Below are 135,588 nucleotides of genomic sequence, written 5' to 3'. Positions count from 1 at the left end.
TCCTATCTCAGTCCTCTAGTGCTCAGACTATAAATGCACCAGCCAGAAAGAACCTTGTTTAAAAAAACAGCAAAAGACTGGGGATGTGACTCATTGGTAGAGCGCTTGCCTAGTGTGCCAAAGACCCTGGATTTCTGGATTTATCTATCTCCACACCACAAATAAATAAATAATAAATAAAATCTAAAAAAAGAAAAGAAAAAAAAGAAGGAAGAAAGAAAAAACGATTTGGGGGCAATGTAGAGATAGCCCCCAGGAACTATGGTCCATTTGTGGGAGCTGGAAAAGTCTGACTGCAAGCAAAGGAAATAATAGAGTTCTTTCTGAAGACTCCTAGAAAAGGTGCTTATAATTCCCATCACGGGTTTTTGAGCAAGTTGACCTTCTTTGGTAGAGAGAAAGCTGCAGCACACCAAGCTCTTGTGTTGCATCTGTGGAGTGAGGGCCAGGTCCTGTGCTTATCTTCTAGGCACAAACTGTGGTTGGTGCTACTGTGGCTGCTGGCACAAGATAAAGCCTGTTGGTCTGGTTCTGTACATGCTTGCTTGCTTACTGACTCCTTTCCCTTCCCTCCCTCCCTCCCTTTCTCCTTTGAGGTATAATTTGCATACCATAAAATTTTCCCATAGTGTCAATCCAATAATTTTTAGTAAAAAAAATTTTTTTTGGAGGTACTGGGAATTGAACCCAGGGGCCCAGGGGCACTGAACCACTGAGCCACATCCCCAACCATTTTTTATATTTTATTTAGAGACAGGGTCTCACTAAGTTGCTTAGGGCCTTGCTAAGTTGATGAAGCTGGCTTTGAACTTGTAATCCTCCTGCCTCAGTCTCAAAAGCTGTTGGGATCACAGGCCTGAGTCACCACGCCTGGGTACCCGTTTTATTTTTGAGAAACACAAAGAGTATGTATTTTGTTGACCTTGAATCCCTCCTGAATATTCATGTTGGTGACCTGAAGGATGAGTGGGTCACCTCAGGTTCAGCACAAGGCCTTTCTTACTCATTTCACTCTTCCACTGCACTTGTTTGGGTTACTATAACAAAATACAGTGGATTGGGTAATTTATCAAGAACAGAAATTTCTTTCTCACAGTTCTAGAAATTGGGAACTTTGAGATCAAGACACTGGCAGATTCAACTGGTGACAGCTTGCTTTCTACTTCATAGATAGCATCTCTTGCTGCCTTAAATGGCAGAAAGAGCAAACAGCTGCCGCTCACCCTTTTTATAAGGGCACTAATCCCATCGATGGAGACTCCAACTTCATGACTTCACCACTCCTAAAGGCTTCATTTCTTGATACTATCATGATGATGATTAAGTTTCAACCCACATACAGACCAGGGCACACCCACATCCCACTCCACCATTTCCTGAACAGTTCCTCCTAGCAGTGGCTAATAGAGGGCTTCCACCCATCCTCTTAGTGATGCTGGCTCCCTTACCAGGGCATTGCTTATCACTTTGGTAAACTGAGGATCTGCCGAACCTTCATGGAACACAGTCATCCAGCACATTTTCCCAATCTTTCATAATCTCTCTGTTCCAGCAATGCCTGCTTCTTTGAACCTTTAAGTCCCTTCACCTACCATTTCTAGTTTCCTTAGCAAGGTGCTTTCTTCAAGTTTCCAGGGTTTGAGTCACTTATTTATTTATTTATTTATTTATTTATTTATTTATTTATTTATTTTTAAAGAGAGAGAGAGAGAGAGAGAGAGAGAGAGAGAGAGAATTTTAATATTTATTTTTTAGTTCTCGGCGGACACAACATCTTTGTTGGTATGTGGTGCTGAGGATCAAACCCGGGCCGCACGCATGCCAGGCAAGTGCGGTACCGCTTGAGCCACATCCCCAGCCCTTGAATCACATATTTAAAAATTTCTATTTGGGGGCTGGGGATGTGGCTCAAGCGGTAGCGTGCTCGCCTGGCATGCGTGCGGCCCGGGTTCGATCCTCAGCACCACATACAAACAAAGATGTTGTGTCCACCAAATACTAAAATAAATAAATAAATATTTAAAAAAAAAAATTTCTATTTGGACAATTGGTATGAAAACTTCAAGCCAGGTGCGATGGCACACTCTTGCTATCCCAGCGACTCAAGAGGCTGAGGCAGGAGTATCACAAGTTCAAATCCAGCCTCAGCAATTTAGCAAGGCCCTAAGCAACTCAGAGAGACCCTGTCTCTGATAAAATATAAAAAGGTTGGGGATGTGGCTCAGTGGTTAAGTGCCCCTGGGTTCAATCCCTGGTACAAAAACAAAAACAAAAAACTTCAATAGTGTAAGAATTTTTAAAAATTCTAAAAAGCTTAGAGAAAAAAAACAAACAGGCCAAATTTAGAAGAATAAGAATCAAAGGGATCTTTATTCATTGGTTTGGAAGAGAAACTAAGAACTGTTTGTTCATTGTTTTTCCCCTGATGTGTCCAAGCCCCCAGGCACATAGTAGATACTTAGTACCTAGTTGAAATAGCTGATTAGAGCAGTGTCTTTAAAAAAAGTGTTTCAAATTGTATTTCAAACAGATACATAAAAGTACAGCCAGGCATGGTGGTGAATGCCTGTAATTCCAGTGACTCCAGAGACTGAGGCAGGAGGATTGCTAGGTCAAGGTCAGGCTCAACAAGTTAGCAAGACTGTCTTAAAATTAAAAAAAAAAATAAAAAAGGACTGGGGTTATAGTTCGGTAGAGCAACCCTGGGTTCAATCTCCAGTGCCATCAGTACTATCTATATCTATCTATATCTGTATCTATATCTATCTATGTATTTATGTATCTATATATAATTAATTTGGTACCACATAATGTTTTGGTACATGTACACATTATGTAATGTTCAAATCAGGTTAAACATGCTTAACTCCTCAAAAGTTTTTCATTTCTTTATGGTGAAAACTTTCAAAAATTTTTTTTCTAGCTTTTAAAATTTTATAGTTTATTATTGTTCTTTATAGTCACCCCAATGTACAATAACACACTAGCACTTCTTACTATTATCTAACTGTAATTTAGTACTTATTGATCAACTTTCCCCATCTCTTTCTCCACCCTACTTTTTCTGGCCTTTAATAATCACCAATCTACTTTCAACTTCTATGAGATAAAACTTTTTTTGGCAGTGCTAGGGATGAAGCCCATAACCTATGAATGCTAGGCAAGTGTTCCACCACTGAGCTATACCCCCAATTCAAGATAAACTTTTTAAAATTCCCCATATGAATGAGATAATGTGGTATTTGTGTTTCTGTGCCTGGCTAATTTCACATACCATAATGAGCTCTAGTTTCATCCATGTTGTCACAAATGATACAATTTCATTCTTTTTTATGGCTGAATAATATTTCTTGATGTATATGCACCACATTTTCTTCATCCATTCATCCATTGATGGACACTCAGGTTGTTTCCATTTCTTTGCTACTGTGAATAGTGCTGCTATGAATATAGCAATGCAGGTGCCTCTTGAACATACTGATTTCATTTCCTTTGTATATATACCCAGTAGTGGGATGCTTGGATCATATGGTAGTTCTATTTTTAATTTTTTGAGGAACCTCCATACTGTTTTCCAACATGGCTGTACTAATTTACCTTCCCTCCAACAGTGTACAAGTATTTGCTTTTCTCTACATCCTTGCTAACACTTGTAAAACTAGCTTGAAATCTAGGTCTTCATCACTGACCAGTGAACTTGCAAGAGTAAGGACAAGATATAGTTACCATGGGGGCTAGGGACATAACTCTAGGGTAGAGTACTTGCCTAGCATATTGGAGGTCTTGGGTTCAATCCCCTAGTACTGAAAAAAAAATATATATATATATATAGTTACCATGGGACAGTGAGGATTCCATGATTACTACTCAGAGCCCTTATGTCCCAGAGAATGTACTCCAGTTAACAGGAGGGAAAAAATACAGAATGAATACAGGATTCAAGGGTCAAGGTGGTGGTCACCTGTAATCCCCTCGTGGTGGTGTGGTAGACTGGGAGCTACAGCTTACTGCCCAGCATCTCCAGAGAGGATTGGACTGCAAATAATGTCCTAGGAAGGGAAAAGATCAAAATGAAAAAGTCAAATTTTCTTGGATTGATTTAGGGATTTTTATTCCTCTCCCTCGGTATCTTGGAAGTTATATTTCATATTCCTGTTACTTTAACATTTATATAGGATTCTTAACTGAAACCTGCATTTTTTTTTTTTTTACCAATAACTAAAGTCACTTAGTCAACATTTGGTAGGTTTTTGATCCTCCAGCCTCCGGATCAAAGCTATTGTCTGCTTTTTAAAAAATTCTTAGTTGCAGATGGATACAATACTTTTATTTTATCCAGTGCTGAGAATAAAATCCAGTGTCTCACCATTTTCAGGCAAGCACTCTATCCTGAGCCACAATCCCAGCCCCCTATTTTCTGCTCTTAAAACATCAGATAGCCAGGTGCACTGGTGCAGGCCTGTAATTCCAGCACCTTGGAAGGCTGAGGAAGGAGGATCCCAAGTTCAAAGCAGCCTCAGCAAAAGTGAGGCCCCAAGAAACTCAGTGAGACCCTGTCTCTAAATAAAATACAAAATAGGGCTGGGGATGGGGCTCAGTGGTCGAGTGTCCCTGAGTTCAAGTGGTCGAGTTACTCCCTCAAACACAACAACAACAACAACAAAACACCAGATTATACATATCACTTTAACAAGAACAGCTTCATCTTCTTCATAGGACACTTCCTCTCCTAACTTTTGTTTTGGAAGTTATATTTTTGGTAGTTTAATTTCCAGCTTGTTGTCAAAAGTGTAACAATTATATATTAGTGTGGCTGGGGTGTAGTTCAGTGGTAGAGCGTTTGCCAAACATGCATGAGGCCCTAAGTTCCATCCCCAACACTGCAAAAATAATCAAATAAAACTGATTTATACTTTTAAAATTGCAAAATATAATTCACAAGTGACTGAAAAATTACATATATTTAAGTATAGAAGAGAAACAGTATGAACCAAAATGATATGTACTAGTAAATCCAGTTTTATATAAGTGAGAAATTATTCTTAGGAGGATATTGGTTTTGTGTGCCATTTATTTCTACAATGAACTTCCTTTTTTCTTTAGCTCTGGGGACCCAACCCAGAGTCTCACTCTACCAGTGAGCTATACCCACAATCCAGGTTCCTTCTGTTTTTGAAAAACCTTCAAGTGGCATGGATGACGTGTGTGTGTGTGTGTGTGTGTGTGTGTGTGTGTGTGTGAGAGAGAGAGAGAGAGAGAGAGAGAGAGAGAGAGAGAGAGAGAGAGACCGTGTTGAGGGGGAGGGGGGACTGGGGATTGAAGCAGGGCATACATCTCCAGTCTTTTTAATTTCTTATTTTGAGACAGTGTTTCACTAAACTTCCCAGAGTGGCCTCGAACTTGCAATCTTCCTGCCTCAGCCCCCAGAGTAGGGATTATAGGAGGCTCCATGATAATTTTTATTTGTTTGATTTTCATCTACTCTGGATAGAACCCAGGGCTTTGAGCATTTTAAGCAAGCACTCTACCAATGAACTACACCCCCAGCCCACTTTTAAATTTCAAGACAGGGTCTCAACCTTTGGGAGATTTTTGATCCTCCAGCCTCAGCTTCCTGGAGTAGCTGGGATTATAAACCAGCAGTACTGCATGGTCAAGGATGACTTTTCTAATGAGAAAACACTATTTCTCAAAGAAAAGGGTGGGGGCAGAGGGAAGGAAACAATGGAAGGCTATTTAATGGTGGCAGAAATGGCTCTTTTTCCAGAAGCAAGTCCCATAACCATAAGGCAAAAGGGTCCTCCCTCTGACTGGGACTCACTCACACACACACACACACACACACACACACACACACACACACACAAGCACACACACCGACTCATGCATTCAGGCGAGCACTCTTGCACAGATGTACATGTGCATGCTCCTACGGATGTGTGTCCCTTTGTGTGAGCATTGTATAGTGCACACTGATGAATCATCCGGTGAGTCCTGTGAGAATCTGATCTAAATTGCTATGTCTTGTTAAGCACCCCAACAAAAATTCCCTGGAGTCTTCTGAAAACAGACTGTGGGGTCCCTGCCATACAGTTTCCAATTCAGTGGGTCTGGGTTGGGGTTGAGAATGTGCATTTCCAACACCTGTTTCCCATTGATCCAGCTGCAGCTGGCCTGGAGACCCCCCCCCCCCCTTGTGAATCACTGGCTTAGTGTAGGAGTCAGCAATTGGAGGAGGAAGGCCCAGGAACTTGTAGCTGGGTAGCAGGAAATGCCTTCCTTTAGCCTTTAGGTTCTGGTACTGGTTGCCTGCTCCTTAAGACTGTGCCTCCTCAAACTGACAAGTTGAATACACAGGACAGTTGCTGGGATCTAACATGGAACGATCGAATGCAGATTTACAAAGTATAAGTAGAGCAGAAATAAAATTCTAGAAATGATGTCTGAGGACAGATCGCAGTTTAGACCTCAGAAAGATTTCAAATTCAAAGAAACAAAGCTGCAGCATCCAGGAGCTGCTCCCCCGCAGAGCAGAGGGCATGCAACCTGTTTTTCTGCCTTCCTGGTACCTGATTTTTTTTTTTTTTTCAGATCCAAAGGGCGGGAGGAGAGCGCATACACTTGGGGGAGTTGGGTGAGGGTTTTGGGGTATTTCTGGAGCAACACTGCCATCAAGAGGAATCTGTCTAGGGCTGGGGATGTGGCTCAGCGGTAGCGCGCTCGCCTGGCATGTGTGCGGCCCGGGTTCGATCCTCAGCACCACATACAAACAAAGATGTTGTGTCCGCCGAGAACTAAAAAAAATAAATATTAAAAATTCTCTCTCTCTCTCTCTCTCAAAAAAAAAAAAAAAATAAATAAATAAATAAATAAAAAGAGGAATCTGTGAGAGTAATCCTAGCAAGTCAGGAGCCTAAGGGCTGGAGGATCGCAAGTTCAAATCCAGCCTCAGTAATTTAGGACCTATGTAACTTAAGAAGATCCTGCCTCAAAAATTTTTAAAAAATAATAATAAATGAAGGGTGGAGGATATGCCTCAGCGGTCGAGCACCCCTGAGTTGAATCCCTAGTAAAAAAAAAAAAAAAGGAATCTGTGAGAAAGTTTCAAGCCATAGGGTCAAATAAGAGGGGCCTGCAACATTAGAAAAGAATGCCTCGTAGTAGCAATTCCAGTAGCCCTGTAGAAAGATCCAGAAGCCAACGTGGTGATGATTCTACTGATTAAAGATGGGATCAATTGCCAGGTGCAGTGGCACAAACCTGTAATCCCAGCAACTCAGGAGGCTGAGGCAGGAGGATCACAAGTTCAAAGCCAGCCTCAGCAAAAGTGAGGCTAAGCAACCCAGTGAGACCCTGTCTCTAAATAAAATACAAAATATGGTTGGAGATATGGCTTAGTGGTCAAGTGTCAAGTGTCCCTGAGTTCAATCCCAGGTACCCCCCCCAAAAAAAAAGATGGGATAAGTTGACTGGTATGAACAGGTAGGTTCACGTGCCCTTTTTGCCATTTATTTACTGTTTGACTCTAGACATGTTACTAAAGCTCTCTGTGCCTCAGGTTCTTCATCTGTAAAATGGGAATATTAATACTTTACCTACTTCATGGGTGGTTGTGAGGATTCATGAATAATGTGGAATAAAGTATTTTGTTCAAAATAAAGTATTTTGAACACATCTGCTTGCTCTGGCTCAAGAAGCTCTTTGCCATTCTCTCAGAAATGACATAGAACCTAAGGTCAGTTGTCCACAATCCATATTTGGCCAGAAATTATCTGGCAAATCTTGCTTGATTTGTTTTGGAGTTTTGTTATTTATTTATTTGTGTGTGTGTGTGTGTGTGTGTGTGTGTGTGTGTGTGTGGTGCTGGGGATTGAACCCAGGGCCCTGTGCATGCGAGGCAAAGTCTCTACCAACTGAGCTCTGTCCCCAGCCCTGTTATTGTTGTTTTTATGTTTGTTCATTTTGGTACCAGGGATTGATCCCAGGGGCACTTAACCATTGAGTCACAAAACCAGCCCTTTTTATTTTTTATTTTGAGTCATGGTCTTGCTAAATTGTGTAGGGCCTCACTAAATTGCTGAGGTTGGCTTCAAACTTGCAACCTTCGTGCCTAAGGCTCTGGAGTCACTGAGATTACAGTCATGCACCACCATGCCTGGTCCTGATTGTTTTTCAAGATGGGATCTTATTCTGTTACCCAGGATGGGCTCAAACTCCTCATCTCAAAAGACCCACACACCTCAGCCTCTAGAGTGCTGGGAATGCTGGAACAAAGTACATACATCACCCTGTCTGGCTCAGTTTCTTTTTCTGTTTTCTTTTTCTTTTCTTTTCTTTTTTTTTTTTTTTGGTTCTGGGAATGAAACACAGGGCCTTTTGCATACTAGGCAAGTGCTTTGCCACGGATATACTCCCAGCTCAGGAAGGTTCTCAATCCACAGGGAAGAGCCATTGTAATCTGGATCACAATGAACCCAATGGGGCTTCCATTCTCCCAAGGTGAAATGTACTTGGCACCCATTTCAAGGCTTTCAGACTGTGCAGGAAACCATTACAACAGCAGGCCCAAGACTGCTATTCTTAGATAGACCTGCTCACAAAGATTAGCCCTTGGCAGTATTAGGGACTGTTGTCTCCCACAATTCATATGTTGAAACCCTAACCTCCTGTGTGACTAGATTTGGAGACAGGGCCTTTAAGGAAGTAACTAAGATTAAATAAGATCACAAGGGTAGGTCTGTAAGTGGATAGGACTGGTATCCTTATCTGAAGAGGAAGAGACATCAGAGAGGTCTCTCCCTACCCTTACACATATCACTCAAAGGCCATGTCAGGATACAACAATGCATCTATCAGCCAGCCCTGTGCATACCTGCAATCCCAGAGACTCAGAAGGCTGAGGCAGGAGTATCTCAAATTCAAGGCCAGCCTTGATAACTTAGTGAGACTCTGCCTTAAAACAAAATAAAATAAAAAGGACTGAGTAGAATGCACCTGGGTTCAATGCCAATGACACACACACACACACATACACACACAAAATCATAGCTTTGAGTACCACTATATGCTGAGTCCTGAGTCATGATAGTGAATCATCAAACCTAAGTATGGTCTTGGGGAACCCCAACACTGAGTCTATTTTTTTTTTCTTTTTAGTACCAGGGGTTAAACTTAGGGGCACTCCTTCTTGGACTATTCCCTGAAGACCTTAAAAGAGCATGCTACAGGGATACTGCCACATCGATGTTCATAGCAGCACAATTCACAATAGCTAGACTGTGGAACCAACCCAGATGCCCTTCAATAGATGAATGGATAAAAAAATGTGGCATTTATACACCATGGAATATTACGTAGCACTAAAAAATGACAAAATCATGGAATTTGCAGGGAAATGGATGGCACTAGAGCAGATTATGCTTAGTGAAGCTAGCCAATCCCTAAAACAAATACCAAATGTCTTCTTTGATATAATGAGAGCAACTATGAACAAAGCAGGGAGGAAGAGCAGGAAGAAAAGATTAACTTTAAACAGAGACATGAGATGGGAGGGAAAGGGAGAGAAAAGGGAAATTGCATGGAAATGAAGGGAGACCCTCATTGCTATACAAAATTACATATAAGAGGTTATGAGGGGAATGGGAAAATGAACAAGGAGAGAAATGAATTACAGTAGATGGGGTAGAGAGAGAAGATGTGAGGGAAGGGGAGGGGCGATAGTAGGGGATAGGAAAGGTAGCAGAATACAACAATTACTAATTGGGCATTATGTAAAATTGTGGATGTGTAACCGACGTGATTCTGCAATCTGCATTTGGGGAAAAATTGGGAGTTCATAACCCACTTCAATCTAATGTATGAAATATGATATGTCAAGAGCTGTGTAATGTTGTGGGCTGGGGATGTGGCTCAAGCGGTAGCGCGCTCTCCTGGCATGCGTGCGGCCCGGGTTCGATCCTCAGCACCACATACAAACAAAGATGTTGTGTCCGCCGAGAACTAAAAAATAAATATTAAAATTCTCTCTCTCTCTCTCTCTCTCTCTCTCTCTCTCTCAAAAAAAAAAAAGAGCTTTGTAATGTTGTGAACAACCAATAAAAAAAAATTAAAAAAAAGAAACAGAAAAAAAAAACTTAGGGGCACTCAACCACTGAGCCACATCCCCAGCCCTATTTTGTATTTTATTTAGAGACAGGATCTCACTGAGTTGCTTAGCACCTCTATTTTGCCAAGGCTGGCTTTGAACTTGCGATCCTCCTGCCTTAGCCTCCTGAGCTGCTGGAATTACAGGCATGTGCCACAGCACCCAGCAGTCTTTTCTATATAGTACCATGCAACTCATTTTTTTTTGTTTGTTTCAGAATACTGTAATATTTTAATCTTTGGTATAAAGGTTAAAAGAGAAAACAATAGCTAAAATAATTTGTTAATTTTTTACAGTGCCTCAAGAATACATTGTTAAAGGATGGCTTCACTGTTGAATTCTTCAAATAGTTAGAGAATCATTACTACCAATATTTCTCAGACTCTTCCCAAAATCTGAAGGACAGAGAATGTTGTCAAACTCAATGAGGCCAACACAACCTTGACTTCAGAACCTGACCAGGACACTACAAGAAAGGAAAATTACAGGCCAACCTTCCTGATGAACATAGACACAAAAATCTTTAACAAATAGTAGCAAACCAAATTCAACAGTACATTAAAAGGATTTTCTCCATGATCGAGTGGGATTTGTCCTAGGGATGCAACATACACAATCCTATGAATGTGTTATACCCCATTAACAGAAAGAAAAACAAAAAAATATATATATGGTCATCTAAATAGATGCAGAAAAACCATTTGTTAAAATTCATCCTGTTGTGATAGACTCTTACCAGATGAAGTACAGAGGAATGCAGCTCAATACAATAAAGAGTATATATGGCAAGTCTATAGCTAACATTAAACTCAACAGTGACAGAGTTGAAAGCTTTTCCTCTAACATCAGAAATAAGATCTACTCTTGGGCTGGGGATGTGGCTCAAGTGGTAGCGTGCTCGCCTGGCATGCGCGGGGCACTGGGTTCGATTCTCAACACCACATAAAAATAAAATAAACCTATTGTGTCCTCCTAAAACTAAAAAATAAGTATTAAAAAAAAGAAATAAGATCCACTCTTTCCACTTCTATTCTAATAAATTTAAAAGGAAATTTTAAAAAATCCAAATTGGAAAAGAAGAGCTTAAATACTTCCTTTTGGCAGGCAAACTGATCTTTTTTTTTTTTAAAAAGAGAGAGACAGAATTTTTAATATTTATTTTTAAGCTTTCGGCGGACACAACATCTTTTGTTTTTTGGGGGGTTTTTTTTGTATGTGGTGCTGAGGATCAAACCCGGGCCTCACGCATGCCAGGCAAGTGCGCTACCGCTTGAGCCACATCCCCAGCCCAAGTAAACTGATCTTGTGTATAGGAAACCTAAAGACTCCAGCAACAGACTCTTAGAACTAATAAATGATTCGAACTTACACATTCAGTAAAGTTACAGGATATGAAATTGACATACAAAAGTCTACTAGTGTTTTTTTTTTTTAAAGTAAATATTTATTTAGAATGAGAAATCAAACATATTACATATTAATCAATGCTGAAGATTTTATTTTTTAAGAGAGAGTGAGAGAGGGGGGAGAGAGAGAGAGAGAGAGAGAGAGAGTGAGAGAGAGAGAGAGAGAGAATTTTTAATATTTATTTTTTTTTAGTTCTCGGCGGACACAACATCTTTGTTGGTATGTGGTGCTGAGGATCGAACCCAGGCCGCACGCATGCCAGGCGAGCGCGCTACCGCTTGAGCCACATCCCCAGCCCCTCTACTAGTGTTTTTATGCTCTTAAGAAGTTTGTAAAAAAAGAAACCAAGAAAACAATCCCATTTATAATACCTACCAGAAAAATAACACCTAGGAATAAATTTGACCAAGGGTGAGAAAACTGTACATTGGAAAGTATAAAAACATGGATGAAAAAAGTTAAAAAAGACACAAATAAATGGAAATAAATGATACCATGTTTATGGATCAGAAGAGTTATTGTTAAAATGTCCATGCACCTAAAGCAAACTATGGATTCAATGTAATCTGTATTTAATTTCCAATGACTTGACTTTTCACAGAACCAGGAAAAAAAGAAACCCCCCAATTTGTATAGGATCAAAAAAAAAAAAAAATCCCTGAAGAGCCAAAATAATCTTGAGCAAAAAGAACAAAGTTAGAGGCATCACAATATCTGACTTCAAAATATACTACAAAACTGTGGTGATCGAAACAGCATGATAGTGGAACTAAAAAAGCATATAAACCAAAAGAATATAGTAAAAACCCAGAAATAAACCCACAGATTTACAGTCAATGGATTTTTGACATAACAGGGAAAGGAGAGTCTTCAGTTAACAATATTGGAAAAACAGATATCTGTTCACATGCAGAACAAAATTAAATTCTCTCACTATGTATAAAAATCAACTCTAAATGGATTAAAGATTTAACATATAAAATATCAAGCATTGAAACACAGGGCAGAATCAGTGGTCTGGGCAATGCCTTTTTAAATTTTATTCTAATATGCTATACATGATGGCAGAAGGCAATTCATTTCATATTACACATATAGAGTACCAACTCATTTTCACAGCCCTTCCATGAATCACTTTATTGCCTGTATTGGTGCCAGCTTCTTCAGGGTAGGTCCTATCTTAGTCCCCATTGTGTTCCCAGGGCATGACACTGTGTAGGCTCCCAGTAAATGCTTGCTTAGTCTTATAGTGTGTCAATGGGAAGCAGTCTATGTACCGATAAACAAGTAACCAGATTAGCTGGAAGAATAGCAAGTATAACTTGTTTGCCAATTTAATTACAATTTTTAATTATAATTTTTAAATACAGTTTTTTTTTTCTTTTGGTACTGGGGATTAAATCCAGGGTTGCTTAACCACAGAGCCACATTCTCAGCCCTTTTTATTTTTTATTTTGAGGCAGGGTCAAAAATTTGCTTAGGGCCCTACTAAATTGCTAAAGCTGGCCTTGAACTTTCAATCCTCCTGCCTCTGCCTCCCAAGTCACTGAGAGTACAGAAGTGCACCATCATACTCGGCTAAACATAGTTTTATATTTTTAAATATATCCAGCAATTCATGGCTAATAAGAATTATTTGGCAGCAGTTGGGGGTCTTTAAAATGATACACACTTAGCTGGGCATGGTGGTGCACACCTGCAATCTCAGTGACTGGGGAGGCTGAGGTAGGAGGATCACTAGTTCAAGATAAGCCTCAGCAGCAATTTACAAGGCCTTAAGCAATTCACTGATATCTTGTCTCAAATTTAAAAAGTAAAAAGGGCTGGGGAGGATGTGGCTCATTGGTAAAATCACTCTGGGTTCAATCCCCTGTATTAAAAAAAAAAAAAAAAGATACACTCTTTTGATTAGCAAAATTTAGGACATACTGTAGTCCCCCCTTATTCACGGTTTCACTTTTCTAAAAATCTATTTATTTATTTATTTATTAAATTTTAATTAGGTATATATGACAGAAGAATGCATTTTGATTCATCATACATAACTGCAGCACAACTTTTCATTTCTCTGATTGTACACGATGTATTGTCGCACCATTTGTGCAGTCATACATGTACCTAGGGTAATAATGTCCATCATATTCCACCATTTTTCCTGTCCCCCATACCCCCTCTCCTCCCTCCCCCTTGCCCAATCAAAGTTCTTCCATTTTCCCCATGCCCCCCGTACACTTAGGGATCAGCATCCACTCATCAGAGAGGACATTTGGCCTTTGGTTTTTTGGGATTGGCTTATTTCACTTAGCATGATATTCTCCAACTCTATCCATTTATCTGTAAATGCCATAATTTTATTCTTTTTTAAATGCTGAGTAACATTCCATTGTGTATATATATATCACAGTTTTTTTTATCCATTCATCTATTGAAGGGCATCTAAACTGCTTCCACAGTTTAGCTATTGTGAATTGAGCTGTTATAAACATTGATATGGCTGCATTGCTATAGTATGCTGATTTTAAGTCCTTTGGATATAGATAGAGGAGTGAGATTATTGGGTCAAATGACATGTAGACCAATGGTAGACCAATGGTACAGAACAGAAGACACAGAAACAAATCCACATAAATATGGTTATCTTATACTAGACAAAGGCGCTGAAAACATGCATTGGAGAAAAGATAGCCTCTTCAATAAATGGTGCTGGGAGAACTGGAAATCCATATGCAGCAAAATGAAACTAACTCCCTATCTCTCACCATGCACAAAACTCAAAGTGGATCAAGGACCTAGGAATTATACCAGAGACCCTGTGCCTAATAGAGGAAAAAGTAGGCCCTAATATCCATCACTTTGGATTAGGCCTCAACTTCCTTAACAAGACTCCTAAAGCACAAGAAATAAAATCAAGAATTAATAAATGGGATGGATTCAAACTAAAAACCTTATTCTCAGCAAAAGAAACAATCAATGAGGTAAAAAGAGAGCCTACATTTTGGGAGCAAGTTTTTGCCACACATATGTCAGAGCACTAATCTTCAGGATATATAAAGAACTGAAAAAAAACTTAACACCAAAGAAACCCAAACAACCCAATCAATGAATGGGCCAAGGAGCTGAACAGACACTTCTCAGAAGATGATATATAATATAATCAATCAACAAATATATGAAAAAATGTTCAACATCTCTAGCAATTAGAGAAACGCAAATCAAAACTACTCTAAGATATCATTTCATCCCAGTCAGAATGGCAGCTATTAAGAATACAAACAACAGTAAGTGTTGGCAAGGATGTGAGGGAAAAGGCATACTCATACTTTGTTGGTGGGACTGCAAATTGGTGCAGCCATTCTGAAAAGCAGTTTCACTTTTTGTGGTTTCATTTACCCATGATCAACCATGGTCTGAAAATATTAAGTGGAAAATTCCAACAATAAATAATTCATAAGTTTTAAACAACTATTATATATTGAATTGCTTTATTATTCATCTCTTATTAGCCTAATTCATAAGTTAAATTTTATCATAAGTACATACACATAGGAAAGTGCTAGGAGCCACAGCAAAAGTATTATGATACATGGCACCTTTGGTTTAGAACATAGTATCTACAGAATTCTTACTATTGAGGTTTTAGTCATCCAATGGGGATCTTGGAACATATCCTCCTCAATACAGGGGACTACTATAAAATTAATGGCTGTTCACAAACTTAAATGAGAAGATCCTTCCACTGAAGAAAGCCAAATATATCCCCCATATTTTATGACACTCATGGACTGGAAACCTGAATTTATAAAGTTTTATTGAACAATTTTAACCAATAGTGTTTGCACTAGTTATCTATTGCTATGCAACAAATGATTCCCAAAACTCAGCAATTGAAGACCTCTGGCACATTTTCTGAGAGCCAGAAGTGTCTTATCTAGTTGTTTCTGGTGCTAATTCTCAGGAGGTTGGCAGTCAGGATGTGGTTGGGACTGTGGACTCATCTGAAGACTTATTTGGGCAGGAGGGTCTGCCAACATGATTGTTGGCAGGAAGCTTGGGTTCTTCACCACCTGGGCCCATCCACAGCTGACTGACGTGTCCTCACAAAACAGCATCTGGCTTCCCCCAGGGTAAGTGATCTAAGGATGGGCAAGAAAGAAACAACAATGCTTTTATCAAGTAGTCTTGTTAGTTTTCACACTGTCTCTTCATGAAATTCTAATTGTTAGAATTGACTTACTAAGGGGCTGAGGCTGTGGCTCAGTGGTAGAGTGCTTAAAGCGCCTTGCATGTGTGAGGCACTGGGTTCAATCCTCAGCACCACATAAAAAATAAATAAATCTATTGTGTCCATCTACAACTAAAAATATTTAAATAAATAAATAAATATTTATTTATTTAAATAAAATTATTTAAATAAAAATATATATTAAAATATATATATATAAAAGAATTGAGTTACTAAGTCTAGCTAACTCTTAAGGGGAGGGAAATGAAGCATAGTCTTATGAATGAAGAATGCTTTAGTTTGCATCTGGAAGGTCCTCCAAATTTTCATGTGTAAAAGCCTTGATCCTTAGCTTGGTGCTTTTGGAAGGTGGCAGAAACTTTAAAGGGGGTGGAGTGGGTAGGTCCTAATCCTGACACCAAGGCACACATCTATAATCCCAGCAACTCAGGAGGCTGAGGCAGGAGAATCACAAATTCAATGCCAGCATCAGCAACTTTGTGATACCCTCAGCAACTTAGTGAGACCCTGTCCCATATAAAAAATGAAAAAGGCTGGGGAATGTAGCTCAGTGACAGAGCATCTCTGGGTTCAACCCCCAGTACCAAAAAAGGGGTGTCTAATGGGAGGTCTTCTGATCACTGGGGGCATGCCCTTGAAGGAGAGTGGGACCCTGCACCTTCTGCTCTTTTTTGTCCATTTCTCTCTCTCTCTCTCTCTCTCTCTCTCTCTCTCTCTCTCTCTCTCTCTCTCTCTCTCTCTCTCTCTCTTGTCCCAACCATGAGGTGAATGGTTTTATGATTTTGCCACACACTGCTGCCATGACATGCTGTCACAGGCCCAAAAAAGAACAGAACACAACAATCATAGACTACAATCTCCAAACTGTGAGCCAAAATAAACCTTTTCAGTTTAAGGGCAAAGTACCTCAGCTATTTGTTATAGTAATGGAAAGCTGACTAACATAAAGGAATATCAAAGAATTTGCAGATGTATTATAAAAACATCACACTGGAGCTGCAGTTGTAGCTCAGTGGTAGAGCACTTGCCTAACATGTGTGAGGCACTGGATTCAATTCTCAGCACCACATATAAATAAGTAAAATAAAGGTCCATTGACAACTAAAAAAAAAAAAAATTAAAAAAAATATCACACTAAGGCCGGGCATGATGACATACACCTGTAATCCCAGTAGCTTGGGAGGCTGAGACGGGAGGATTGAGAGTTCAAAGCCAGCCTCAGCAACAGTGAGGCTCTAAGCAACTCAGTGAGACCCTGTCTGTAAATAAAATTTAAAAAAAGGGCTGGGGATGTGGCTCAGTGGTCTAGTGCCCCTGAGTTCAGTCCCCAGTACCAAAACAAAACAAAACAAAACAAACATACTAATATATTACAGGTTAACTTTCATAATTTCTTAATGAAAGATGATACGGAAATGATTTTTTTTTCAGTGCTGGCATGGAACCCAGGGCCTTGCACATGCTAGATAAGTGCTTTACCAGTATGCTACACCATCCCTACAAGCTCCCTAGTATGATTTCTACCTAAGGCATAGGCAATTCAAATTGGACCTCCGCTCTATGTCCTAAACCTCAGAACACATGCTTTGGAGTACCTTCCACAAAATGGTCCCTTTTGGTAACTGACTGGTTGGAGCCACAAGTGCCACATGAGTAAGATGCCCTGAATCTGAACTGGGACACATTTGTCCCTGAGCCCCATTTCTTCTTGTTGGAGGTGGTCTTGCCCTTTACCGTATGTGTAGGTCAGATGGAAGCCTTAGGAACTCTGTTATTTATACTTAGGTTTTCTCAAGCTCCATGGCCAGTAGTGGGAAAGTGACTTGGCAAGTAGATCACTCCTGCTGGCTGGTGTGGCATTTCTTTCACTAGATCCCATGAGATTGGGCCTCAGAGTGGTACTGATATGCTGATTTGGGGTGGCTCTTATTTAAGTCATCTACAAAACAATTTCAGAACTCTAGGCTATCAAAAATCGCTGTGAACCCTGGAGCTTGAGTTGCATGTGTAGGCCCATGCATCAGCTCTCACCCATCAGTATTCCAATTGAGGTGCCATCTCCAGTGTAGAGCATCCAAAAGTGTTAGGGGTAGTGGCAGATGCCTTTTTTTTCTGTGTGTATCTGTGCCACTGTTATCCAGGGCAGTCATTCCCTCCAGAGGTTCTACATATGGTATCAGGCATCCTTTGGGTCATAACTATGTTCTCCCAACAACTTTCAAGACTATTGCTCCATAACTCCTTAGAACCAATGTCCTCTCTCAGTTCCCATCAGTGTAATGATTCCCCAGGTCAGGCTAAAGCCATGCCAGACAAGAAATGTATATTCTTTGTACAAAGTGAGGACCATGGGCTCCTTGCCAATCCTCCCCACTGGTGGTGCTGTGTGTAAAGCAGTTGAACAGTCAACCTTGAAAGACATTTCATTTTAGGAATGCAGTGATTACTGTTTAAAGAGTTTAAAAGAAGACAGTTAGAAGATGTGCTGTTAAACGTTTTTGCTATAAAATTTCAGATGGTAAATTTACAACAACCAGAGAATTAAGTACTGTTCATATTTTTTGGCATACTCCAAAGCTTCTGTGGTCTTTATTAACGAAGCACAGTAACACATTATGAGTCACTGGTGGCCACTTTCCATGGCAACCCGATGGATGATGAGTCACGCATAATAATGTAATCAGCAGTAAGTAATTTAAGGGGGCTGTGGATGTAGCTCCATGGTAAAGTACTTGTCTAGCATGTGCAAGGCCCTGGGTTCAATTCCCAGTACCTCAAAAAAAAAAAGTAAAAATAATTTGAATAAATGGTACTCAAACCTGCAGAGGCAAGAAGATCTACATATCTACAATACAAACATTCTGAGAAGTAACAGTGTTCCTACCTTTTTGTGATAGGAGATATGAAGTTAGCCAGAAATAGCATATTTGACAATAAAGAACATAAATAAAGAACATGGAGCTGATCTTAGTGGCTCACACCAGCTACTTGGAGGCTGAGGCAGTAGGTTCACATATTTGAGGCCAGCCTGGGCAACTCAGAGAGACCCTGTCTCAAAATAAAACAAAACAAAATAAAAAGTTCTGGTGATAGAGCTCAGTGGTAGAGCACTTGCCTAGTATGTGTTAGGCCCTGGGTTCCCTGTACCACACACACATACACACAAAAAAAAAGAAGGAGGAGGAGGAGGAGGAGGAGGAGGAGGAGGAGGAGGAGGAGGGGAGAAGGAGAAAGAAAGAAAAAAAGAAAAAAGGACATGGAAAATGGTTTTTCTAGCCAGGTACAGTGGCACATGCCTGTAATCTCAGTGGCTCGGGAGGCTGAGGCCAGCCTCAGAAATTTAGCAAGGCACTAAGCAACTCAGTGAGACCCTATCTCTAAATAAAATACAAAAATAGGGCTGGGGATGTGGCTCAGTGGTTGAGTGCCCCTGAGTTCAATCCCAGGTACCCCCCTGCAAACAAGAAAGAAAATGGTTTTCCTGGACCTGAAAAGGGGGAGATGAAGCTTGAAAACTATGCAGGGTCTTCATGTGGCTGGAGTAGATGAGAAATATAAATATTTCTTCTCTACATATTGATCTAAATCTTTACCAATAAATCATAATATCTAACATGAACCTATGATATTATAGTGTATTTTTACTTTAATTGTTTATATGGATGTAGGCCATATTTGTCTGAGGCCCCACATACTTTAGAGGCAGTGTGGTATGCAGCTTCTAAGATGGCCCCTTATTATCTCCATCTCCTGGTGTGTATACCCTTGCAGAATCCCATTCCTCTGAGTGTGGACTGGATTTAGTGACTTGCTTCTAATAGACTATGGCAGAAATGATGTGAGATATATATATATAAAACTGGGGATTGAACTCTGAAGCACTTGACCACTGAGCCACATCCCTATTTTGTATTTTATTTAGAGACATGGTCTCACTGAGTTGCTTAGTGCCTTGCCATTGCTGTAGCTGGCTTGGAAGTCATGATCCTCCTGCCTCAGCCTCCCCAGCTGCTGGGATTACAGGCGTGCGCCACTGCACCCAGCATGATGGGATATTTAATGGATTCATTTGACCTGACTATAGTCATCTTTAGTCATAACCACCATGACTGCCTCTGAATAACCGTGGTGACTTGTCCCTCATAGTTTCCCAGCATCCTATAAATAGACAAAACCATTAGAGTGTTATGTGTTGAAGCTTTATGATGGACACTGGCATTCAGCACCACAAAGGCTCCTAACCCAAATCACAGGAATCCACTGGTCTTGCTGCCACTGTAACACATTTTTATTAGTAAGTGCTCAATAAATTGCACTCTGTACAATCTTTGATCAATATGCCCCCTTCTTTGGTTTCATGGCACTTGGGGCCAGTTTTCATACACTAAAACAGGACTATTCCAGAATAGATATTAATACACAAAAGACTGAAGTTTCCACTTTAGATATGATCTCTTCCACTTGTTCTTGCTCTCCTTCCCTTTCTCCCTCCTTCTCAGATTGGAGTCCATCTATCATGTAAAGAAGTCCAGGATGTTAAAATGGTTACATGAAAAGGAGAGTCCTTAGGGCTGTGGTTGTAGCTCAGTAGCAGAGCACTTGCCTAGCATGTGTGAGACACTGGGTTTGATTCTCAGCACCACAGATAAATAAATAAATAAATAAAATAAAAGTCCATTAAAAATATTTTAAAAAAGAAAAGAAAAAGAGGGTCCCTGGAGGCTGAAAGCCACATGGAGACCTGAAGTGCCCCTGCCAACAGCCAACACCAACCATCAGTCACATGAGTGGGACTTTTTGGAAGCAGAATCTTCCAAACCCCAGTAACCTTCAAATGACTGCAGCCCCAGATGAAACCTGGTGAGAGACCCTGAGCCAAAGGTGCACCTAGATTCCAGATCAAAAGAAAGAGTAAGATAAAATGTTTCTGGTTTTAAGTGATTAAAAAAAAAATTTTAGACAAAATGTCACAAAGGATATTGATCAAGCTTATTTTCAAAGAAGCCAGTGAATGTCACCTCTGATTTATAAAAGTAGATAAACAAAATTTTTATAGAGGAAATATCTCGATATATAATATATAATAACACTGAGACATAGTACACATAATATGCCAAGAACATCAGTTGGGCTGGGGTGTAAGTCAGTGGTCAAGCACTTGCCTAGCATGATTTTTTCTAAGTGTCCTGGTGAAATCTCAAAGAGAGTTCTAGGCATTCTAGGCACAGAAGAGATCCTAAAACATCAATCTAATTTATTTTTTTCAATATTTAGGTGTGATTTGGGTAAGGCAAAAATCAAAAACTTCATCTCAGGAGATTTGGACACTTCATTAAAACAGGATCATAGGTGCCTGAGACATAGTATCAGTTTCCTATTTAACCAAAGGACAATAAAATATATAAAAATAAACATAGAAAATAACATGATTAGGACTGGTGCTGTGGCTGTAGAGCACTTGCCTAGCATTTGCAAAGCCGTGGGTTTCATCTGTACCATGCATGAATGCACATGCACACGTGTGTGTGCGCACACACACACACACAAAGAAAACAAAAGAAAAGAAAATGCAACATAATTCTAAAAAAACTTACTTGAGAAAATTGTGTTCTTCTGATGTGATTCTGCAATCTGTATACAGGGTAAAAATGGGAGTTCATAACCCACTTGAATCAAATGTATGAAATATGATATGTCAAGAGCTTTGTAATGTTTTGAACGACCAATAAAAAAAAAGAAAGTTGTGTTCTTCATATTTTTCTCCAAAATCAAGGATATCATAAAGCCAATATAAAGTACAAAATTGGGGCTGGGATAAAACTAAAGTGGTGGAATACATGCTTAGCATGTATGAGGCCCTGGGTTTGAACCCCAACACCAAAAATGATAACGACAAAGCATGGAAAACTACTCCAGTTAGACACAGAGTCTTTGCTCTCTAGGCAGATTAAACAGAAAGTAAGTAATAAACATTCATGTTTTTATTCTTTTTATTGGATGGGAGTGCTGAGGATTGAACTCAGGGGCAGTTTGCCATGGAGCTACATCCTCAGCCCTTTTTTATCATTTTATTTTATTTATTTTTTGGTACTGGGGATTTAACCTAGAGGTGTTTACTACTGAGCTACATTCCCTTTTTAATTTTTATTTTGAGACAGGCTGTCAATAAGTTGCTGAGGGCCTTGCTACGTTAATGAGGCTGGCCTTGAACTTGTGATCCTCCTGTCTCAGCCTTCCAAATTGCTGGGATGACAAGTGTGCACCACCCCATCCAGCTGCATTTTTAATTTTGAGGCAGGGTCTTACTAAATTGCCAAAGCTGGCCTTGAACTTGCAATCCTCCTGCCTCAACCTCCTGAGTTGCTGGGATACAGGCTTGCACCACTGCATCTAGCTAACCATTCATGATTTAAGCAAAGACAATAATAGTAAACCAAGAGGATCAGCAAATAGGTCCATTAAAATTAAGTAAACTTCTCTCAGATGTGAACACATTGTGTAGGCTCCTCCAAGACTCGGGCATTATAAACCAAGGTAAATCAATCTCACTTCTCTAAGCTTCATTTTTCATTGTTCTTTTTCATATTCTAAAATGGACTGACACTTTACTTAAGAACAGAAGTCAAGAGCACATAATGTCAGAGCTAATTTCATAGGAATTCCCAACTGAACCAGGTATGGTGGTGTGCATCTGTAGTCCTAGTTATTTGGGAGGATTTTTGTTGTTGTTGTTGTTGTTGTTGTTTTGATTGAATACAGGATGCTCTATGACTGAGCTATATCCCCAGCCTTTTTTATTTTATTTTAAGATAGAGTGCCTATGTTCCCCAGGCTGGCCCCAAGCTTGCGATCCTCCTGCCTCAGCCTCCTGAGTAGCTGGGATTATAGGTCTGCACCACCACATCCCACAGTGCTTATTAGTCTTTATTAATAATCATAAAGAGATTCTTTCATTTAATAATCATTACAAAATAATTTGTGGATGCCCTCCAAAGATAGGAAAGCATGGCCAGGCATGGTGGCACACACAAGTGGCTCAGGAGGCTGAGGCAGGAGGACCATGAATTCAAAGCCAGCTTCAGCAACTTAATGAGGACCTAAGCAACTCAGAGAGACCCTGTCTCTATGTAAAATGCAAAAAAATGGCTAGGGATGTGGCTCTGTGGTTAAGCACCCTACATTTAATCCCCAATCCACAAAAAATCAATAACTTGCCTATAAACACATCAAAAATAAAAATATTACAGAGCAGACAGAATGGCCTAGGCCTACCTGTTTATTTGACCTTATTTGACCCATGTGAGGAGGAGCAGGGAGATATGCAGTAAAAATTCTTTTTCTTGACTGCCACTAGCATAGCCCTTCTAAATATCCACATTTATTTCTGTATTCCTGCTCAAGAACCCACTGTGGCTCCCTCCTTCTGGTTCTCATGTAGATCCAGGTGACAGATGATACCAAGCTGTCATCTATCTGCATATGTATTGAGGCCAAGGTGTTCACTGTGTGTCACATTCATGACAAGCAAGGCCAGTGGTCACTGCTACTCTTAGTCTGTGTCACTAGGTAGATGTTACAAGATCATGGAGAATGTCAACTCCCTGTGGGTAATGATTTTATCTATTTTGTCCATTCTTACACCCCGGCACAGTGCCTGGAAAATGTAGCAACTCAGTCAACGTATATCAGAAAAATGAATTAATTTATTTCCCAACCCTCAAATGAGTCTTAAGGGCACTGAGGCATAGAATAGTGAAGTGACTAGTCCAGGACCATGTGGTGTATGTAGTAATGGGAAAAATTGAGATTTTTTTACCTAGGTCCCCATTAAGTACCCAGTGGCTATCCATTTCTTTTCTCATCCCCTCTCCCCACGACTTTCCTGGCAGTGATAGAGAAGGACACACACTACCCAGACCTCTTTTCAAGGGCCCACTGCGCAGCTGCAGGGAATATAACACGCAGGCAGCCTCCAACTGTCAGTGCCATCAAGGTCTTCTCCAGCTGCAGAGTCAAGCACACCCCGCTGTGATTGTGCCCTTCCTGGGAATATAGTCTCCTTCAAACAGGAGGCATCTGCTGTGCCATCCCTGTCCCAGAGATCTCCACTGGGTTGGCCAAGTGTTTGTGTGGCCTGTGTCGCCCTTCAGCTTTCCCTCTGTCCAATCCTGCCTCCTCCTGCTTCCCTTTGCAGGAATTGATCCCTAATAAAGTCATTGTATTCCAAACTCCATCTCAAATTCTACTTCCAGAAAACCTATCCAATGACTGTCCAGCAAAGTCCCAATAAAGTGCCCCAGTGAAATATTGGACCTAACATTGCATTCACCAAGAATGATGCCAGTTTGGGGGAAGCAGAGTAGTGGAATATTTGAGTCAATATATATTTTCTATAAAGCTGAACCCCGCTCTCCTTCTTTGCTCTTTGGTGCCATGTTCCCAACTGCTTTCCTCTGCCACGGTCTTCAACTATGATGTTCATCCTCACTTGGGTCCCAAAGAATGGAGTCAGCTGTCTATGGACTTAGACCTCTGAAACCACGAGCCACAAAATAAACTTTTCCTTCTCTAAAACTGATCCCAGAACAACCAGGCAAGTAAGATAAAGCAAGAAAACCCAGGACTGGCTTTTATTTAGAATACTTTTGGGCCAGGGCAGTGGCACACACCTGTACTCTTAGCTTCTTGGGGGGCTGGGGCAGGACGATTGCAATTAGAAGGCCACCCTTGGCAACTCAGCAAGAACCTGTCTCAAAATGAAAATAAAATAAAAAGGGTCGGGGATGTAGCTCAGCGATAAAGCGCTGAGTATCCAGTATCACACATACACACACACACACACACACAAAATTATTGTCAGAATTTAAATTACATCTTGTTTGATGTTTTCAGTATTTTAAATACTTCCTTGATGTTTCCTTAGTATGGAATTATTTCTCATTCTTTTCAAGTGGTTTGGAAATTCTACCCCCGTTTTGTGTGTGTCTGTTTTTCATGGTACTGGGGAGTGAACCCAGGACCTCACATATGCTAAGCAAGCACTCTACTACCAAGCTACATCCCAAGCCCTTTTTATTTTGAGACAGGTCTTACTAAGTGGCCCAAGCTAGCTTTAAGCTTCCTCCTGCCTCAGCTTCCCAAGTAGCTGGGATTACAGGTGTGTGCCACCAAGGTCTGGCTTCTATCTTTGCTTTTAATTCAATTTGTGGTTACCTTATGGGTTTTGTTTGTTTTGGTATTGAAGTGCTGAAGGTTAAATCAAGAGCTTTGCACATGCTAGGTGAGTGCTCTTCTCCTGAGTTACATTCCCAGCCCCACCTTTGGGCATTTTTTTTTTGTGTGTGGTGCTGGGGATTGAACCCAGGGACTTGTGCATGCCAAGCAAGCACTCTACCAACTGAGCTATGTCCCCAGGCCCCAGGCCTTTTTTTATTAATTGTTGATGGACATTTATTTTATTTATTTATATGCAGTGCTGAGAATTGAACCCAGTGTCTCACACATGCTAGGCAAGTATTGTACTGCTGAGCTTTGCTCCAGCCTCCACCTTAAGGTTTTTTTTAAAAAATTGAACCTACCTACATTTATGTAATTATCAGCAGCAGAATTAAAGAATATCTATCCATTTCTTCTCTCTTTTGGGAATGGAGTGTGAACTCTCCTTGGGTCACACAGATGAATTTTCATGCTATGAGAGTCACACTTGGGGGGCTGGGGATGTGGCTGAAGCGGTAGCGCGCTCGCCTGGCATGCGTGCGGCCCGGGTTCGATCCTCAGCACCACATACCAACAAAGATGTTGTGTCCTCCGAGAACTAAAAAATAAATATTAAAAATTCTCTCTCTCTCTCTCTCTCTCTCTCTCTCTCTCTCTCTCTCTCTCCTCTCTCACTCTCTCTTTAAAAAAAAAAAAAAGAGAGTCACACTTGGAAGTAACAGAATGGAAAGTAGACCCCCAAGAGTCACACAGCCTATAGTTTGGAAATGCAGGGGCCAGACAGACTGGGTCTAGATACTCCTGGTGTCATACTAACTGTGATATGAACACTTCTGGGGTCCCAGCCTGAAGTATGGACACTTATAGAACCACACAGAGTAGGGAGTCAACAGTCTTCTGGTAACCAAGACTAGAATGTGGACACTCCTGGTTACATGTGCACTGGGGTATGAACCTTTCTGGGTCATACACACTGGGGTATGATCACTTCTTGGGTCACACAGAGCAGGATGTGGAGACTCCTGGGGTCACCTAGAGATAATAGGGACACATCCTAGTCTGTGTCTCCACTAGAATCCACATTTATTTCTGAGAACACCCCATTATATCCTGAATATAGTCTATTTCCCTAGGAGTGGCTACTTTGAAGTCCTTACAAGTTCAATAGTTTTCATTTCCTATATTTAAAATTAGAACAAAATGCTACTAATGCTGTAATATTTACCACAAACTTAGGTTTGAAATCTTATCAAAATAGGGCTATTGAAAGACTTAACAGTGGCCCACATTCATGATCAGAAAATAGTATGTGGTGGATAAAGAAAATATGGTACACAATGGGATATTAACTCAGCTACAAAGAATGAAATTATGGCATTTGACAGTAAATGAATGGAACTGGAGACTATCATGCTAAATGAAATAAGCTAATCCCCCCAAAAACAAAGGCCAATGTTCTCTCTGATATGCAGATGCTAACACACAATAAGGGGTGGGGAGAGGGAAGAACAGAAGTTCATTGGAGTAGAAAAAGGGGAATGAAGGGAAGGAAGGGAGGATGGGAATAGGAGTAGAGTGAAGTGGACTTAACTTTCCTATGTTCATATATGAATACATGACCAGTGTAACTCCATATCATGTACAACCACAAGAATGGAAAGTTGTACTCCATACTCCATGTATGTATATGTCAAAATATACTCTACTGCCATATATATCTAAAAAGAACAAAAAAATGAAAATAGGGCATGGATGGTGAACTAGTTAACCTATGCCAGGGTGAGTGAATGAGAGCTCTAAAACAGGAGAGTATTGATGGCAACCTCACTAATCAAAGCCCTGTTTAAGCTCAAGTCAGAGGGGCATTAAGAGTGGTGGCCTTGGGTTGGGGTTGTGGCTTGGTGGTAAAGCACCTGCCTAGCATGTGTGAGGCCCTGGGTTCAATTCTCAGCACCACATAAATAAATAATACAACTAAAAATATTTTTTAAAAAAGAGTGGTGTCCTTATCAGAGGCCAGGGCTGAGGCAACACTATCAGGGGAAAGTTGATAGTGAAAAAATGAACAGAGATCACGGTTACAGTTCAGATAAGAGGGGCATTAATGAGATAAAAATTAATACACACAGTTCAATAAGAGACCAGAAAATCACTGATCATGGAATAAAGAGGGACAGATATGAGGTCAGATAGGAGGGACCAATAATTTTAATTAACAATTATTCTATTTGATTATACAGATGGAGGTGTGAGTGCAGATAGAATAATCAACAAATCCTTGAATTCAGACTTGAGGGATATGAATGGTGTAGTAGTTAACAGAGGCCCTAGTTTAGGGTGAGACCAGAAAAAAAGAGATGAGGACAACTAAATGAATATCTGAGTTTGAGGTCAGTCAAGAAGGGAACAGATTATGGAATATTTAACAGAACCTGGGGAAGTTCAGACTCTGGTGTTGGAAGCAATAACAACAGAACAAGTTCAACAGCAGATACTCAAAGCACTGGTGATGGAGCATCAGAGGATTCAGTTCAGGGCTAAACCAGAGGGAACTGAGTTTGAAGATAAGCCTGGATCGGAAAGATTTTGCAAGAGTTAATTGACTGTGCTAGGAAATATTTTTGATTATGGAAGAGTAAGCATTTAAGTCCTGGCTAAAAATTGGACTGACTAAACCAGGTGTGGTGGCTCATGCCTGTAATCCCAGCAACTCTGGAGGCTGAGGTAGGCAAATTCCAATTTAGAGGCCTACCTAAGCAACTTAGTGAGAACCTGACTCAAAATTTAAAAGAAAATTAAAAAGGGCTGGTGATGTTGTTTAGTGGCAGAGAACCCCTGAATTCAATCCCCAGAACCAAAAAAAATTTTTTTAATGTAAAAAAAAGAAAAGAAAGAAAAAGAATCAGACCAGAAAGTAAGGAGTAAGGATAGTGGAAGAGCATTCATTAAGAACCAGGATGAGGGGCTGGGGATGTGGCTCAAGCAGTAACACGTTCGCCTGGCATGCGTGGGGCACTGGGTTCGATCCTCAGCACCACATACAAATAAAATAAAGATGTTGTGTCCACTGAAAAATAAATATTAAAAATTCTCTCTCTCTCTCTCTCTCTCTCTCTCTCTCTCTCTCTCTCTCTAAAAAAAAAAAAAAAAGAATCAGGATGATGGGCTGGGATTGTGGCTCAGCAGTAGAGCACTCGCCTAGCATGGGCAGGACCCAGGTTCAATCCTCAGCACCACATAAAAATAAAGGCATTATGTTGTGTCCATCTACACCTAAAAAAATAAATGTTTTCTTTTTTTAAAAAAAAGAGTAAAAAAAAAAAAAGAACCAGGATGACATTGAAGGTGAAATAACTTTGAAAGGGAATCTCAGTTTGAAAACAGGCAAGAAGGTCATTGATGCTGTAGTGGTTAATAGTGAACCACACTTGAGGTCAGACCAATGGAGCACTGATGGTTTAACAGTTAAAATGGTCTGTTCAAAGTAAGACCTGAGGGGACTAAAGGTTGAATAGTTAAAAAGAACCCCAAGTGTGATCAGTGTGGCATTTTTTTAAATATAAATATTAGTTGGACACAATACCTTTATTTATTTATTTATTTATTTATTTATTTATTTATTTATTTTATGTGGTGCTGAGGATCAAACCCAGGGCCTCTAACATGCTAGGCGAGCACTCTACTGCTGAGCCCCAAGCCCAGCCCACCCTGTGCGGCATTCTTGAGTGAAAAATTAATAGAGATCTGGGTTTGATTTGCAACCAGAAGGGCCTTTAAACTAGATTATCAAATTAAGGCCTGATTTCAAGGCCATGTCAGAAGAGCAGGGATGATTTACTGGTAAACAGACATTTGTTTTTTAAGGTAGACTAGGATACTAATGGTGGATTTGGTAACAGAAGAGGTCAAAACAGAGAGGTGGGGATAGTTCAAAATAAGAACAGAGGACTTGATGTTAGAAGTTAAAAGAAGTTGCAATTCAGGGTCAGACCAGAGGACCAATAATAGTGGAATAGTTTAGAGAAGCCTAGGTTTGAGGTTGGGGCAGAGGGTACCAGGGGTGGAATAGCCAACCGAAGCCCTGGGTTTTTGATGAATGAAGGGCCTGTCATGCTGGTTTAGTTAAGAGCTGTCCATGTGAAAATTCAGATCAAGGGTTGGGGGGGGTTGATAGAGATAAAGCTAATAGACTCTGGGTTCAAAATTAGACCAGAGATGCCTTCATGGTTTTAGAGTTCAGAAAGATCCAGCTAAAGCAGAGGCCCAATTGGTGCTAGGATATTAACCAGAAGCCCAGGCTGAAGGTCAGAAAAAAGAATTGTCTGCCAGAATTTCAGTTCTAGAGGAGGCCAAAAGGGTTCTAATGGTGGAATAGTTTGCAGAAGTTCAGGTTCAAGGTCAGAACAGGGGGAAATGACCATGGCATAGTTAATAAGCACACAGGTCTGAGGCCTGCCCATAGGGAATTGATACTGCAAGTGTAACCAGTGCCCAAGGTTCAATATCAGATCAAGGCAGAGGTTATAGAGGAATATTAAATAAAGGCCAGGGTTTGAGGCAAGATCAGAGGGTATAAATAGTGGACTAGTTTACTGAGGTCAAGGCCCGAAGAGCACAGAGTGCAGAAAAGTTTTTTTTTCTTTCTTTCTTCTTCTTTTTTTTTTTTTTTTTTTTTTGCATTGCTGGGGAATGAATTCAGGACTTGGCACCTGCTAGGCAAGCCCACGACCACTGAGCTACATTCCAAGCCTAATGGTGGAAAAGTTAACAGAGGCTCAAATTCAGGTATCAGACCTGAGGAGCACTTACCATGAATTCACTGAGGACTGGATTCAAGGGTCTGGCAAAAAGCCCCCCCATACTGGTGATGGAAGCCAGGGGTTCTCTATCACTGGGCTACACCCTATCCTTTTTTGAGACATGATCTTGCTAAGTTGCCCAGGCTGACCTTGAACTTGAGGTCCTCCTGCCTCAGTCTCTTGAGTAGCTGGGATTGCGAAGCATGCATCACCATGCCTGGATGGCAAAGAGTTATTGATGGTGGAATCATAAATAGAGTCCCAAACTGGAGTTTAGAGTTTAGAGTTTTAAACTCTGACAGAAGAGTTTTAAAAAAACTCAGGTTTAAAATAAAATTAGGGTGGCTCAGAGGTAGAGCGCTTGCCTAGCATGCATGGGGCACTGGGTTCAATCCTCAGAACCTCATAAAAATAAAGATATTATGTCCACCTACAATTAAAAAATAAATGTTTAAAGTAAAATTAGGGGTTTTGATGCTGGAAGCATTGCCAGGCATGGAGGCATAGGACTGTAATCTCAGCAACTCAGGAGGCTGAGGCAGGATGATCACAAGTTCAAGGCCATTCTCAGCAACTTAGTGAGACCCTCACAAAACAAAAATTAAAAAAGGCAGGGAAGTCACTTAGTGGTACAGGATCCCTGGATTCAATCCCCAATGCCAAAAAATAAAAATAAAATAAAAGATGGTGGGAGCATTAATAGAGGCCCAAGTTTAAGCAGAGGCCAGATGGACACTCATGGTGGTAGTCTTTAAATACCTGGGTTTGAGGTCATAATAGATAGGTATCAGTTGAGGAAACATTAAGAAATGCCCAAAGGCCTGGCATGGTGGTGCATGCCTGTAACACCAGCAACTTTGGAGGCTGAGGCAGGAGGATCTAAAGTTCAAAGCCAGCCTCAACAACTTAGTGAGACTCTAAGAAACTTAGTGAGACCCTGTCTCAAAATAAAATATAAAGGGTATGTGATTCAGTGGTTAATTGCCCCTGGGTTCAATCCCTGGTACAAACAAACAATCACCAAAAATGAATAAAAAGGGCTGGGGATGTGGCTCAGTGGCTAAGCACCTCTGAGTTCAATTCCTGGTACAGAAAGAAAAAAAGGAAGAAAAGAAATGGAAGAATGGAGGGAAGGAAGTGGGGGGCAGAGAGAGAGAAAAGAGGGAGGGAGGGAGGGAGGGAAGGAAGGAAGGAAGGAAGGAAGGAAGGAAGGAAGGAAGGAAGGAAGGAAGGAAGGAAGGAAGGAAAAGAAATGCCCAGAGCCTGGGGATGTAGCTCAGTAGTAAGGAGCTTGCTTAGCATGTGATGTGCAATGTTCAGGGTTTGATTCTCCAGCACGACAAACACAAATGCCCAGATTTTAGGCCAAAAGAGTGATGTTAGAATAGTTAAGAGGCCTGGGCTTAATTGTGGATGACACGGGTTATTAATGGTCCAAGTGTTAATATAGAGGTGTTGATAGAATTGACACCATAAGAGGACTGACAGTGAAATAACTAATAGAGCCTCAGATTCAAAGTCAGGATTGAGGATCCTCAGAGCAAAAGGACATTGCTCACAAAATAACTAACAGAAGCCTAAGTTCGAGGTCAGTTCAGAGGACAGTTGCTAGTGGAATATCATATAGAAGCCCTGTTTTGAGACTTGACCAGTAGTAATTGACTAGCTGGATAATAATTAATAAAAGCCCACCTTCAGGCTCATACCAGAGAGGATCTTGATGGTTAAGTAGTTACACACCAGTTCAAAGTCAGACAAGGGGCATGGACAAGTTAATGGAGGCATGGCTGTAAGGGAATAGGCGAGTAGCATTGATGGTGGAATGGTTAACAGAGCTCCAGATCTAATGTCAAATCAGAGGTACAGTGATTATGGACAAGTTAACAGAGGCCCAAGTTTGACCAATAATATTATTTTTTTATTCTTTATTATTTGTCCAGTATTTATTTCCCCTTAGATTTTCAGTCAAGAAAAGTATCAACAAGATGAATTTAAAGTAAAATGTCAAGTCTGCCACCTCAAAAATTTCACAAGGAGGAAACCCCCAAAATCATGCACAACAATCATGACCAATCATCCTGAATCCAGATTCAATAAAACATGAAGAGTGTGAAGAAAAGAAGTTAAGAAAACTGATTCTCCATAATTATCTTGCCATCCAGAGACCTTGGCTAAAACTGAGTATCTATTTAGTGTTGCATACAGTGCAGGAAAGAGTGAACATGGCAGATCTGAACCGCTATCCTTGGAAAGGCCTGCTTCAAGGCTGGTTCTGACTGCTGTCTGGAACTTACATTTCAGTATTCCCACCACTCTCTAAAAGTAAGGATGGCTCGCTATGCCTCAACTATTTGCACAAGGAATGTGGTTCATGCTGAACACCTGCTTTCCTTTTGGGAGTCGAATTTGGATAAGGGGCAGTGTGATAGGCAGGGGGGTCTCTGTGACCAGCCACCCCAAAAACCCTGGCCCCTGTGTCTCTGATGAGCTTCCATGGTTGGCAACATTTCACATGTTGTCACAACCCCATTACTAGGAGAACTGAGCACATCCTATGAGTCAACTGGGAGAGGACCCTTGGGAACTTGTGCCTAGTCTCCCCAAAACTTGGCCCTGTGCACCATATCTCTTTGCTAATGTTGCTCTGTATTTTTTTCGGTAATAAAAAGTATTCGTGAATACAACCATACTCTTATGAGTCCTCCTAGCATATTAACTGAGCTTGCCACTGGTATTAGGGACAATGATACACACATGTACATGAGTGTCTCAGCTCCCTGATATCCCTACCTTATCACCGTTTACCTAAGGTCTGTCAGATGAAAGTTATCAGAAATCTTTTTGTCAAATATCAGTAGATTGAACAGATTATTTTCCTCTCCCAACCAGACTGGGGTTAGTTCTGGAGCTCAGCAATGGTGGGCCACCAGATTGGAGTCTCTGACTCTGTTGACTGTCCCTGAGGTCCCAAGATATTAACCACAGTTCAAATTGTCATATATGTGGCAGCATACAGAGCCAAAGGGAAGGAAATACCTGGAGCAAGAGCCTCTTTGACATTTCCTGGTCACTCTGATCATTAACAAGGGTTTTAGGTTATTTGTCCCCCTGTCAAAATCCAAGTGATCTCTCCTTACTCAGGGTTCCTTATGGAACATCACTTTTTGGTCTCTGAGCTGTTCTAGGGCAAACCCTGGGCCTTGGGTGGGCATGGGAGGAGAAAGGAGTGGTCTGGGAGATTTCCCATTGCCTCCATCCCACAGCAGGAGCCCCAAGCTGTCTCAGGGTCCATAGTTATCTCTGCACCAGCTGGGTGATCCAAGAAGTCAACATCTCTACTCCCTGCTTGTGAGAAACAGCCCAGTGCAAAAGTATGGGGCCCACTCAGGCAGGGGCTACCATGTTGGAAGGTTTGCAGAGTCTCAGCGCCCTGGAGGACCCGGCCGGGTCCTGTAGCCTAATATGATGAACTCTCTAGGATAGAACCCAGCATTTTCTACTCAACTCCTCCACTGTCACCAGATAATGTTCCTCCTTTGCTTAAAACGGGCAACTTCTCCTTCACTCAGGAAAAAGGCCAAAGGTCTTCATCATGGCCCATGAACCCCTACAAGCACCTGGCCTGTTTGACCTCATCTACTCTCACACTCTAGCCTATACAGTGATCCTTCAGGCACATTCTACCCTCCAGTGCCTTTGTGCTGGATTTTTTCTTTGAGAATAGTCTCTATCACACTATGGCTCCCCCTCATTTCATTCAGGACTGATACCATCAAGAATGTCTTCCCTAATGACATCACCAAAAAGACTGCAACCCCAACTCCTAGATTATCTCCCTTCCTTGCTTTACTTTTCTTCACATCTTTAGCTGACTTATTACACATAGATGCTTCCTGATTTACAACAGAGTTATATCCTGATACATATATCGTAAGTTGAAAATACCGTACGTTGAAAATACACTTAATACACCTAACCTACCACATATCCTACCTTAGCCTAGCCTACCTTAAATGTGCTCAGACCACTTATATTAGCCTACAGTTGGGCAAATTCATCAAACACGAAGCCCACGTTATAATAAAGTACTGACTACTCATGTTACTTACTGAACACTGTACTGAAAGTGAAAAAAACAGACTGATTGTATGGGTATGCCTTTCACCATCATAGAGTTTAGAAGTAGTAAAGTGGAAAGATCGTTAGTTGAACCATCATAAGTTGGGGACTGTCCATGCTTTTGTCTATTGTGTGCTTGCCTCCATTAGGATACAGGGCCATGAGGACAGGCATTTCTGTCAGTTTAGGTCACAGCTGTATCCTCAGGGCCTAGAACAGTTCCTGGCACACAGCTGGTGCTCAATACTGTTGAACGCATGACCGTAAAAGGCTGATACAGCAGACATTCAGTAAGTGCTTGTTGAATGAAAGAACACAACACTGCATGAATAATTGTACCCCCTTCCACCATGGGTCCCAGAGATGCCCACTCCCCCATGCCGCCCCCTGGCAGACCTGGGAGCTGGCCCTCAGCACAACCACAGAAACTTTATTTACAATGCAAGACCAGGGTAGGAGGTGGGGGTTGGTGGACAGCACAGGGCTTTCAGGACCCTACTTTTGCTCCCGTCTCCAGACGATGACCATGCCGCTGGCGTCACTGGAGGCCAGCAGGCTCTCGTCGCAGTTGAAGCTGACGTCAAGCACAGGCGCACTGTGGCCCTGCAGCTTGTTGACAGCAGCCTTGGCTGCTCGCTCCACATCAAAGAAGTGCACGCACATGTCCTCACTGCCTGTCACTGTCCAGGTGAGAGGGAGAAGCCATCAGGATGACTGGGGTGCTGCGGGTATGAAGGCCCTGAGGTATCTGAGTTGTGAAGACCCAGCATGGCTTGTGGAGGTTTGAAAAGGGGGACCATTCCTAGATGGAAGGTCATTTGACGATTTGGGTTCTACGTGTATAAGGTAAGATTTCTGGGCTGTTTGGGAGCCTGTGTCTCAGGCTGGAAAGCTTCTGGGCTATTTGGTGGTCTGTGTTCAAAGTTTTTGGAGCTGTGAGTTCCTGTGTGAGGCTGACAGGACATAAGAGGACATGAAGCCCAGGAAGTCATGGCATTAGGGTGTTGTAATGTCTGAACCAGGACAGTAGCAGACCTGGTATCTATTCCTCCCTAGCCACCCAGGCCCCCTGCCCCTCTGGGACTCACCCACACAGGCCCCCTGGCGGAAGGACATGAGGGGACAGAAGATGCTGCGCACAGGGTGTGAGCTCTGCTCAATGGGAAAGCTTCTCTTCAGCTGCAGGGTCCCCTCGTTGTCCACCACCCTGAGGAGAGGATGACAAAGCAGGTCGGGACACAGTCTTTGATCCAGGAGGGGGCCAGCAGCAGGCCAGTCTTGTGTCCCCACCTCCACACCTGAGTTCTTTTTAAGGTTCATGAAATTGATTTTTCTTTTTTAGAAGAAGTCTTACCATGTTGCCCAGGCTGGCCCTGAATTCCTAGGCTCAAGCTCTTGCCTCAGTCTCCTAAATACCTGGCATGAAAGGCATGTGCCACTATGCCTGGCATGAAATCCAGTGTTAAGAGGATAGCATACACCTGTAAATACAGCTGCTGTGTGTTTTCATGAGGGTTCAGAAACCGTATCAGTAGACACAAACGGGAGCCTCTAGGGTTTTGTCAACTAGTTTTTCATTAAGCATCTCTTAAAGAGCTGGTGCCAAGACAGGCACAGAGAAAGGAAGTGGCTGTACAAATCTCAGTCTGTCCACCATGTGGAAAACTAAAGTTACTAAAGAGAATGAGGTACAGCTACTATGGGTAACCTGGGGGTGAGATTCCACAAGACATCTTCTGGGGATAAACTTGAGATGTAAACAAGATGTGGGGGTTGGGGGGGAGAATTTCTGTAAAACAATGATCTTCCTTCAACATGTGGGACTTGAGGGCAGAGAACACATGTGGAAAGATGCCTATTGTCACCATCCTTGCTGTGGCAATGGGAGGGCTGAAGTGGCAGGAGGAGGGAAGGCAGAGGATGGGGGAAGTGCGAAAAAACTTAAGAGTATACTAGAAGGGCTAGGGTTGTGGCTCAGCAGTAGCATACTTGCCTGGTATGTGTGAAGCACTGCGTTCAAATCTCAGCACCACATATAAATAAAGTAAAGGTCTATCAATAACTAAAAAAAATATTTTTTTAAAAAAAGAATATACTAGAAGTAAAAGAAAAAAGTAAATATGTATATCTATATAGAAGATTTCTTAAAGAAGATAAATAGGGGGCTGGGGATGTGGCTCAAGCGGTAGCGTGCTCGCCTGGCATGCGTGCGGCCCGGGTTCGATCCTCAGCACCACATACCAACAAAGATGTTGTGTCCGCCGAAAACTAAAAAATAAATATTAAAAAAATTCTCTCTCTCTCTCTCTCTCTCTCCTCTCTCACTCTCTCTCTAAAAAAAAAAAAAAAAAAAAAAAGAAGATAAATAGTACAATTAAAAAGCATTCTGTTCTTGGGTATGGTGGCAGACATCTATAATCTACTCAGAAGGCCGGGACAGGAAGATTGCCAAATTCAAGGCCAGCCTGGGCAACTTAGCAGACCCTCTCTCAAAATTAAAACAAAATTAAACAGGGCTAGGGATGTGCTTGGTGGTAGAGTGTATGAGGTCCTTGGTTCAATCTCTAAAACTGACATCCTATTGGGCAGTGGTTTTCAGGCCAGGCCAGGCCAGACATTGATTGGAGACTTTTTCGCTATACCAAACCTAGGCCCACCCAGCACTTCTGAAATTGTTGGACTAGAGTAGGACCTGGGCATGACTTTGTTTGCACACGTGTGTGGTCCTGGGGAGTGAAGCCATGGGTGCTCTAACACTGAGCCATAACCACCTAGCCCTTTTTATTTTGAGACAGGGTCTCCTTAAATTGCTCTAGCTAATCTCCAACTTCTAATCCTCCTGCCTCAGCCTCCCAAGTTGTTGGGATTACAGGTATGTGCCACTGTGCCTGGCTGGCCTAAGTGGTTTAGGTCATTCCAGTGCACAGCCCAGAATGAGAGCCCCATCTGGGTAACATGACAGTGGTGAGTGGGGGAAGGGAATTCTCCCCCACAGAAATGCCAAACAATGATATAGGGCTGCGGGTATAGCTCAGTGGCAGTGCATGGACTTAGCATGTGTGAAGCCCTGGATTCTAGCCCCAGCACTACAAAATAAGTAAATACAATAAATAAAAGGAAGGAAGGAAAACAGGCCTTAGCTCTAAGGGACTCTGTTTATTTTTCTTTATTTTATTATTATTTTTTTGTGTGTGGTGCTAGAGATGGTACCCAGGGCCTCATGCTAGGCAAGCATCTACCACTGAGCTACACCCCCAGCCCATGACCCTGATCTGTTATGCCTCAGTGTGCTCAACTGTAAAATGGAGATAATAGCAGTACCTATTTCACAGATTAGTGTAAGTATTAAATGTGATTCACAGAAAAGAGTTTGCACAGGCCTGGTCATAGCAGTTGCCATATAGAAGCTGTTACTGGCATTATTGTTATTATCACCATAATTCTGTTAATTTTTAAAAATATTTTAAAAAATTGTTTTAGTTTAGATGGACACAATATCTTTATTTATTTATTTTTATGTAGTGCTGAAGATCGAACCCAGTACTTCACACATGCTAGGCAAGTGCTCTACAACTGAGCCACTACAGCCAGTGTTATTTTTTTTTGGGGGGGTGTGTTGGAAATCAAACATGCTAGACAAGTGCTCTACCACTGAGCTATATATAACACAAGGTCTGTCATCATATTATGAAGCCAGATCTCCACCCTCAGTGAAATTAATCTGATGAGGGAGATAGGCTCCTCTCCCAGTCTGATGGAGGAGGAAGGCCTTCCTGCCCTGCCCCCCTGAGGTGAACCTGATGGGGGTAGGGACACACCTGTAAAGTAGCAGCTTGTTGAGGCAAGCATTGATGAGCAGCGAGGGGTCCCGGGCCTCACGGCTGACCCAAGAACGGGCAGAGATGCTGGTCACAGGGCTGCCCTCATGCACCACCAGCCGCTTGGCTTTGGTCAGCTTTCCTACAGCAGTGGAGGCAGGGGAGGCAAAGGTGAAGGTGAAGGCTGAGCCCTGTATGGATAAGAGGCAGAGCACCCAGATGCAGGTCTATGGCCTGCCTACCTGTGGCCATGTCAAAGAGGAAGGAGAAGACACTGCCACGGTCATCACCCGCCCAGAGCAGCCTGCCAGGGGCATCAAAGGACAGAGCAAGAACACGTCCTGTCAGCTTGCTGGTGCCACCTTTCACTTTCTTGCCAGTGGAGATGTTCATGACATGCACATTGTGCTTGGCATTCCCCACCTGTGGGTAGAATGAACACAGCATCCTGTGCCCCAACGGTCTCTTCTTGAGTTTGACCAGAGGGGAGGTACAGTGGGTAGAGCAGAAGGTGACTCAGTCATGTCCCTTTGCTCTCTTGCTAGTCTCTCTGGCAATTTGCCCACAGTAGAACAGCTGCTCATGGTACTAAAGGGGTCATGGCAATAATGCTGACCCTTGGCCAGTCTGAAAACCACAGGGCTTTCCCAGGCCTACAGTAACATAACAGCTTTCCCCTGTGCCCTGACTGCTCCTTCCTGGAGACTGAGAGGCTGCTCCCGCTGAAACAAGAAACATCCTCAAACCACAGCTCACTCTTGGACAGTTTCCTGTACTTGACACCTCCACCCCCAGGTCACGTCAGACTTTTCATGTACTTCCCCCTACCCTCTGACCAATCTGTTCTGGAGTCTGACCACAGTGGGGCCACCACTGAGAGACTAGATGAAATTTCAGCCTCAACACCCTGTTCTCCAGAGCCCCATGCAGGTGGAAAACTAGGACTTTGAGCAGTGGGACCAAAGGGGTCCCAGAATCATGACTACACCTCCAGCCCCACCCCCTAGAGTCTACCTCAGCAAGGCCATCTCAGACCAAGAACTGTGCTTCCCATTCTCTGGCAGGTTTCCCTTTGAGTCTGACCACAGTAAGGATGCTGTGACAGGACTAGGGAGGGATCCTAGACTTTATATTCTGATGCCTATGGATAGCCCTCAGACCCAGCATGCCTGCCCTTTGTAAGCAGGTGCCCTGGAGCCTGACCACAGTGAGGTTGTTGTTGACGGGCTGGAAGGTGCAGCAGAGCAGTTCGGCGCCATCAGGGTCAGGGATCTCCCGAATGCAGCGGCCGTCCTCGGAAGCCCAGATGCGCATGGTGGCATCCAGCGAGGTGGACACGAGGATGTCATTGGAGAGGGACCAGGCAAAGTCGGAGACACCACGGGTGTGGCCCCTCAGCACGCGGAGCACAGTAGGTGGGGCAGGCACCAGCTGGCACAGGGAGATGCTGCCGTCGAGTGAGCAGCAAGCCAGGCGGTGCCGGTCGTCATTGGCGAAGCGCACCCTTGGGACTGCAATGCCAAGGAGCCATTTGTGGGAATCAGCACACTTGCTGGGCACTTTTGTTTATAAAAGGCTCCGACATGTGTACAGAGGACTGGGACCCCATTGCACAAGGAATGGTGACCTCAGCAAAGGGCTTTCCTTGGCTGACAAAGACAGTTGTAACCTCTGCCAAAATGCTCCCTAAATTTCAGTAGGTACTTTGCAGATTTCAAGTCTTCTGCAATGTGAAAAAGCTCCTACTGTCTTAGCGAGCACTTTGCAATCATCCAGGTGTCAGCAGTTTGCAAAACCTGACACTGCATAGCCTACTCTGCTCTCTGCAAGGGAATTCACCATCAGCAAAGGCTTTGAATTCTTCCCAGTGACTCATGAACCCAGGCAGCCTCCTGCAAAGTGCTCTCTTGAGTTTCTGAGACCTTTTACAGTATATAAAGTACCAAGACTTTGCAGACCACTTTGGAGAGGGCTTTTGAGTTTGTAAAAGGCTTTATGGATGGTAATTCCTCCTTGAGAGGCATGTCAGAGGCCTTACATTCTGGAAAAGGATACCTTGGATGGATGATTGGACAAATATTGGTGATGGGACCCCATATTCTGACTCACCTGCCTCATCCACATGCTGGTCAAAAACATGGTACATGCCTGCAAAGGCATAGTTCTCGCTCAGCGATGTGTCCCCAGCCATGGCCCGACTTGCCTCTGCTGCTGATGTGGGCACCACGCTGCCAGGAGGCCTTAGCCCCAAAAGGAAATGGGGAGGAGGGTGACAGGAGGTAGGTGTGGGTGTTCGGCCTGCCATGCCCCAGGGCCCCTCTCTTCCTCAAGAATGCCCATCCCAGCCAGGCACAGTGGCACACACCTGTAATCCCAGCAACTTGGGAGGCTAAGGCAGGAGGATCTCAAGTTCAAAGCCAGCCTCAGCAATTTAGCAAGGCCCTAAGAAACTTAATGAGACCCTGTCTCAAAATAAAAATATAAAAAGGCCTGGGGATGTGGCTTAGTGGTTAGGCACCCGTGAGTTCAATCTCTGATACCAAAAAAAAAAAAAAAAAACCCAAAAAATGAAAAACAATGTCCATCACTCAGCTTCCCCCAGTGCATACCTGTCCTCATAGACAGCACGGTTCATCTGTGCCTGCAGCTGATAGGAGCCACGGCTGACAGAACGGCGGTGCCCTCGGGCCCCCAGGGCTCGAGGATCGTCCTCAAAGTCCTGCAGACAGAGAAGATTAAGGTGTATATCTTAAAAACAGCCCTAGAGAACCTCTGAGGTCTGGAGCCTTCAAAATATATCTAGAACCTGACCCCTTCTCATCACACACATCCCCCACCACCACAATCATAGCTCATTTGCATGGCTTCTTCACTTGTTCCTGTTTCTACCCCACTCTGCTCAGCACATGCACAATATGTGTTCTTTGCACAAAGAATAAGTACTCTTCCCCAAGAAAACCAGTTAGCTCAGTCTCTCATTTCATTCAGGTCTCAGTTGTCACCTTCTTGAAGTAAAGCAGGCTTCCCTGATCACCCCCATCAAACATTCAAGTCCCCTTTTTTTCCAGTACTGGGTATTGAACCCAGAGCCTCATCCATGTGCTCTACCATTGAGCTACACCCCACCCACACAGTAGTCCTTTGTTAATCCCTTAAGAATGTTTTATTTTTCTATCTTAGCACTTCTTACTCTCACCATGGTAATTGTGGACTTATTTATCTGACTTGCTATGTTTATTGACATGTTTATCTTGTTTATAACCTGTTTATCAAGTTTATTGTGTATTTATTGGCTAAACTGGTATATTATCTCTTTTTATCTTCTGCTGACCCTAAGATTCTGGAAGAGTGCCTTGAACATATCAGTGCTTGACAAGTGTCTGTGGTGAATGTAGTGGAGGCAAGGGAGATGCATGATAGGTAGTGACCAGGGCTCACCTCCATGCGGTCAAGGGTTGTGCGGCTGCTGCGGACGATGCTGTTGCTATAGGCACGTGCACTGCCTGGTTCAGAGAGGGGCCCGTAACGCTGGCCCAACAGCTGGCCCCGCAGCCTCAGGTACTGCCGACGCAGTGCTGGGGGGTGCCCAGCCTTGGCATTCTCCCGCAGCAGCTGGCTGCGCCGACGGATATATTGGGTCCGAAACTGTGGAAACGTTGGTGTGCGGTACGCGTTGTACCTGCGGGGTCAGGATGCAGGCAGGCAGCAGGCACAGGACAAAGGGAATCAATCAGCTTGGGACATAGGGCCGCGAATGAGGTATGTGGCAGTGATTGAGGTCAGGGTGGCAAGAGTGATCAATGGTGTTGATGGGGGGTTTCCTCCTGGTCTGTGATAGGGGTGATTCTGCAGGAATGACTGGCATGGTGATGAGGTCAGTGTGAGGACAACACATTCTGCAGCTCTGTTGGGGTGGTATGGGGGGAATGAGTCACACAAACAGGAACAGGGATCAGTCTAGCATTGGTGATAGAAGTCAGACTGGCATGACAATGATTAGTGTGAGGCAACGGTAGCGGTTAGTGTGGTGTGGATATGGGATCACATTCAGTGAGCATGGAAAAGTCTATGGGGTGGAGGGGGCAATGGTAGTGCTAAGAAGTCACCAACCTGAGGTCCACCGCCCCCACCCCACACCCGTAGCCTCTTTGCGCATGCCCATATTTGACCACATTTTCCCTGCATGCTGTTTAGAACTCTCTCAGGCCGGGTCATCTCACTTCTGGAGCTCCCCCACGTCTGCTACTGCGCATGCTCACCTCCGGCATGCCCACGCAGCCGCATAAGGCAAGTTCTCCGCCCAGCCTCACTTATCGCCATTGCGCATGCACCATAGTAAGTTCCGCTCCCATGGGCTCCGACCCCACGCCTCACCTCGCGTCCACTGCTAAGACTTGCTGCCACACCGCGGCCATTCCCCGGCCTCCTCCTCTGGCTTGTCCGCCCGCGGGAGCCTGCAGGATAAGGGCTTGGAATGTCAGCGTCCCAGGCGAAGGGATCTAGTTCCGCCCGTTCTGCCAGGTGGCTGTTGCCATAGACACGAATTCCCTCCACGCCAGGGACGTCGCGAAACCCCACAGGGCTGTTACCATGGTCATTACCCCAACCCTGCCCTTCCTGGGCAGCGCCGGGGTGACTCACAGCAGCAATTCAGACCTGACCCCGCCCCTCCCCAGTCGCCATAGCAACGCCCCTCCCCCGCCTAGCAGTTCTTGTTTGACATTCCCCACCCATCTTGACCCCGCCGCCCTCCGCCTTCCCTTCTCGGGTCCAAGAGCATAGCCCAGGATCCAGGACCACCTCCGGGGCTGCCTCCGGCTCTTGAGGCCCCCGGGGCGGCCCTGAGACCACTGTCACCCGTTCCTTCTGTCTCTCTTCTCCCTTTCTCAGGCTCTAGGCAAGATGGCCGCCTGCTAACAGAAAGAGCTGCTGAGCACTGAGCGAATCGATAGGAACAGGGCGTGGGAGTCTCGCAGGCGCACTGAGGGACAGTAGTTTCCGGTACGAGGACGGAGGCTCCACCCTTTGAGTTCCAACCACTCCTTTTTGGCACCTTAATATACAGAGGGATGATGTCCACGGGTCCCCGGGATGGCGGGGTGATAAGTACATGAATCAATCACTAGAAATCAGTGCAAAATTTTAAAGATGATGGTGGAGGCTGCTTTTTAGCAGCACAATCCTAGCAAATCTTAGATAGTAGAATAAAATACACACAGAAATCTTTAGTAGGTTCCTTTAGTTTTTGTTTTAATTTTTACCGGGGATTGACCCCAGGGTGCTTAACCACCCCGAGCCACATCGCCAGCCCTTTTATACCTCATTTAGACACAAGGTCTCGCTAAATTGCTTAGGGCCTCACTAAGTTGCTGAGGCTGACTTTGAACTCACAATCTTCCTGCCTTAGCCTCCAGAGCAGCAGCAATTACAGGCATGCACCACCACGCCCAGCAGTTCTTAGGAGTCTCAGGAGGCTGAGGCAGGAGGATCACAAGTTCAAAGTCAGCTAACATAACCCAGTGAGACCCTTTCTCAAAAAATAAAGAGCTGAGGCTGTATCTTAGTGGTAAAGTGTCTGTGGTTTCAATCCCCAGTACAAAGGGAAAAAAGAAAATTGAGTTCTGAACAAGCTGGTGAAAGAATCCATTTTGTTGGGAGCTTAGAGAGGAAGGGGCAGATTGAGCTGCAAGAATGGAAGGTCAGTGGATGAAGGAAAAGGGGGTCTCGTGGCTGGGGATATGAAGTCACCAAAAGTAACTCATGCAGATTGTGAATAACCTTGGTTACAATCATGACTGAGAAAAGGTGGTCAAACCCATGGAAGACCACAAGTCCCATTAACTCTTAACAGGATCCAGGGCAATTTTACTTCTAGAATATGGTTGAGGATCCCAGCCAAACAAAACACAGATTTGGATAGAAAAGACAGGTAAGCCAGAGCTCTTTGAAGATAATGCTTATGATAGTAGTGATTCCAATGATGGAAGAAGCCATGCTTTATCCAGACTCATCCTTCATTTGTGTGCCTATTTAGTAAATTCTTTTTTTTTTTTTTTTGGCGCGAGGGGGGGGGGTGCTTGGGGATTTGAACCCAGGGACTCATGAAAGCCAGGCAAGCACTTTTACCAGTGAGCCACATCCCCAGCCCTCCTATTTGGACTCCAAACTTTAAGAATACAAAGAAAAAACCAGGCACACTGGCACATGCCTGTAATCTCAGTGTCTCAAGAGGCTGACGCAGGAGTATCACAAGTTCAAAGCCAACCTCAGCAACTTAGTGAGGTCCTAGGCAATGTTGTGAGACCCTGTCTATAAATAAAATACAAAATAGGATCTGGGGATGCAGCTCACGATTGCCCCCAATTTCAATCCCAGGTACAAAACAAAAAAGAAAGAAAGAAATAAAAGAAAAGAAAGAAAAGAAAAGAAAGAAAAGAAAAGAAAGAAAAGAAAAGAAAAAAGAAAAGAAAGAAAAGAAAGAAAGGGAAGAAAGAAAGAAGGGAAGGAAGGGAAGGAAGGGAAGGAAGGAAGGAAGGAAGGAAGGAAGGAAGAAAGGAAGAAAGGAAGGAAGAAAGGAAGGAAGGAAGGAAGGAAGGAAGGAAGAAAGGAAGGAAGAAAGAAAGAAAGAAAGAAAGGAAGGAAGGAAGGAAGGAAGGAAGAAAGAAAGAAAGAAAGGAAGGAAGGAAAGAAAGGAAGGAAAGAAAGGAAGGAAAGGAAGGAAGGAAAGGAAGGAAGGAAAGGAAGGAAGGAAAGGAAGGAAAGGAAGGAAGGAAAGGAAGGAAGGAAGGAAGGAAGGAAGGAAGGAAAGAAGGAAGGAAAGAAGGAAAGAAGGAAAGAAAGAAAGAAAGAAAGAAAGAAAGAAAGAAAGAAAGAAAGAAAGAAAGAAAGAAAGAAAGCAAAGCAAAGCAAAGCAAAGCAAAGCACTGGACCACACTGGTTGTCTGCTATTCTTGACACAGGTTGAAATGAAATCTGAAGTTGAACCCCAACTTCAGAGGACAAATTGGAACATAATTTGAGAGAAAGCCTAGGTGGCTTGGAGTGACAAGGGGTATACTGAGAATCAAATGAAATGGAGAAGCCATGAAGCTGAGGTACAACTATAATGCAGACACCGAATCTTCATTTGTTTCTCATCCCTGAAGTTTCTTCCTAAATGGGGCAAGAGGGTATTGGGGTGTGAGGTCATAACTTGAATTTCACCATTTCCTGATAGGAGAATGTCTGCCTCTCAAGCCAAAGTTCTCACAACCACTAATGTCTTTGTGGTGGACAATGTTCCATGGCCTCAACCAGAAACAAGATTCCTCCATTTGGGAAAAGCCTTAAGAGACCACTTGAGCATCCCCCAGAAAACAGAAATAGCAAGCCAGCCTTCCAGAAAGTATTTCTTCAGTTCAGCTCTTTCTGAGTGCCAGGCACTGGGGCAAAAGCAGTAACACTTATAAAATGGTTCCTGCTCTCACAGAGCTGCTATTCTATTCTAGCTATCAAGATAAAACAATAATTTGAGAAACCAGTACTTACTATAAATACAACAGTTTCGTTAGTGTTACTGAGTTGGAGGGAGGGATGAGAAGTAAATTTGAGCTAGAACTAGAATGAAAGGAAATCATAGGAGCTGGGGATATAGTTCAGTGGTAGAGTGCTTGCTGAGCATGTACAAGGCCCTGGGTTCCATCCCCAGCAAAAAAAGAAAAAGAAAAAGGAAACAAAAAGAAAAGAAAGGAGCCAGAATCACAGAGATCTACCAATGGTGGAATAAATAAGGTGGATAATGAGGCCCATCAGCAACTGATCAGAATAGAGAAATCACTTTATAGGAATAGGACTCACTTCAATTTGCCCACTGAGGGATTCACCCCCAGCCTGGGAGCCTGGAAAAACTTGGGCCTTGGTTTTCAATCATAGTCACTGGGAATAGTAGCCTAAATGGGTACAGCCTTGGAGTCTACATTTTTTTCTACTAATACATTAAATTACATCTCCTGCTTTAAAATATATATAATTTGTTCTAATTAGTTATACATGACAGCAGAATGTGTTTCGATTCACTGTACACAAATGGAGCACAATTTTTAATTTCTCTGTTGTACATTGATAAAGTCCCACATTCTTGCAAACATACATGTACCTAGGGAAATGATGTCCCTCTCATTTTATCATCTTTCCCACCCCCATGCCTTCTCCTCTCCCCACCCTCCCCTTTGCTCAATCCAAAGTTCCTTCATTCTTCCCTTGCCCCCCCCCCCATGGATCAGCATCCACATATCAGAAAAACATTTGGACTTTGTTTTTTTGGGATTGGTTTATTTTGCTTAGCATGATATTCTCCAACTCCATCCATTTATCATGCCATGATTTTATTCTCTTTTAATGCTGAGTAATATTCCACTGTGTATATATACCAGTTTTTAAAAAATATTTTTAGTTGCACTTGGACACAATACTTTTATTTATTTTTATGTGGTGCTGAGGATCAAACCCAGAGCCTTGCACCAGCTAGGGAAGCACTCTATCGCTGAGCCACAACCCCAGCCCATACCACAGTTTCTTTATCCATTCTTCCACTGAAGGGCATCTAGGTTGGTTCCACAGTTCAGCCATTGTGAATTGAGCTGCTATAAACATTAATGTGGCTGTGTCACTGTGCCCCCAACAATGGAGCATCTATGTACAAACAATTTCAAGAATCAAAAAGAACACAACACACTAATACTGGGTGACTTTAACACACCTCTCTCACCACTGGATAGATCTTCCAAACAAAAATAAAACAAAAAAACTATAGAACTCAATAATATAATCAATAATTTAGACTTATCAGACATATAAAATATTTCATCCTTCAATGAGTGAATACGCTTTTCTCAGCAGCACATGAATCCTTTTGTAAAATAAACCCTGTTATGCCACAAAGCAAGTCTTAGTGAATTAAAAGAGATACTACCCTGAATTCTATCAGACCATAATAGAATGAAAATAGAAATCAATGATAAAATAAAAAATAGAAGGTACTCTAACACCTGGATACTAAATAATATACTATCAGAGGGGGAAGGATAGCAGAAGACATCAGCAAGGAGATAAAAATATTTTCTTAGAGGTAAATGAGTACACACATACAATATATCAAAATCTCTAGGACACTAAAAAGGCAGGGCTAAGAGGAAAGTTCATGCATTGAGCTCATTCATTAAAAGAATAAAAAAATTTTAAAATCAGCAAATAAATGACCTAACATTACATCTCAAAGCCCTAGAAGAAGAAAAAAAGAATAAAATCGACACCAAAAAGACAGGAAATAATTAAAATCAGGGCTGAAATAAATTAAATTGAAACAAATGAAAAAAAATGACCAAAAGCTTGTTCTTTGAAAAAATCAAATTGATAAACCCTTAGTCACCCTAACAAAAGGTGATGAAAAAGGAAATATCATGACAGACACTATTGAAATACAGAAGACAATTATAAACTATTTTGAAAATTTAAGCTCTAATGAAATAAAAAAATCTTGAGGACAATGACAAATTTCTAGGGACATATGATATGCCCAAACTGAATTAGGACATACATCTCATGCTTTATAACAGTTGGAAATGTTTTAGTTGTGGTTGGACACAAGACCTTTATTTTTTTTTTTTTTAATATGGTGTTGAGGATCCAACCCAGTGCCTCACACATGCTAGATAAGCATTCTACTACTGAGCTACAACCCCAGCCCATTAAGCGTTTTTTTAAGTGTTAAGCCATCCTGGATTTTCCATGATTGTGGTGACAGACTGAACATTCACTGAACACTTAGTACACTGTCATCTGAGGGCTTTACTGCCCATTGCCACTGACAGAAAATATTACACTAGTATTTGGACTCAGGCAGAAGTTGAACTTAAGTTCCTTATCCTGGACACCAGAAACCATCACTCCACCCCCACCCCACTCCTGGGTCCTAGCCAACAGTGTTGATAATAGTGCGCTCTCTCCTCTGTACATCATCAGATTTAAGACCCACATCAGGGCTGGGGTTGTGGTACAGTGGTAGAGTGTTTGTCTGGAGCATATGAGGCACTGGGTTCGATCCTCAGCACCACATAAAAAATAAAAGATATTGTGTCCATCTACAGCTAAAAATATACTAAAAAAAAAAAGACCCCCATCAATTTCCTTTCCTCTCTCTCTTCTCACCTCTGAAGTCCAAAATTGCTTCCAGCTTCTATGAGAAGCCAATCTTAGGCCTTCTCTCTACCTGCATTTCTTTAGCACTCTATCAGTCTAGGCTACAGCCACATTGGCTGTCATATCCTTTGAAAACTGTACAAACTGTTTCTAATATCTGGAATGCTCTTTTTGAGGCACTTACTTCATCATATAGTAATGTTACTAATAACAAGTACTTTACATAACTAGAAAACATGTAGTCCTCAATCCTATGAGATTAGTACTTTGATCATCCCATGTCACAGATGGTGAAATGAAGACAGATATAGAGTGACCTGCCTGAAGTTACACTGCCAGTAAATTGGATTCACACCCATACCACCAGACTCCAGAATCCTTCCTCTTAACCTATTAACACCAACTGCCAAGTGGCTCTGGGTAAGCTCTTCTAGTCTGGAGTCCTAACTAGTACTACTCATCCCATCCTCTTCATTGGATCCGTCAACAAATCCTGTTGGTTCCTTCTTTAAAATATACCAGAATCTGACTTCTCCTTTCTACCTGCACTGCTGCCACCACCACTGCCATTGAGGTCCTGGACTGATGCAGTGGCTAACTCACTGCTGCTGCTCTTCCTGTCCCCTATCTAACCTCATAGCAGCCAGAGATTGTTTTAATCCAAGTCGCCCATAGCCCTCCTCCTGCCCTAAGAGACTCCCATCTCTCAGAGAAAAGATAGTTCTCTCCACAAGGCCCTAGACTTCTCTAACCTCATGTCCTACCACTGGCCACCTTGATCACTCTGTACCTGCCCTAATGACATACTTGCTATTCACACACCAAGCAAGCTTCCACCTCAGGGACTTTGTACTTGCCTGGTTTTCCTTCTGCCTGTAATTCTCCTAAGATTGGTCAAGGCAAGGCTGACACATTTGGCTGGTAAAACAGTCTTTGTTAGATTCCAAAGTTACTTACATAGAAAATGAAAGCAAGAATAATCAGAGCATTGGCGGTGCATGCCTATGATCCCAGAGGTTGAGGAAGGAGGATAACAAGTTCTAGTTCAGGTTCAGCAACTTAGAGAACCTGTCAATTTTGAAAAACTGGGGATGTAGCTCTGTGGTAAATTGCCCCTGGGTTCTATCATCAGTATAAAAACAAAATTGTCAGAGTTCAGTTCTAATCCCTTGTATCAGGCAACAGGGAAACTGTTCCATGGCTGACATGACACAAACTGGCTACAGAGCCAGTTTCAAGGTGAAGCTATAGTTCTATATCCCTGAGTCAAGAGAAAGGTAGAAAGTATTTCCCCTAGAAGCTGGTAAGGCCAGCACACTCTGGGAGATGGGAGTCTCTTAGGGCAGGAGGGCCATGGGCGACTTGGATTAAAACAATCTCTGGCTGCTATGAGGTTAGATAGGGGAGGCAAGTGAGAAATGGCCTGATAGCATCCCATCTTGAGCTTTCCATGCTGTGTTCCAAGGGTCACAGGGAGTTCTGCCAAGATGGATTGACCTACGTATGTGGCCTATGTAGTAGAGATGCAGAGCAGACAGCCTCCTTGCCTACTAAGTTCAAGTCTCTGCTTCCCAGTTGCCTTCCTTGGGCAAATTGGCATGTGCCCTCACTCTAACTTAAACTGCTTATTTTCCTTAGGACTTGCCACTCCCTAATATTACATCATAAAGCAATTTCTAGTTTACTGTGTGTTAACTCTATGATGCCTGAAAGAAAATATGACATATCTGTTGCTGTGTCCCCAATAATATGATATGGCACACACAAGAAATGCTAACATTTATCAACTCCATGCCAACCTCCAGATGTTTCTCTATGTGTTTCCCATGTCTCAATTCATTTAGTGGACTATCTTTATTATTCTGTTTTTAGAGGTAAGAAAACTGAGGTTTTTTCCAAGCAGTCTAGGGTTTTAGAGGAGGGAAGGTAGGACTTCTTTTTCTGGGGGGTGAGTGGTACTGGGGATTGAACTCAGGGGCACTCGGCCACTGAGTCACATCCCCAGCTCTATTTTGTATTTTATTTAGAGACAGGGTCTCACTGAGTTGCTTAGTTCCTTGCTTTTGCAGAGGCTGGCTTTGAACTTGCGATCCTCCTGCCTCAGCCTCCAGAGCCGCTGTGACTATAGGCGTGCACCACTGTGCCCGGCAAGGTAGGACTTCTGATGCTGGCCAAAGGGATGGTATTTCTGTCTGAGGAAGCCGGAGGAATAATGAGAGCTTGACTGGGGATGGGGTTCTAGGGCTGATATCTGAAAAACATCAACTTAATAAATGTCAGATGGCAAGAAATAAAAGCTGGCATTTATCAAACAAGGTTTCTTTTATTTTTAATATTTTTTAGTTGCAGATGGGCGCACAGTATCTTTATTTCATTTTTATGTGGTGCTGAGGATCAAACCCAGTGCCTCACGTGTGTTAGGTGAGCGCTCTACCACTGAACCACAACACCAACCCTCAAACAGGATTTCTTGAGGCTCTTCCAATAGAAATGCCTATAACTATGAAGAGGGCTTTGGGGAACAGAGTAGACCAGGAAAACACCAGACACCTCCCACACCAATTTGCAAGTTACACAAATCATACTCGTGATAGTTCAACCTTTCAATACAGAAAATTTCTAATTTATATACCAAAAGATAGTACTGGTTTCACGAACTTTCACATACTTGTTGTCATCCCACTCAACAACTATGAATATACACTATTTATTTATTTATATGTGGTGCCAAGAATTGAACCCAATGCCTCACACATGCTACCCAAGCACTGTATCGCTAAGCCACAACACCAGTCCCTTTTCTTGTGTACTGGGGATTGAAAACAGCCTCATACAAGCTAGGCAAGGAGTCTACCACTGGGCTACATCCCCAGCTCTTTTTAAATTTTGAGAAACAGTCTTGCTAAGTTGCCAGGCTGAAGCACTTGTTCAAACTGCAAACTCCACAATCACTTTAGAATCTTGGGGCCAGCTGTCTGTTAAAATACAGTCAACCAGGAAACATCAGATTATTTCACATTAAGCTTTTCTTTCACTTACCTGGTCATATGGGTAGAATGGATTCCAATGAAGAAAAATATACTTGGGGCTAGAGTTGTGGCTCAGTGGTAGAGTACTTCCTGGCACATGAGGCACTGGGTTTGATCCTCGGCACCACATAAAAATAAATAAATGTATCGTGTCCATCAACAACTAAAAAAAAGTACTTACTACATATTTGCTGTCATAAAGTTAAAAAGAGACTGCAAATTCTCTGCTCTGCAAAGATGTACCTGAGTGGTAGAATGCTTGCCTAGCACATGTAAGGCACTGGGTTGAATACCTAGTACAGCAAAAATATATAAAAGTAAAAAGGGCTGGGTGTGTAGCTTTGTGGTAGAATACTTGGCCAGTGTGCACAAAGCCAAGGTTGAATCCCAAGTACTGAAAAAGAAAAGATCTCAAATAGCGAGCTAACTTTACATGTCAAGAAACTAGAAAAACTAAAACACAAAGTTAGCAGAATTTGGAATTGCCCAAATTAGAGCAGAAATAAATGAGTTGAGAAAAATAAAACGATCAATGAAATTAAGAATTGTTTTTTTTCCCCAAAAAAGATGAACAAAATACAAAAGCCTTACACACCTGTAATCCCAGCAGGATCACAAGTTCAAAGCCAGCCTCAACAACCTCAGTAATGCCCTAAGCAACATAGCAAGATCCTGTCACAAAATAAAAACAAAAGGGCTAGAGATGTATCTCAGTGGTAAAACACCCCTGGGGTCAATCCCCAGTACAAAAAAAAATTTAAAATTTAAAAAAAGCTTTGTTCCTATACACTAACAACAAATTATCTGGAAATTAAGAAAATAATTACAGGTTTGGGGTAAAACTCCATTGCAAAGTGGGTATTCAGCATGTGCAAGGCCCTGAGTTCTAACCCCAACACCAACAACAAAATGAAACAAAACAAACAAATAATACCTTTACAATAGCACTTAAAAAAAACTCTTCCGGGGGCTGGAGCTGAGCGGTAGTACACCTGCCTGGCATGTATGAGGCACTGGGTTCAATTCTCAGTACCGCACATAAATAAATGAAATAAGGATCTATCAACAACTAGGAGGAAAAAAATTAAAAGAACTCTACCAAGGAGTGAAATACTTACACACAAAACTACATAATACTGATGAATTAAAGGAGATACAAATAAATGAAAAGACATTCCACATCCATGCATTAAAATTAGATTTTATATTTTTCAAGCATCCATAAGCACCCAAAGCAGTCTGTATCAAAAACTCAATGGCAGGGCTGGGGATGTGGCTCAAGCAGTAGCGCGCTCGCCTGGCAAGCGTGCGGCCCGGGTTCGATCCTCAGCACCACAAACAAAGATGTGTCCACTGAAAACTAAAAAATAAATATTAAAAAAAAAAATTCTCTCTCTCTCTCTCTCTAAAAAAAAGAAAAAATGGGGGCTGGGGTTGTAGCTCAGTGGTAGAACTCTTGCCCCTCATGCATGAGGCACTGGGTTCAATCCTCAGCTCCACATAAAAATAAATAAATAAAGGCATTGTGTCCATCTACAAATTAAAAAAAAAAAAAACTCAATGGCAGCTGGGCATGGTGGTACAGGCCTATAATCCCAGCAACTCTGGAGGCTAAGGCAGGTCAAATGTTAAACTTGAGGCCAACCACAGGAAATTAGTGAAGACTGTCTCAAAATATAGGTGGGTGGCCTGGCATGGTGGTACACACCTGTAGTCCCAGCAGCTTGGGAAACTGAGGCAGGAGGATCTCAAGTTCAAAGCCAGTCTCAGCAAAAATGAGACACTAAAGCAACTCAATGAGACCCTGTCAACACAAAATCGGGGTGGGGATGTTGCTTAGTGGTTAAGTGCTCCTGAGTTCAATCCTCAGACCAAAAAAAAAAAATTAGCCAGGAGCTATGGTGCACGCCTCTAATCTCAGTGTTCAGGAGGTTGAGGTCACAAGTTCAAGGCCAGCCTCAGCAATTTAGCAAGACCCTAAAGCAACTTAGTGAGGCCCTGTCTCAAAAATAAAAAAGGGATGGGGATGTAGTACAGTGATAGAGCACTTGCCCAGGATATGTGAGGCCTGGGTTTAATCTCCAATACTATAAAAGAAATGGACTGGGGATGTAGCTCAGTGGTAGAGTACTTGTTGGGCACGTGGGAAGCCCTGGGTTCAATTTGCAACACTGAAAAAAAAAAATCAATGGTATTTTTACAGAAATGGTAAACAACCTGAAAATTCAAATGGATCCACAAACCTAAAATAGGCAAAGTGAACATGAGAATGACCAAAGTTAGAGGTCTAGTAATCAAAACACATACGATAGTGGCATAAAAACAAAGACCACCCAGGTACAGTGGTGCAAGAAGTAATTCCAGACTTGGGAGGCTGAGGCAATAGTTTGAGGCCAGCCTTGGTAATCTGAAGACGCTGCCTCAAAATAAGGAATAAAAATAATATGGCTGGGTATGTAGTGCAGTGGTAGAGCACTTACCTAGCATGTGTGTGAGTTACTGGGTTTGATCCTCAGCACCACATGAGTATAATAAAAGTATTGTGCCATTTACAACTAAAAGTATTCAAAAAAAGAAAAAAGTGCACAGATCACAAGTATTCTCAGACACACACAAACTCATGGATGGATGTGGTAATTAGCTTGATGGTAATCATATCAAATTCATGCATAAGAGTTTAAAAATGAAATCTTCATTAGGCATGGTGGCACTCTAATCCCAGTACTCTGAAGACTCAGTTTGATGGTAGCCCGGGCAATTTGGCAATATCTTGTCTCAAAATTTAATGAGTTGGGAATGTAGCTCAGTGGTAGAACACTGGACTAGCATGAGCAAGGACCTGGAGTCCATCCCCAATACTGCCCCCCCCCCAAAAAAAGCTGCTGTGAATAATAGTAAAGAACCAACTTGCCAGACCTAGTAGCACATGCCTGTAATCCCAGCAGCTTGGGAGGCTGAGGCAGGAGCATGGAGAGTTCAAAGCCAGCCTCCTTGGCAAAAGCAAGGTGCAAAGCAACTCAGTGAGACCCTATCTCTAAAATACACAATAGAGCTGGAGATGTGGCATGGTGGTCGAGTGCCCCTCACTTCAATCCCCATTACAACCCCCTGCAAAAAAAAGAAAAAACACCAATTTGTAGAACATTAAATTTGAGATGTTTACTGTTCTTAAAATGTGAATATTGACAGTTGCAATTTTAAAATGTTTCCATCTCTCTATTACTACCCAGGAAAAAGGGAGAGTTGTTGGGTTATTAGTAGGTGAACCTGATTTCTCAATTAAGCACAGTTAAACCTCATAGGAGACAAACTAGAAAAAAACAACACACACACTACATGATCTTTAAAGTGGCAAATTCCTACTTTTTTTGTTGTTGTTACCAGAAATTAAACCCAGAGGTAATTAACCACTGAGCCACATCCCCAGCCCTTTTTAATTTTATATAGAGACAGGGTCTCACTGAGTTGCTGAGGCTGGTTTTGAACTCTTGATCCTCCTGCCTCAGCCTCTGGAAGCACCTGGCACAAATTTCTACTTTCATCAGGGGATAGACAAGTATTCTAGGCAATCAGACCCCATGAACTTCAAAAGATTTCATCACACCTTTGACTAACCCTTCTCCTATTCCACTTTCATTACCATGTGGTTTCTCAAGGTAGTACCTGCCTGCTTAAACTTATACTTCATAACGTAACAGACTTATATTCTTATTTTCCAGCCTTCAGTATGAATAAAAGGACAAAAGTATTTAAAAACTGGGAGCTTTAGGGTGTATCGCAGTGGTAGTAATCTCTTGCTTAGCATTGGGTTCAATTTCCAACACCAAACAAAAAGAAAACCTCAACAGCTCACTAGAAATATTTATTCATAATGTCCTAAGTTGTTTAACATAGAAGCCTTAACTTTGTGCATACACCATATATTAAGAACCATCTGGGGGCTGGGGATGTGGCTCAAGCGGTAGCATGCTCACCTGGCATGCACAGGGCACTGGGTTCGATCCTCAGCTAGCACCACATAAAAATAAAAGATGTTGTATCCACCAAAAACTAAAAATATTTTTAAAATCCTCTTAAAAAAACCCATCTGTCATAAGATAACCACACACTAGTATTTCTTCAGTAAGACTCAAATATAGTTACTATGGGGGCTAAGGTTGTGGCTCAGCAGTACAGCGCTCGCCTTGCACATGGGAGGCAGTGGATTCGATCCTCAGCACCACATAATAATAAAAAAGGTATTGTGTTCAATTAAAAAAAACATTTAAAAATACCTACTTTGGGGAGGGGCTTACTGGGGATTAAACTCAGAGGCATGGGGCTGGGGATGTGGCTCAAGCTGTAGCGCGCTCACCTGGCATGCATGCGGCCCGGGTTCGATCCTCAGCACCACATACAAACAAAGATGTTGTGTCCGCCAATAAATAACTAAAAAATAAATATTAAAATTCTTTCTCAAAAAAAAAAAACAAAAAAAAAAAACTCAGAGGCACTTAACCACTGAACCACATCCCCAGCCCTTTTTTGTATTGGGACAGGGTCTCACTGAGTTACTTTGCAATTTTCAAATTTGGTGGCAAGAAAAAAATTGGGTGTTAATTACCTGAAGTTTTTCACAACTTATTTTACCTGAGCTGGGTGGAGTGGCACATACCTATAATCTCAGTGGCTTAGAAGGCTGAGGCAGGTGTATCGCAAATTCAAAGGCAGCTCAGTGGTAAAGGCATACCTGCACTAAATCCCCAGTACCAAAACATTTTTTTTTGAAAACAGTAGTTCAGGTTTTTTTTTTTTTGGGGGGGGGGGGGCAGGGTTGGGGGGTTTTGCCAGGTATAGAACTCAGGGGCACTTGACCACTGAGCCACATCCACAGCCCTATTTTGTATTTTATTTAGAGACAAGGTCTGAGTTGCTCAGTGCCTTGCTTCTGGTGAGGCTGGCTTTGGACTCATGATCCTCCTGCCTCAACCTGGTTGTAATCCCAGCATGAGCCACTACACCTGACTCAGATCTTTGTGCCCTAGTGGTTGTTAGTTGAGGAAAGAAATGTAGCTGGGCCAGCAGTGGCGGGTATCTTGATAAGCAGGAATGAGTGGCAAAACACTGGTTACAAATGTTTATACATACCGTACATACCTTGACTATTCACCAAAACTTCTATAAACAGCTGTTTGTTTCCATATTACCTAATCCCAGAATGTGGACCAAAATAAAGGGGCAATATCAGAGACCTAGTCTATTATAAACATTGTACATCTGATCCAGTAACTAATTTGCGAAATGGGGACTAGTATTTTCATTTTGTGGATGTTGAAACGGAAGCAGAGAGCAGAGGAGAAATTAAGGTGCAAGGTAGGGTCTGAAAACAATGATTTCTATCAAAATAGGGTGGGGAGACAGGGCTTTGAAATTGAAAGCCATTGTGATTATTCTAGATCTTCAAAAGATCTTAGAGGAAGGCAGTGTTTAAAACAGTGGTAGTCAGTGGTACAGTGCTCCTATATTCAATCCCCAGTACCTATTATTTTTAGACTTTATGTGGTGCTTGAGATGGAACCCAGTGCCCGACATGTGCTAGGCAAGGGCTCTACCACTGAGCCACAATCTCAGTCCTGCACCAAGGTTTTTTTTTTTTTTTTTTAAGATTTTTTTTTCTTTTTAGAGAGAGTGATAGAGAATTTTTAATATTTATTTTTTAGTTATTGGTGGACACAACATCGTTGTTTGTATGTGGTGCTGAGGATCGAACCCGGGCCGCACTCATGCCAGACAAGCACGCTACCGCTTGAGCCATATCCCCAGCCCACCAAGGTTTTTTAAGAGGCAAGATCCAGGGACTAAAGTCTTTGCGAACCTTGAGAACCTTTGAGTGGGAATTTCTAGTTTCCGTGGGTTCTTGGCCAAATCAAAACAGGAGACTAAGAAGGGGCCTATAACATTAGCTATTTGAAGACAGGAGTGTCAGTGGTAGGGTACATGCTTGTCGTGTACAAAGACTTGGCTTCAATTTCAAAAACCAAGAGTGTGGTGCTTTGAACCTCAACTCTGGAATTTTATTAGGGACTGTGGTAATAGAAAACTGCTGTGGGCCTTGGGCCTCCCACAGCTGAATTACCATAATAATCTCCTGATATTCAGAAAGAACAGGTTGACAGCTATTAATTCTGATCTATGAGGCTATTTGTGGTCTTTTTAATCCCACAGAGGAAATCATTTTGTTGCAGGAATATTTTGACTGATTACAGGTTCCTACCTCGGGTGACAATGGGGATAAGAGGCAAATTTTCCCTCCTGAGGTAGGGAACAAAGTTTTCTCCCACCCTGGCCTACAAGAAAGTTAAGGGTTGTCTTCCTGTCTCTCCCATCACATTAGCTCCCCACAGATGTCCATCATAGAATGCCTCCTTAGACCAAGTACCAACCTGGTGGGGGGGTTAGCCATAATGCCCCTAACCTGGGCCTGGCTCAATAGGTGAGACAGAAGTTCCTGAGTCTCCATCCACCTGACAAAGCAAATTCATGACCATTTGGGTAGGAGGAAAAGGGTCCTTGGGTCTATCCCTACTAGCTGGGAGACCCAGGAAGTAGGCCTCTAGGACTGCGACTAACACAAGTCTCTACATCCTATTAATGAGGGAAGGAAGCTTAGTTTAACTAATGCCCAGGAAAGCATAATCTCATGGTATCTGGCTCAATACTGGTTGAATGTAAGCCATGGGTATAACCAATTATTCTGTTCTAAACACAAACCAATGAAGGAATAGAACCCATGGGACCTTAATACAGTTACTAGAATCACAACTAAAGGGAGGGGGAGAAGCAAGGAATCAAAGCCAGCTAGATACAAAATCAGACTAAGAAGGGCCATTACCACCTTACACCCAGACACAACACCAGACAGAATCCATGCAAAAGAGCTTCCACTGTTCTGTCTTTATAACCCTCCACAGAAAATGTAAAATGCCCACGAGGAAAAGGCACTAAATGACTCTCCAAAGGTCAAATTACCTGGGGAGTAGAAAAGTCCACGTTTTAATCATGGAATATGAATCCATTCAAAGCTCTCAAGACAGTTTTCAAATCAGGTTTCTTTCACCTCCCATAACCCCCACCATTTCAGAGGAAAAACTGGCATCTTTAGAGTTCATGTCTTGAGATTAGGTGTGTACATCCTCAGAACAACATTGTGAGAAGGGTACCCACTCAGAAGTCAGAGTCAAACCTAAGAAAATTCTGATTAAATTTTGGCACCAAGAATCCACCTAAGGAAACCTAATTCCTTTCAGAAGGGGATTTTACCTGTTATTGTCCACACCTCATGCCTTAATGTATCCCAAAACCAACTCCAAACTTGACTAAATTTTGCTATCTTCTACTCTTTTGGCAGTCTGTGCCCACCCCACTCTAAACCAAATTTTCTCCAAGACCCCTCCACCTGACCTGCCTCCATTTTTTTAATCTCCAAACTGGGTCGAGTAAGAAATAAACATTATCAATATCAATTTGTGTACAGGTTTCATATTTTTAATCAGTTCTGTGAAGAATATCCTAAACACTACAAGAGACACAACAGAATATTTTTTCTTCCAGCATTAAAAAAAAATGACATTCACAAACATTTTAAAGAGGCTTGTCTGTATAATCAGGATGGTGATCTTGAATTTTAAGAAAAATTTATCATGTTCTTGACACAGATTGTTTATAGGTACATTTAGAAATTGCTTTCTAGTCATGATAAACATTGTGTACAAGTTTTAAAAATGCCCCAACTTTAGCTTTAAAAAAAAAATTAGTCTGGCTAAACTTTTCCTTTTGCCAGAAGCAATGATCCCGAGAGCCCAAACTAAAAACTTGGTAAAAAGAAAAATACCTGGGGGACTAACAAATGTGCTATAATTTGTCTTTAAATGAGAAAAAAATTTTACATGGAGCTTTTTAAAAGGTCTTTTAACAAGCTACCTTGGGAGCTCAATTGAAAAATAGAAGTTGATGTACTAAAACAGATGTTTCAGCGCAGCTCCAAAAATCTTTATAAATACAGCGATTTGGAAGGACGATCCTGGATCAGAAGTGTTATTCCTTGTGTATCTGAGAACAGTAAGAAGGAGTAGAATTGTGATGGCAGAAGAAAATGAGCTGACAATATTCTCACCTCTATTTCCTCCATCCCTGAAAGAGTAGGATTACAGGAAATCCCTTTTCAGACCCCGTGCAAGTAGACTAGCCCTGACATGCACCTGAGAAGCAAGGGATGTCAAAGAATGATGTTTAGTGGGCTGGTTTGGTGAGATATGTGAGGGCAGTAGAAATGCTGAGCAGTCTAGCCAAAAGAAAAGGTAAGAAGAACACAACAGGGTCTGCTGGGCATAGGTCTGCTTAGTGCAGATATTCAGGCCTCACCTACTTAACGTGTGCATGCCTCAACTCAGTTGTCATAATTGTCTCGATAATTTCCTCCTGAGTAGCGGTCATAGCCACCCTGGCTTCTGGGAAAAAATATATAATTGTTACACAGGAATGTATTCTACTCTGCAGATAATTTTCCAAAATTCACATTTTATAATATGCACCATAATGTAAACTTAAAGTGTACAAAGAAGAATATGAAGCAACAAACATCATGTAGTAGGCAATTTGATGGCATTAACTTATACAGTACATAAAGTCACATTACATGTTAATGCAAGGGTTAAGCCATCAACATTTTTGTATTACCACTGACCATGTTACAATTATATGATCATACAATCAACATATCATACATAACCCAAGTTATGCATCATGGTTGTTTTCTAAATATTTTTTAAGTTATAGGTAGAAGCAACAATTTATTTTTTTTTATTTTTATATAGTGCTGAGGATCAAACCTAATGCACATGTGCTAGGGAAGCACTCTACCGCTGAGCCACAATCTTAACCCTCATTCTTGTTTTTATTACCCGCGCTGCTGAACGCTTCAGGAGAGAAGCAGTTGCAGTGAATTCTTATCTTCTGGCTACCCACCTGCCACTATAGTCTCGGGACCGTCCGTATCCATATCCATAACCTCCAGGTCGACTGTCATACCGGCCACTCCCATATCCCTGGTCCCCACCACCTAAGGCAGACAGAAAATATTTAAATGCCAATTGTCCAGACTTAAGTCACTAACATGTGGCTCTCCCCATCACCTCATAATCAAACTCCACTGCACTTACCTCTAGAGTAGCTGCGACCACGCCCATGGGCCCCAAAGGCACCCCCTCTGGTGCCCCGGGCAGACTTGCCTGCATGGTCCACCCGGATCTGCCGACCATCCAGGGACTAGGTGTGGGAGGGAAGACACAAGGAGGATGGGTTGGCAGTCAGTCAGGGAAGTGGTGAGGGAAGAATGGGCATGGGCAGGTGGGCAAAAGAGCCCAGAAATTCCTGTTAGGCACCAGATTCTGGGTGCCATGTTCCAGAACAAGCTCCTCTGACCAGAATGGCTTCATCAGGAGCTACAGAAACCCACAAAATGACCTGAATCCACCGTGTTCCCCCTGCTACTACTTACATCTTGACTGAACTCAGGCTGAGTTCTCCTCCCCACTCCTCTAAGCTGCCCGACTATTAGGGCTAGACAGACACCTCTCTTGGTTTGAGGCTTCAGAGTCCATCCCAGAAGACTCACGAGGTCCTCTCCGGGCCAGGCCCACAGGTCTGCAGACTCTACTACCTAAGCCCAGGGCAGGTCAACCATCCACAGGTGGCTTCTCGGCCTCATGCAGGACCAGTCGTCGCCTCCCAGGCAGCCCGGCTCTGTCTGCCGCTGCCCTCCACCCCCTAGAACAGAAGGCAGTCACGCTCCTGTGAGTGGGCACTGCGGGGCTTCATAGCCGCGCTGCCCCTAGCAGACACAGAGGGAAAAATAGAAAGAATGGAGAAAGTGGCAGATGGGGACAGGGCCCCTCTGCAGGTAGGAGGCCTCACCTCTCCATTCATTGCTTTCATGGCATCTGAGGCATGTTCTGGATTGGTGAAGGTGATGAAGCCAAAACCCCGGGATCGCTGAGTCTCCCGGTCCTTGACAACAACCACTAAAAATGGGAGAGGAAACAAAAATCAGTCAATACATAAAAGGGTAAGTGGTGAGCACTGGCCTGAAAAAGGAGGTAAAGAGAATGGATTCCCCCACCAATTCTCCATGTTCTCAATCCTAGAGAAACAAAGAAGAAGTGCTGACATTTCTTCTAAGTTTCCATGAAACACAAGGGTGCCAGAGATACTTTCAGCAACCCTTTGTGGATCCGGCCCACGTCTCACCCTCAGAAATAGGCCCAAAGCTGCTGAAGTGGTCTTCCAGCGCCTGCTCATCAGTATTGAAGTTGAGTCCTCCCACGAACAGCTTCCCTTCTTCAGAAGACATGGCAGTGAATTTGAGTCCTGCAGGGAGAGTTTGGGGTGGAAAAAAACAGTGAAGGTGGTAGAAGTAAAAGACATTGGAGAAGTGAGAAAAAAGAGTGAAAGGCAGAACAGAATATAGACAAGAGGATGGCAAAAAGGCGGGAAATCTACAAGTATAGTTGAGCGCGGACATTTGGGGCCGCCAGAGCGCATGCCCATTACATGCTACGCCGCCACGCCCGTCATTTTGTGCTGCTGCGCAGGCCCAGAACATCCTTGCATTCCCTCCGCGCCCGCAGAACAAGATGGCGGCGGTCACGTGGGAAAACGGGGACAGCAAGTCGGCTGTCACGCAGCCGCTGCCGACACCTAAGCTGCCAGTCCCGCCCGGTATCCCTGGCATTGAAGACACAGAGAGCGAACCTCCCACCAACCAAGAGGTTGAACCTCAGAGCCTGGGACCCGCCTATCCCAGGAAAAAACAAGCCTACGTGTCAAGCAGCCGCTAATCTCCTCACTCGGGTCCTCCGGAGATGCCGGCATGGCGCACGTAAGTGAGGTGAGGAGCAGCCTCTCCTCAGAACCTACCCTACTTACCTGGAAATTGAAAAGTAAAAGCGCTGGAGAGACAGGAAGCTCTGAGGAGCAGGAAGAATAGGGAGGCTGCCGCGCGGGAAGACGCTTGATAAAGCAGACGTATATGGACACGTCACGGAACGCCCTTCCAGCGCGCTTTGGCGTGCGTGCTCATTGGCTGAGGCCAGCGTTGGGGGGGAGGTGGAGAGGAAAGGACGGCAGAGCAAAGGGAACAGTCACCCCGCGCGCTTCCGCAAGTGAAGGGGACCTTTGTGCAGTTGGTATACCCTGATGTCAGCACCCCACCCCCACCAACTGAACAGTCTTCATTCCGTAAACGCGTGAAACTTCTCCCTCTCTATCCCTTTCCGTTTATGACGTCATCCTCACCACCCTGATGTCATTTCCCCCATTGCATCTGAGGTCCTCCACGCTATTGCACTAGATCTCTGCCAACGTAATTAATGTCCTCTAATGTCTTATTTACTTTCAAGACCTTTGACCACATATCCATCAAGAACTTGATGTTTGGTCTCCCACTGTCCCTGAAGCATCATACTTTATGGTCCTTGATGATTTTCTGGGTGCCTGACCCTGGTCCCTTTATTTTCTTCTCTGTGCCCAACATCTAGCCGCCTGTCAGGGACTCCTCTCCCTGTTTTAATCCTTCTCAACTCTGGCTTCAGCCCTCATCCTTATCTGACTGCCCACTTAAGCCCGACTTGATTTTCTCATCAGTAGATTGCCTGAGGTGCCTTCTGCAAAACATGCTTTTTCCTAACTTAAGGGGGTATAAATCCCAATCCACAGAATGAATTTTTTCTGAGTTCCTATCAATGGAGAATGAGTTAGTTTTCCTACAGATACTCTGATCTTTATCCATACAATTAATGTGTCCATCCTTCTAGAGGCCTGCCCCCGACATAGCCTAGATTTCTTAAGCTTCAGAGTACATACTATGCTACTTATCCATATACCTATTGGGCCTATTCCCCTACTTCTCTTATTATTGATTTCAGGAGTTCCTCATATAGTCTAATTATTAATCCTTTTAAGTGTTGAAAATTGTAAAATCATTCTCCCCCTATGGCATTTGTGTTATTCAGTGGTATCTTTAGTTGAATAAAGATCTTTAATATTGATATAATCAATTTTCCTTGGATGATGAGTGCTTCTCCACCCCATTCCTTGCCCAGGCACTTATGCTTGTGGGTGCTCTACCATTGAGCTACATTGCCAGCCCTGGTCTGTGCTTTTAAAGAAATCCTTCACTTCCTCTAGGACACAAAGATGTTCTCCTAGTTTCTTCTATTAACTTTATAATTTTAGATTTAAGGTCTTTAATCCTTGTATGTGATATGAGAGAGATCCTGTTTTAGGGCTGGGGATATAGCACAATAGTAGAGCATTTGCTTAGCATAGGCAAGGCCTTGGATTCAATCCCCAACACTATAAAGGGAAGGAAAGAGAGAGAGATATGAGAGATGCCTAGTTTTATTTTTTTCCATGTCATTGAGCCAGATGTGCTATCACATTTACTAAGCAATCTGTCAAATTCTCCTGTGTGTGTGTGTGTGTCCATCTCTATCATATGCTAAGATGTGTAAATATATAACTCTGTTGCTGAGCTGTTTTTTTCTCTTCCATTGGTCTAGTTGTCAGCTCTTGAACCAACATTATTTTCTTTCTTAAATGATTAGGACTTTAGTATGTAGCAACGTCTCCATGTTAACTTACTTTTGGAGGTTGTCTTAGCTATCCATGATCATTTGGTGTTCTAAATTCTTTGTGTGTGTGTGTGTATGTGTGTGTGTGTGTGTGTGCATGAGATACATTGGGGATTGAACCCAGGGCACTCTTCCACTGAGCTACACATCATTCTTTTTTATTTTATTATGAGACAGGTTCTCATTAAGTTGCCCAGGCTGGCCACAAACATGCCATCCTCCTACCTTAGCCTCTCAAGTAGTTGAGATTTCAGGTTGGTTCTACCATGCTAGGCTAGTATTCTAAGTTTCTAATGGAAGTTTATTGTAGCTCAAAAAAAGTAATAAAATTTTTACTGGGATTGCATTGAATGCATAGATTTGTGGACAAGTATCATCATAATAATATTAGCTGTTTGGGGTGTTAAGTATCACATGCTGATACTGCTTCTGTCAAGAGTTAGCACCTAGGAACCAAGTGAGGTGGTACATGTCTGTAATCCCAGTGACCCAAGAGGCTGAGAAGCAGGAGGTTTGCAAGTTCCAGAAGAGCCTGGGCAACTTAGTGAGACTTGTCTCAAAAAAGTAAAAAGGTCTGGGTATGTAGCTAAGTGTTAGAGCACCCCTGGGTTCAATCTCTGGTACTGGAAAAAAAAAGAGAGAGAGAGAGAGTCTAATTCTCTTCCCCTTGAGTGTGGCCTGGATTTCCTGACTTAATTGTAATGTATAGAATGAGGCAAAATTGATAGTGTGTCACTTTAAAAATTAGGCCATAGCAGGAATCTCAGGGGCTGGGGATGTGGCTCAAGTGGTAGCGCGCTCGCCTGGCATGCGTGCGGCCGGGTTCGATCCTCAGCACCACATACAAACAAAGATGTTGTGTCTGCCGAGAACTAAAAAATAAATAAATAAATATTTTTTAAAAATTCTGTCTCTCCCTCTTAAAAAAAAAAAAAAAAAAACAGGAATGTCAGCTTCCTGCTCCCAACCCCCAAGGAAGATTGCTCATTCTATGGGACATTAGCTGGTATATTTTAATCAGTCCTATAGAGGGGCTCTGGTGGCAAGGACCTGAGGCCTCTTTCCAACAGCAATGTGAGTAGGCCTTCTTCTAAGTGGATCCAAGCTTGAAATGACTACAGTTCTGCCTTTCATTCTGTCAGCAATCTCAGGAGAGATTCTGAGAGAGAACTACCTAAGCCACTCCTGGAATCCTGACTTTCTAAAACCATGGGAGATACTTCATTCATTCATTCATTCACTCACTCATTTTTGATACTAGGGATTGAACCCAGGGGCGCTTGACCCTGAGATACATCCTCAACCCTTTTCATTTTTATTTATTTTTATTTTTTTAAAGAGAGAGAGAATTTTTAAATATTTATCTTTTAATTTTTGATGGACAGAACATCTTTATTTTTTCTTTATGTGGTGCTGAGAATTGAACCCAGCGCCCCACACATGCCAGGCGAGCATGCTACTGCTTGAGCCACATCCCCAGCCCTTCATTTTTTATTTAGAGACAAGGCCTCACTAAGTGATCCTCAGCCTCCTGTATCACTGGGATTACAGGTGTGCACACCTGGCACGTTTTTTTTTTCCTTTTTTTTTTTTTTTTTGGTAGTGGTATTAGGGATTGAACCCAGGGCCTCATATGTTCTGGACAAGCACTCTTTCAATGAGCTACACCCCCCAGTCCACGTTTATTTTTTTGTTTTTTAAAACAGTAAGTTTTGGGATAATTTATTAACCAACAGATAACTAAAATGTCACTAAAATCTCCCCAGCAGAGCACGACATGTCTCTCCTTAGCCGAGTGAGGTAGTGCACACCCGCCTGTAATTTCAGCAAGTTGGGAGGTTGATATGGGAGGATGACAAGTTCAAGTCCAGCCTCAGCCATTTAGCAAGGTCCTAGGGAACTTAGCAAGACTCTGTCTCAAAATAATAAATTAAAAATAAATAAATAAGTAGATAGATAGATGTATGTTTGTCATTGTATTCAGATCATCTTTCTATTACAGTTTAAACTTTTTCTTTCTTCCTTCCTTCCTTTCTTTCTTTCTTTCTTTCTTTTTATTTTCTTTTCTTTCTTTTTTTTTTTTTGAGACAGTGTCTCTCTATATTGCCCAGGCTGGCCTCAAGCATGTCATCCTCCTGCTTCAGGCTTCCAAGTAACTAGGATTACAACTGTGTGCCACCTTGCCCAGCTTTAGATTTTTCTTTTTTAATAAAAGTCTTTTGTATTGGTTAAGTGCATTCCTAGTTACTTTATTTTTTATTGCTTATTGCTAGTGTAGAGAAATGTTTTTGATTTGTGTAGGTTGACCTTGTATCTGCAGGCCTCATTGAACTCTCCTTAGTTCTATTACTTTTTCTCATATCATTTGCAAATTAGTTTTATCAGTTTTTTCTACAATTTATACTTAATTTATTTTTCTTTCCTTATAGCATTAACCATGATTTTTTAAAATAGTTTTTTAGATGTTGATGGGCCTTTATTTTATTCATTTATTTGTATGGGATGCTGAGAATCTAACCCAGTGCCTCACACATGCTAGGCAATGCACTACCACTGAGCCACAATCCCAGCCCCACATTAACCAGTTTTATATTAGAGTATTGAGAAGGACTATTCTTGCCTTGTTCACTTGTTAACTGGAAAATGCACTTAAATTTCTATGGTAGAGGGATGGAGTGTGGCTCAGTGTTAGTGCTTGTCTATCATGCAGGCAGATCTGGATACCATCCGCAGCACTCCCCCAAACCAGCTCCCCCCAAAAGAAAATTTCTCTACTAGGCATCTTTGCTCTAAGTTTTTGCTGTGTTACCTTCATCAAGTTAAGGAGGTACTCGTTTGCTAGTTCTTTTCCTTCTTAATATCATAATGATGTATTGAACCTAATTAAATCCTTTGCTGCTTTGAGATGATCATATGATTTTCTCTGTTAATAATGTGGTAAATTATATTCACAAATTTTCTAATTTGGATCATGTTTGCATTCTAGGATATATGCTCCTTTTTTTTCAAATGCACTGTTTAGCAAGGTGTGATGGTGCACACCTGTAATCCCCAGCTACTTAACAGTCTGAGGCAGGAGAATCACAAGTTCGAGGCCAGCCTCAAAAATTTAGCAAGGCCCTAAGCAACTTAGTGAGATTTTTATCCCAAAAATTTTTAAAAAGGGCTGGAGATGTAACTTTGTGGTTAAGCACCCTGGTACTCCCTCCCCCCACAAAAAAAGGGCTTGGTATGGCTCAGTGCTAAGTGCCTAGCACGGAAAAGACAAGGCCCTGGGTTCAATCCCCAGTGCCCCCAGAAGAAACAAAACCAATTCAAACAAAAACCCTGTTGAGGGGCTGGGGTTGTGGCTCAGAGGTAGAGTGCTCGCCTACCATGTGTAAGACACTGAGTTCAATCCTCAGCACCACATTAAACTAAAATAAAGATGTTGTGTCCACCTATAACTGAAAAATAAATATTTAAAAAAAAACCTGTTGAGGGACTGGGAATATAGCTCAGTTGGTAGAGTGCTTGCCTCGCATGCACAAGGCCATGGGTTTAATTCCCAGCACTCCCACACATACACAAAGAAACCAACCTTGTTGAATTTGGGTGGCTAATATCTTATTAGAATTTTTGCATCTATTTTCAGAAGTGAAATGGTTATGTAACTTTATTAAATTATCTTATGTGCTTTTAGAATCAAGATTATCCTAGCCTCATAAATTGAGCTGGGCAGATTTTGTTCTTTTCCTATTTTCTGGAATGATTTGTATAAAATTGGAACTAAGAGTTCCTGGAAAGTTTGAGAAAACTACCAAATGCAAAATATCTGGATCTGGTACCCAAAGTATTTCATTACAATGAGATATAGTGCCTTTGACTACCATTTTAATTTTTCTGAGAAAGTATTGTTATATGTAAGTTTTCTCTTTGCTTTTATATCTAGTTAAACACACTTAACTTTTTTTCTGGAAACTTTGCCTTTTGTTTTTTGTATTGTGTTAACTTAAAACGTTAGCCTCTTTTGTGTGGGCAATTTTTTTTTTTTTTAACACTGGGGACAAGGTAGAACCCCAGGGGCCTTCATAAACCAGGCAAGTACTGTACTCCAACTCCAACCAGAAAAGCAACTTTTTATTTATTTAAACTTTACTATTTATTTAGTTTGCAGTACTGGGGATTGAACCCTGGGGTACTCCACCACTGAGCTACATTCCCCAGCCCATTTTATTTATTTATTTTTTTAATTTTGAGTCAGGGTCTTGCTAAGTTGTTTAGGGCCTTGCTAAGTTGCTGAGATTGGCCTCAAACTTGTTTGCCATCATCCTGCCTCAGCCTCCCAGTCACTGGGATTACAGGAGTGAGCCACTGCACCTGGCTTTTATTTTTCGTTTTGTAATCCAGGTCTCAGTAAGTTTCTGAAGCTGGCCTTGAATTTAATATTCTCTTGCCTCAGCCTCTTGAGTCATTGGGATTACAGATGTGCACCATCATGCCCAGCTCCCAACTTTTGATTTGAATGCTTAGATCATATTTTTAAATCTTTCTTCTTTCCTGATGAATTAATAAATGTATTTAAAACTGTACCTTTTGTCCTCTTAACTAACTTTGTCCCACAAATCTTCAGATTTTTTTTCTTTTTCTTTCTTTCTTTTTTCTTTTTCTTTTTTTGGCACTGAAGCTTAAATCCAGGTGCTCTTTACCACTGAGCCAGCCTCAAAAATTTAGTGGCCTCAAAAATTCAGCCACTTTTGGGCTGGGGATGTGGCTCAAGCGATAGCGCGCTTGCCTGGCATGCGTGCGTGCGTGCTGATCCTCAGCACCACATACAAACGAAGATGTTGTGTCTGCCGAAAACTAGAAAATAAATATTGAAAAATTCTCTCTCCCCTCTCTCTCTCTCTCTCTCTCTCTCTCTCTCTTTAAAAAAATAAATAAAAAAACAAAGCAAAAAAAAATTCAGCCACTTTTTATTTTTTATTTCAAAACAAGTTCTAAGTTGCTGAGGCTAGTCTTGTGTTCCTCCTGCCTCAGCCTCCGAGTCACTAAGATAACAGGTGTGTGTGTGTGTGTGTGTGTGTGTGTGTGTGTGTATACTGGGGTGCTAGGGATTAAACACAGGGGTGCTTAACCACTGAGCCACATCCCTGGCCCATTTTCAGTATTTTATTAGAGATAGAATCTCACTGAGTTGCTTAGATTCTTGCTAAATTGCTGAGGCTGTGTGAATGGCCTTAGGCCTGAGCCTATACAACTCCAGTTTAAAAATTCCTGGTTGAAACAAGCAGTCTCACCAGGCACGCTTAACAGAGCCCTCCAGTATGGCCTGCAGGCATAAACAAATCACTTCTCCCCACCCTGATAATCTCAGAGTAAGCCTCTTGCAGATAAGAGGGAAAGGCCTCAGATAAGAGGGAAAGGCGCCTGATAAGAGGGAAAGGCGAAAAGATCAGGGTGTGGACCACCAGACCAGATGTTTTAACCCCAGGGTAAACAATGTCATCAGGAGATCCAGTGACAGCTGATAAGGACTGAAAGGGGGGGTCTAAAGTCCCAAAATTTGTTACAAATAATAAAGCAAAGGAAAGACTTTCAGCCAGCCAATACTGATGCCCTCCCGCTAAGGGCCTGATGAGGACCTGGACTGACATCCCAACACTTTTCATCATTTGGTGATCTTTTGCCTCTTCCTCACCGCTCTCAAACTCTACAGCCACATCTAGACCCTAATGAGAGCTGCAACTTCTCTCTATGACCCTCTCCTCAGCCAGCTGTCAGCTCCACCCCAGGAGAAGCCTGCCTTGGTTCCTGATCTGATCATCGCCATCTGAGTAAGGGTGCATCTGTTGGATTTAAAACCTAAGGCTTGATTTTTTTTGTGTGTGTGTTTTTTTTAAGAGAGAGAGAGAGAGAGAGAGAGAAAATTTTTAAATATTTACTTTTCAGTTTTCGGTGGACACAATATCTTTAGTTTATGTGGTGCTGAGGATCGAACTCAGGGCCTCATACCTGTGAGGCAAGCGCTGTAACATGGAACTACAGCTCCAGCCCAGGATTGTCATTTTCTTGATTAAGAACCTATAGAGTGAAATTGTATGGAGTGATTTGAGTGAATAAAGTATTGAAAAGGGCAGAAGCGCTTGGACATTCTTTATTTCTCCCCCTGGACTGCATAAGTTTCACCTTTTGCCCATTGCAACAGCCTGGTCTTGAACTCTCAATCTTCGTGCTGCCTCCCAAATTGCTGGGATTATAGGCTTGAGCCACCTTGCCTGGCTTTTTTTTTTTTTTTTTTTTTTTTTTTTAAGGCACCAGGGATTGAACCCAGGGTTGCTTAACCACTGAACCACACCCCCAGCCCTTTTTTGTATTTTACTTAGAGACAAGGTTTCACTGAGTTGCTTAGGGCCTTGATAAGTTGTTGAGGCTGGCTTTGAACTTTTGATCCTCCTGCCTCAGCCTCCCAAGCAGCTGGGGTCCCTATCATTTTATGTATATATTTCTTAAATTCATATATGATTCCTTCTTTCATCCGAGGGTTATTTAGTAATGTTAGCTACCCAAAATTGGGAGTCATTTTTTAGCTGCTCCTGTTAATTGTATTACATATGGTCAGCGAAAATGCTTAATATAAACTTTGTGTATAGTACTGGGCCTTGAACCCATGGCCTTGTGTGTGCTAGGAAAGTTCTCTATTACTGACCTACCCACCTTGTTCTGAATATTGATACTTTTGAATTTACTGAGGTCTTCTTTGTGCCCTAACATGATTTACTTCTGTAATTGTTAACTGTAAACATAAAAGGAGTCTTCTCCATTTTTTAAGTGGAGGGTTTAAAAAACATTTTAGTTGTAGATGGACATAATACCTTTATTTATTTATGTGGTGCTGAGGATCAAATCCAGTACCTCACACGTGCCAGGCAAGTGCTCTACCACTGAGCCACAACCCTAGCTCCAAGTGGAGGGTTTTATATATAGTACATATATGTAAATACATACCTATGTAATGTATATCAACATAAAAATTCAGAACAAATATATGTATAAATGTATGTACATATATGTGTGTGTATACATATTTCAAGCTTAAAAATGTATTATCCAGGGCTTCCTAGGAATATACATGTTTATGGCACACATATCTGGTGTTCAATTCTATATTAGCTATTAGGATGGCCATCTCAGCTTTCTTTGGTCTTTTATTATCTACTCTATCTTTTCTTCTTCCTTCCACATTGAACATTTCTAAATTCTAAATATTTCTGTGTATGTGTACTGTTGGACTTTTCTTATTTTAATCCAGTGATGGTCTCTGTTTTATATATATATTTGTAATTACTATTATGAGGACTCAATTCTGACATCTCATTTCATGTTCTCCACTTACAATATATACTTTGCTTCTTTTTCCTTTTTTTTTTTTTTTGGTACCGGGGATTGAACTCAGGGGCATTCAACCACTGAGCCACATCCCCAGCCCTATTTTATTATTTATTTAGAGACAGGGTCTCACTGAGTTGCTTAGCACCTCGCTTTTGCAGAGGCTGGCTTTGAACTTGTGATCCTCCTGCCTCAGCCTCCTGAGCCACTGGGATTACAGGCATGTGCCACCATGCCCACCATTTTTTTCTACCATCAAACACATACCTTAAATTTTGGAGGGTCTTTTTACAATCTTTTTCCTGTTTTATATTCTGATATTATCTGTCATTTTTTAAATTTAATTAAAATTCTTCTGTCTGTTCCATTACTTCTGCTTCAGATATTGTTACCTAGTGCAGTAGCCAGCCTCTATTATATAGTCCTCAGTGGTTCCTGCCTCCTGGTATTCATATATGTGGCCCCCTCCCATGTTTTACTGGAGTTGGTCTATATGACCCATTTAAATGTAACAGAAATGATGTTATTTCTGAGAAAAAGTCGTAATAGGCATTGTGTCTTCACTTGGTCATGATCTCTTGCCCGCTTGTTCAGATCACATGTTGTGAGGAGCCCTGGGAGAGGATCAAGTGGTGAGAAACTGAAGCCTCCTGCCAACAGGGCCTTGTGGAAGTGAATCCACTAGCCAAGTCAGGCCTCCAGCTTAATGCAGTCCTGGCTGACAAACTGAAATCTCAGGAGTGGCCCTGAATCAAAATTACCCAGATAAGCTGTTCCTCAGATTCCTGACCCTCAGAAACTGTGTGATAAATAAATCCTTGTTGTTTTAAGCTGATGCCCCTCATTCTCTGGCATCATTGTCCAGTGGAACAACTTCTGTCCAGAACCTAGCACAACTAAGCCATGATGTATGGACCCCAGTTATCTCACCCACTGTCTTCCATGTCCTCTGTAGAGGATAGCACCCAGCCTGAGAGAACCCTACCTTCTGATTAGTGGGCAAAAGGACCTGCTTTTGATGATTATCCTCCAAATAAACAGGTGAATTCTTTTAGGGCCCGATTTTAATGGTGCTTGATTTGTTTGTCCATATTAGTGGAATGGAGAAGAAAAAAAAATGGTTTCTATTGCCAAAAAAGTTTAAGACAGGTACCCATGAGCTGGAGACACAATATAGGGCCTTAGGCATGGCAAGGTCACAGTCCCTAAAGCTGGCTCCAAAGGACGTAGTAAGATAGTAACTGTAGAAAGATCCCTGACCAGAGTTGCCAGCATCAGTGTTTAAGAATCACAGAGAAGGGCGTAGATCTAGAAAGGCTGGCCCAATGTTTCTAAGTAGGCCATGACTTCTTCTTTTCCCTTTAAGATATTGTTACCTAGTTCAGTAGCCAGCCTTTCTGAAAACTGGGCATTAGACATCCTACTCTTTGTACTGAATCTTGCAAAAGTTTCTCAGCAGCCCTCTCCCCACCACTGGAGAAGCAGGAGCCACCCTTCACTATTTTGGCCCCATCAGGTAAAGAGCCACTAGAGACTCCATTTAGAATAAAATCCAAGAAGGGGGCAGAGAAACACACAGACTACAGTAACCTTCATGTGTTCAAAGTATTGTTGTTTAAAAACAACACAACAAAAACAGGAAAAAGTGCCAAAGCAGAGCCCTCCACACTCAAACCTGGGGAGAGATGGTTCCTGACTCCAACAGGTCTAGGGCTGGCAGGCAGGGAGGTGGGATCTCACATGTGGGCCCTGATGGCAAAGGTGGGGCTGATGGGGGGTTGGAGGGAGTTCAGTCAAGATGGGGCTGTGGCCTCGGCCCCCTCCTCTGAGTCCCACACCTCTGACTGCAAGTAATCAGCAAACAGAGCCTTGGCTCTGCGCAGGACACGCCCCAGGTGGTGTTTTCGCACTAGGCGGTCAAAGTGCATGGCCAGCTCATTGTAATCCAGCCCATTGCGCATGATGTGGTCACGGTGCTCCAGCAGGATGGCCAGGCAAAGAAAGAGCATGAATGGGTTCCCCCGGCCAAACTCCTGGGGTGGGGGCAGGCCCATTGGGGGTGGTGGCAAGGACTTCCGAGTATCTCGTGGGGATCCTACCTCCTGCATCAAGGGGGAGCCTATACCCATGTCACCAGCAGGAGAGGCCTCCTGGGTAGATGGTGGAGATGAGGAAGATGGGGAGTCAGGGCGGGAAAAGGAGGAAAGCAGTGGATCTGGGGAGTTCAGCAAAGGCTCAGAGAGGGACTTGGAGCTAATGAGGGAAGCTGGGTGGGGTAGTTGGACCAAAGGGTCCCTCCTGGGGCCCATATTATCCCTGAGTTGCTGGAGGCCATCCAGGCTGGCTTGTCTCAGGAGACGCCCCCCACTACCAGGACCCTGGCTGGACGTGGTCAAGTGTTTAACAGCATCTTCGAAGGCACTACCTCCTCCACCTGCAGGCCTCAGCATGTGCCTCTGTCGCATGGGCCGCCCCCGGTGGCCACCAAAGCCAACGTCTGCTACTTGGCTGGGAGGTCCAACAAGCTCTACTTCATGTTCAGGAGGATCAGGAGGCAGTGAACTCCAAGTGACCTCGAGCATGCGGAGGGCATCATCAAAGGCAAACTCACGCTTGAGCTCAAGCAGTAGCCATCGGTAACAGAAGAAGAGGTCATCAGCACCTGCTTCTTGAAGGTACTGGTAGAAGTCAGGGTCAGCGTGTCGAAGAAGCAGCTTGAGGTGGGCAAACTTAGTGGCCATGGCGCGACCATCAGGATGGAAATTGGCAGCCAGGCGCTTCATGATGCCACAAAAGCAGACAAAGGCATGGCCCTCATGGTCCATGACAGCAAGAATGGGCGAAGCCAAGTCACTCATGCCCTGGCAGTAGGACACCTGTGGGTGTGTAACAGCATAGGTGGTGAGCAGATCATGTAGTGCCCGCAGATGTGGGCCATCCTCAGGCCCTGCATAGTAGGGGTGGGCCCGGTCAGTGCGCAGCACATCCTTGAGGACAGTGCTGCGGATGAACTCCAGGTCCTCAGGGCTTGCTCGCTGGGCCCACTCACTCTTGAGCTGCTCATACTCGCGACTCTTGCGTTTCATGTAGTCCATTCGTTCACGGCCTGTAAGCCCATCTGGGTACACATTCAGCAGGTACCGCCACACCACCTGGCCATGTACGAAAGAACAGGAGGCTAAGGTTCTAGAGGTGAGCATTGCAACACTGTGTATCAATCACCACCCACCCAGCCCCTGGGGCCTCTCTACTTCTTATGCCAAGTCTGCCTTCCCACTACTGACTTCTAGTTCCACCTGAAAGACAGCTTCCTACCCTGGAGTATCTCCACCCCACCTACAAGAGTGTGCCCCACTAATGTATCTCATGAGCTACCTCTGAGCACAGCAGTGATGGATGCAACAAGTGAGTGAGGAGACAGATTTACCTTTCGCAGAGAGGGTTCTACACCCCCATGATAGATTCGCAGGCGCAACTCCTCAGGTCGGGAGAGCTGGCCTTCATGATTCAGGTATGTGTGAAATTCAGCATCACTCAGGGGTGGCTTGAAGGGCTTCACATCTTCACCATATGACCAGCTCAGCACCTGCTGGACTTTAGACAAGGTTCGACCCACCTGGGAAGGAAGGAGGGAAGAAAGCCACCAGTCAGTTGGGCAGGCTAGGAGCAGATGACAACCAGCATGCTTTGGATCAGATCTAGATAGGCTCTGCCCTCCCACCACAAATGGGCCCCCAGGGTCCCTGAGACCACCTGAGATAGGATGGACTGTGTAAAGGGCAGGGCGGCTGTCGTCAGTGATGACCGTTTCTCAGCCAGCAGCACATCAGAGCCAATGACATCCTTGGGGCTGATTATGTCCCAGTCTTCCAGCAGTGGGCCTGAGTACACAGAGTGAAGTGCTATGAGAGTGAGGATGAGCACTGAAGACCTAGTTTCTCTCCTTCCAAAGCCAGGCTACCTAAAGAACAATGACTCCCACTCGCTCTTCCCATATTATCCAAATCATGTAAAAACATCAAACCATGAAGAAATCTTTTGTAATAAATGTCGCAACAATGGTTGGGAAGTGCTCGCTTCAGCAGCACATATACTAAAATTGGAATGATATAGAGAAGATTAGCATGGCCCCTGCGCAAGGATGACCCGCAAATTCGTGAAGCGTTCCATATTTTCACAATGAGAAAAAAAATGGCTGGGAAGACTCTAATATTTTATTTTTATTTATTTATTTATTTTGGGGGTACTGGAGATTAAACTCAGGGGCACTCCACCACTGAGCCACATCCCCAACCCTATTTTATATTTTATTGTGAGACAGGGTTTTCACTGAGTTGCTTAGCACCTCACCATTGCTGAGGCTGGCTTTGAACTCACGATCCTCCTGCCTCAGCCTCCTGAGCCACTGGGATTACAGGTGTGTGCTACTGCACCCAGCTAATATTTTATTTTTATTTTGGTACTGGGGATTGAACTCAGGGGTGCTTTACCCCTGAGCCACATCCCCATTCCTTTTTCTTTTTTTATATTTATTTTTTTAGTTGTAGTTGGATATAATACCTTTGTTTTATTTATATATTTTTATGTGGTGCTGAGGATTGAACCCAGGGCCCTGCGTTTGCTAGGTGAACACTGTACTGCTGAGCCACAATCCCAGCCCTCCTTTTTCATTTTGAGAGAGACTCTCACTAAATTGCTTATGGCCTTGCTAAATTGCTAAGGCTGGTTTGGAATTTGTGATCCTCCTGCCACAGCCTCCTGAGTTGCTGGGATTACAGGCATGTACCACCACGCCCAGCCCTCTAATATTTTAATAACATAAAGTAATAATATTTATTGAATGCTTACCATGTGCCAGGTACTGGGACAATGACTAACATAACAAATAATAATACTAATGAGCTGAGCATCGTGATGAATACCTATAGTCTCAGCTACTGGGAGGCTAAGGCAGGAGAATCACTTGAGACTAGGAGTTTGGGACCAGCCTGGACAACAGAGCAAGACCCTGTCTCTTAGCTGGCTGTGGTATCACACACCTGTAATTCCAGCAATATAGATAGATAGTACCAACTGGGCTGGCAACTTTTTAAGAAGAAAAAGAAGCTAGGTGCAGAGGCACACATAGCGCAGTGGCTCAGTAGGAAAGCACCTGGTTCAATCCCTCATACCAAAAAAAAAAAAAAAAAAAAGGTTGCTTACAATGAAATGAATGTCAGACTGGAAACAAACAGACTGCTGTGACTCAACTTTGGAGGCAGGACAGTAGCTCAGGCACCCAGAATACTTGAGATCCAACAGGCCTACACATAGTTAAGACAGTAAAGACCTATTTAGCCAATTTTTGCAGTGCTGGGGATCTAACCCAGGGTCTTAAGCATGCTGGAGAAGCACTATACCACTGAGCTATAACCCTAACTCAAGAAAGAAATTTTTTTTGGGGGGGGTACTGGAAACTGAACCCAGGGTCACTCTGTCACTGAGCTACAGCCACAGACCATTTTAATTTGAGACAGGGTCTCACTAAGTTGTTTACAGTCTCACTAAATTGCTGAGGCTAGCCTCAAACTTATGATCCTCCTGCCTCAGCCTCCCTAGTTGCTGGGATTACAGGCATGTACCACCATGCCCTGGTAAGAAAGACATTTTGACTATTAGAGTACATCTAACCCATGCACCCTATTGGAGGAGAACAAAGAAGTTCTGGAAGCAAATGACCACTAAAGGGCTCAAGATAGGGAAAATCAGGCTGGGGTTGTGGCTCAGTGGCAGAGCGCTTACCTCGCACATGTGAGGCACTGGGTTTGATCCTCAGCACCACATATAAATACATAAACAAAATAAAGATATTGTATCCATGTATTACTAAAAAAAAAAAAAAGAAGGGAAAGTAAAAAGGAAAGAGTAAAGGGTTGGGGGGTGTAGAGTGTGTGCTTAGCATGTGTGAGGCACTGGGTTCAAACCTCGGTACCACCACCAGGAAAAAAAATACATTTCAAATACAAGAATACTAAAAATAAGATAATAATATATGTAAGCCAGGCTCAGTGGCGCACATCTGTAATCCCAGTGGCTTTGGAGGCTGAGGTAGGAGGATTGAGAGTTCAAAGCCAGCCTCAGCAACCTATCGAGGCCCTAAGCAACGTGGAAGTTCTTGTATCAAAAAATAAAAAAAGGGGCTGGGGATGTGGCTCAGCGGTAGCACGCTCGCCTGGCATGCGTGCGGCCCGGGTTCGATCCTCAGCACCACATACCAACAAAGTTGTTGTGTCAGCCGAGAACTAAAAAATAAATATTAAAAATTCTCTCTCTCTCTCTCTTTAAAAAAATAAATAAATAAATAAATAAATAAATAAATAAATAAAATAAAAAAAGACTGGGGATGTGGCTCATGTAGTTAAGCACCCCTGGGTTCAATCCCAAAACAAAAACCTATCATAAAGCTACAATGATTAAAAATACATGAAACAATTTAGGAGTTAATGAAGAGATCAGTGTGGGCTGGGGCTGTAGCTCAGTGGTAGAGCACTTGCCTAGTATGCATGAGGCACTGGGTTCGATTCTCAGTACCACATAAAAATAAAAAAATAAAATAAATGCATTCTGTCCATCTACAACCACAATAAATAAATAAATAAATAAATAAATAAAAAGATCAGTGTAAGAAAATCAGTAATTCAGAAACAGATCTGTGCATATGCAGGAATTTTGTAAGTCAGACAGCTTCTAAAAACAGTAGGGAAAGAAATGACTCATCAATGGAAAAATGAGTCTCTTTAAAAAGATAACTTTCTAAAATGTATTTTTGACAGAGATGGATATCTTTGTTTCTCTTTACTTTATTGGCACTTATATAGTTGGAGTATTCCTCATATGTTAATTAGCCAGGCAGATGTAATTTCTTTACCAAAATAGTGCTACTTGTCTACTTTACAGGTAAGGAAACCAAGGCCTGGAGAATGAATTAATTGACTGACCTAAGTCACTGATGCAATGGCAGAAATTCCTGTCTCTAGCTATCTATCTTCCTCAGTTTGTCTTCCTGTGCATCTCTGTCATTACCTTTCTGTCTGACATTTGTTCTCTCTTTCCCTCAGCTGCCAATCTTAAATTCAAAATGTTGTAGAGCCAAATGATTAAGAACAAGGACGAGGGGCTGGGGTTTTGGCTCAATGGTAGAGCACTTGCCTAGCATGTATGATGACCTGGGTTTGATTCTCAACAGCACATATAAATAAATGAATAAAATAAAGGTCCATCAACAACTGAAAAACAAAATTTTAAAAAAAGAACAAGGTGTGGTGGTGCATGTCTATAATCCTAGCAACTTGAGAAGCTGAGGCAGGAGGATTTCAAGTTTGAGGCCAGCCTTAGCAACTTAGTGAGGCCCTGTCTCAAAAAATAAAAAGAGCCGGGGATGTGACTCAGTCATTAAGTACCCCTAGGTTCAATCCCTGTAAAGGGCTAAGGAAAATATTAAAGATCTCTGTCCATGTGCCTGCTGTGACCTTTGTACATACATCCCTGTTAGAACATCTAAAGAATACAGATTTCTTGGTTCAGCTCACTCATGGGAACTCAGAGACATTCAGTTATCTCAAGGCAAACACTCCCTCCATTTGGGGATCTGACCAGTCTTTGGGAGGATGAAGTATTCTTGAGGGAAACACTAGGTCATGCAGGTTATTAGAATGGAGCTTTGTTTGTTCTAACTTGTATTTAAAGAGCCCCACTGGGAGTAAGATTTTGGAGTCTCACCTATGCAGAGGAGGCACTGCCTGGAACTTCCCAATCAGGACCCTGAAAAGCTGCCCCGGGACTCCCCAGCTATATGACTTCAGGTGTTGGTGTTTCCCTGATCTGGTGATGTTTTTTCTTCTATTTTTCTCTCACCTATCACTTTTGATTTTGCTCTTGCTTTCATATTATTACTAAAATAAATGCTATTGTGTTTAAAGACAGTGTCTTTATTGTCTATCAAACCTGACCTGCCAACATATGTAATGCTTTTACCATTACACCCTGGTAACAAACAAACAAACAAACAAACAAAAAAAAAAAACAAAACAAGGTGACTCAAGCCAGTTATTCACTACCTAGGTTCAAATTCTATCCTTCAATTAACTGTGTGTGACTGGAACAAGTCCTGTCACCACTCTAAACTTCAATTTTTTCTTCTATCACATGGGGAATTTATTGAAAAAAATAAGTGCATAGAATGGCCCAAGTGTTGAATCCATGTTGGCTATGGATATATTACTATAATGTCAATAAAATGCCTCACTTATCCTAAATAGTCATGTGAGACCCCTCAGGCTGGGAATAGTATTTTCTACTATATAACTTCCTATTTAAAAAAAAAACTTGAAACACAGATTAAACAATAAAGAATACAGTGAACTACTCATACATCTCTTACCTTGATCCTGTTATATTTGTACTGGGGATTGAACCCAGGGCACTCTACCATTGAGCTACACCCCCAGCCCTTATTATTTTTTATTTTGAGCCAGGGTCTCGATAAGTTGCTGAGGCTGGCCTCAAACTTGCGATCTTCCTACCTCAGTCTCCAGAACTTCTGGGATTCCAACCTGATAACATTTTTTTTTTTTTGCCACATTTGCTTTATCTCACTCCCTCTACATAGAAACATGTTTGCCAAATCACTTGCAGACATCATGACACTTATCTGTTCTTACCTGTTTTTTCCAATGAACAACGACATTTTTCTTAAATGGCCTTGCTACCATTACCATACTGCTATGATTTGAATACATTTCCCAAAATTCATATGTTGAAACTTAATTGCCAATGTAATGGCACGGGTTGAACATCAACAATTTGAAATCCACAACCCAAACTTGACATTTGGACATGATCTCATGTTCAAAGTGTATAGGATTTGGTAGCATTTCAGATTTCAGATTTTTGGATAGGGAATGCTCAATTTGTACAGTTTCTGAAAACATTCCAATATCTGAAAAATACCAAAATCTGAAACATTTCTGGCCCTTAGAATTTTAGATAAGGGATACTAAGCCTCAATTAAGGAGTGAGGCCATTAAGAGATGATTAAGTCATGAGGGAAGAGCCTTATAGATGGGATCAGACCATAAAAAAGGGCTTGAAGGAGTGGGTTCATTTTCTTCTGCTCTTCTACTAGGTGAGAACACAACATTCCTTCCCTTTACTTTGCTCTTCTATCCCTTCTGCCATGTGAGGACACAGCAAGAAGGCCCTCACTAGACATGAAATCTGTCAGAACCTTGATTTTATACTTCCTTGCCTCCAGAACTGTGAGAAATAAATTTCTGTTCTTCATAAAGTCCTTAGGCTGTAGTATTCTATTATAGCAGCACAAACAGACTGAGGTAAGTCTGAGGAAGTTTAACACTGATAGAATACTATTAACTAATATGTTTGGTCCATAATCAAATTGGGGGGGGGGGCTGGGGTTGTGGCTCAGTGGTAGAGCGCTCACCTAGCACATGCGAGGCCCTGGGTTTCATCCTCAGCACCACATAAAAATAAATAAATAAAGATATTGAGTCCAGGGGCTGGGATTGTGGCTCAGCGATAGAGTGCTTGTCTAGCATGGGTGGGACCCAGGTTTGATCCTCAGCACCACATAAAAATAAAGGCATTGTGTTGTGTCCATCTACACTTTAAAAAATAAATATTTTGGGGGCTGGGGATGTGGCTCAAGCGGTAGCATGCTCGCCTGGCATGCGTGCGGCCCGGGTTCGATCCTCAGCACCACACACAAACAAAGATGTTGTGTCCACCGAAAACTAAAAAATAAATATTAAAAAATTAGGGGCTGGGGATGTGGCTCAAGCGGTAGCATGCTCGTCTGGCATGCGTGCGGCCCGGGTTCGATCCTCAGCACCACATACACACAAAGATGTTGTGTCCGCCGAGAACTAAAAAATAAAATACTAGGGCTGGGGATGTGGCTCAAGCGGTAGCGCGCTCGTCTGGCATGCGTGCGGCCCGGGTTCGATCCTCAGCACCACATACCAACAAAGATGTTGTGTCCGCCGAAAACTAAAAAATAAATATTAAAAATTCTCTCTCTCTCTCTCTCCTCTCTCACTCTCTCTTTAAAAAAAAAAAAATAATAAATAAATAAATAAATAAAAAATAAAATACTAAAAAATAAATAAATATTTTTAAAAAAAGATATTGTGTCCAACCAAAAAAAAATTGGGGGGGGGACCATGTCTTAATTTATCTGTGTGTTTGCAGGGACCAGCACAGGCTAAATTGGAGGAACCGATATGAGAAGAAAATAAGTAGCTGAGAGATTTAGGGAACAAATGATTAGTGAGCAAGAGTGCAAACAAATATAGGTACAGGATGAGTGAATAAATAAACAAAATTATCATTAATATAATGGGCATTATTATGTTTAGATATTATAACTGAAATACATAATAATATAGCTATACTGTTATATTATATAACATATATTACTAACTTATATGCTCTAACAGTATAATAGAGCTAACTTTTCTTTTCTTTTCTTTTTTTTTTTTGGATCGGGGTAGGGGGCACTTGACCACTGAGCTACATCCCCAGCCCTATTTTGCATTTTACATAGAGACAGGGTCTCACTAAGTTACTTAGTGCCTCGCTAAATTGCTGAGGCTGCCTTTAAACTCCAGATCCTCCTGCCTCAGCCTCCCACACAGCTGGGATTACAAGCATTCGCGGCTCATTGTTTTTCTTTTTGTACTAGGGATTGAAACAAGGGGTGCATAAACACTGAGCTACATTCCCAGCAATTTTAAAATTTTTTTCATTTTGAGACAGGGTCTTGCTAAGTCGCTTAGGGCCTCCCTAAATTGCTGTCTGGCCTCAAATTTGTAATCCTGGGCTGGGATTGTAGCTCAGGTGGTAGAGTGCTTGCCTCGCATGTGAAAGGCACTGGGTTTGATCCACATAAAAATAAAATAAAGATATTGTGGGCTGGGGATGTGGCTCAAGCGGTAGCACTCTCGCCTGGCATTCGTGCGGCCTGGGTTCGATCCTCAGCACCACATACAAACAGAGATGTTGTGTCCGCCAATAACTAAAAAATAAATATTAAAATTCTCTCTCTCTCTCTCTCTGTCTCTCTCTAAAAAAAAAAAAGATATTGTGTCCATCTACAACTAAAATTTTTTTAAAAAAATTGTACTCCTCCTGCCTCAGCCTTCCAAGGTGCTGGGATTATAGGCATGAGCCCTACATCTGGCAAGTAGTAATACCTCTTTAACATTAACTGTGCAGCCATGTATTGTTCTAGGCATTTGATGTGAATTCCCTATTTAATCCTCACAATAGCCCTAAAATACTACCATCTTTGTTTTATAGGTGAAGAAATTAAGCCCCAGTGGCTAAGCCAGGATCTGAACCTAGGATACCTTGCTTCCCAGCCCACTGAGGGAGTATACTGTAAGGGGTGGAGTCATCTTATAGGGAAAAGGTATGACCCAGAGCAGTGCCCAAAGGCACTGGGTACTCACTGTCCTCTGAGGGCCGAATGTCTACACGCAACTGCAGGTAAGGTTTAGAAGCAGTGGCGAAAGCTGTGCTGAGGTCCCAGTCAGACAAGAGAGAGAGGTAAACTTCCTGTCCTAGCCGGTCCCGGGCCAGGTAGCTGATGCCAAAGTTCTTCTTCCTGGACAGAGGATATGAGGGAGCTCTCCAGAGGTCCTCAATGCCCTGGAAGCCTCAGGGACAATTTCCAAAACAAGAGGGGTAATATGGAAGGTACTGAAAACAACTTCCTACTATCTGCTGGGTACTATACTAAGGACTGTGGGTAGTTTGAGGTCAGGTCATTTATATCCACTTTGTTACACAAACACAGAAACAGATACACACCTGCTTATATCTGGAGGGCACACTGAAAACTGGTAAAATGTTGATCCCCTCTGGGGACAGTGACAGTGTAGTTGAGGGACAGAAGTGGGAAGAAAGCAGCCTTCTTACTACATAAAAAAATAAAGCGATCTGTATGTTTGTTATTTTTCACAACAGAAAGTGTTTATGTGAAAAGTCAAGTAACAACTAATTTATTCTTCAGGTAGATTTGTGCAGCTAAGCAAAGAAGTATGTTATAGGATAATCACTGTAACCATGGAAACATCCTAAATACTCAACAATTCTTTATTGTTTACATTTGTTACCATGGGCATGTCTTCTTCCAAAACAACCACCCCACCAACACAAAATAACCACCACATCTGCCCCCAAGAGATACCAATGTTCGGCTATCAGACTGGCAAATTTTGAGTGTTTTCTAGCAATCACTGAGAGGTGGTGAGGGAAACAAGTATTTTATATGCTGCTGTTGAGATTCTAAATTGGTAAAAACCTTTCTGGAGAGCATTGTGACAATATCCACTGCAAGTTTAAAAAGCACATACCCTTTAATACCACTACTAGGAATTTATCCTATGTGGGGACTAGACGTCCCCATGTACTCCAAGCTATTCATATCTGGATATTCACTAAGGGATTATTTAATAGAAAAGTAAACCAAAATCCCATTTAAAAAAAAAAAGCCACAGACAACTGCTGTCGAGGTGAGTGGCCCACTGGCCAGTCCCCAGTATCCCTTTACTCACCCATTCAAATCAAAGGCTCGGATGAGGATGTGCTGTAATACGTCCAGTGAGGTGATTTGGGGGTCTACAGCAAAAGAGCGGAACTCATGTGGCAGGAAGCTCTCACATTTCTGGAGAGAGAAAACATGGGGTAGGCCATAAGGGGCCACATTTCCATGCTGAAGGGTAAGAAGTGGTAGAAGGCAAGATTGGAGAGGTGTTCTGGGCCATGATGGGGACTTTGGTTTTTGTTCTGAGTGATGGGGAGCCACAGGAGGTTTCTGAGCAGAGGAGGGATGTGGCCCAATTTACAGAATCCTTATGGCTGCTCTGCAAATAGACTGTGGAGGGCAAGGGTAGAACAAGGGGTCCAGTGAAGAGGAGGATACAGCAATAGTCCAGGCATCCAAACTTGCTATATTCCTTCAAATATGGTTGCCAGAATCATGATGACCAGTCTAACTACAACACTGCACCCAATCTAGCACATCTATCTATCACCTGCCCTGTGAATCTCTTCAGTGACAACCCTAGGGTCCCCAACAGGTGGGCCTGAGAGGCCCCAGCAAGCCACACCACAGTTACTTTTTTATTTTTTACCTCTACACTCTGGTAGTACCAAATTGTTGGCTGTTATCTTCAACACATCCTGGTTTCAGGCCTTTGTGTGTGCTGATCCCCCTGTCTGGAACATCCTTTCCGCCTTCTTCATCTGGGTCACTCACAGATCAGGCATCCTCTGTTTTTCTTAATTCCCAAACTGCTCTCTTACAGCACTATTACACAAAGCGATCTGTTGACTCTCTTCTCATCTCTGCCAATTCCACCACCCTAGTCTGGGCCACCATCACTGCCTGCTGGAACTACTGCAACATCTTTCTTCCTCAGAGTACACACCAAAGGCTCTTTACCACCTGTGCCCCAGTTGCTTCTCTGTTTCACCTCCTTACCACTCTTCCTTCCCCTCACTCTTGCTGTTCTAGCAATATGGGAACCTACAGGAGCATGCCAAGCTCATCTCCAACCCCCAGCCTTTGCCCTGCTGTTCCCTTGGCCTAGAACTCTTGCCCATCCCGCCACCTGCCATGAAATTCACATAGCTGACCCTTCTTAATTTGGATCCCTGAGCCTTTAATATTTTCTCCAGAAGGTTTTCCTGTACAATCTGTACAACCTTGGCTAAACTCCCTAGTTCATAACCTTTTTCATTCGTTCCTCATGGCATTTAGCAATGTCTGAAGTATCTCATTTATTTATTTAGCTGTTTATTTCCCCACAAGCACAGGGGCTCAAGGGTAGGGACTCGCACAAAAGTGCACTTTTTTTATTCTTTTGCCATGTTGAGGATCAAACCCAGGTCCTTGTACATGGTAAGCAAACACCATTGAGCTACATCTCCAGCCCCAGAAGTACACCCTCACCATCTCTGTGTTGGGTCTGATTCGGAGCTCCTTTTTCAGTCATTATGGACATCCCAGACATTAGTCAGGGCCCCACCCCTCCACTACTGCGACCCCTCCTCCTATCCTACAACCCCGCCCCTTCACCTACAAGCTCCACCCATTTATTTCATAATAGGCCTTTGCCCCTTCATTTTCAGTCCCACGCCCTAGGATGTGTCACTAGGACCCATTCCCTCAGGCCCTCCCCGCCACAAGGATCACTCTGCCTTCAAGCCTCGCCCCTCGGGTAACGCCCCAAATTTCAGATCCCGCCCTCCATCCTAAGACAGCCACCGCCTTCCCTTCCCCTGGGATGCCAGGGCAGGTTGGCCGACCGGCCGCCAGCTTCACCTTGACTCGGACCCGTACCACCTCTCGCTCTTCCTCCTCAGCTGCCGCCGCCGTCTGGGCTGCCCCGCCAGGCGGGGGCGCTCCGGATCCCACCAAATCCGAGGACCCGGAGGCCGTCGCCATGCTGCCGTCGCCTGCCTCAAGGCGACGGTTGACCGTTGCCCCCCACCCCTGCACGCACCCTACAGTGCGGGCGCTCACGGCCCCACCTTGTGCCTCAACGCAGGCGCAGAAGGCACCGCGCGACCCTGCCCCCCACCGCCCCTCCCACCTGGCTCAGGAGGGAGGTCGCCTCTGCACATGCGCCTAGAGTGCTCTTACGCGGAGCTCCACCCCGGCAAAGCCGGGCATTTTGCTTCTTTTCTGACAGTGTGTAGGCGCCTCCTGAGGCCCCGCCTCCTTTGGTTCCGTGGCAGGTTGTTTTGGAGGACTACTTCCGGATTCATATTCGGGTGTGTTAAACTGAGGTCCCTTTTGGGCGATGGAAATGGGCGGGGAAAGGAAGCTGCTGCGTGAGCACGTCAAGTTTGGACACCCTGCCACAAATTGTCCAGCACTTCTGTTGACAGATGATGTCATCTGTTTCAAATAGTGTGGCCCTCACTTCAAGTGAATCTCCTAGACGGGAAAAGAAAATCCTTAATCCAGAGTCTTTTTAAAAATAATGTACACGTTGTGAAAATTCATGGAACTGTACATTTATGATTTTTGCAATTTGTATGCTTATACAAATTCAAAAAAATTTATTATTTTTATTATTATTTTGGTACTGGGGATTGAATCCAGGGGTGCTTTACCACTGAACTACATCCTGAGCCCTTTTTAATTTTTTTTTGTAGTTGTAGATGAACAGCATGCCTTTATTTTATTTGTTTCATTTTTATGTGGTGCAAAGGATCGAACCCAGTGCCTCACACATGCTAGGCAAGTGCTCTGCCACTCAGCTACAGCCTCAGCCGCCTCCCCCCACCCCAGCCCTTTTTATCATTTTATTTTGAGACAGTCTGAATGGCTTAGGGGCTGGGCAGGATGGTGCACTCCTATAATACCAGCTACTCAGGAGGTTGAGGTGAGGGATTGCGAATTCGAGATAAGTGTCTGCAATTTAGCAAGGCTCTGACCAACTTAGCTGGCTCAAAAAACATTTTTACACTTTCTGGAAGTCCTATCTTTTTATTTCTTATATTACAACAGGTTTTTATTTCTTAAACCTTTAAGACTGGTCCTAGGTTTTTCAAGTCTGCCTTTGTTTAATTTAATCCTCACAATATGTTGAAGTAAGTCCTGATATTAAACAGTGTGTCAGGTTAGAAGTATCACTCAGTACTACAGCATTTTCCTAGTATGCATGAGGCCCCAGGTTTAGTCCCCAGCATCATAAATTACGAAGTGTCCAATAAATATCAACTAAATGATTGAATATATTTTGGATATTTTTGAGAAAACTTATGTGTGGCAAAATGCAAAAAGGTATTCTTCCTACTTTATTCTACAACATAGCATCCATGTGTTTTGGACAAAATATAAGTTTGCCCTAACAAATGTTAGTTCTAGCCAAGGAGTTTTTTTTTTTTTTTTTTTTTTTTTTTAAGAGAGGAGAGAGAGAGAAAATTTTTTAATATTTATTTTTTTAGTTTCTGGCGGACACAACATCTTTATTTCATTTTACATGGTGCTGAAGATCGAACCCCGCACCTTGCACATGCCAGGCAAGCGTGTTACCGCTTGAGCCACATCCCCAGCCCCTAGCCAAGGAGTTTTTTAGATGGCTGGACTTTGCCTACTGCAATGTTGGTATGGATAAGCTAACTTTTATTTATTTATTTATTTATTCATTTATTTATTTTTGTCTAACTTTTTTGAGGGGGTACTGGGGATTGAATTTAGGAGTACTTAATCATTGAGCCACATCTCCAGCCCTCTTTTTATTTATTTTTTATTTTGATACAGGGTCTCACTAAGTTGCTTAGGGCCTCAATCAGTTGCTGAAGCTGGCTTTGAACTTGGGATCCTCCTGTCTCAGCCTCCTAAATTACAGGGATTATAGTTGTGAGCCACCATGTCTAGCTAACATTTTTAAATTTTTAAAATCTTGAAACAGGGTCTCACTAAATTACCCAGGGTGGCCTTGAATATGCCATCCTCCTGCTCCAGCCTTCTGAGTAGCTGGGATTATAGGTGTGTGCCACTGCCATTTTAGACAAGTCTGCGATTTTATTTTGGTATATTTTTAAATGTACATTAAATAGGGGCTGGGACTATGGCTCAGTGGCAGAGCACTTGCCTAGCATGTGTGAGGCACCACATAAAAATAAACAAATAAAATAAAAGCTCTTCTGTCCATTTCCAAATACAAAAAAAGTTTTTTTTTAAATAAAATAAGTATACACATTAAATAGATATCTTTGGAAGCTATAAATAATGGGGACTTTTACTTGAAAGCCAGAAGATGACTTATGGGTCTCTCTTGTCCCACATCATGGAGTCAAAAACACCTATGGTAGCTGAGCATAGTGGCCCATGCCTGTAATTCCAGCAACTAGGGAAGCCAACCTCAGCAATTTAGCCAGGCTATAAGCAACTTAGTGAAACCTTGTCTCAAAATGAAAAATAAAAAGGGTTGGGGATGTAGCTCAGTAGTAAAGTGCCTCTGGGTTTAATTCCCAGTATCAAAACCAACCAACCAAACAATAACAATAACAACAAAAAACCTACCTATGACACTGGAGTTTCTTTTCTTCTTTTTTTGGGGGGAGGTTACCAGGGATTGAACCCAGGGATGCTTAGCCACTGAGCCACATTTCTAGCCCTTTTTAAAATATTTTATTTAGAGTCAGGGTCTCACTAAATTTCCTAGAGCCTCACTAAATTGCTGGGGCTGGCTTTCAACTTGTGATCCTCCTGCCTCAGCCTGCTGAGTGGCTGAGATTACAGGTATCTGCTACCACCACACCCTGCTTCTTTTCTTCCTTTTTTTTTTTTTTGTGCTGGACATTGCACCCAGGGACTGGTACATGCTAGGCTAGCACTCACCACTGAGCTACATCTTCAGCCCCTGCTGGATTTTCTAATGGAAACAAGTTGGACAGCCTACCTCTCATTTCAGTTATCACAGGGTGGGATGAGGAAACCCTTAGCCTGGAGCTGGGAGTTTATCCTGAAGGCATGGAGCATAGGTTTTAAACAGAGGTATGGTCAGATGCTCCTGTCTTGGTATTGCAGAAAACTTTGGACAGGAAGATACTGGAAGCAAGGAGATCAAAAAGGAGACCCTTGGGCTGGAGATGTGGCTCAAGCGGTAGCGCGCTCGCCTGGCATGCATGCGGCCCGGGTTCGATCCTCAGCACCACATACAAACAAAGATGTTGTGTCCGCCAATAACTAAAAAATAAATAAATAAATATTAAAAAAAAAAAAGGAGACCCTTGTCATAGTCCTGGGGAGAACATTCTGTTTCATTTGTGTATTCATTCTTCCATTCAAAAACTATAAAGTATATGCTAAACCATCTACATATATCAATTCATTTAAACTGTATAAAAACCCTATGAGGGGACTGGAGTTGCGGCTCAGAGGTAGAGCGCTCACCTAGCATGCGTGAGGCACTAGGTTCAATCCTTAGCACCACATAAAAATAAAATAAAGATAGCGTGTCCACCTATAACTAAAAAAATAAATATTTTGTAAAAAAAAAAACCTATGAGGTAGGCATTATTATTAGTAGTAGTATTTTATATACAAGACATTGAAGGCCAGGGAGAAGCAAGCTCAAGGTTAACAGGTAGTAAGTGGCACAGAGAATAAGTAGTGCAATGGACAGAAAGATGGGCTATGCCTGGTATATTTGAGGCAGAGCAAAATCAGCATGCCTTTATAGTGAGTAAACAACAGAGTGATAGTATATTAGATGAGAAAGTAAATGAGTTCAGATTATGCAGGGCTTTGGCATTAACAATTAGACATTTCTTCAAGTCTATACTGTAGGCCTGAAGAGAGCCAGAGTTTGAGCTGAAGTCTGGCTTTACACAGGTCACCTAAAAACAGTATTCAAGTATCTGCCATTTTATTATACATTCTTTACCATCTCTTTGAAATCCTTCAAGGAATCAATTACTTAATGATAGAGAGTATGGAATAAGGGGTAGGGTCTTCAGGGTGAATGAGGAGGAGTTCCACAGGGTAACTGTGGAGTATCTATGGAGTGAATAATAGGTTGCCTGTAGGGAGATTTGTAGGGGGAATGAAGGGACTCTGAGTGTGTGAAAGGCAGTCTGTATAGTAAGTGACAGGTGTTTTGGGGGTGATTAAGGCATCTGTTGGTGACCAATGGGTTATATACCATGAATGGTGGAGAACTGCAAGTTGACAGATGGAATGATAGGTAAGGTGAGTGATAAGAGGTCTGTGGGATCAGTGATGGAACCTGGGGGTGGTCTATGATATGAGGCATGGGTTCTGTGAGATGAGTTAGAGGGCCAGGGATGGTGGCTCATATATGTAATCCCAGTGGCTCAGGAGGCTGAGGCAGGAGGATCACAACTTCCAAGCCAGCCTCAGCACTAATGAGGCCCTAAGCAACTTAGTGAGACCCTGTTTTGAAAATAAACAGGGCGTGGGATGTGGCTCAGTGGTAAAGTTCCCCTGGTTTCAATCCTTGATACCCCTCCTAAAATGATGAGTTATGGGGAGTCTATAGGGTTAGTTATAAGGGATCTATAGGATGAGTGATTAGTGTATCTGTGATGTCAGTGATAGGGTTGGTAGGGTGAGTGATAGGGTTTTATGGGATAAGTTATGCGGTTTTCAGGGTGAGTATAGGAGACTTTGGGGATGAGTAGTAGGATTTAGTGGGGTGAGTGATAGGGGACTATGGTTGAGTGATGTGTCTAGGGTAAGTGATAGGGTGAGTGATAGTATATGAATGATGGAGGTCTGTGGGGTCAGTTGTAGGGTATGTGGTGTAGATGATAGGCAGAGTGTCTGTGGGATGATTTATCAGAGTCAAAAAGGCTGAATAGAGACGGGGGGCGTGTGGTGTGAGCATTGGCAACCCTGTGAAGTGTGGGACGTGGCACCCATGAGTTCTGGGGGGGGGGGTCAGTGATAATGAATTTGTGAACTTAATTGTGTATCCCTGAAAGAAAATTCTTATGTTGAAACCCCACCCTCTGAAGTGGAAGATATTTGAGATAGAATCTTTAAGAAGGTAATTAAAGTTAAATGAGACCATAATGGCAGTGGTCTTTTTTCTTTTTCCATTTAAAATATATTGTTGCTCTGGTGCAATGGTACATGCCTATAATCCCAGCAACTTGGGAGGCTGAGGCAAGAGGATCATAAGTTAGAGGCCAGCCTCAGCAATTTAGGCCCTAAGCAACATGGTGATACCCTGTCTCAAAATAAAAAAATAAAAATGGCTGGGGATGTAACACAGTGACAAAATGTCCCTGAGTTCAATCCCCAGTACCTAGATAAATAAATAAAATTTCTAGGGGTGGAGATGTAGCTCAGTGGTAGAGTGCTGGCCTAGCATATGTGAGGCCCTGGGTTTGATCCCCAGCATCACAACAAATAAAATAAATCAAAGTTGGCATTCATGTAAAAACTTCATTTTAAAAAATAAATGACCTAGGCATGTAATCTCGGTGACTCAGGAGACTGAGGTAGGAGAATGGCAAATTTAAGGCCAGCCTTAGCAACTTAGCAAGGCCCTAAGGAACAAGCAACATAGTGAATGTAGCTCAGTGGTAAAGTACCCCTGGGTTCAATTTCTAGTACCAAAAAATAAAATTAAATAAGTAAATTTCTGTTGTTTAAGCCATCTGGTCTGTGGCATTTTTATTATGGCAACCCTAGCAAACTAATATATATTTTGATACTGGGAAGTGGGGTGCTAATGTAATATATAGAAATGTAACTTTGGAACTGGGTGATGGGTAGAGGCTGGAAGAGTTAATTTTTTTTTGTAGTTGTAAATGGACAGACTGTCTTTATTTTATTTGTTATGTGGTACTAAGGATCAAACTCAGTGCCTCATACATGCTAGGCAAATGCTCTGTCACTGAGCCACATCCCCACCCCTGAGGCTGGAACAGTTTTTGAGGTATATGTTAGAAAAAGCCTTGATTGTGCCACGTATGGTGGTACATACCTATGATCCCAGCTGCTCTGCAGGCTGAGACTCTGCAGGAGTCTGCGAGTTCAGGAATGAACTACAGGAGGATTGCAAGTTCAAGGCCAGTCTAGGAAACTTAGTGATAACCCTGTTTTAAAACAAAAAATAAAAAGAGGACCTGGTATGGTGGCAGTGGTGCTCAACTGTAATCCCAGTGACTTGGGATGCTGAGGCAAGAGGATGGCAAGTTTGAGACCGCCCTCAGCAATTTAGTGAGGCCCTAAATAACTCAGCAAGACCCTGCCTCAAAATAAAAAGGGTTGGGGATATGGCTCAGTGGTAAAGCACCTGGGTTAAATCCCCAGCACTGCCCTACCCAGAAAAAGAAATGAAGAATCTAGAATTCAATCATTCCACTATATGTGGATACAGCAAGAAGGTGCTATCTATGAGGAAGTGGGCCCTCAACAGAAACAGAATGTATCTGTGCTAGCCTCAAGAACTGTGATAAATAGCTGGGCGTGGTGTCACACCCTTGTAATCCCAGTGGCTCAGGAGGCTGAGGCAGGAGGATCATGAGTTCAAAGCCAGCCTCAGCAAAAGTGAGGCCCTAAGCATTTCAGTGAGACCTTGTCTCTAATAAAATACAAAATAGGGCTGGGGATGTAGCTCAGCGGTAGAACTCCCATGGGTTCAGTTGCTAGTACAGAAAAAAAGAAAGAAAGAGAGAAAAGGAAGTATTAGGAAGGAAAGAACAAAAATGTGAAGATTCATAAAATTCTTAGCCTGTCCAATATTCCAAAATCAAAAAGTATTCTGGAGGGCTAGGGTTTAGCCCAGTGGAAGAGCACTGCCTAGCATGTGCAAGGCACTGGGTTCAATTCTCAGCAACATAAAATAAATAAAGGCCCATCACCAACTAAAAAATATTTTTAAAAAAATGTGTTCTGGAGGGCTGGGGATATAGCTTAGTTGGTAGAGTGCTTGCCTTGCATGCACAGGCCCTGGGTTCAATCCCCAGCACCACCACCACCACCACAACAACAACAAAAGTGTTCTGTAGAGAACAGTATGGGTGTGGCAGGAAAATTACTCCATAAAGAAATCATGAGTGTGCTGCACTGATCTAATCTGCTGTCTCAGCAGAAGTCAGGAATAAAGGTGGGGCAATACCAGTGGAAACACTCAGGTAGCTTGGGACTAAAGGGAATAGAGATGGGGTAAAATGAAGGAAGGCTGTCTACCTTCTGAGATTCTACAGAACAAAACAATAGAACTTTCTGGCTATAAATATATTTTAACTTTCAAAAAAAAGGAAGAGTGACCCTAATGGTACTGCCATGCCCTCCTCAATTCTGGAGGGCAGGGCCACGAGTTTTAGTTGTAGTGCATGAGGTAGAGAAAGCAACAGTGCTGCTCTAGTTGGCCCAGAAGGTGTTGACCCGACCCTGGTGGGCCAGGGGACAGAGTATCCAGCCAAAGAGGATTACTCTTAGGCCTTAAAATGTAATGGAATTTGCCCTGTTAGGTTTTGGATTTACTTGGGACCTGTGATCTCATTATTCTTACCAATTTCTTCTTTTGGGAATGGGAATCTCTCTCTTATACCTGTCCCAACACTTCATTTTGGAAACAGCAAACTGATCTGGTTTCACAGGTTCTCAGCTAGAGAATTTTTGCCTTAGGATGAATCGTACCTCTCACCCATGCTTGATTTAGATGATATTTAGGTAAGAGTTGGGATTCAAAGTGAATGCAGGGGTTAGGGGTGTAGCTCCGTGGCAGAACACTTGCCTAGCATGTGCAAAGCCCTGGGTTCCATTCCCAGCAACCCCCCCCCAAAAAAAAAAGTCAATGCCAGATTGGGCAAAGAGTTTTGGGCTGCTGGGATATGGGTGAATGTAATTTATATGCAAGAAGGACATGAATTTGGGGGAGAACAGAGAGCAGAATGTTATAGACTGAATCATGTCCTCCCCAAATCTAAATGCTGAAGCTCTGAACTCCTGTACCTCAGAATGTGACTGTATTTGGAGATAAGGCCTTTATTTTAGATGAGGCTGTTAGGGTGGCTAATCCAATCTGACTAGTTCCCAAGACGAAGTTTGGACACACATATACACACAGACACGAGGAGCTTGGGTACACAGAGAAAAGACCACATTGGGACACAGTGAGAAATCAGCCACCTGCAAGCCAAGAAGAGATCTCAGAAGAAATCAACCCTATGGACACTGTGACTAGCTCCGGAACTGAGAAAATAAATTTCTGTTGTTTAAGCCATGCAGTCTGTGGCATTCTGGTATGGCACTTCAAGCTGACTAACAGAAGGGCCTATGGAGTCTGTGATAGGGTCTATGGGGTGAGTGATGGGGTGGTCTTAATGCAGGAGTCCAGGTGGTGAGTTATGGGGTCGTTAGGGTAAATGATGGGATCATGTGAGATCAGTACTGGGAGTTTGTGAAGTCAGAGATGATGATGGGGGGTCTGCAGATGAGTGAGTGAAGAAGAGATTAATCACAAAGCATTTCTAGGGTTAGTAATTAAAGATCTCTCAGTATTCAAGCTATGATATTTTATTTTCTGATTTTAGAAATTGCCACCATCATGGCTTATGTCTTGTTCCTTGCCTTATGTCTTGTTCCCAATGGCTCCTGGCAGTAGTGCTATACAATCCCTATCTTTCTCATATCTGACCCTTTTTGTGGCCACCCATCAGTCTGAGTGTCACAAATCAATAAGCTTTGGCCCCTCCAACCTGTGGGAGCAGGATTGGACTCTTCTGGCAGGAACACATCATCAGTCAGTGTTCCAGGCCAGTCAGTCCACTGCTTGTTAGTTCTGCTTGCTCTTGGCTTTTGTGCCTTTGCTGTCCAGTGTTCTCTGGGCACGAGTGAGCTGCTTCATGGAATCCAGCACGAAGATTGCAGGTAGCACTAGCCACAGGGCATTCATGAAGACGAAGTAAAACCAGAAATAGAGTGGGTGGCCGAATTCCCCATGCTGAAATCCATCACGGTACTCTGTCAGGAAGTATAGTACATCCCCATAGATCTGGCCTGTGGGAGGCAGGAGGGGAAAGGATCAACCCCTGTGAGGAAGAGGAGGCTAACCCAGACTCTCTTTCAAGGCATTTCCCAAGTCATCCTTCAAGGTTTCAGATCTTAGGATCCTAAACTCAGAGAGCTAAGAATTCTGAAATCACAGAACTAAAAATTTCAGAAATCCAAAAATGAGAATTCTACACATCAGAGCATTTAGAAGATTTTGGCAGCTCTGGGGATTGAACCCAGAGGTACTCTATCACTGAGCTACATCACCAGCCTTTTTAAAGTATCATTTTGAGACAGGGTCTGGCTAAGTTGTCCAGGCTAGCCTCAAATTTGTGATCCTCCTGTCTCAGCCTCCCAAGAAGCTGGGATTATAGGCATGTGCCATTGTACCAGCTAGCACTGAGAATTTCTGAACTCAGGAGAGCTCATATGTCCAGAATTGAAGGAAGTTCAAAATCCAAGACAGCTTAGATTCCAGGGCTAAAGGGAACCCATACATCCAGAACTAAAGAAAGTTAACAATTTAAGAATACAAGAAGACTAGCTGGGTACAGTGGTGCACACCATAATCCTAATGGCTTGGGAGGCTGAGACAGGAGGGTTGTGAGTTCAACTCAGCCAGGCCCTAAGCAACTCAGTGAGATCTTGTCTCTAAATAAACTACAAAAAAGGGCTGGGGATATAGCTCAGTGGTTAACTGCCCGTGGATTAAATCCACAGTACCAAAAAATATAAGAAGACTGAGTCTTCGGGCTAGGATTGTGGCTCAGTGGTACAGCGCTTGCTTAGCATGCATGAAGCACTGGGCTCAATCCTCAGCACCACATAAATGTAAAATAAAGATATTGGGTCCACCTAAAACTAAAAAATAAATATTAAAAAAAAGAAGACTGAGTCTCAGATAAGGGAACTCAGAATCCTTGTCCTAGAGGACCAAGGGGCTTCTTGAAAGCATAGGACATTACATATAACTTTCATAGGAGACTCTGTGATGAAGGAAGAAGAGAAATTGAGATGCAAGATCAGAGAGGGGCATGCCTGTTTTAGTACTTTAGGGAGTTGGTCACTCAGGCTGATGTGCCTCTGGATGGACACAATCAAGAGAGATACTACCCAGAGGGCTATACCTGTGTCTGTGGATTCCCCCATCAATCCCTCTAGTGCCCAGTGCCTCACCCACAGAGACCAAGAACTGTAGAACAAAGCGGAGGGGTTGCTGGCGGAGAAAGGCAATCACCACCCATAGGCTGAGTGGTCCCCACAGGCAAGCTGTGATGGTTTCCATACAGATAGTGAAGTTGTCATTACTGCAAGAGAAAGGATGGAGGGACACTGGAATTAGTATGCTGTGTGCACAGGGCACCCTATTAAAGCTGACTTACCACTACCCCAAACCTATGCAGGGCTCCATTGACCCACAAACACTTACATGATGTATCGGCTGTCTCCCTTGGAATACTCTTTCCCTGAAGAAAAGAAAAACACACATGAAGAATTAAGGAAGAAAAGGAACTTTCCTTTGTGAGAGCTGGGGCCCCTGTAAGTTAGCAGACTTCATAACCTCTCCATGCCTCAGTTTCTTCATCTGTGAAATGGGATAGCAGTTTGGATTCTAAAGTTTAATAATGTGTGTCTTCTACATCATGTACAACCATAAGAAGGGGAAGTGATACTCCATGTATGTATAACATGTCAAAATATATTCTAGTCATGTATATCTAAAAAGAACAAATGAAACATTTTAAAAAAGAATGTGTGTGACACAGAACAGTGTTGCTGTGACTGCTTGATACTCAAGAAGTGTTTGGCCAGACTTGGCAGGTGCATGCCTGTATTGCCAGCTGTTAGGAAAGCTGAAGCAGGAAGATCACAAGTTGAAGGCCACTCTGGGGTAAATTTGCAAGACCCTGTCTCAAAATTTTAAAAAACAAAGTAAATGAAAGGTAGCTCTGAGTTGTAATAGCATCCTGGGTTCAATCCCTACTACTGAGGGGAAAAAAAAGCATTTGTGGCATAAAAGGAGGCAGATATAGATAGATGATCGAGTGAATGGGGTGGGGGGTATAGTTCATTGATAGAGCACTTGCTTAGCATGAACAAGACCCTGGGTTCAATCCCCAGCACTGCCAAAAGAAAAAGGGATGATGGAGTGAATGAAATATTTCATGATAGATAGAGAGTGTGCAAGAGAGAGCATATATGCAGGTGAACAGATGAGTGAATGAAAGAATGAACAGAGAATAAGAAAAATATCACTTGGGCTAGAGCTGTGGCTCATAGTAGATGTTCACCTAGCATGTGCAAGGCACTGGGTTCCATCCCCAGCATGGAGAAGAGAAAAAAAAAAACCCAAACCCAGAACTGCCCAAGGTAAAAGTAGGCAGGAAACCTAAACAGTTCTTCACAAAAGAGAATTTCCAAGTGGCCAATAAACATGAAAAGAGCTCAAACTTTTTTGTTTGTTTGTTTGTTTATAGTAATGGAGAATAAACCCAGGGGTGCTCTACCTCTGAACTATATTCCTAGCTCTTTTAATCCATTTGTTTTTGATGGGGATCAAACCCAGGGCTGCTTAACCACTGAGTTACATCCGAGCCTTTTTTTTTTTTTTTTTTTTTAAGTACAGGTGCTTAACCACTGAGCGATATCTCCAGACCTTTTTTATATTTTATTTAGAGACAGGGTCTTGCTGAGTTGCCTAGGGCCTTGATACGTTGCTGAGGCTGGCTTTGAATTCAAAATCCTTTGGCCTCAGCCTCCAGAGCTGCAGGGATTATAGGCATATGCTACTGTGCCCGGCTTCCCCAACCCTTTTTATTTTTTGAGACAGGGTCTTACTAAGTTGCTGAGGCTGGCTTTGAACTTGTGATCCTCCTGCCTCAATCTCCTGAATCCCTGGGACTACAGGTGTGTGCCACAGTGCTCAGATAAAAGTTTCTCAAACTTTATTTTTTTTTTAAAGAGAGAGAATTTTAATATTTATTTTTTAGTTTTCAGCAGACACAACATCTTTGTTTGAACGTGGTGCTGAGGATCGAACCCAGGCCGCACGCATGCCAGACGAGCACGCTACCGCTTGAGCCACATCCCCAGCCCTCAAACTTTCATTAGTCATTAAGGAAAAGCAAATTAAAATCATGAGTTATCATTCACATTCACTAGAATGACTAAAATTTAGGAAATATCTGACAATACCAAATGTTGGTGAGGATATGGAGGAACTAGAATTGTCCTGTTTTGCTGGTGGGAATGTAACATGGTACAATCATTTTTTTTTCTTGGTACCAGGAATTGAACTCAGGAACACTGAAACACTGAGTCACATCCCCAGCCATTTTCTATATTTTATTTAGAGACAGGGTCTCACTGAGTTACTTAGGACCTTCCTAAGTTACTGAGGCTGGCTTTGAACTCATGATCCTCCTGCCTCAGCCTCCTAAACTGCTTGGATTACAGGCATGTGCCATTGTGCTGGCTAGGTGCAACCATTTTTGAAAACAGTTTAGTAGTAGTTGTTGTTGTTTTCAGTGCTGGGGATGGAACCCAGGGTTTCAAATATGCTAGGCAAGCATTCTACCATTTAGCTGCAAAACCAGCCCCAGGTAGTTTTTCATAAAGTTATATGCACACCTACCATAAGACCCAGCCATTCTACTTCTACATCTTTACTCAGAGAAATAAAAGAGGTTTAGTCAACACAAAGACACATATTAGAATGTTCATAGCAGCTTTATTCATGAGACCAGAAAGAAATATTGTCGAGACAGTAGAAGATTAGAGGGAAATGCACTGTATTGATTGTACATATCAAATAAATTTATTACATCTATGTTTTGAAAGCTTTTTATAAACTGGGCACAGTGGCACATGCCTATAATTCCAGCAGCTTGAGAGGCTGAGGCAGGTGGATTATGAGTTCAAAGCCAGCCTCAGCAAAAGCGAGGTGTTATGCAACTCAGTGAGATCCTGTCTCTAAATAAAATACAAAATAGGGCTGGGGATGTGGCTCAGTGGCCGAGTACCCTGGGTTCAATCCCCGGTACCCCCCAAAAAAAAATAAAGGAAAGGAAAAAGAAAAAGCTCTTTATGATAAGGATTGACCTCAATTTATTTTATTTATTTGTTTTTGGTACTAGGCATTGAACCCAGTGGTGCTTAAACACTGAGCCATATCCCCAGCCCTTTTTATTTTTTTATTTTGAGACAGGTTCTCATTAAGTTGCCTAGGGTCTTGCTAAATTGCTGAGGCTGGCCTTAAACTTGAGATCTTCCTGCCTTAGCCTCCTGAGACCCTAGGATTATAGGCAATTACAGGCATGAGCCACCATCCTGGCTAGGATTGACCTCATTTGAAAAAGCAAAGTTCAATGGGGCACAGTGGTGCATATCTGGAAACCCAGTGACTTGGAGATTGAGGCAAGAGGATCACAAGTTCAAGGCCAGCCTGGGCAACTTAGTGAGACCTTGTCTTTTTTTATATTTTTTTAAGTTGTTGATAGACCTTTGTTTATTTATTTATTATTTATTTATATGTGGTGCTGAGAATCAAACTCATTGCCTCACACATGCCAGGCAAGTGTGCTACTCCTGAGCCCCAGACCCAGCCCTCTTTAAAAAAAAAAATCTTTATTTTTATATTTATGTGGTGCTGAGGATCGAACACAGTGCCTCATGCTTACTAGGCGAGCGCTCTACCACTGAGCCACAACTCCAACCAAGGACCCTGTCTTCAAGTAAAATAAAAAATAAAATGGGCTAGGGATATTGCTCAGTGGTAGAATACCTCTGGGTTCAATCCTCAGTATCACACACAAACACACACACACAAAATCAAAGTTCAGAAGTATATATAGCTTGTTTCCATTTACTTAAAAAGGGAAAAATAAATATAATAACAATAATAAAAATAATAGTAAATAACTGCCACTGTTCTAAATCTCTTACATATATTTAAGTAACTACTATTATCCCCCTTTTACAACTGAGCAAACTGAGGCCTATATATAAATAAACTCAAGAATTTGTCTCTGTGTGTGCTGGGGATTTAATCCAGGGCCTTGCACATACTAAAGTTCTCTCTCTCTCTCTCCCTCCCTCCCTCCTGCTGAGCTACATCCCTAGTCCCAGAAACAATTACTAATAGCACCTAAGAGATTTGGGGGATTCTTGGTGGAGAGAAAGCAGATTTTCACTGCATACTTATTTAAATGGCTTTGTTTCTTGATCCATGCAAATATATGTGGGGCACAAAAGTTTTATAAACTTTTCAAATAAATTAATTGAAGAATTTGTAAGCCAATCCCTGCCCAAGAAGTTCCCTCCCATAACATAAGAATTCAGGACTCACAGAGTTGAGACAAGAAGACTTGATCTCCAAGAAGGACCTCGTGGTAGAGAACGAACCAGCCCTCAATCACCAGATGAATGAATGCACACACTGCAAACCAGCACAAGGACAGTCGCCGCCAAGTCCCCAGTGGGACAACTGCAGCACGACCTGACAACAGCCATGTGGTCACAACTATGACCCCAGAGACGGAGAATAGGCCAGCCAGGATATGCCAGGTGGGGAGGTCATTAGGCACATAGTTGTCCAGCCTCAGATGCCGAGGCCAATATGGGTGCAAGGGGCCTGCGTTGGTGGCCATGTCTCTGTGGGCTGACAGTCACGTGTGGACTAACAGGAAGGAGAAAAAAGGAACAGAATAACCTGGGCAAATAAAAAGCAAAGTGAGATAATTAAATTAAATCCAAATACTTTATTACTACAAGAAATGTAAATGGACTGAATTGACCAGTTAATGGACTGACTATAAAACTGGATTATAAATAATCTAATTTTAGAGATAGATAGACAATAATGGAATTGTATACTGTTTAAGAACATGACTATAATAAGGCCACAGAAAGACTGAAAGTCCTTCAAGCCCTCTGGGAGCTGCAGTAATTGGAAACAGGTCTCTGGTTTAGCCCTCAGGGGTCACAATCTTGTTAAGGACACACAGAAACAAGGCCCTCACTGGTCCCAGCCCTCACTGGTCACAGTCTAGAGGAGGTGACAGGTACCAGGTCTGGTCCCAGCCCTCAGGGGTCACAATTTGGTGTGGGACACACAGGAACCACTTCTGATCCCAGCCCTCATTGGTTACAGTCTGGTAGGTGAGTTCAGTCACCAAGACAGACCCCAGAAGTCAGAGCTAACACTATTTTCTTTCTTTTCTTTTTTTTTAGTGCCAGGGTTTGAACCCAGGTGTGGGTTAACCACTGAGCCACATACCCAGTCCTTTCTCTATCTTTTTTTTTTTGAGACAGGGTCTCATTAAATTGCTGAAGCTGGCCTCGAACTTGCAATCCTCCTATATTAGCCTCCTGAGTCGCTGGGATTACAGGCATGCAGCACTGCAACCCACAGGGCAGTGGCAAGACACAGGAACCAGGCCAATGTTTACACTACTGAATGGAAAGGTATTCCCTCCCGCCAGAGTGAAGGAAACCGCGGGCGAAGCATTTAAAGCCCACCATTCAAAAGCTACAGCCGGCTGGCAAGAGTATATTATGCTGCCAACCTGCACGCGACTAGGAAGGGCTGGGATCTCCCGGGCGACGCTAACGAGGAAAAGGGGAGTCAAACACAGAGACCACCAATCAGAACCAGAACCCTCCAGTCCAACAACCCAACGAGAAGGAGGGTCTTCCGTCGTCCGGACAACCGCGGGGAGCAAGGGGTCCCGCGCAGGCGCAAGGGTGGGGGATAAGAGGCCCGCGAGGCTGGCGGAGGGCGGGCCATCAGGTGGTGGAGAGCTAGGGGATGGAGTGGAGAGTCGGACGAGAGCACTCACCGAAGCCGCGCGGTCGCAGCAGCCAACAGCCGTTTCCCACAGGCTCCCGAACTCGCTAGGCTGACTTTCACTTGAAAACGTCCCTAGTTCGGGGCCCATCCCCTCACGGTTCCCCCGCCTAAAGAAGCAGGCCAATGGAGAAGCGGGAAAGGTGCTTCCCAACCAATAGGAAATCTCCGTGTGCTGCAGGTCCCATCCTCACGCGTGGTGCCATTTTCGCTGTTGGCTGAGACCAAGTCAGGAGTGGGGTGGAGGCGGGGACTGTCAAAGGTTGGTGGGCGTTTCCGACCGGTAACCAATCTGCAACGATTATTGGTTTCAATTTCCCCGACCCCCCAGCAATCGCAGCGGAGATAGTTTAGACATACATGCTCCACGTTTGCTGGAGAGACAGCGTTTTCTTGCCTTCTCTGTTTTTATACACAACCAATCCATTCCCAGACCAACCCTCAATGCAAGGAAACTATAATATGACAGGCAGGTCACATCATGCACACTGCAAAACCCTTGACCTCCACCGGCCCTGGACTTTTGCTCTCATAACTCCATAGCCCTAATAGCAGCAGGTGATCCTCATCTCTCCCGACTTCAAGTCAGAAGAACCAATCAGAATCCAGGCCTCTCGGTCCTGCTGGCCAATTGGCATGGAGACCCTTAACTGAGCCAATTCTAAAAAGCCAACCAGAATGAAATGACGCTAAACCTGGACACCCAAACCGAGCTCCCAGTCACAATTCAGACTCACCCAATTAGAACCCCCAACCTTCAGATCTAGGGACCAATAAGCGTCAACCCTTCATCTGTCATGAGTTCCTTCCCGTCTGTCCCAGAACAACCAATCAGAACAGGGATCCCTGTTTTCTGGCCAATTAGTATCAGACTTCCCCTACGTTCTGCTATAAAATCTGTACCCACTCCACTCAAGTCAAGCAGGACCAGGACACTGCCATCCTTGGACCCATCACCAACAATCATAAATTAACTATGAACTGTTCCCTCTACATGGTTTTCAGTTTCTAAACCTTTATCTGTGCTGTACCCCCCTTCCTCACACTCCTATTCGCATCTGACCAGTGAAGAAAGAGCCTATTGTGTATTTCTACTTTTATTTGACAATAACAAACTGTATATAAAAAGGGAGAAGGCAGGCAGGGAAGCCCTGCATCTCCCCCTCTCTGCTTCCCCATGTATCCCCCACCCCTAGGCCTTAACAGGGACCACCCCTTTCCCGCCTTGTGGTGGGGTGGGGATTGACAGGCATGGAAATGTGTGTGTGTGCGTGTGTGTAGGGGTGTGTGGGTAGTGTCATGAATGGAGACGGGTCCAGGAGTAGGGCCTTCTCTCACCCCCCCCCCCATCAGAGCTGGCACTCTGAGGAGGAGTCTTGAGGGTCTATAAGGGTCATATGCCTCAGCCTATGAGACGGTAGAAGATCCAGCATCCAAAAGTGACCCAGTGACTGGCCCAGCTGAGTTCTGACCACTTGTGGACAGTGTATGCCATGCCGTAGCCCTGTGGGAGAGAAATAGGTGATGGTTCTATTCAACAAGGACAAAAAGGGTCTCAGGAAAACCCATCCTTTACCCAAGGATGTTCTGTGACTCCATAGTATCCCCAAGTGATAGAAGTACCTGAGTACATACACATGAAAGGTGACCAGATATAGTTTTTATTTTCTTACTTTAAAATCATTTTAAGAGTCTGAGGGTGTAGCTCAGTAGTAGACTGTATGTTTAGCATGATAAGGCCCTGGGTTTGGTCTGTAGAAGCACCCCAAAAATATTTTCAAAATGAGACAATGTAATTCTACTCTCTGACCTGTATTCTACCTAAATATAAAAAGTTGCTAGAAATATTTTTTAAATATTTATTTTTTAGTTGTAGTTGAACACGATATCTTTATCTTATTTTTTAAAAATTTTTTTTAGTTGTTGATGGACTTTATTGTCTTTATTTTTATGTGGTGCTGAGAATCGAACCCAGTGCCTCATACATGCTAGGTGAGCACACTACCACTGAGCCACAACCCCAGCCCTCTTTATCTTATTTTTATGTGGTGCTGAGGATCGAACCCAGGGCCTCACACATGCTAGGCGAGTGCTTACCACTGAGCCACAATCCCAGGCCCCCCAAAATAATTTTTTTAAAGACAAAAATTACCAAAGGAGGTGTGAAGGCCATTCTCATAAGGGAAAATAAAATGACTTAAGGATATGAAAAAATGCTCAGCTTCCTTCATAATCTTACTCCTTTTTTTGGGGTGGGGTACCAGGGGTATTAGGGGCACTCAAACACTGACTCACATCCTCAGCCCTTCTTTGTATTTTATTTAGAGACAGGGTCTCACTGAGTTGCTTAGTTCCTCACTGTTGCTGAGGCTGGCTTTGAACTCACAATCTTCCTGCCTCAGCCTCCCGAGCTACTGGGATTACAGGTGTGCTCCACTGCGCTCATAATCTTTCTTCTTTTTCTCTATTTTTTTTTTTTGTAGTTGTAGATGGACAGAATGCCTTTATTTCATTTGTTAATTTTTATGTGGTGCTGAGGATCGAACTCAGTGCCTCACCCATGCTAGGCAAGCGCTTTGCCACTGAGCTAAAGCCCCAGCCCTTCATAATATTTCTTACTCCTAACTGGCAAACATATCCAAAATGTCTGAGAGGCAGTCTGCTGGTGGGGTGCACTCACACATTGCTGGTGGGAACACAAAAAGATAACTTCTCCATTGACACTCTCTGGAATATATCCTAAACAGATCTGTCTACATTTGTATGATTCCAAATGGGTACAACTTGATTCAGTGTCATTTACAATAGGAAAGGACTGCAAATAACCAAGTGTCCATCAATTAGGGTCATGTTAAAGTTTGTTGCATCACCACAATGGAAAAAAATGGATGAGGACACTACGTACTGATGTGGAGGATTTTTAAAAATTGCAGAATAGTGTGATTCATGTGTTATGTATAGGGTAAAAATGGGAGGGGGATAATTAACATATATTTCTATATTTGCTTGATATGCTTGAATTTTGGAAGGATGTGTGTGTGTGGGGGGGTACTGGGGATTGAACCCAAGGCCTTGTGCATGCCAAGCAAGCACTCTACCAACTGAGCCAAATCCCCAGCCCCTGGAAGGATATTTTTATAAAAATAAAAGTAATTACTTGTAAGAGGGCAAGTGATTGAGCATGGGAGAAAGACTTTTCCCTGTAAATATATTGCATACTGCTTTTATTTTTTCCAATGCTGAAGATAAAACCCAGGGCCTTACCTGGAGAAAGCAATCATTCTACTACTGAGATATACATCTAGCTCTAAAATAAAATATTGAGGTTTTTTTTTTTTTTTTTTTTTTTGGTAGGGGTGGTTCTGGGGTTTGAACCCAGGGGCACTTTACCACTGAGCTACATTCCAGACTTTTTTCAAAATTTTGAGACAGGATTTCACTAAATTGCTTAGGGCCTTGCTAATTTTCTGAAACTGCTCTCGAACTTGCAATACTCCTGCTTCACAGCCCTAAAATATTGAAATAAAAATAAAACGAAAAAGTTATTTAAAAAATAAGCCAGGTGTGATGGTGCACACCTGTAATCCCAGGGGCTCGGAAGGCTGAGGCAGGAGGACTGAGAATTCAAAGCCAGCCTCACTATAAAGTGAGGCGCTAAACAACTCAGTGAGACCCTGTCACCAAATAAAAAATATAAAATAGGGCTGGGGGTGTGGCTTAATGGTTAAATGCCCCTGAGATCAATCCCTGGTACCCCCCAAAATAAATAAATAAAAATAAAAAGGAAGCCAAACCAAGACTTTGCACACTCAACCTGAATAAAAATTAAAAATTGTTTTAATGAGGAAAAAATGAAGTTTTATTTTGTTAAAAATTTAAATAAGAACCAAAATCTGGATTCTGCAAGAGTCATTTGAATAAACACTGTTTTAAAATTTTTTCTTAGTTTTTAAAAGAATATTTATGTTTTAATTGTAGTTGGACACAATATCTTTATTTTATTTATTTATTTTATGTAGTGCTTAGGATTGAACCCAGGGCCTCACAGGTGCTAGGCCAGCTACCGCTGAGCCACAATCCAAGCCCTTGTTCTCAATTTTGAAAAGAGTAATATCTTGAATTTGCACTCAACATTAACTAAAATAGTATAAACATTTTAATGTAACTTTTTTGAGACAGTGTTTCACTATGTTGCCCAATTTAGCCTCTAAATTCCTGGGATCAAGTGAGCCTCTCCAGTAGCTGGCACTACAGGTTCATACCACTATGCCCAGCAAACAAAATTTTTAAGGAACAGAATTTGGAGTTTGCATGCTCATCCTGAAAAAAGTTAAATGAGGGGCTGGCTGGGGTTGTGGCTCAGTAACAGAGCACTTACCTCACACATGTGAGGCACTGGGTTCTAACCTCAGCACCACATAAAAATAAATAAACAAAATAAAGATATTGGGGCTGGGGTTGTGGCTCAGCATTACAGCGCTTGCCTTGCATGTATGAGGCACTGGGTTCAATCCTCAGCATCACACATAAAGAAATAAAGGGGGGTTGGAGTAGTGGCTTAATGGTAGAGTGCTCACCTCACACGTGTGAGACCCTGGGTTCGATCCTCAGCACCACATAAAAATAAATAAGTGAAATAAAAGTATTAAAAACAAAAAGAAATAAAGGTATTGGGACTGGGGCTGTAGCTCAGTGGTAGAGTGCTTGCCTAGCATGTGTGAAGCATTGGGTTCGATCCTCAGCACCACATAAAAATAAATAATATTGTATTCATCTACAACTAACAAAAAATTAAGAAAAAGAAATAAAGGTATTAAAAAATATTGTGTCCATGTATAACTAAAAAATCTTTTAAAAAGTTAAATAATCCTGGCATAATGGTACTTGTCTATAATCCCAGCAACCCAGGAGGCTGAGGCAGGAGGATCACAAGTTTGAGGACATCCTCAGCAACTTAGTGAAACAGTGTCTCAAAATATAAAGTAAAAAGGACTGGAGATGTAGCTTAGTGGTAGAGCATCCCTGGGTTCATACCCCATTACCACAAAATGAAAACACAAGAAAAACAAAAACAAAAAAAAAGTGAAACCTGGATTTTACACTTCTCTACAAAATGAATTTTATTTTTAATTTTTTTTCCTTTTAACATTTTCTTAGTTGTCAATGGACCTTTATTTTATTTATTTGTGTGTGGTGCTGAGAATCAAACCCAGGGCCTCATGTATGCTAGGCAAGTGCTCTACCACTGAGCCACAACCCCAGCCCTAAAATGAATTTTATAAGGAAAATAAGTAAACAGATTTTGCACCCTTAACTCAAAGAAAAGAGCCGACAGTGTGACTCAATCTGTGGGACAAAAGGAAAGGTGGAACAAGTTGCACTTGTTGCAGAAGCTAAGAAGCATGACCTGCAGAGCTCATGCCTGCTTCCCTGCTCTGTCCACGAACAGGAAATCCCATCCCTGATTCACACCCCCCAACAAGGGCCCCCACCTCACCTGCTCCTCTGTGGTGTCGTCCACATCAACATCAAACAAGGAACCCAGGTAGGCCAGGTGGAAGATGGCCAGGGCCCCAAAGAGCAAGTTTAAGGCTCGCACCCCCAGGCCCTGTGGGGGACAAATGGATACACTTGGCAGCTGGACCTGTTCACTGTCCCCCACCTCCACCTGTGCAGGAAAGCCCCGGGGGACACACAAGGCACTGTGAGTCCCAGGAAGGAAGATGTCCATGTACCCCGAGATAGGAAAGAGATGGTTCAGGGGGCCTCTTATGGGAGCTCAGAAGTATCCAAGGACAAGGGTGCTGTTAACCATGAGAGCATCCAGGTTGGGGGAGATGCGAGCCTTTAGGCAGAGGAGCAAAAATGGTGGGACTTTGAACTGGGGGCTTATGGTGATGAACATTGGTACCAGGTAGGAGACGAATGGGAGTTGTCTGTATTTCTTCTGGCAAACAGAATGAAAACAACAACAAAACAAAAACAAATACCACCATAACCTAGAGAGCCCATATTTTTCCCACCCAAATCCTCCTTACTCTGCTCAAGACACCCTGACCTTCTCAGTGTTTGTCAAGGATTCCAGGCCTGCACCTGTGTTGGAGCCTTTTACGCGGGGTGTTCCCATTACCCGGATGCTTCCCTCCCTCTCCTCCTTCACTTAAAACTCAAAAGTCACCACACCCAGGAGGACCTCTCCTACCCTGACTTCCCTATTTAAAATGGAAATCACACCCCAAATACTTCCCATCCCTTTTCCCTTACATTTAGCACTACTCATACCCTGACAAACTATTTTTTTCTTTTTTTGGCACTAGAGATTGAACCCAGGGGCACTTTCCCACTAAGCCACACCCCCCATCCTTTAATTAATTAATTGATTGATTGATTGATTTTGGGGTACCGGGGATTAAACTCAGGGGCACTCCACCACTGAGCCACATCCCCAGCCCTATTTCGTATTTTATTTAGAGACAGGGTCTCACTGAGTTTCTTAGGGCCTCGCTAAATTGCTGAGGCCATCTTCAAACTTGTAATCCTTCTGCCTCAGCCTCCCAAATTGCTGGGATTATAGGCATGACCCACCACACGTGGCCCCTGACAAACTATTAGACTTCACTAATTTTTATTTTACTGTCTCCCCTATTAACATGTTTGTCCCAAAGGGCCAGGACTTTGGCCTGCTTTGTTCACTGCTGTGTCTCCAGCATCTAGAACTAGCATGTGCTTAATAAATGTTCCTTGGAGGAATGAATGGCAGGTGCGTATACAGCAGGTATTCAATAAATGCCTGTTAGAGAAACAGATGCCAGTGAATAGATGTGAAGTTATGGGGATGGCTCCGGGACCAGAACAGTAGGCTGGACACTCTGAGACAGGTACAAGATGGAGACATAAGTGACATTTTTGAGGGGGAGCGTTGGGCACAAGGTTGCCCAGGCTGAACCCTCACCAAGCGATGCCGGTGTGAACAGTCTGGCAAACACCGCTTGGACAGGACGCAGGCACTGAGGATCCGAGCCAGGCGCTTCCGGAGGACTGGGACAGTGCAGAAGATAAGGGGTAAGTTTAGCCTCAGGGGACAGTGGCTCCAGCTTCCTACCAACATTCCATCTGTCTGCTAACTAGGCTCTGTACTCACCATGCTCCACATAAGTGATAAATGCCAGAGACAGGAGTACTGCAGCCAGGTGGAAGCTGAAGCCCTGGGGACCCAAGGGCAATGAGGTAAGTGAGGAGGAGGCTCTACTACCCCCGCGATGCATCCCCCCACCATCCTGTTCTGCCCTGCTCACGTGCAGGAGGGCGCTGGCTGCATAGGTGACCAGCACAGCTGAGAAGGTCCCCAGTCGGAGGGCATTCTTGAAAACATCTGGCAGGGAGAGATGTAGATTAAGGTTCTTTGGAGAGTCCCCCTGCCCTTCCTAGAAAGCCCTGATACCCATAATCTATTGGTACCCCAGGATAAAGTCCTTAAGATGGCCTCCACCTCCACATATCTAAAATCTAGCTCCTGATCTTCCCTTCCAACATACTTATCCCATGGTCTTCCCAAGGTCAGTCAATGCCAAGTCCACCCTTCCAGGTCCTCAGGGTAAAATCACCTTCCATCTGCCTTTCCCCACTCCCACATTCTAGAGATTTAGCAAATTCTGTCAGTTCCTTCTTCAGAATATATCCAGAATCTGATTTCTCCTCTCCATGTGCTCTGTGCTATTGCCCACCACCATTGTTAGCCTGGGTTGCTAACAGTGGCAGGAACCTAACACATTGCCCATGGCCCTCCTCTATGAAGAGTCCTGTCATTGAGTGCCTCAAAAAGCCAAAGTCCTCTCTGTGGTTCACAAAGTCCTACAGGACCTCTCTGACTTCATGTCCTATCACTGGCCTCCTCATTCACTGTGCCTACCCCAATAACCTATTTTTATTTCTTTTCAGTGCTAGGGATCAAACCCAGGGCCTCACACAGGCTAAGCAGAAGCTTTAACACTGAACCACATTCCTAACACTCCACTGCAGTGACCTTGCTATTCCCCACACACCAAACAAACTGCCTCAGGGCCTTTGCACTTGCTGTTTCCTCCATCTGTCACACTTCTCCCATATATCCACATTCCTTGCTCTATTACCTTCCTCAGGTCTTTGTTCAAATGTCCTAATGTCCTGTCCTCATTCAGACTTGCCCTGGCTAATTTATTTTAAATTGCAGCACGGCCCCCTACTCTTATCACCTGGATTACCTTTACCTGCATTATTATTGTGAATTTTTACCAGAGCACTTATCACCAACTAAACCATATTTGTGTTATTTTTTTCTCTTCTTTATTATCTGCTTCCCTCTTAAATGCCAGTTCTACCAGGGCAAGGATTTTTGTGACTTTTTTTTTTTTTTTTTTTTTTTTTGTGGTGCTGGGGATTGAACTCAGGGCCTGGGCATGCTAGGCAAGTGCTCTACCAATGAGCTACACCCCAGTCCCTTGTGAATTTTTTGTCTCTGCTGTATCTTCAGTGCCCACTCACAGTAATTGCTCAGTAAATATTTGTTACATAAATGTGTGAAAGGGCTGGGGTTACCAACTCCCCTGGAGTGGTGACTTGATGACTCACAATTATTTAGCCAGTAAGACATGGGCAGGTTCCAGCTTGTGACAACTTCCACCATTGACCGGGGCAATTCCACGTTCAGTGGCTTAGACACTGTTAGGTCCCTGTAGACAAGAGACATGAAGATCCAGTTGGGATCTCAGTCCATCTGGATACCACACATTTGTCTTGGTTCTTCCCTCCCCTGGGAGTTCCCTCCCTCCTCCCTGCAGTTCCTCTAGGCAGCACCCTGTAGGAGAAGGGGCCCCCATGCCCTCCCCACCATTCAAGGTGATCCTTTTCCTCCGTGAAGCCAGCCCCTGCCAACGTGGCTGTGGCCTCGGATAGAAAGCCCACAAAATAGTTGCTGAAGTGGAAGGAGACAGCACTCTCATAGGCTCGCAGCCACCTGGAAAGAAAGGGGCAGGGGAGAGAGGCATCATGCCCAGGCCCTGCCAGGATACCCCACCATCTGTCAGCATCCCCTCCCCTGCTCTGTGGACTCACCTTACCATGGTGCCCCTAAGGCCCCCAGGGGTCAGGAAGGGAGCAGAGAAGAAAGAAAAGAGAGTCAGAGAGACCCCGGAAGTTGGCCTGAGATGTTCACAGACAAAACAGAAATGTAGTGGCAAAAGAGGCAGACACACAGACAAATACTGACAGGTGGCTGTTTTCATGCAACTTAAACGGATGCATGACATGACCTATGATATGGCATGGCCCTGTATCCTAAAACAGTCATAACATCAGACACAAACGTTATCAGACTTCCAGCTTTGCAGTGACCATAAGACAGTCAAAACAAACAAACAACGAGAAAAACCACCCCTTAGTCTTAGAGACGGTCAACTGTTCAATGTACACACACACATATACACGCTGGCAGTTTTACGATCAGATGGTCAAAAACAGGCAGCATCCTGCACTGGAAAAAGCATAGGCTCTGAAATAAGTCCTGGGATTAATGCTTGGCTGCTCAGCTGGATGACACTGGTCAAGTGACTTTTTGGAGATTCATCAGCATCAGACATAATTAGCAGCCAGTGAATGGGGGAGGGAGGCATATAATCAGAGAGTAGATCCAGTCCTGGACAAACCAGAGGCAGACAGTGTGTCCTATGTGCAGGTGCAGGCTCATGATTGGTCATGACCTCTCAGTTAGACAATATCAGGCAGTCAGAGAAGGCAGACACACAGGCAGGATCAATCACAGAGAGGCACATACCAGAGTCATAGGCCAGCAGGAGTCATGAACTTAGATTAACCCTGTCCAATGACAGCTACACACTCTGTCATCGACAATGGCACAGTCAAAACTCTGAGTTCCATATTCAGGGGATCAGTGGCCATAGGCAAACAAACTATGCATCCCTCTACCTGGAGTTACAGACAGGTTAGTCACCATGAACACAAACTTGTCATGTAACTTCCTTTGAATGGAGAAAGAACCGAACACATGGACAGCCAGACACAGTAATGTGTCAGAGTGTCAGTCATACACTGAGTCACAGAGTCAATCTTGGTCAAATAGACAGTTAGAGATGGATATCCGATCTCTGTCTAGTCATGGGGTATATAGTCAGATACATTCCAATTTCTGGAACCAATTGGTCCTAGATTCTGCCCCCATCCCTAGTCAGCCCCCCGCCACCCTCAGCACCTGCCCTTATTTACCTGGCTTTGCGTTTCTTGCTGTAGTAACAGAAGACAGACAGAGAAGCATTAAGAGATAGGATCAGAGGTGGGGAGACCCCAGGCCCCTACCCAACCCCTTCACTGCTGGGCAGGAGCCTCAAAGATCATGCTCACTTTCGAAGGAGGCGGTCACCATCAAGGGGGATGAAGTAGGGAAAGAGGTAGGGGCCCACACAAGTGGAAAGTACAAGGCACAGCAGGGCCAGCGCCAGGCTCCGGGCCACCTTCTGCAGCCATCGGCGGCTCTGTGGGGATTAAGGCTCAGTGAGCACTGTCCAGTGATGGCCCCCACAGTCCCTGCCCACCCATCCTCCCAGGACCTCACCAGTGGGCGGCCTTGGACAGCCTGTAGGTAGCTGTGGAAGGATATCCAGGGCCCAAAGACGATGGTGCCCACGAAGTAGAGGTAGCCCATGAACTCCACAGGTGAGGGCACTGCACCCACCTCGCCCCGGTCCAGATCGAAGCCCAGAGACACTGCCTTCATAGCCACAATCATCTGGGCCCCTATGTGTGGGGCCCATGGTCAAGTGGATGGGCAAGAGAGCAGGTCAGCATGGAGGGACAGGGCACACCCGGTGAGAGGAGAAGGCGGGTACAAGGATGGGTAGGTGGGCATAGGGCCAAACAGGCAGACTGCTGGGTAAATGGGCCCAAGACAGGCAGACACCCTTACTCAAAAGCATCAGACACATACATGAGATGACCCAGCAGATACTCCAGGAAAACACGGTAGAAAGAGACATAGACACAAAGGGAATCTGAGGTCTACATGATGGGGCAGCAGACAAGGGAGAAAAGTGGAGAAGAGACCCGGGGTGGGGGGCAGTTAGGAGTCATGGAGAGGACAGGAAGGCTGGGGCAGGGCTACCTACCTCGCATCTTGTGCCATGTCACGGTGTCCACCATGTGCATCTCACTGAAGAAAAAAAGGTGCTTGTCTTGGCCCCACAACCCCCATGGTCTCTGATACCACGGGGTGGGGGGGACCAAGTTGCTGAGAGGGTTCTGTCTTCCCCTTTCCCCTGTTCTGTACAACTTCCTGGGGGAAAAATTCCCCTAGGCTCCCTCCTCCAGGGGAAACCCACACCCAATTGGGCCTGTACCACCTCATGAAAAGACACATCTCTTAGGCATGTTTCTCCAGGAATACTCCACATCCTCCCTGTTTGGTGCCTCCTCAATAATTATCCCAGACCCTTTTCTTTCTACTCAAAATTCCGTGCCCTCCCTATCTTGGACAACTTCATCGGATGCCTAGGTACCCTCCTGCCCTCCTGCCAACAGGGCGAGGATGAGAATGCACACCCATACCCCATGAGTAGGTAGATGAGGATGGTGACGGAGAGGAAGACGCCGCGATGGGAAGAGTGTCGGCAGAGGAACAACACGAGGTAGCACAGGAGGCTGAGCAGCACGACCCAAACCATGTGCAGCTGGAAGAAGTGGTAGAGGCTGAAGAACCCGCCTGCCACGGTGCTTGCATGCTTCAGGTAGGATGGCAACCCTTCAGGGGAGAGGGAGAGAGAACAAGAGAAAAAGGGAGAAAGAGGGAGAGAAAGAGGGAGGGAAAGAAAGAACAAGAAAGGGAAGGTTGGTGGATTGGTAGGGAGGGGAGAAGGACCTGGGCAGAGGGCAAAGCTTGGGTGAAGGCCTGGAGGTTGGAATGTGGTGGAATTGGAGAAGACCCGAGGCTGATATTGAGGAGCTGAAGAAGGTGGCAAGGCCTGGGTTTAAGGAAAAGAAATCTATAAAGGACATTTTGGGGACCCAGAAGAAATTCAAATATCAATTTATATTGGGTAATATTATTGTCGGGGGGCAATGGTTGAGGCTATGGTTTGGGAGAGGATATTCTTGTTCTTGGAGGCTATACAATGAAGGATTTGGGGGTGAAGTGTCATGATATCAGCAAGTTATCCAAATGATGCAGGAAGATGATAGATGAATGGATGGACAGAAGAGAGATAAAGATAGGTTGAGGGAGCTAATGTGGCAAAAGGTTAACAGTTGGAGAATCTGATGATAGATGAGTAGTTCATTGTATTATTCCAACTTTTCAGTAGCTTTGAAATATGTCTAGATAATAAACCTAGGAGGGCTGAGATGTAGCTCGGTGATAAGAGAGCCTATTTAGCATGTGCAAGGCCCTGGGTTCCAACCCCAGCACCACAAAAGATTAACAATAATAAAAAACCTAGGGGGATTAAAACATCCATTTAAAACAAAAAAAGAAAGAGTAGACCCTTGAATCTCAGATTTCCAAAAACATCTCTGCATCCTATAGGAACCTAGGGACTTGGAACCTTATCATTTGGATACAAGTCTGCAAGGATTTTGGAAACATTCCAGAATCCTAGTATCCAGAAATCTCATCAGGTCCCGATTATAGAAATCCAGAATGCCAACATTTTGGAAGCCTAGAATGTGAGGATTTCAACTTGTTAAAACCTCCACACCCTGTAAACATGGTATTTTGGGATTCCATAACCCTACAACATCAGCATTCCAGAATTTTATAATCTTGAAATGTAGACATTTCAGGATACCAAGAACTTCAGTTTTCCAGAATCATAGAATCCAGAAATACTGAAGGGCATGGCTTGGTATAATAGGATGTGGCTTGGGGTAGCTGGGCAGAGTAGGATGTGGTTGGTAGAAGGGGGAATGATCTGGTGGAATGTGATGGGGCTAGACATGTCGGGACCTATTTTGGCCTGGCTGGATGTGGCAGGGTAAGGTGTGGCTTATGGATGAACATGGCAGATATGATATCATCTGGTGTGGTGGCACACAGTGTGGCAGGCACTTACCAAGCCTCCAAAGGAGGCGACAGGCGAGGCAGATGGCAAGAAGCAGCCAGATTTGGTCAAGGCCCTGCTGGACTGTAGGCAGGAGACAGCCCTGCAGTAGCTGCTGGAAAAATTCCTGACGGCTGAAGGTGGCCATTGTAGACCCCCACGGATGGAAAGACAGATGGATAAATCTGCCAAGGGGGAACACAGAGGGAGCAGGATGTCCATGGGGTCACCCGTGTTCAAGGGATGGACTTGAGCACTTTTGGGAGCTGTGGACTCCACAGCTGGTATTGGGAGCCTGGGAGAGGATGTGAACATCAGGTACATCAGATTGAGCCACCAACTGTGTGTGTGGGGTGAGTGTTCTGAATGCACACACACAGCTGTGACCTGCGGTGAATTGAAGGACCCGTGTGTCTTGAATGCTGTGAACCGTCCGGTCTGAGACGATGACTGAATGATGTGCATTCTAGGCCCATATATCAAATGGGGCGGGAGGGGGGTAGGGGACTCCTTGGTTTCCAAGGTAGAGTCGCTCTGTGTGGAGGGCAGATAGGGGGATTCTGTGACACTTTGGGGCCGTGTGCATCTCTCCTTGTATGGATGGGGGGGTGTCCTGTATCCTCCGCGTGCCCCATCTCACCCCCACCCGGCAAAAGGCCACCAACAAAGCCTTGCCCACATTCAAGGACTGCAGGGAAGTGTAGGTTTTGGCAGGGGACAGAGCAGGAGGGGAAGTCGGAAAGGTGATGCGAAGGGGGTCCCAGGACATGCGCTACAGATCTCGCGGGGAGGCCGGATCAGGATGGGAGCAGGAGAGCCACACGCACACTACTAGCAACCTACCTGGCAGAAAGGAAGCCGTGGTCCTGGGGGCCGGGGACGCGCCGCTGCTGCCACCGTCGCCTCCTCCTCCGGGCAGCCTTCCCCGCAGGCCGCAAGGCCAGGACCAGCAGCGGCTCCCAGGGCGGCGCGGCGAAGCGGGCCCTTTAAATCCCGGGGCGGACCGGCCGCCAGGATCAACCAATCGGGGAACGGGTGGGGGCGGGTATCAGGAGGAGGGAGCGAGAGGATCGAGTGAAGGAGGAGCAGCTTGGTAGAGGGGAGCGGGGCGCGGGGCGCTGGAGGACGTCGGCGCGCAGAATGTTCGCGCGCGCACTTTTCCGGCCTGTTGCTGTTCGAGCCATGGAACATTTCGCTTCGGGAGGTTTTCTGGTCTCCCTTGAATTTCCGAACGGACAAATTTCTGATCCTTGGGGGACTGAGATGGGGAAAAAATGGGGAGAGGGAGGAGGGCAAGCACCTTCTCCCCCAAATGCTCGCCCACTCATGTCCTCTCCACACCTGTGCGTCCGGTTTCACAAATGCGAAAATAAGCCGAAGTCTATCCTTTCCCAACCTTTGAGAAAACTGAAGGGATTTCCAATCCTCCCTACCCCCGGGGCCGACCAGGAACATTTATGGGTAATGACAGTGTCACCTATGAGCACACACTAGGCGCCTGCGCTTCCCCTAAAGGCTAACTGTGGGCAGTTGTCTTAGCGATAACTGATTTGCTTGCTTAATTCCCCACCAGATTCGATCCCGCAAGGAAGGTGACCCTAGCGATTAGTAAGTATTTCTGTGCAGTAAAAGAAAGCCAATACAGAGCATTTAGAAAGGGAGAATTTATAAAGCACTTACAGTCGCCTCAACAAAGATCTGTATCGGGCTCTATGTACTCCTACGCTAAGGATTTTTCAGCACCTGCTGTCCACACTACCCTGCGGCTTCTGGGCATTACATTTCATTTCTAGGCTGAAGGGCCTTTGTCCACAACACCCCCCCCCCGCCCCATCCGGCCCCCTAAGAAAGGCCTGCTTTTCCAAAGGAGAATTTACTGGGTACTAGGGGTGCTTAGCTTTGATGAGGAGGGGAGGAGGAGGCCAGGTCAAACCGGACACCACCCTGACTCAAGGAGCTAAGGAAAACAGATTCTAATAAGATTAATGCCTGTCTCTATGGATTGAAGGAAGTCATGCCCACTCACCCAGTGGTGTACCTTTCCGTTAAACAAAAGGGTGGGATTAGCAATTCTTGGCTTGGAAACACCAATGGCAACTGGAGAGAAATGTAGTCTTTTTTTTTTTTTTTTTTTGAGATGTGGGGGCATGGAGTTCAGGGCTTTGTGAATGCTAAGCAAGTATTCTGCCTCTAGGCTACACCCCCAAACAGTTCACTCTTTCTCTCTTACCCTCCCACCCCACCCCCCAATCTGGGGATTGAACCTGGGCCATCTACCACTAAGCTACATCCCCAATCTTTTTCTTTCTTTCGTTCTTTTTTTGAGACAGGGTTTCCTAATTTGCCCAGACTGGCCTCAAACTTGTGATCCTCCCACCTTAGTGAACCAATTACAGGCGCCCATAATAATGCCCTTTTATGTCAAAAGGAAGGCCTAGGTAAAGAGATGCTTTGTGTTGTGGTCTTAAGTCTTCCTTTAACTTTCATGGTCTTGACTTTTCTGTTTTTTTATCTTGTTGCTTTTGAAGAACACGGGTCAGTTCTTTGGAAGAATGTCCTTCATTGTAGGTTTATCTGATGTCTCCTCATGATTAGATTCAGATTATGTATTTTGGTTTTGGGCAGGAATTCCACAGAGTTGACACTGTGTTCTTTTTTTTTTTTTTTTTTTTTTTTTTTAGTAGTTGTAGATGGACAGCATGCTTTTATTTTTATTTTATTTGGTGCTGAGTATTAAACCCAGTGCCTCACACATGCAAGGCAAGCACTCTGCCACTGAGCTACAAGCCCCAGCCGCAGACACTGTGTTTTTAGTGTATCAGGAGGCACAAGGTATTGGTTAATCCCCAAATTGTTGGTATTAGTTTTGGTCATTTGGTTAAAGTAATGGCTTTCAGGTTTTGCTATGGCAGATATATTTTTCTTTTCTTTTTTTTCCGGGACTAGGAATGAAACCCAGGGGGATTCGGCTACTGAGCTACATCCCCAGCCTTTTGTATTCTTTGAGACAGAGTCTTGCTAAATTGATTTGGCAGACCTTGAATATGTGATCCTCCTGCTTCAGCCTCCCTAGTCCCTGGGGTTATAGGTGTGTGCCACTGCACCTAGTTTTATTTTCCATTTACATTACATTATATTTCCATTAGTATCTTATAGATGATGATGATGATGATTTTTGGTACAGGGTGTTTAACCCAGGGGCATTTTAACATTGAGTTTTCTCCAGTAAACCACCTTTTTTCCATATTGAGACAAGGCCTCATTAAATTGTTGAGGCTGGCCTTGAACTTGCTTTCCTCCTCTGTCAGCCTCCTGGGTTGCTGGGATTACAGGCCACTAGGTAGCTAAGAGATACTTTTTTTTTTTTTTTTTTAAAGAGACAGGGTCTGGCTGTCACCCCTGCTGGCCAAGATATTTTGAAACTATGTAACTATGCAGTTTTTTTTTTTTTTCTCAATCTTCCACTTACAAGTTTAGCATCTAAAATCAGGTGTGGTGGTATGTACCTATACCTACTTAAAGGAGTGAGGCAGGAGGATCTCACCTGAGCTGAGAAGTTCAAAGCCAGCCTGGGCAATATAGCTAGACCCTGTCTCAAAAATCAAATAAGGGGCTGGGGATATAGTTGGTAGAGTACTTGCCTTACATGCACAAGGCCCTGGGTTCAATCCCCAGCACCACAATAAATAAATAAATAATAAAGCTTATCAACCTTTGGTGATTCTTGCCTCAATTACTACTCTGATGGTGGCCAAATGATGATTTATTTTATTTTATTTCAGTCTGTGACATTTACTGAGGCATCCATGTCAGAAAATCCACTAGGAAGTAGTAAATACAATTCTAGGTGGAGGTAAAATCTGAGGTAGATCCCGTTGTTAAGAATTAATGCTTTAGAGCCAGGAGGATTGGGAGTTCAAAGCCAGTCTCAGCAACAGTGAGGCGCTGAGCAACTGAGCAACTAAATAAAATACAAAATAGGGCTGGGGATGTGGCTCAGTGGTTGAGTGCCCCTGAGTTCAATCCTTGATATACCCCCTGCCAAAAAATAATAATAATAATTAATGCTTAGGTCTGGGGCTGTAGCTCAGTGGTAGAGTGCTTGCCTAGCACAAATGAAGCACTGGGTTCGATCCTCAGAACCATATAAATAAATTCTGTGTGTGTGTGTGTGTGTGTGTGTGTGTGTGTGTGTGGTGCTGGGGATTGAACCCAGGGCCTTGTACATGCAAGGCAGGCACTCTACCAACTGAGCTATATCCCCAGCCCAGCATGACATCAATAAATTGATAAAGTTTAAATAAATAATTAATGCTTTAGCTGGGCACACCTGTAATCCCAGTGGCTCAGGAGGCTAAGGCAGGAGGATCATGAGTTCAAAGCCAGCCTCAGCAATTTAGTGAGGTGCTAAGCAATTCAGAGAGAGCCTGTCTCTAAATAAAATATTTTTAAAAAGGGCTGTGGATGCTACTCAGTGTTTAAGGCCCTTGGGTTCAATACCTGCTATATGCAAAGAAAGAAAAGAAAGAAAGAAAGAAAGAAAGAAAGAAAGAAAGAAAGAAAGAAAGAAAGAAAGAAAGAAAGAAAGAGAAAGAAAGAAAGAAAGAAAGAAAGAAAGAAAAAGAAAACAAGAATTGACTCTTTACAAGTAGAGCAAATTGCCCAGAAGTGACAGAGAGGAGGACAGATACTATCAAAGTAAGTGATACAGCTGTGGGAACTCATCACCATGAATCTCACTCTTTTGTATAATTAACATGTACTAATTTCTAAGCACAATGGCACAGGCTTGTAATCCAAGTGATTCTGAAGGCCAAGGCAGGAGGATCTCAAGTTCGACCCTGTCTCAAAATAAATAAAAAATAACAAGTAGCCCTGTGGGAGAGCCAGTGTGAACTTCAGTTTGGTTTCAAATGATGATTTAAAAAAAAACATGTATAGTGAAATTTTATTGTAAGGAAGAGCTGTACTCCCTCCCTCCCTTCCATTTTTTGGAGAGTAGAGGGTGGGTATTGGGGATTGAACTCCCGGTCAGACTAAGTTTAGGGCCATGCTAAATTGATGAGGTTGGCCTCCAACTTGTGATCCTCCTGGCTCAGCCTCCTGCATTACTGTATACCTTTCTCTTTTTTCACTGAACACAAGTTTTTTTTTTTTTTTTTTTTTCAGTCCTAGGAACTGAACCCAGGTCTTTGTACTTGCTAGGCAAGTGATCTGTCATAGAGCCACATCCCCAGCCTCAATGAGCATACTTCTTTAAATTTTGGTGAAATAAACCTAACACAAAATTTACCATTTAACCATTTTTTTTGTACCACACATTGAACCCAGGGGTGCTTAACCACTGAGCCATATCCCCAGCCCTTTTTTTTTTTTGTATTTTATTTTGAGACATGGTCTCACTGAATTGCTTAGGACCTTGCTAAGTTGCTAAGACTGGCTTTGAACTCATAATTCTCTTGCCTCAGCCTCCTGAGCTGCTGGGATTACAGGTGTGCATCACTGTGCCCAGCATCTTAACTGTTCTGAAGAATACACTTCAGTGGCAATAAGGACATTCATGTTGTGCAACCAACACCACCCTTCATCTACAGAACTTTTTTCATCTTTCCAAATTAACTGACTTTCCTTAAACTGTAACACCCCATTCCACCTGCTCCTAGTCCCTGCAACCCCACTCTACTTTCTAAGATTTTTTTTTTTTTTGATGCCAGGGATTGAACCCAGGGGGTACTCAACTACTGAGTCACATCTCTAGCCCTATTTTGTATTTTACTTAGAGACAGGGTCTCACTGATTTGCTTAGCACCTCCTTGTTGCTGAGGCTGGCTTTGAACTCAGGATTCTCCTGTCTCAGCCTCCCAAGAGGCTGGAGGCATGCACCACTAAGCCCCGCTACTTTCTTAGAATTTGACTACTCTAATCACTTCATAGAATCATAAAGCATTTGTAGTTTTGTAACTGGCTTATTTCACTTAGCATAAAGTGCTCAAGTTTCATCAATGTTGTAGCACGGGTCCTTCATTTTTAAGGCTGGATGATATTCCATTGTAGGTATATGCTATATTTTGTTTATTCAGTCATCTGTCAGTGGATACTTGGGTTGCTTCCACCTTTTTATCATTGTGAACAATGTTTCTATGAACACAGGTGTGCAAATATCTCTTTGAGATCCTGACTTCAATTGTTGTGGATATATACCCAGTAGTGGGATTGCTGAATCATACGGTAGTTCTATTTTTAACTTGCGTTCTACCATTGAGCCACATACCCAGCCCCTATTTTTATTTTATTTTTTTTGAGGAAGCAGTTTTTCATAACTGCTGCGTCATTTTAGTTTCCCACTAACAGCAACTTTCTCCTATTCTTGTCAATTTTATTTATTTTTAAAGTATGTGAAACAATGAGATGGTTTTAAAAGTCAGAACTAGACCAAAAAGTATTCTTAGAGAAGTATCACTTCTCTTTCCCCTTTCTCCCATCCCACTCCCAACCACTTTCTTCTTTATTTATTTTTGCAGTGCTGAGGATTGAATCCTAGGACCTTGTGCATGCCAGGCAAGCTCTCTACCACTGAGCCACATCCCAGCCCACTCCTCCCAACCATTACTCTCAAGGAACCAATCTCAAAAGTTTCTGCTTTATTTTTCCTGTTTCTTTTTGTAAAGATAAGCAAATACATGTATATTTTCTTAGACCATCTTTGCATACTATAAATTTATTTATGTACTCATTTACTTACTTATTTTTTTGAGACAGGGTCTCCTTATGTTGCCCAAGCTGGCCTCAAGCAATTCTCTCACCTCAGCCTCCCCATTAGTTAGGACTATAGTGGCACACCACCATGCCTGTCTTTCATACACACTTTTTTGCACTTTGCTTTCTTTCATCAACAGCATGTCAGTTCATAGATTTCTTTCTCAATCATTTTATAGCTGCATAAGACACCATTGTGTAAATGTTCTACAGTTTCTTCAACTACCCTGTGTGTAGGAACTAGTATTATTTCCACTATTTTGTCATTGTAAACCATGCTGCAAAAAAGAATCCAACAAACAAATAAACAAAAAAGCCAAGGAAAAAGGAAAAAAAAAACATGCTGTAATGAATAACCTAGTGCATATGTGTTTCCACATTGATGGAGGTGTCTCTTCAGAGTAAATTGCTGAGTGGAATTGCTGGGGCAAAAGAGAAAAATGTATTTTTGTTAGATGCCAAACTCTCTTCCATTAGTGTAATAAAAAGGGCTTTTGAAAAAAAAAAGTATGTTCAAGGCCCTGGGTTAAATCCCCAACAGCAAAAAAAAAAAAAAAAAAAAAAGATAAGTAATAAATAAACAAATAAAAAAAGCACAAAGAGGAAGAAAAGCTGTTCTTCACAAAAGAAACCAGTCTTTCTTGTGGCCATCCAATAGTCCATGTTGGTTTTAAGATTGAGGGATTTAATTTCACAAAGACTGGTTTTTACAGAGTGATTTATTTCACATTGTTGGAGACTCAGCTGGTGGCTCTGCCCTCCATAGGACCTCATGCAGCCATAGGAGCTTGCTACTTTACAAAAGCAGCAACTGAAGCTCAGATGTGATAAGCTGTTGATAGGCTAGATATATGTGACTCAAAGCCTGTTGATATATGTGACTCAAAGCCTGTTGGGGCTGGGCGTGTATCTTAGGGGAACCACACTTGCCTGGTAAAAATGCACGCAACCCTGGTTTCCATCCCCAGCAACACACACACACACACACACACACACACACACACACACACACATACACACACCCCAAACACACAGCTGTAAAGATTAATTGTTTGCTTCTCTCTCAGATCCCAGATCTCCCAGGAAATCTGGTGCAAATCAAGAGCCTATTTCTCAGCAACACACTAAGAAAGAGAAAATCAGCCTCCTAAAAGCTGGAAGCTTGTACTGGCACCTACAGCTAGGCCTTAGTGTCCTCCTGTTGAACAATTTCACAAAACATCAGCATCAGACCAGACTGCTTTAATTGTAATGAATCAAGACAAAAATAAGACCAGCCTGCAATCTTTTTTTTTTTTTTCTGGTACCAGGGATTGAAACCAGGAGTGCTTAATCACTGAGCCACATCACCAGCCCTTTTATTATTATTTTTTAAATTTTGAAACAGGGTCTCACTAAGTTATTTTGGGCCTCACTAAGTTGCTGAGGCTGGTCTCAAACTTGTGATTCCCCTCCCTCAGCCTCCCAAGTTGCTGGGATTATAGGTGTACACTACCATGCATGGCACCAGCCTGCAGTCTCACCTTAGCACAAACACATGAACATTTTCCAAGCCAAAAAAAATGACCAAATGTCCCCCAGATCCAGCTAATATGCCTTTTTGTTTAAAAAAAAAAAATATATATATATATATATATATATTAGTTGTAGTTGGACACAATACCTTTATTTTATTTATTTATTTTTATGTGGTGCTGAGGATCGAACCCAGCGCCTTGCATGTGCTAGGTGAGCGCTTCATCACTGAGCTTCTGGGGATTGAACCAGAGCTTTGTGCGTGATAGGCAAAGACTCTGCCACTGAGCTACATTCCTAGCCCCCACCTAGCTAATATGCAGCTTCATTGCCAATTACAGGTTAAGTATCCTCTCTAGTGTACCTCCTGTATGATTTATTGAGATACCCAATCATAGACATACCTCCACTTCCTGTCTAGATCAAATGGAATCCCTTCTTCCTTAAACCCTCATCTGGTCTTGGTGCAGGCCAGGTAGTGTGCAATCCCAGCTACTCAGGAGGCTAAAACAGGTGGATCACTTGAGCCCAGAGATTCAAGATTAGCCTGGGCAACATATCAAGAACCCATCCCTCAATGAACAAAAAGGAAAACACAGTGCCCAGGATGTTATTAACACAGTGATAGAATACTTGCCTAGCTAGGGCTCTTTGGCTGGAGGCTTTGGCAGCACTTACAGAGTTGGCTACAAGTTGGAACCCCATTTATGGATACTTCTGGTCCACAGACTCATTTAAATAGCCTCAAGCCCAGAGCATCAGTAAACAGATGGAGAAACTGAGGTTTAGACAGATGGACTTCTTCAGAGTCCCACTGTGAGCTAGTTGCTGGGTGGGAATTGGAAACTGGCCACTGACTCCAACGTGAGATACTTCCAGCAGATACAGGTCCCATTCCCAAGCCCATCCTGACCAAGACAGTGTCCTCCCTGCACAAGCCACAGAACTGCCCAGCAGGACGTGCACATGCTCATCTTTCAAGTATGGCTTCATTCTCTCCCAGCTTTCTTCCTGTAGAATCAGGCAATAAGATCCCAGATGGAGGTGAGAGGTTAAGGGAAGTCCCACACCGGGATGGCCCCTTAAGGAGGCTCAGGCTGTGAAGTCTCAGCTCAAAGGAGCTTCATCTTCCCTGTCCAGCAGCTCTGTGTCTTGAAGCCTACACCTTCACAGACACTGTAGCCAGGAGCAGACCTCGATTCCTTTCCTTGGTTTCCTTCTTATACCTCCCTGCTTTGTCTTTGCCATGCTCTGTACCTGGAATGCCCTCCCTTCCTTTCTCATCTTGGAGGTGGTGTCATGTTCCTTCAAGCTCTGTTTCAATTATGAATTGGAAGAAACTACCCACCTCCTGCCTCTGGTGTTCCCTTGCCCTGACCAGGCCCTTTCTTCATAAGCCTTTTTTTCCCAGTAGTGTGCAGTTGTCTCCCTAGGCCACCCCACTGCAGGAAGTGCATTGCACTCAGCTTCTATGTGATGCTTGGTCAATTTACTATAGGACTTCATCAGCCAGCCCAATAGCAGGGCTGAGGACCAGGTGGGTGCTATTGGCATCTCTCTGCCTGGAGAGCACAGGGTTGTGACATGACTGTCTGGCTTTGGGAGGAACCCTGAGGCCCCTTCTCACCCTGCAGCTCCATTCCCTAGGCTTCCTGCCTCACCCAACCTGCAGACTGCTTCCCCCTTTCTTTCAGAGCTACCTGGGATTTCCCCAGAGCACTTGGCACCCCAGGACCTCTCAGTACAACATCTCCTGCCTCAAGTTCCTCTGGCACCCCAAGACCTGCCTGCACTAGCTGTCAAGGCTGAGGGCTTTTCCTGACCAGGCATGATACCTGGAAGCCTGGCAGCATTGGGCAGGAGGCTGGGTCACTGAGCCCTATTCCCTGCCAGGGTGTTATTCCTGGGACACATTCTCAACTATTCTAGCTCTCTCTCTCTCTCTCTCTGAAAAAGATCTTCCTCTGAGCAGGGTGTGGTGGTGCACACCTATAATCCTGGTGGCTGGGGAGGTAGAGGCAGGAGGATCACAAGTTCAAAGCCAGCCTCAGCAACTGTGAGGTGCTAAGCAACTCAGTGAGACCCTGTCTCTAAATAAAATAAAAATAGAGCTGGGGATGTGGCTCAGTGGTCATGTGCCCCTGAGTTCAATCCCTGATACTCAAAAAAAAAAAAAAAGAAAAAGAAAGAAAGAAAGAAAGAAAAAAGGAGAGAAAGAGCTTCCTCTGACGGATCCAACAGTGTTCCTAAGGGAGGCCTAGGGTAGTTTCTTAAAATCTAAATTCAGCTATTCTCAGGATAATTCAGAAGGGGCTGCCCTCTAAGAAATTCTTAGAGCCCCAGCTAGGAGAGGCCTTGATTTTATGGTTCTCTTCTTTTGGGGGATATGGCTGAGTATTCTGTGAGCCCCCCAAGCCCTGTGGAACCAGGTACAATGGGTTGTACATGTCTGATGATCCTGATCACATGATTTCATCTGCATACCCACTTGTCCATCTATCCATCTATCTTTTTTTTAAATTAATTTTTACTTATAGGTGGACACATATCTTTATTTTATTTTATTTTTTTATGTGGTGCTGAGGATTGAACCCAGGGCCTTGTACATGCTAGGTGAGCACTCTACCTCTGAGCCATAATCCCAGCCCCTGTCCATCCATCTTTGAGTTGGTTCCTATGAATGGCCTCTTTCTTGAGGTTTAAGGTCTTTTTGTTTCTTTGAGTTGTAGGTTGCAGTTTGGCACTTATGAATCCTTGGAATCTGGAATGAGAACCTGATGGCCACCTTGAGCCTCTGGCTACACTCTCTAGGTGCTGTCTCTTTCTCTCAAAACTCATCTGTGCTCCTCAGAGTCAGGATTAAAGGCCCCTACTCAGCTTCCCACTCAACTTATGCCTCAGCCCTCTATCCATCCCATGCTTCAATTCTACTTGTTCTTTTTTTTAAAAAACTTATTTTTTAATATCTATTTTTTAGTTGTAGGTGGACATATATCTTTATTTTATATTCATGTGGTGCCAAGGATCGAACTCAGTGCCTCATGCATGCTGAGCGAGCAATCTACCACTGAGCCACACCCCCAGCCCCCTACTTGTTCTCTTTTACACATCCCAAGGTTTACCCATACTGTGCCCATTTCCAGGAATGTCCTTCCTCCTTTTGCCTCCTAGAAAACACTGACATATCTGTCAGCACTCAGTTAAAATGTCAATGTCATAATCAAATGGTTCTTGGGATGCCCACAGCATTGATCACAGAATCATGCTGAGAGATATACGTGTGGATATCTCTCCTGCTAGACTGGGAGGGCTTCAAGGGCAGGGGATGAATAGTGCTCACATCTGTGCTTCCAGTGTGCACAGAAGGCTGGATCTCCAGCAGTCATCAGGAATGTGGGTACATAGATAGGTGGTCAGACAGATGAATGGAAAGGTGGGTATATGGGTGAATGATAGGTGGATAAATGGGTACAAGGCTAGGAGAGTAGTTGAGTAGATGCACTGTGGCTGGATAGAAAAGCAGGTTAATGATTGATGATGTTTTTTTTTTCCTTTTTCTTTTCCTTTTTTTTTGGTACTGGAGATTGAACCCAGGGACACTTAACCATTGAGCCACATCCCCAACACTTTTTATATTTTATTTAGGGACAGGGTCTCACTGAGTTGCCTCACTAAATTGCTGAGGCTGGTTTCAAATTTGCAACCCTCCTTCCTCAGCCTCCCCAGTTGCTGGGATTACAGGCATGCACCACTGCACCCAGCAGGTTGATGATTATTCTAATGATCTAACTTGACCCATTTATTTCCTGGTCCTTCCCTCTGACACTCTTACACACAATTCATCTTAAATTAATCCATAAGAGTAGACCGCCCTCTTTAAAAAAATGAGTGTTAGATGCTTGGAGTTGAGGATGTAACTCTGTGGTACAGTGCTTGCCTAGCATTCATGAAGCACTGGATTCAATGCCCAGCATCACCAAAAGAAAGAAAGAAATTCATGCTTGATGAATACATACCTACACAACAGCTTTGAAACAGAGCTGAACTGATAGGATGACAGGGGACAGACAGATCCCTCAGAGAAAGAGGACAACAGAGCCAGAAGCTCAGATGTGCCTGGGAGGGCCATCTGCTCTACATGGAGATATGAACTGGAAAGGAGGTTGCTCTCACCTCCCAGGCTGCCTTTGAGCTGCTAGATTTATTGAGTACTTGGAAGTCTCCCCAGAGATCTCCTGTCCTTTTGCCACACTGCACTGAAGTTCACCACAAGATTCCACTAATTCCATTGAGGCTTTGCCTTTTCCAGACAGCCTCTGCCACAAACATGTTCTAACATTTCTGCAAGCTACTGACATTTTAATATAAATTACCTTGCTTGGCAAAGTGGCATGTGCCTATAATCCCAGTGATTTAGGAGACTGCGGCAGGAGGATCACAAGTTCAAGGTAGCCTAGGCAGTTTAGCAAGATCCTATCTCAAAAAAAAAAAAAAAAAAAAAAAAAGGCTGGGCATGTAGCTCAGTGGTAGAACACTTCTGAGTTTAATCTCCAGATATATAATCTCTTTTCCATCTGTAATGGGTGGCAGAATTTTGAGTGGTTAAGAGAGAAGGGGCAACTTCTTTGGGGCATAAAACTGGGGACCTCCAGATAGTGGGTAGAGAGGAAACAGGTCTGCTGGTGTTTTTACTGAAGGATTGAACTCAGGGGCACTCAACCACTGAGCCACATCCCCAGCCCAATTTCAGTGGTGGCTTACTGTAGCAGGCACACACTCCTTTTGCTTCAGCATCCCTTCCTATTTTGATTACACACCACCTACCCTCCACTTTCTTTTTTGTTTGTGGTGCTGGGGATCAAGCCCAGAGCCCTGAATGTGCTAGAAAAGTGTTTTGCCACTGAGCCACACCCCACATTTTATTTCTGGTTCAAGGGATGAAACCCAGAGCCTCACACATACTAGGCAAGCACTCTACCACTGATCCACACTCCAGTCCTTTTTTACTTTATTTTGAGACAGGGTCTCAATAAATACCCTGACTAGCCTCGAACTGTGATCCTCCCATCTTAGGCTCCTGAGTAGTTAGGATTAAAGCCAATTATATTTTTTTGTGGTGCTGGGGATTGAACCCAGGCTTCATACATGCCAGAAAAATGTTCCCCAGCCCTCCATTTTCTTTCTTTTCTTTTTTTTTGGGGGGGTGGGGTGGGGGGAGGTGTGTACCAGGAATTGAACTCAGGGGCACTTAACCCACTGAGCCACATCCCCAGCCCAATTTTGTATTTTATTTAGAGACAGGGTCTCACTGAGTTGCTTAGCACCTTGCTTTTGCAGAGGCTGGCTTTGAACTCTTGATCCTCCTGCCTCAGCCTCCTGAGCTGCTGGGATTACACATGTATGCTACTGCGCCCGGCTCCATTTTCTTTTGATGACAAACCTCACTCTGCTCACTGTATGTGGTTCTTGTGGATTTGGAATACCCCCAACCTCCCATTCAAAGCTCTAGACATGAACTCATGATTAGTCTGGCCAATCACAGTAATTTGTCATCTTGACTACAGAATTAGGAATGTGCATGGGACCCAAGCCAGGCTACATGACCTATAGCTGGAACTGAAGGTAATGAAACTTCTCCATGATTGGGTCTCCTAGCTGTTAAGGGGTAGGTGAGGCAGCCTCTACTGGGAGAGTTGAGGGCTAGGCTGTCAAAGGCAAAACAAATCCCCCTTTGCAGAGACAGGTAGAGTGCTTGGACAAGGTGTGCACACCCAGAGCTTGGCCCCAGACCTTGTACATTACTTGGTGTTTTAGTCTGCTTTGTGTCACTATGACCAAAATACCTGACCAGAACAACTTAGAAGACAAAAAGTTTATTTGGGGCTCACAGTTTTAGAGGTTCAATCCATGGTAGGCCAAGTCCATTGCTTTGGACACAAGATGAAATAGAGCATCATGGGGGACAGGCCTGGGGGTTTCATGGGGCAGGAAGCTGCTCATCTTATACCAGGGTCAGGAAGGGGCCCCTAGAAGAATAACCCTTCCTGGGCATGCCCCCAGTGACCTACCTCCTTTAGCCACATCCCACCTGCTTTTTAAAAAAAAAATTTTTTTAGTTGCCAACAGATCTTTTATTTTATTTATTTACATGTGGTGCTGAGGATTGAACCCAGGGCCTCATACATGCCAGGCAAGTGCTCTACCACTGAGCTACAATTCTAGACCAATCACATCCCACCTGCTTTACAGTTACCACCCAGGCAGTCCATTCAAACTAGGATGGACTGATTAGGTTATACCAGTCACAATCTGATCGCTTTACCTGAGAACATTCCTGCAGGGACACAGGAGCTTTTGGGGGACACCTCATACCGAAACTATATATATGTATACACATATACATATATACATATACCAGGTAATTTCCTTCTACCTTAAGGTGGCTTGACTTGTCTTTCTGCCACTTAAAACCCAAACATTCTTGGAGAATACATCTGCCTTCCTGCCATCTCAGCCCAGGTGAGGGCCATCTTCCCATTTCAGAGATTAGTCCTCTGGGGTAAGTGCATGCCAAGGCCACAGACAGGAGTCAGGAATGGAAGGAATGCCTTCAGGCCACTGAATCCGCCCCCCCCCCCTGGTCCCCACAAGTTCCCAGGCAGGCCTCAGGAGTGGCTGGGATCCAAACCTCCTCTTCACTGGCCCAGAAACTTGGGCAGGCAGGCTCTCTGCTGCTCCACCTGCTGGGTAACTTCCCACGCTGTGCAGGGGAGTTTGTTTTCCCTTATTGTCTGATGGACTTTGTCTCCAAGAGCAGCGCCTGGGCTGGGAAACTTCAGCTTCCAGCTGTTAGGCTTGTGCAGACCATCTGTTCTTTTCCCCAAAAGGTGGTTGCAAATGTCCTCAGCAATTCACAGCTCCAGAGTGCCCTTTATGCAGATACAGAAACGAAGGGCACCTAAGAGCCAATTTTTAACCCCAGGGCACCCCACAGTTACCTATTGGGAATTCACCTCCCCATTTATTCCTTCCTCTTTGATTCCCGGATGGGCCCTAGGAATCCCCAGAGGGCAGCATGGGGGTTCCACAGAGAGCAAGCCAGGCATATCCTCCCTGGCCAGGGGTCTGACCTACCTCATCCATCACCCAGGACAACTTGTTGTGTGTCTTATCCATGAATGGAGGAGCTGGGTCCTGCTAGGCAAGCATCTGGAAGAGGTTCTGAGGTGGGAGTTTAGAGACCTCAAGATGGCGGAGACAGGATACAAGAAAAATGCCGTCTGGAATACAAGACCAGGATATGAGTCATCAAGTCCCTGTTTACCATAAGTCCCATTACCATGACAACTCCCGCCACTCAGGGACTATGCTCATGGCAACTCCCCCCACAGGCTCTGTATTCTAATTAGGCAAAAATAAAGTATTCAGTGTGAACAATTGGGGCACGATCTTCTATCAGGTTCATACAGAGTGGGTAATGAGGCACAGCTCAGCATATAAGACAAGAGTTGCCCAAACATCAGGACCTTGGGTCACTCTCTCGCTGGATGCACTCAGCTCTGCTTTACGGGGTGTTATTTTCACTCTCAATAAATCTATGCTCTGCCTGTTACTTCTGTGTGTCGGTTTCACTCACTCTCTCTCTTTCTTTCTACTGAGGATTGAAACCAAGGGTGCTTAACCACTGAGCCACATCCCTACCCTTGTTTTTAAAGAATTTTTTTATAGATATACGTATATTTTTCAGTTGTAGATGGACACAATACATTTATTTATTTATTTATTTATTTATTTATTTAATGTGGTGCTAAGGATTGAACCCAGTGCCTCACATGTGCATGGCAAGTGCTCTACCACTGAACCTCAATCCCAGCCCTCCCCAGCCCTTGTTATTTTTTATTTTGAGACAGGGTCTCACTGAGTTGCTTAGGGCCTTACTAATTGCTGAGGCTAGCTTTGAACCTGCAATCCTCAGCCTCCCGAGTTGCTGGGAATAAGGCATGTACCACCACACCTGGCTGTCTTGCTCAATTCTTTTTTTCAGCATGCCAAGAACCTGGACTCCAACTGGTCCTCCCACCAGTATCAGTTCTAAGCAGCCTTTCAAAAATATCTGCCATGCTGCTATGTTGGTGCATGCCTATAATGCCAGTATCTTGGGAGGCTGAGGCAGGAGTATCACAAGTCAACCTCAGCAACTTAGTGAGATCCTTTCTCCAAAAAAATAAAATAAAGACTGGGGATTTAGCTCATATCCAGTTGCAATTACATCACCTCACTTGACATAACCAATGGACAATCCCAAGTATAAAAACCACAACAACAAAACTGCCACTATGCTAGGTGCAATGGTGTGCACTTGTAGTCACAGTTATTCGGGGGCTGGGAAACTGAGGTGCGAGGATTACTTGAGCTCTGGATTTCTGGACCAACCTGGACAATATAGCAAAATTCCGGGGCTGGGGATGTAGCTCAAGCGGTAGCGCGCTGGCCTGGCATGCGTGCGGCTCGGGTTCGATCCTCAGCACCACATACAAACAAAGAAGTTGTGCCCGCCGATAACTAAAAAATAAAAATATTAAAATTCTCTCTCTCTCTCTCTCTCTCTCTCTCTCTCTCTCTCTCTCTCTCTCTCTCTCTCCCTCTCTCTCTAAAAAAAATATAGCAAAATTCCAGCTCAAAACAAAACAAAAAACAAAAGTACCACTGGAAGTTCTGCAAAACCAACAGATCCAATGACTAGCAGCTGATATATATTGAGTGCTTACTCTGAACTGGGCGATTTGAAGTGCTTCAGGTCAGTTATGTCATTTATCTTCTCCAGATCAGGAACCATAATTGTCTGCATATTATCGATAAGGAAGCTGAGGCTCTGCAGTTGAAATAACCTGCCTGAGAACAAAGGCCTTCCCACAAGTGTCTCCAGAATAGCAATCCAGGATGACAATGCGGGTATTTCAACACTGCCTCTGGCCAGGATGGCCTGGGGGTTGGGAGATGGCTGAATCTTGGGTGTGAATCAGGACGTAGCACAGAGGGTAGATACCTACAGGGAGACCTTCACCACAGAAGGTCATTCCACATCTGCATGGTAGAGGTGTGTCACAGTTCCCCAGTTACACACCCTGGACAAAACACAGCCCCCTCCCTCCAGGATCACAGCAGAGCCCTGAAAAGCCTGGGGTTAGCTCTGTCTCCCAATCCTAGTCCCTAAGGGTCACTTTAACTAAGATTCTCTCCTCCCCATTTGGTGATTTCATTTGTATTATAAACTGGTAGATGCAGGGAAAGGATTCTTTCCAAAATTGTAACATCATAACTCATGCAAATATAAAGTGAACACATGTAAGGAGCATCTGCTATAGACGTGCTGGGACATGCTGGAACTCACTAAGTTGCTTGCCATAAGGAACATCAGCCATTGAACTGCTTAGTCACCTCTGCTTACAATTGATAAAGAGTTGCAAGAGGTATTAGCCATAGGCATGCTTAGCAAAGGACATACCTAATTGCAATTATATCATCTCACTTGATATAACCAATGGACATTGACTTTCACTGGGTGTAACCAATCACCAACATACAAGATCAACTTGGAACTATATTCAAATTGCTGGTCCTGCTACATTGAAGAGTTTTTGCTCCAAGGATATTGGTGAGACTGCCCGCCTTGCTGTCCATCCCTGGACTGACTCACCATTCCCTGACATCCAGCCATCAGCTGGAGAGAACCACCAGACAGGGACAATGTCTGCTATTTGGCTAAGAAAAGTCGTGTGGCATTGGAGGTATTTTGGGGCTCATGGTTGCCCTAGGATTGTGTGATTTGCTTACAGTGTTTAATTAGTGTGTACCGAATACTAGTTGGGGTGCTCCAGCACACCCAACAATTTTTGCATTAATTGCTTATATTTGATGATTGGTGTGATCGAATATACGCTTGCATTTAAAGACAATCTGTCTCTGAGTAATTATTTATAGTGCCGCTCAAAATAACACGCATAAAAGATTTTATTTAGCTGAGGATATGTGGCTCAGTGGTAGAGCACTGGCATAGTATTAATGAGGCCCTGGATCCCATTCTCAGCACCAAAAATAAACAAAATGAAACAAAATGTTTTTATTTTGATCATTTATTAATAAGGGGACTAGTAAAATGGTATAATTAGATCATTTATTAATGAGGGAACTGGTAAGATGTTATAATAGGTTCAAAGGAGAATCTTAAAAACAGACATACAGGTTGGGTGTGGTGGCATATCTTTGTAATCCCAATGACTCCAGGAGGCTGAGGCAGGAAGATCACAATTTTTAGGTAAACCTCAGCAAATAATAGTAATGTCAACAATAACAACCAACATACAGGCCTCTAGATAGACCACATAAATTTGGCATATATTTGGAACCATCTTTGTCTATAGGGTAGAAATCAGTTATATCTCTATATGAAAAAGTTCATTTGCATTTCACACTTCCCCCTTCCCTGATTGAACCCAGGGGCACTCAACCACTGAGTCACATTGTCAGCCCCTCTTTATATTTTATTTAGAGACAGAGTCTCAATAAGTTGCTTAGGACCTTGCTACTTTGCTGAGGCTGGCTTTGAACTTGTGATCCTCCTGCCTCAGCCTCCAGAGCCAGTGGGATTACAGGCGTGTACCACCATGGTTGGCTGCATTTCACACTCTTTTTTATTTGAGATATGGTTTCCTATGTTGCCCAGCCTACATCCTGAAACACCTGGGCTCAAGCCTCAGGGAGTAGCTGGCCTACCAAACCCTGCTTCATTTGCATTTTTGTGCATGGCAATCATGAGTCTTGCACAGGGTAACTTCTATCTTACAGTTTGAAAATGGCCTAACCTGTAGAGCATGGTGGCACACACCTACAATTCCAGGAACTTGAGAGCCTTGAGGCAGGAGATCGCAAGTTCAAAGCCAGACTCAGCAACTTAGCAAGACCCTGTCTCAAAATAAGAAGAAGAAGAAGAAGAAGAAAAAGAGCTGGGCATGTTGTGGCTAAGTGGTTTAACACCCTTGGGTTCAATATACAGCAGCGGAGTGGGAAAAAAAAGGCCTAGCAGAAGATAAGGGGCTATAGAAAGAATCAGATAAGTCTTAAGAGTTTGCAAGACTGCAACCTACATTCCATTGCAAAGAGCACCTGGGGAATTGTTTTGTGCATTGAAAAGCTTTTTTTTACATTTTTTCCTAATTGTGCATGGGGCTCACAAGATAATGGCTGAGCATTTTTCTATCTCAGAGATATTGCTGGGGTGAGGCCTACCCAGCCCTCAGGCTATATCCACTTTCTGCCACTTCTCCAGATTTTCTTTGCTTTTGGTCGCTGAGGGGCGCCACCAACTCAAGTGGGAATTTTAGAAAAGAATGCCCTTCTTTTTGATGGACACAGCACCAAGCTAGGACATGAGGATGCTAGAGCCCAGGCTGTTTCTGTCCAGGCTGTTTCTCTTTGTCCAGGTGTCCTTTGTCAGGGCACAGCCTGCACAATGGATGGTGGCCTGCTGCTGCCTGATATTCTACAGTCAGTATTTTGAGCTCCTGAAGGATCTAGAAGAAAGCCTTTGGCTTGGGTTTGAGGTGGGAGTACAGGGAGGTCTTACGCACTGTACCTTATTGCTTTCAGGGGTGAAGCTAGGTAGGGCTTGGGTGCTAAAACCAGAAGGGGACATCCCTCTGCCCTCTCCAAATCTGTTCTCCATCTGGGCTAAATTGGGAATTTAGGAGCAGCAGTCACTCTTCTCAAACCAGGCCTAGGAGGTGGGTCCTTCAGGGACAATGGCCAGTGGTATTGGTGTCCTTCCTAGCCCAGGGTTGCCGCCCCACATGGCCTGGCTTCCCATGATGGGCCTGGAGACCTGGCTCTTCCAGCCCATTTCCAAGGTTTGCCCGGAGGGCAGGATATGAAGTGGCAGGGGAGTAGGAGAAGTCTGTGTCTTGGGAGCAGTCACCCGACCTGTTCACTGCCCTTGGTGTACTTGGTCAGGTTAAATGCCTCCCTGGCCCTGGGCTGTGGACAGATTGGCCATTTGAGGATGGACAATACTGAGGCAGCTTACCCTAGGCCCGGGGGGCTCCAGGAATCCTGGGCAACTCTTCAAACTTAAGGGGCCTGTTCCAGGAACAGATATATGCCCACCTACCCCCAAACCCTCCTTCATCTCTGGGATCCTCCCAGGCCTGTGCACTTTGTCTCCTACTGGCCATGAGAGAGCCAGACACAGCTTCCTGGTCAAACTGCTTTTCCACTCCAAGCCTTTGCCTTGTGAGTGCCCCTTGCCTTGCCATCTGTCCCCAGGCCCCAGTACTGCATATCCAGTTCCTCCCCATTGCTGTGGTCTCCCTTCACTGAGTTTTCCCACCCTACCCTCTAGGAAGCCTTCTCTGAGTATCAGGCACAAATCTCCTTGCTCACGGGGTCTTTCTGCCTCATATCATGGTGGTTTACAAATCTTGCTCATCTTTCCAACCCTCTGGAGCCTGACCATATTGTCTCTAGGTTGCTACAGATCTCAACTAAGGGGGAAGAGGCTGAAGGAAGGAAGAGCCATTTTCTAAGCTCTAGCTTTGTCCCAAGTAACAAGGATTAAGACAAGAAAAATAGTCCCAAATTTCACTCCATTGGCTCTGCCAAAACTTTGATTCCTAGAGGAAGTGCATTCCTTGGTTTTCCTTATGATCTCTGACCAAGTGAAGTTGGAAGTGAATCTGTACAACTATTCCCCTAAAGGCCACATATGCATGCATGAATGTCATACTTGGGCTCCCAAGGTATATGTGCATAGGCACAAAGATCCAAGCCCACTGTCAACAGCTGAACACTCATG

At 43.5% G+C, this 135,588-nt stretch overlaps 5 protein-coding genes and 1 non-coding gene across 18 annotated transcripts; 1 reads left to right on the top strand and 5 right to left on the bottom strand.

Moving 5' to 3' along the window:
- Positions 1–15,593: 15,593 nt before the first annotated feature.
- Positions 15,594–42,695, bottom strand: Wdr13 (WD repeat domain 13). Of its 4 annotated transcripts, XM_026406683.2 has the most exons (11): positions 42,547–42,695; positions 42,121–42,200; positions 41,185–41,425; positions 40,356–40,465; positions 39,856–39,986; positions 38,950–39,257; positions 37,989–38,169; positions 37,747–37,888; positions 35,017–35,135; positions 34,428–34,608; positions 15,594–15,684 (listed from the first exon to the last, which is right to left on the bottom strand). In XM_026406683.2, exons 2-11 carry the CDS (start codon positions 42,159–42,161, stop codon positions 15,609–15,611), a joined length of 1,530 nt encoding a protein of 509 aa, XP_026262468.1. In that variant the 5' UTR covers positions 42,162–42,200; positions 42,547–42,695; the 3' UTR covers positions 15,594–15,608. The 4 variants fall into 4 exon arrangements, with proteins under 4 accessions (XP_026262468.1, XP_026262469.1, XP_026262470.1 ...); XM_026406684.2 differs by lacking the exon at positions 42,547–42,695 and having other exon boundaries at positions 42,121–42,426; XM_026406685.2 differs by lacking the exons at positions 15,594–15,684; positions 42,547–42,695 and adding an exon at positions 31,737–34,225 and having other exon boundaries at positions 42,121–42,426.
- A 15,764-nt stretch (positions 42,696–58,459) lies between these two features.
- Rbm3 (RNA binding motif protein 3) lies at positions 58,460–62,052 on the bottom strand. Of its 2 annotated transcripts, none has more exons than XM_077793740.1 (7): positions 61,914–62,052; positions 61,236–61,355; positions 60,903–61,009; positions 60,149–60,254; positions 59,955–60,048; positions 59,352–59,434; positions 58,460–59,039 (listed from the first exon to the last, which is right to left on the bottom strand). In XM_077793740.1, the coding sequence occupies exons 2-6, from the start codon at positions 61,336–61,338 to the stop codon at positions 59,377–59,379; spliced, it is 468 nt and encodes a 155-aa protein (XP_077649866.1). In that variant the 5' UTR covers positions 61,339–61,355; positions 61,914–62,052; the 3' UTR covers positions 58,460–59,039; positions 59,352–59,376. The 2 variants fall into 2 exon arrangements, with proteins under 2 accessions (XP_077649866.1, XP_077649865.1); XM_077793739.1 differs by having other exon boundaries at positions 59,352–59,437; positions 61,914–62,030.
- A 10,530-nt stretch (positions 62,053–72,582) lies between these two features.
- Positions 72,583–85,765, bottom strand: Tbc1d25 (TBC1 domain family member 25). Of its 4 annotated transcripts, none has more exons than XM_026406694.2 (6): positions 85,698–85,765; positions 83,605–83,714; positions 82,498–82,652; positions 74,741–74,868; positions 74,415–74,603; positions 72,583–74,139 (listed from the first exon to the last, which is right to left on the bottom strand). In XM_026406694.2, the coding sequence occupies exons 1-6, from the start codon at positions 85,725–85,727 to the stop codon at positions 72,781–72,783; spliced, it is 1,971 nt and encodes a 656-aa protein (XP_026262479.1). In that variant the 5' UTR covers positions 85,728–85,765; the 3' UTR covers positions 72,583–72,780. The 4 variants fall into 4 exon arrangements, with proteins under 4 accessions (XP_026262479.1, XP_026262478.1, XP_026262480.1 ...); XM_026406693.2 differs by lacking the exon at positions 85,698–85,765 and adding an exon at positions 85,377–85,602; XM_026406695.2 differs by lacking the exon at positions 85,698–85,765 and adding an exon at positions 85,005–85,040.
- LOC113195291 (U6 spliceosomal RNA) lies at positions 75,057–75,163 on the top strand. Its single transcript, XR_003302380.2, has one exon. It is a non-coding gene; the product is annotated as a U6 spliceosomal RNA (small nuclear RNA).
- Positions 85,766–94,078: 8,313 nt separating the features above from the next.
- Ebp (EBP cholestenol delta-isomerase) lies at positions 94,079–101,894 on the bottom strand. Of its 3 annotated transcripts, none has more exons than XM_026406731.1 (5): positions 101,384–101,894; positions 99,892–100,254; positions 95,974–96,010; positions 95,721–95,851; positions 94,079–94,550 (listed from the first exon to the last, which is right to left on the bottom strand). In XM_026406731.1, the coding sequence occupies exons 2-5, from the start codon at positions 100,190–100,192 to the stop codon at positions 94,327–94,329; spliced, it is 693 nt and encodes a 230-aa protein (XP_026262516.1). In that variant the 5' UTR covers positions 100,193–100,254; positions 101,384–101,894; the 3' UTR covers positions 94,079–94,326. The 3 variants fall into 3 exon arrangements, with proteins under 3 accessions (XP_026262516.1, XP_026262518.1, XP_026262517.1); XM_026406733.1 differs by having other exon boundaries at positions 99,892–100,221; XM_026406732.1 differs by lacking the exon at positions 101,384–101,894 and adding an exon at positions 101,111–101,159.
- A 625-nt stretch (positions 101,895–102,519) lies between these two features.
- On the bottom strand, positions 102,520–115,427 carry Porcn (porcupine O-acyltransferase). 4 transcript variants are annotated; one of them, XM_026406700.2, is made up of 15 exons: positions 115,314–115,427; positions 114,483–114,655; positions 112,984–113,176; positions 112,545–112,588; positions 111,995–112,176; positions 111,784–111,914; positions 111,649–111,666; positions 110,482–110,496; positions 110,258–110,383; positions 109,999–110,099; positions 108,687–108,763; positions 108,533–108,596; positions 108,344–108,429; positions 106,889–106,999; positions 102,520–102,895 (listed from the first exon to the last, which is right to left on the bottom strand). In XM_026406700.2, the coding sequence occupies exons 2-15, from the start codon at positions 114,616–114,618 to the stop codon at positions 102,794–102,796; spliced, it is 1,386 nt and encodes a 461-aa protein (XP_026262485.1). In that variant the 5' UTR covers positions 114,619–114,655; positions 115,314–115,427; the 3' UTR covers positions 102,520–102,793. The 4 variants fall into 4 exon arrangements, with proteins under 4 accessions (XP_026262485.1, XP_026262486.1, XP_077649903.1 ...); XM_026406702.2 differs by lacking the exon at positions 102,520–102,895 and adding an exon at positions 107,127–107,338 and having other exon boundaries at positions 106,925–106,999; positions 115,314–115,391; XM_026406701.2 differs by lacking the exons at positions 110,482–110,496; positions 111,649–111,666.
- Between the last annotated feature and the right edge of the window lie 20,161 nt (positions 115,428–135,588).

This window comes from Urocitellus parryii, chromosome X (genome assembly GCF_045843805.1).
Source record: "Urocitellus parryii isolate mUroPar1 chromosome X, mUroPar1.hap1, whole genome shotgun sequence".
In the NCBI taxonomy this organism is placed as follows: Eukaryota; Metazoa; Chordata; class Mammalia; order Rodentia; family Sciuridae; genus Urocitellus; species Urocitellus parryii.
Note: the sequence above shows the minus strand (reverse complement) of the source record. Positions and strands in the feature narration are given on the sequence as shown.

Coding starts and splice junctions, on each gene's coding strand:
- Wdr13 (XM_026406683.2), bottom strand. CDS start 42,161: ATGGCCGCGGTGTGGCAGCAAGTCTTAGCAGTGGACGCGAG. Junction 37,889..37,988: donor CCTCTTTGACATGGCCACAG/GTAGGCAGGCCA, acceptor CCACTGCTGTAG/GAAAGCTGACCAAAGCCAAG. Junction 34,609..35,016: donor CCGCCAGGGGGCCTGTGTGG/GTGAGTCCCAGA, acceptor TCACCTGGACAG/TGACAGGCAGTGAGGACATG.
- Rbm3 (XM_077793739.1), bottom strand. CDS start 61,338: ATGTCTTCTGAAGAAGGGAAGCTGTTCGTGGGAGGACTCAACTTCAAT. Junction 61,010..61,235: donor CTTTGGGCCTATTTCTGAGG/GTGAGACGTGGG, acceptor TCCCATTTTTAG/TGGTTGTTGTCAAGGACCGG. Junction 60,255..60,902: donor TGAAAGCAATGAATGGAGAG/GTGAGGCCTCCT, acceptor TCCCACACCTAG/TCCCTGGATGGTCGGCAGAT.
- Tbc1d25 (XM_026406693.2), bottom strand. CDS start 85,499: ATGGCGACGGCCTCCGGGTCCTCGGATTTGGTGGGATCCGGAGCGCCC. Junction 82,653..83,604: donor CGAGCCTTTGATTTGAATGG/GTGAGTAAAGGG, acceptor TCCTCTGTCCAG/GAAGAAGAACTTTGGCATCA. Junction 74,604..74,740: donor CACAGTCCATCCTATCTCAG/GTGGTCTCAGGG, acceptor CTTCCTTCCCAG/GTGGGTCGAACCTTGTCTAA.
- Ebp (XM_026406731.1), bottom strand. CDS start 100,192: ATGGCCACCAACGCAGGCCCCTTGCACCCATATTGGCCTCGGCATCTG. Junction 96,011..99,891: donor AGTCTTCTTGTCTCAACTCT/GTGAGTCCTGAA, acceptor TCTTTTCTTCAG/GGAAAGAGTATTCCAAGGGA. Junction 94,551..95,720: donor ACAGTTCTTGGTCTCTGTGG/GTGAGGCACTGG, acceptor TGCCTCCCACAG/GCCAGATCTATGGGGATGTA.
- Porcn (XM_026406700.2), bottom strand. CDS start 114,618: ATGGCCACCTTCAGCCGTCAGGAATTTTTCCAGCAGCTACTGCAGGGC. Junction 113,177..114,482: donor TCGCCTCCTTTGGAGGCTTG/GTAAGTGCCTGC, acceptor TCTCCCCTGAAG/GGTTGCCATCCTACCTGAAG. Junction 102,896..106,888: donor ACGACACCACAGAGGAGCAG/GTGAGGTGGGGG, acceptor TCTCTCCCACAG/GGCTACGGCATGGCATACAC.